This window comes from Scardinius erythrophthalmus (genome assembly GCF_964197995.2).
Source record: "Scardinius erythrophthalmus genome assembly, chromosome: 5".
Lineage (NCBI taxonomy): Eukaryota > Metazoa > Chordata > Actinopteri > Cypriniformes > Leuciscidae > Scardinius > Scardinius erythrophthalmus.
In genome coordinates, this window is record NC_138225.1 from 13,425,021 (window position 1) to 13,546,916 (window position 121,896).

Consider the following 121,896-nt stretch of genomic DNA (forward strand, 5'->3'; position numbering starts at 1 on the left):
ATAATAATTACAAATCAAAGACATACAAAGAACAAGAAAAGAATGGCCTCACTTAACACTTGTTTTCTGACTTCTCGGCGACTAATTAACTCTGCCCAAAGAAACACAAAACTCCAGTAGGGGTTCAATCTTCAGCTGGCTGGCAGGAGCCGTCACTGGTATGTCACGTGACCTGTCAGTGGCTGGCTAGTTGTCTGGCAATCTGCCTTTGGCAAGTTTCACAAACCACTGATTTTTGGCAGGTTTTATGTTCCTCCCTCTCTAGCTCATTTATTATGCATCTGTTGATATGATTATGTTCTTTTGCATGATTGGCGTTTTAGAGAATTTTATCCCAATTAAAGCAGTCAAATGGCCATAATCAGACTGGCAGCTTACTGACGCTTTGCTGGATGCTCAAACCAGTCAGCCGCGGCTGAACTGCGAGTAACGCGTTGCCTGACACTCTCGCTGTAAGGAAATAAATTGTTTTCTGATTATGAATGTAATCTCATGCATCTATTATTTTGTATGATTGATGTTTTGGGACCAGTTATCCCAATTAAACCAGTCAAATGGCCGTGATCACGACTGGCAGCTGCCTGCCAGCCAGCCAGCCACTGACAGGTCGCGTGACATGCCAGTGGCGACTCCTGCCAGCCAGCTGAAGATTGAACCCCCACTCCAAAGTTAAAAACAAAACGAATTTGACGGAAATGAGACCCAGGCAAGGCTGCACTGCGTTACATCACTAAACGTGCGTTCCACCCCACAACACGGCGAAGAACCCCTTGGTCAAGCAATCAACCAGGAGATGTTCACAGCGCGGTAAATGCGTGGTTGCTGACCATAACGTGCAGCTAGTTGTTCGGCAACAAACTGAGACTCGGGGGAGCCTGCACACAGCAGCATAACGCGGAAACAGCACACCAAACTATTCCATTCATAAATGACGAACTCCCGCAAAAAGGGGCGGTAAGGATGACATTTATGCTTCCCAAGACGCATCCCAGGTAAAGCCCTCTACAATGTAAAAAGGCTACTACATAATGTATACTTAAAAATACACTTGAACTTTGAAAGTATACTGATTTTTCATAAGGGTTGATTCAAATTTAAATGCACTGTATTAGTGCTTTAGAATGTGCAAATGAGTTCCACAGGAGAAAGAAGGGTGGGCCATCTGGTCTGATGCCAGAGGAAATGAGGAAAGAGACATTAACAAACACTACGTTCAGAGTCTTCGTCCAGTGAGACAGTAACAATTACAACACGTCCCAAATCTCCATGCCAGAGTGACAAAAGTGGATTGATCAAGTTCTGAGTGCCTGGCCTAGAGGCTGAAGGCATAGCCTACAGACACATTCGCAACAAGGTTAAGCTCAGGGGAGCAAAGCTTCATTTCAAGGTACCTTCGTCTACATGTTCCAGATTGTTAGGGCCTTCTGCACCTACTTCAGGGCCTCATTTGAGTGTTCCACATTTTAGGACCCTTTTGGTGCTCCAGGAGATTAGCATCCCACAGAGCTTCGTATTCAAGGCTGTTTAAACAGATTTAGGCTCCTTCCCCACTGCATTGTTACCCAGCACAACCAGTAGAAGATGTCACCCCCATCGGACTGCTCACTAAACCACGTAAAATGTAAATATCACTTTACCAAACCTCTTTCCAGAGACCTTTGCATTTTTGTATATTACATTAGAAGTATGAATGACATTTAATTTGCAGCAAGAGAAATTGGGGAGCTTTTTTTGTGTCAGACATGTGTCACTTTGGACCAATTTCGGTTTGAGATCTCTTATCTAGAACATAACCTGCCCCAGAGCAGGTTAGCCATTGAGCGTAAGTTACTATGGTGATAACCACTGCTAAAAGCTGAGCCACTTTCATGGTGCCCACTGTAAAATGTACTCGGTTACTAACGTAACCTCGGTTCTCTCTAGAGAGAGGAACGAGTACTGCGTAGAATACGCTAGGGGAAAATCCTTTTCCACGAGAATACTGAAGCCAACAAAATTATCCTTTAATTTTGCATTAATGTAAAACGCGTTGCGGCAGCATACAGACATAGGCGAGGCAGCTCGCGCGCCTATTGGCTGGTCTGCTGGCAACTGCTTAAGCCTATCGAGCGAGACCTAGAGTGACGTCAGACCCAATGAGGGCGCTTCGCGCCCTCTGCGTCACGTCCCGCCGAAACGGGCGTGGCTTAGGTCTATAAATACCGCTCGCAGGCATTAATTCTCTGGTTTTTCATAGTCGAAGCAACCAGAGCGCGTGCAGGCACGGCAGGATACGCAGTACTCGTTCCTCTCTCTAGAGAGAACCGAGGTTACGTTAGTAACCGAGTACGTTCTCTTACGAGAGATACTCTCGTACTGCGTAGAATACGCTAGGGGAACCTAATGTAAAACGCCGTGCGTGCTGGGATCTGATACCATAGACTCAAGGGCGACAGCCCGGAGTTCATACAGTACATAATCACCCAGGGGACCCACAGGGAGTCCTGGAAGAAAAAAGGGGGGTTAGCCACTATCTTCCTTATAGCAGCATAGAGCAAGGATTGCAGTACTCAATAGCTGCATAACTGGCAACGCCAGCTATGAGATTTTGGCCATACTAGACCGACAGTAGTCTGGCCTGTAGTGCGGGAACCTCTAGGTTGTAAAACCTTATAAATGTAGACGGAGAGGCCCAGCCTGCCGCCATACAAATATCTTGCAAGGCAATCCCACTTGACCATGCCCACGATGAAGCCATGCTTCTCGTGGAGTGCGCTTTGACACCCAGCGGGCACTGCATGCCCTTGGTTGTGTAAGCTAGCGCTATCGCGTCCACTACCCATCTGGATAGGGTCTGTTTCGAAGCGGCTTGTCCCTTAGAACGTCCGCTGAACGAAACAAATAGCTGCTCCGTCTGTCTGAAAACAGACGAGCGATACACATAAGCTCTTAACGCCCTGACTGGGCAAAGGGAGCTTTCATCCATATTTCCTTCAGTGACCGGCAGGGCAGACAGGGAAATGACCTGTGCTCTGAACGGTGTATTGAGGGATTTAGGAACATAACCGTGCTTAGGTTTGAGTATAACTCTAGAGTCATTCGGCCCAAATTCCATGCACGTCGCGCTTACTGAGAGCGCGTGTAAGTCCCCTATGCGCTTCACTGAAGCGAGAGCCAGAAGAAACGCCGTCTTGAAAGACAGGTGTTTAAGATCAATCTCCTGCAAGGGCTCAAATGGATGACCTTTCATGGCTTCCAGTACCGTAGAAAGGTCCCATATAGGGACTGTGGGAGGTCTGGGAGGATTCAGTCTCTTAGCTCCACGAAGGAAGCGAATAACTAAATCATTCCTTCCAATAGACTGGCCGAGCGTGGTCGAAGAGAACACTGCTATGGCCGCTACATAGACTTTGAGCATGGAAGGGGACCTGCCCTTATCCAACAGCTCCTGTAGGAAGGAAAGAACCTCCGTCACACCGCAATGCAGGGGTGACACACCACGAGCTGTGCACCAGCTAGAGAACACTGACCATTTTGAGGCATAGAGACGTCGCGTAGACGGAGCTCTGGCCTGTGTGATAGTGTTTAGCACTCCCTGTGGGAGGTCAGCGGGTACCCGTTGATGGCCCACACATGGAGGGACCACAGCTCTGGGTGAGGATGCCAAATCGAGCCGTTGGCTTGAGAGAGGAGATCCCTCCTCAGAGGCACTGGCCACGGGGCGGTGCTTGCTAACTGCATCACGATTGGGAACCAAGGTTGGCTCATCCAAAGTGGGGCTACAAGCAGCACTGAGCATCCTTCTTCCCTGACCCGTTCTATCACCTGAGTCAGGAGGGAGACGGGGGGAAAAGCGTAGAGAGGACGGCGAGGCCACTCGTGGGTCAGCGCGTCCTTGCTCTTCGAGAAAAATTCTGGACAGTGAGCGTTTTCCTGAGACGCGAACAGGTCTACTTCCGCTCTGCCGAATTTCTTCCACAGCAGCTGGACTGTCTGTGGGTGCAAAGACCATTCCCCTGTCGGAACTTGGTTCCTGGACAGTCTGTCTGGTCCTATGTTTAGGAGCCCTGGCACGTGCGCTGCTCTCAGCGAGAGCAGGTTGCTGCGGGCCCATATCAGGAGGCGCTTGGTTAGCCTGTACAGAGTCAGGGACCTGAGGCCGCCCTGGCGATTTATGTAGGACACCACTGAGACGTTGTCTGAACGTATTAGCACGTGGTGTCCCTGTATGAGGGGACAAAAGCGCGTGAGCGCTTTGCTCACTGCCAACATTTCGAGGCAGTTGATATGTAAGAGCTTCTCCCGCTTTGACCATAGGCCAAAAAACGGTCTGCCCTCGAGCAGCGCTCCCCATCCCGAGGTGGATGCGTCCGTGGACACCACCATCACTCTCGAGGAAGTCCCCAGGCTTACACCTGATTGGTACCAGTCTTTTGCCACCCAAGGTTTCAAAGCTGCAATGCATGCTCGATTGACCTTGACGCGAAGCCGACCGGAGGCCCACGCTGAGCGTGGTACTCTCTTTCTGAGCCAGAACTGCAGTGGGCGCATGCGCAGAAGGCCCAACTGGAGAACTGAAGATGCTGAGGCCATCAGGCCGAGCATCCTTTGAAAAGCTCTGAGAGGGACTATCGCGCCGCAGCGGAACGCGCCGGCTGCGCGACGAATGTCTAGTGTGCGCTGAGATGACAGGCGTGCTGTCATTAGCAGCGAGTTCAGCTCTATTCCCAGAAAAGATATAATATGTCTGGGGAAAAGTGAGCTCTTCTCCCAATTCACTGTGAGACCGAGATTCTCGAGGTGATCGAGTAAAATGGTCCTGTGCTCTACGAGCTCTGAGCGAGATTGGGCTAGAATCAGCCAGTCGTCCAGATAGTTCAGCACTCGTATGCCCCGTAATCTGAGGGGTGCGAGCGCTGCATCCATGCACTTCGTAAATGTACGGGGTGCCAGGGACAAGCCGAAAGGCAGGACTGTGTACTGATATGCCTGGCCCTCGAAGGCGAATCTCAAAAATCGCCTGTGACGTGACGCTATCTGTATTTGAAAATACGCGTCTTTTAGATCTATTGACACAAACCAGTCCCCCTGGCGGACGTGCGCGAGGATTTTTCTGGTTGTGAGCATCCTGAACTGGCGCTTCATAAGCGCTCTGTTCAACTGCCGCAGATCTAGTATGGGTCTGAGACCCCCGTCTTTCTTGGGCACCAGGAAGTATCTGCTGTACAACCCCCCCTCGCTTTGAGCTTGAGATAGGGGTTCTATAGCCCCTTTGCTCAACAGTTTCAAAATCTCGGTTCGAAGTAGATGGGCTACTTTCAATTCTACCGTGGTCTCGACGCGCGCCGTGAAGCGGCGGGGGCGTCGGCGAAACTGCAGCGAATAGCCTCCTTTTATGACGTTCAGCACCCATCTCGAAACCCCGGGAAGCTTTTCCCACGCAGGTGCGCGAGTAGCTAGGGGCCGGATGCGAAGCGCGCTCTGATCGGCTCGCGATGCAGCGGCTTTTGTGTGCTGTGACATAAGCGTCGCGCTCATGACGTCTGAGGCAGGGGGCGCGCTGATAACAGCGGGCAGAATGCCTGCGCTCGACTCCTCCGCAGTGTTTAGCTGAGAGGAGGAGGGCTGGGCTAGTTTCATGTCTGTGTGTGGGCGTGGGCGCGGAGCGGCGGGCACGTACACCACCTTTGCAGCATTGCTCGCGTGAGCAGAGCATATGCATACGGGTCCTGTATTCACAGGGACCGTGAGACATGTGGGAAGTAGCGTTAGTGGGCACTGGGTAGTGGGAACTTTTGCTACATTTGAAGCGCAATCGATCTGAGTCGATTTTATGTGCGCGCGCCCTGTGTGAAGGGCTGTGCTTGTGTGTAGGAATGGGCGCTGAGTAGCGGGCATTTTTTCTACACATGAAACACCGTCGGCCGTGGCCGGGACACCAGAAAATACACTCTTTAAGGGATTTATCTGGGTAGCCGTAAAAACGGCTTTTGTGTGCAGGCAAGCGGGTAATGGAACCGGCTTGTTGGCTGCTAAATACGCTGGACCAGTCACATTTCCTGGAACTGGACGAGCGGCAAGCTTTGGTGGAAGTCCGGCCGCAGCGGGACTTGGACACCGTCGCTTTCCTAGGCGTGCTAGGATGATTTCGGGGCCTCTGGCTTCAACACAACCTTCTGCCGCGGGCCACGCGGGGCGGGGCGGCGGCCGGATGAGCGAGAGCGCGGTCTCGAGCTCTGGGCTTGGCGGTGTTGAGAAGAGGAGGCGGCGGGCGGAGGCTTAGGCTGTGAGCTCTGAGCAGACGGTTTCGCACGGCCTGCTGCAGAACTGGAGCGCTTCGGGAGGAAGTGCTTCATGGCCTGGGTCGCTTTCTGCACCTCAGCGAACCTATCGGCGAAATCTTTGACCGAGGTTCCGAAGAGGCCGGCAGGGGAAAGCGGCGCGTGGAGGAACGCGGTGCGCTCCGACTCAGACATGTCAGAGAGCGTAAGCCACAGATGTCTCTCAGACACGGTGAGCGAGGCCATGCTCCGTCCGATGGCCTGTGCTGCTGACTTGGTGGCGCGAAGAGCGAGGTCTGTAGCGCTCCTCAAGTCCGGCACACAGATTGCGTCAGGTCCTTTCTCGTCCATCTGGCGGAGGAGATCGGCCTGGTATATCTGAAGCGTGGCCATGGTGTGCAACGCTGACGCGGCCTGCCCGGCGGCGGAGAAAGCGCGGCGGAGCAGAGTCGACGTCGTGCGGCAGGCTTTTGAGGGCAGCGCCATCTTAGCACGCCGTCCAGCGGAGGGCGGGCATAAGTGCGCTGCGATAGCCTCTTCAACCGGCGGCAGGGAGTGGTAGCCTCTGTTCTTTGCGTCATCGACAGCGGAGAACGCCAAAGAGACAGAGGACCGAGTCCTGGTTGAAAAAGGGGAGTTCCAAGATTTAGCGACTTCTTCATGAAGCTCAGGAAGAAAGGGCGCTGGCTTGGATGCAGGTGAAACGCGCTCCCCAGGCAGGAAGAAGCCGTCCAGCCGGTTATGAGCAGGCTGCTCAGGCGTGGTCCACTCGAGGCCGAGGCTCGCCGTGGCCTGAGTGAGCACGCGCATGAGCTCCGCCTCAATGCTCGCTCTCTTTCCCGTAGAAGCACGGGCAGGAGGGGTGGGGTCCTCAGAGCCCGCCCAATCCTCACTGCCTGATGCTATGAGAGAGCAGGAATCCTCCTCTCGAAGCAGCGCATCGATCTCATCAGCGTCATCGACAGAAGCGGCGGCAGACCGCGGCCGCTGTCCGTCCGTGAGCGAAGCTGATGAAACCGGAGAAGCAGGCGGGCGCACCGGCGAGCTTTGACGGCTGAGAGAGGGCTCCGGGATCCGCTGAGCGCGGCGCTTTTTACGGCGCGGCACAACAGCAGGTGTGGGCGCAGTCTCGGTGAACAGTGCCAAGCGAGTCCTCAGAGTCGCTAAAGGCAACAGCTCGCAGTGATGGCAGCCGCCATCAGCGAGCGCGAGAGCTGCGTGTTCTTGACCCAGGCAGGAAGCGCAGATGACATGGCGGTCCCCGTCGCTGAGTGGGGCTCTGCACGAGCCACAAGCAGGCATCTTGAAAAAGACGCAGCTCTTTTAGATAGTGTGAGTCGCGCCGGCGAACACACACACACAGAGTAAGAAAAAGGATATGGGCGCTGGATAGCGCAGCAGGAAGGCGATGAAGGCGGCGCGGCCAGCAGCTTCTCGACTCGTCCCGCTGAGGTGCTCCTTCGACAGCGCGGCTTCTTCTCGGATCCAGCGATGTGAGTTGCTTCGCTGAAGGATGAAAAATCAGAGAATTAATGCCTGCGAGCGGTATTTATAGACCTAAGCCACGCCCGTTTCGGCGGGACGTGACGCAGAGGGCGCGAAGCGCCCTCATTGGGTCTGACGTCACTCTAGGTCTCGCTCGATAGGCTTAAGCAGTTGCCAGCAGACCAGCCAATAGGCGCGCGAGCTGCCTCGCCTATGTCTGTATGCTGCCGCAACGCGTTTTACATTAATGCAAAATTAAAGGATAATTTTGTTGGCTTCAGTATTCTCGTGGAAAAGGATTTTCCCCTAGCTAAGAGAACCCAGTTTTGGCACAAACTACATTGAAACATACCTGGCTATCCAGCTAAACCGGCTTCAAGGTACAGTATAGGCTCCTGCTTAAAGGCCCCATGAAATCAAAATGTTTTTTTTTAAGGCTTCTTGTATTATTATTTTAGTCTTGCTGTTAGCTATAAGCTAGTGTGCTCTAAAACAATGACAAAATTCGCATTCAGAAGATATCAGCATTCAAAACGTAGCCTACAGTCTCTCACTTCCGCCAGTATGGATAAGTGATTTTGATGACATCACTCTGCACTTCAGCTTCTCATCCGATTTTCTGTCCAATCAAATGCTCTCTAGAATCTACAGCGTCCTGCCCCCAAATAGACGCTGAAGCTGCGGCTAAAATAGGTCACTTGTTCACACATTTACTATTTTCTGCATGGTGAATGACAGATAGTGCACTATATAGGGGATAGGGAACAATTCAGACAGTGTAAATATGCTTTCCGTTGAAGTCTGGTTTCACGTTAGTGTGACGCGAACTGCCGCAGCTTGCACACAGTCTGCTCCGGTACATAGACACGATAGCCCAGAGCGGATCATATGCGTGAGTCGGCGAATAACAGAAAACGAAAAGTTTAGAGATTAGGAGGAATCGGCTTTACTTAGCTCTGGCCGAGCTGTGATATAACAGAACACTAATGTTTGTTTTTTTTAAAAGGGGATAGCTATTCGATTTGTCCCACCCTGTATTCCTGTTTAAGTGGAAATTACGTCAACACATTGAATAATGCTGCGTGTTTCAAGGCGCTTCAGTGGGCCTTTAACTGCTCTGTAATTTCTCTTGCAGACAGGAGCTAGTGGTAGTAAGCATGCGTCAACCAACTGTGTATACGCGTAGGCTATATGTCAAATGGAGTATACTTTAAAACAGTTGTTTTCAAACTTTTTTGGTCACATCCTTTAAACCTTCAAAAAATCTGGCAATGCCAAAATGAATCTGCAGCGATATGGTGGCACAGTGGTCATGTGCTACAAGTCGGAGCTCTCAGAAAATTCTGAGTTTACAAGTTACAAGTTCTATGAGGACGTGAATGCATTTTACAAGTCAGAATCACGCAATTATGGTAATTCCGACATGGAGTGAACGCACCATATTATTACTAATATATTACTAAAAACTACTCTTGTGTTGGATCTGGATGGCCTTTTACTTTACAGAGATTATGTATTTATCAGGCTACTCGGATGAAAATAACGAGATATAGTAACTGTCCTTTGCAAAGTAATTTGTTATGGTATTTTTTTCTTATAGCTACAGTAAATGTCTATAAACGCCTCTTCTGTTTGGGGCCATTAAAAATAGCCTATTTGCATATGGGCACAGGGCTGACTATAACTTTGTGTTGCTGTACATTAACAAATATAAAAGGATCAATATCACCCTAAAGTGCCTTTGATCATTGAAAATTTCCAAAATAAAAATGCTGAAATTTAGCCTTCATGTAATTAAAGAAAATGGTATAAAATGAGAAAACAAGATTTCTAGAGATTTTTCATTGTAATATGTTGTGGTGGATTTTTTATAGATAAAGTAGTAAAGTGTATATTAAACTAACCATGTTTCTAACATCTAACCTTACTTTTTTTTTTAGGCCTAACATGATAACACTTTGAAACACAATGTACTAAAACGTTCTGTCCTGTCTTTTGGAATGCTGTGTGTTGTGTTGCCATACCCCTTTTACTTTGGTTGTGTGAGTGTAAAAATAACACATTTGGGAAATGAAACTAGACAGGTGACTAAATTTGAACCTTGTGATTAACAATGAAGTAATCATTCAAACAAAGTTTGCTTATAGCAACAGAAGGGATTTGTCTATGAAGAACCAATCAAATTCATATCATTTTGCCATACCTCCCTATTCTATAAAAACTGTTGTATTCGTGTTAGCTGGTGGGATTCTCAATGGAATTTGTCTGAGTGCCTTCGGCCTTGCTTCTTCTTGGGGGAGATTCTCTGAGAACTGCTCGAGAGATCCTCCGGCCGTGATTAAAGCATTTAAAGGAACACTCCACCGTTTTTTCATATTAAACTATGTTATTCCCTTAACTAAGACGAGTTGATACATATGCGTGCACTCAATCACTCTGGCGCACGGCGACACTTTGATAGCACTTAGCTTAGCCCAGTTCATTCATTAAGGACCAAACAGAGATGAAGTTAGAAGCGACCAAACACCTCCACGTTTTCCCTATTTAAATACAGGATAACTATAATGTATGGCGGAATAGCACTGGGAGCACTTCGAATCGGCGCAGTAAAAAGTCACGCCTGAAAAATCCTCTCACCCTCTCCCTCTCACTTCTGTCATTAGAACCAACGTGACTGCACTCCAATCAAACACTTTTAGGAAGAGGTCACACAGTCACTATCCACTATAGTCGGCTGCCGCATCCCACTATCGCCCTCTCTTTGCTTGCTGGGGGACCTCACAATAATTACTGATAAAAATATAAACTCTAAAATGCTCCTCATAGCTCTAACCATCGCCAAGAAAACTATCCTCATGAACTGGAAAACTCGTAATAACATACACATTAACCACTGAAAAAATCTCATTACAGACTTCATTACAATGGAATGCACATCTCCCCCTTATAATTATGCATCTGAAACCGACCTCTGCCATCCAACACTTTCTGACCTCTTACAACTATGAATCCCTTCTCTCCTCTCAAACTCCGACTCCTACCACCTTTTAATCAACCCACGGATATTACTGCATTTTTGTTACTTTCATCATCACTGTAATTTTTTTCATTACTGTTATTGTTATGATTACTATTATTATTTTTATTATTGTTGTAATTGCTGTTGTTATTGTCGTTGCTCTTATCATTGTTATCACCATTGCCATCATCATCATTATTATTATTATTATTATTGTACTGTTATCAGTACTGCTATGGTTAAATCAATTGAATATTTCCAATTCCCCCCTAATCTTTTCATGTGTTTTAATGCACCACAACGTAGAATAGATATACATATATATAGAATATATATACATTGAAAAACCTCATAAACACTCAGGCAGGCAAGACAGGCGAAAAGTGGTTTCCATAGGACAGTATCTCTGTCCTAAGTTGAGACACTCTCACACTGTACCCCTTCTTTTAATGCACCTTAGACACTACACATAACATACAAAAAAAAAAAAAAAAAAAATATATATATATATATATATATATATATATATATATATATATATATATATATATATATATATATATATATATATATATGAGAATAGTATAGAAAATAGGGACTGAATAGATGTGGGGGGAGGGTTATCTTATATGATCTTATTATATTATCTTCTATTATTATTTTACTATCTAAAAATGTATTTATTTATAGAGAGGGCTGACAATGGTAATTGTTATATAGGAGAAAATATAGAAATAAAAAACAAAAATTGACTAATACAATGTTGGCAGTATGATGGTACTGAGGAGTGATGGTAATGAAGATGGTAATAAATAATAAATGGTTACTTTGCTTATGCATATACACACACTCACACACACACACACACACACACACACACACACACACACACACACACACACACACACACACACACACACACACACACACCTATACATTTACACACTTTTATTTCAATTCTGGAATTCTGGAATTACTAGATTGTTCGTTACTGCACTATTTTGGTCTGTATGTCTGTCTGTAATAATAATAAAAAAAAAAAAAAGAACCAACGTGACATTTACTGTGCCGAGTCGAAGTGCTCCCAGTGCTATTCCGCCATACATTATAGTTATCCTTTTTACCCGCTTAGAAAAGCGCCACGTTTTATTTTGTGTCACCATACTTGGTCGTGTAACTACTCATGTAACTATATTTAAATAGGGAAAACGTGGAGGTGTTTGAATAGAATAGAAAGGGAACGTCGATTGGAGACAACCCAGGTGGGTCAATATCACTATAAAGTGCCTTTGGTTTCCTCATCAGAATCGCTCAGTCATCATGAACATAATGCAAAATAATAAAATTTTGAGGTTTTATTATAAATGGCCAAACACTTACACACAAAAGTACAATGATACGTCTCTTGAAATGTGTTTTTTTTATTTTATACCATTTTCTTTGATTGGATGTATGTGATTTTGGCATGTCCCCCACGCTGCTCAGCTAACTTCAGTGAGTGTAAATGACATAAAATTAAAATACTTTTTTAATGTACTTATTGTCCTCAGCAAGTTATTTAATAAAACAAGTCATTTTGATTATATTTTATTTTCATAATAATATTAAGCAGTTTTGCATGTGTCCCTGAAATTGCTGTCCATTATGGGGTAAACGCCCATTTAAGAAACCAACTGATGTACTCAGTGACATCCCCCCACCCATTTGGTCTTTCTTCAGCAGAGGTTAAAACATCTGCAACACACACAATAAGTATCTACACTTATATTTCCTAATTTTCATCCTATTGTGTTTGTAGTTGCCTGTTGTCAAGCTTAACATGTCCACCCTGTCATTGTGAAATATTAATTAATATAAAACTTTTAAGAAATTCTAAATATATATTTTAAACAGTGCACAGTCAGCTTCAACAGTGAATCACTTTGCTAACTGCTGTACACCATGTGCTCATTAAATACTAACTTTAGCCAAAAAATGTCCGAAGTGTCACATGACAGGGTGGACATGGTTCATGACAGGGTGGACATTTGCAACTCCTGAAAATCAGCCTGAGCCAGGCCCCTCCTTTGCCTATATTGGTTAAGGGTTTCTTGAAGGTCCTGTTGTTTTTAAAATGTTCCCCCGTTCTATTTCACTCATTAAAGCATTTGTCCACCCTGTCATGCCAAGTTCCACCCTGTTATTTTGTTGTCCACCCTGTCATGTTCAACTTTTAGGATGAAAATAGACAAATTATTTTAACAAGTTAACAAAACCTTGTGTGTGATTTCTTAATAAACAAATGAGGGCCAGTTAGTATTGTTTTAAATTTTGACAATATCTTTATTGTTAGATTTTATTTAGAATAGAATGTGCAACTATCGCATATTTTATTGGGCAATACATATTTAAGCAGTAACTTCATTATTATAAAAATACTTTTACCATTAACTAAAATGTTTTGTTGGGAAAGGGACACATTATCTTTCCTCAGATCTACATTTTATAATCACTATGCAATGAAAATGTATTTATTCTACTATGAATTTGTCCATGACAGGGTGGACATATTTTATCGTTTGCTCTTATATTGTCAGCTTGCAGTTAATTTATAAAAAGTGCTGGAGCTTGACCAATATGCATTTCTAACAGCCTAATGTCTCCTTAATACAACACATATAGGGCCCTATCTTGCACCCAGTGCAACTGACTTTGTACACCGACGCATGTATCATCCCTATTTTGCACCCGCGCAAAGCGGACTTTTCCCTCCACAGATGCATGTCTGTAAGTTAGGAAATACACTTGCGCTCCCCAAGGCGGTTCAGCGCAAAGAGGAGGCGTGTTCCGGCGCAAACGTTCCTTCATGCTATTTTGCAGGTTTAGAAAACAATTGCGCCACTAACCAGGAAAAAATAGTTTAAATTCAGTGGCGCGTTGCGCATGTTATTCATATGCTATTTTAAGGGCGCATTCTTGGCCATAATCAATGTAGTGTGTGCACAACGCGCATACACTTTGATTCTCTCATCCACACAGAAGCAGCAGTTTTCATTTTTGCAAATCATACATTATTACAATCAAGCATCGCGTTAGTTCAGGCAGGCCACGTCAGCCAAGCCCGCATCAGCTGTTAGCCAGCTGTTCATGACGTGGTCCAATCAGGTGTCAACATCTATCTCAGCGGCACACATAAATCTCACACTCCTTCAGCATTTCCCACATAGCTTGCTCGCATCTAAACTCCCTCCTCCCACCCCAACTCCTCCTAACCAAACCTTCATCTTTCTGATCACTTGTTTTCTTTACAGTGTAATCTTGGCAAATTGTCTATTATATTTCACATGTAATTGCTCATTTCAACTTATGTAATTGAGAATTGTAATAATGCATATACTGGTTCTGTTCTGTACCCCATGGGGGGTTTGCCTTGCTGCTCTCCCGCTCTGTCCAGGCATAGCTGCATGGACAGGCATGGGAGTTTTGCCCAGAACAGATCCATACCGCCAACACTAACTGTAAGATATATTATCGCAATAAATCTATTTATCCATAGATAGATAGATAGATAGGTATATAGGTAGATAGGTAGGTAGGTAGATAGATAGATAGATAGATAGATAGATAGATAGATAGATAGATAGATAGATAGATAGATAGATAGATAGATAGATAGATAGATAGATAGATAGATAGATAGATAGATAGATAGATAGATAGATAGATAGATAGATAGATAGATAGATAGATAGATAGATAGATAGATAGATAGATAGATAGATAGATAGATAGATAGATAGATAGATAGATAGATAGATAGATAGATAGATAGATAGATAGATAGATAGATAGATAGATAGATAGATAGATAGATAGATAGATAGATAGATAGATAGATAGATAGATAGATAGATAGATAGATAGATAGATAGATAGATAGATAGATAGGTAGGTAGGTAGGTAGGTAGGTAAGATATATTATCGCAATAAATCTATTTATCCATAGATAGATAGATAGATAGATAGATAGACAGACAGACAGACAGACAGACAGACAGACAGACAGACAGACAGACAGACAGACAGACAGACAGACAGACAGACAGACAGACAGACAGACAGACAGACAGACAGACAGACAGACAGACAGACAGACAGACAGACAGACAGACAGACAGACAGACAGACAGACAGACAGATAGATAGATAGATAGATAGATAGATAGATAGATAGATAGATAGATAGATAGATAGATAGATAGATAGATAGATAGATAGATAGATAGATAGATAGATAGAATTTCATTGTTTTGAATAATGTTCATTATGACTGAGTGATTCTGATGAGGACACTAAGGCACTTTATTTTTTTGACCCAAATTGAGGGAATAATAGATCAGATCAGAACATAACATTTAATTCAGGCTACATTATAAAAAAATATTTCAGTGATCCTGCTTTGTATGACCAATATAGGTTATCAGTTGCTATAGTGAGCTCTTTCGACCGAATTGTGAAGCCGTCCACTGAATAGGTGCATTTTGGTGATGAATTTATGTCGGGCTTGTTCCGATGGTGCGAATTAAAAGGTCTGGAGATAAATGATCTCGCTTTATGGAGGTACTGGCAGAGAGCCAAACTGTTTTTTTTTTTCCCTAGCAGACGCTCCCCAAACTTGAGAACCGCTGCTTAAAAGGACTATGCGTATACAATTGTGCGTACGCGTAAAAGACGTAAAAAAATATACTTTGGGAAACGGCACTGAGGCTTACTTTGTGAGGTAAGTTATTCGTAAGAAGTCTTCAGAGCCAGTGCATCAGATCAGATTACGCTGTGAACATTTGTTTTCTGTAGACTACCATTTTAAAAACAGAGAGTAGGCTATGGCTAAAGGAATTAAGATGAATGCTATTAACAATTCCATGTTGCAGATGCTTTATAAAAGTAGCATTGTAACCTTTACTGTAGATATAGGAAATATCGCAAAATAAGAAACTTTACATAATCCTCACTTAATAGGCTATAATTTTTTCATGTCGAAGTTTCAACGTGAGTTGCTTTTAAAATTCAAATGTTAATAAGAAGTCACAAATGTTGGTTCTGTGTGGGTTAAACACTGAAATAGGAAATAGTAACAAGGATAATAATCAGAAAAGAGCGAAAAGTTTATATTGAAAAAATGGGCCTTCCAGTGCTGCCTGTCAGAAAAGGACTTAACAGAAGTAATCTCAGCAATGTGCTAAAAAAATAAGCCGGTTAAAACGAATTTTATCTCATTTTCAGTAATATCCCCCAAGTAACATGATGAAATTATGGGAAAGGCAGTTGTAGTTAATTGCACATTATTTTGTTTTTGATACTAGACTTCTGCATCCCTTGTGTGGTATAGTGTCATGATGTTTTTGCTCAGCAACTGCATTCATTTTTAGAAATATTCAAAATGGCTTTACTTTAAATATATTTGAATAAATTGCCTATTGTTTTCATTACAGAACTCAACTTCCTATTCAGTTCTAAGGAGACATAATGACTTCAAATCCAGAACCAGATTACTCTGACGAAGAACTTGGAGGTCATATGACAGTTTTGACCAATAACTCAGAAAAGGCTGTGGATTTACATGCTGAATACTGCAGGGAAGCAGTATGTGTGATCACAGTTATTTTTAATGTGATCATATTCCTGCTTGGCATCACTGGAAATGGTGCTGTGATCTGGATTGCTGGTTTTAAGATGAAGAAGTCTGTGAACACCACCTGGTACCTGAGCCTGGCTTTGTCTGACTTCATTTTCTGCGCTACTCTCCCTTTCCTCATTGTTAGTATCGTTACTAATTCTAACTGGATTTTTGGGCTCTTCATGTGCAAGTTCACCTCTTTTGTTATGACCCTCAATATGTACAGCAGCATTTTCATCCTGGTCATCATTAGTGTGGATCGCTGCATCACAGTCAAGTTTCCTGTTTGGGCCCAAAATCAACGCACTGCAAAGAAAGCTTCTTTAGTTGTTGTGATGGCTTGGTTTGTGTCTGCTTTGCTTAGCATTCCATCTGCCAAATTCAGAGATATTGCAAATGAATCATCAACAGTCATATGTTATAGCAACTATGAGCATCACCACAGAGCCGTCGTGTTCATGGGCTTTACTTTTGGGTTTTTAATTCCGTTCCTGACCATTTCCACCTGTTACTTCATCCTGATCTGCAAACTATATGCAAACCATATGTCCAAATCCACCAAGCCATTCAAGATCATGACATTACTGATTACAACTTTTTTTATCTGTTGGTTGCCATTTCACATTATATCTATTATAGAGTTGAGCAAATCTAAAGATTCTCCACACGATCCCGTCTTTCACACGGCCCAACGATTATCTGGTACTCTTGCCACTGCAAACAGCTTTTTAAACCCATTCCTCTATGCATTCATGGCCAAGGATGTGAAGAAATGCTATTTCTTTCTGTCAAAGATCAAGAGCGCCATTGATGAGGAAACCCGAAGCGCTAGTGGATAACAGACTTACCACTGCTATCTGAAATAAAAGAAAAACAATGTTGAAAATGCTGGCCTATAGAAAAAACTGAACATTAACAAGTTTTACAGTTGTTTGTCTGTTGCATGTTGGAGTTCAAACAGGTTCAATAAAGGCAACTTTCTACAAAAGTTTTGTATATTAAAATGCCATTTTGCTTAATGATTTTGCATAATTATATGATAACTATTAAATCTTTATTTAGAATTTATTGATGATTGAATGCATTGAGCATCATTTAACTAATCTTGTCATGCTCCACATGTCTTTCTCTCTCTGTTTTGCTGAAATATACTTAAAATTTACAATAAAATCTTATTCTAACAATTTCCCTTAAGTGTTTGTAATTTTCTTAATTATATGAGAGTCCTAAGTAATACATACTCAATAAATTCAGAAAGACACTTCAGCTTTATTCCATTTTTTATATGGTAAGTATGTGGAAAACTTTAAATACTTTTAATACTTCCTGCTTATAAGCTTTACAAAAATGTTTGCAAAGATGTTTTTCTTGGAAACTCTTTAACACGTTGCTACATTTACCCTTATTATTGTTACATTTTGTATTATAGAGCTGATTTGCAGTTTTCATTCAAAAGCACTTTTCCTAACACTAAATTAGACAGGGGTGCTGACTGCACCTCAAATGACCATAATGTAACAAAATATACAAATTTATGACAATAATTAAAAATCAAGCTGTCATGGTGTCCATATTCTGATTCATCATCATTATTCAAAATTACCAGACAAAACAATAAAAAAATTCACTGTTGAGTTAGAAGCTTGGTTCAGATCGCTCAGTCATTTAGTTGAAGTCCTCAGCCCTGCACTTCTGATCATTTAGTATAGCAGTGGTTACAAGTGCTGAGTACAAATGTATGACTAGTGTCTAGAAATGAAATCCTACCACATATGACATATGAGACAGTACATGTATGTTAGTGAGTCATACTGTATGCTGTGTCAGATCTCAGCTGTAAAGACCGCAGTAACTTTACCACAAAGACACTTAGTTTAACATGAGCTTTGAGCATTGGCTAATCAAGTGCTGTTTATATCACACCTCCCCTGTAAACACGAGATAAGTAGAACTTAAGATCTCCTGACAGATTTGTGGTAACATCTCCTGACAGCCCTGAAACACTGATGAGAGATAAAGATGAAATGCATTTTTTTCATAAATGAAGTTTGTAATTGAGTAAGAAAACTTTTTTTTTTTTTTTTTTGCAATTTCCTGAAAGAGTGATAAAACTGAATGCTAACTCTATGAAGTTGCAAAACAACCAGCATTAAAATACTATGTAAACTGAGCCGCAAAGAGATATTTAAAGGTGAAGCACGCAATTTTTGCACCATTAGCAACCAACAGAATTCCAAAAAGTATGTTTTGGGGTTCGTTTTCCAGAAGTTCCATACAATTTATATGAACTAAATCTATAAATGAATGTTGGGCTTCTGAGAATTTGGGGCTTTACAATTTATTGACCAGGACATATGCATCAAGCACTAAACAAGAGCAAAGTCTTTCCTCATTTCAACAGTTCTCTCAGCTTACAGTTAGAATAAAAATCTTTCATTTCTTTTGCACTGCTGGCAATCACCCTCGGTTTTCTTGTTTGGTAGAAATTCCTTACATTCATTCCATACAAAATACATTCAGAAAGACACTTCAGGTTTGTTCCTTTTTGAAATGAAAAGTATGTAATGCTCAAATTGAAAAGCCTTTTCAAAAATAGAGGTGATACTTTTCTGTCTTTTAAAGTAATTCTCCATGTGAGCATTACAAAAATATATATGTGTATTTACATATACTGAATGTTATTTGTAATTTACCCGCGAGGTGCTTTCTTTGTCTCTTTTTAGCACATCGCTTCACACTCGCTTTCACCCCTGAATTCTAGATTATTTTATAGATTATAATGTTGATTTTCTGTTTTGAATAAAAAACTGCTGCAATTAAAACACTGAAAACAAAGAACAATTCTGAACATTTCTACAGGGAACAAGTTTACAATTGCGTCCAAAACTTGACTTAATTTGGGAATTATTTGGTTTTTGAGTCTTCTCAGGTTTGTCAAAGAAAATGGGAAGCTATTCAATGCACGGTACATACTGTACTGCAACTACACTCATAGTCTAAACCGGAACATAAACTGGTGAAGAAAGGGGTTTTGCTTAAAGGGACAGATCATCCAAAAATGAAAAATTGTCTTCATATACTCTCCTTCATGTTGTTCCAAATGTTTTAAGAATCAATACACAACTCTTCTCATATAAGAGCTGTGTCCACAGTGACAATGTCTGTGAAAAAACGAACAGAATTTTCATCTTTGGTTGAACAACAGCATCCCTTTAATAGATTACTATAATTGTGTTGGAGAAAAGGAGTAAAGGGTCAGTCAATGTGTTATTTTAAGCAATTTACAAGAAGACACTATTTCTTTTACTTTTTGACCACAAGATAAACTGTTTTTTTGATATCCCACTGCAAATATATTTTAAAACCTCAGTGAAAATCGAAAGGTAAATCATTTCATTTGAAGAAATGATCTCAACATAAAAGTGCTCTAAACACACAGCAGAAACAGAAGAACTTGGTTGCTTGCATCTAATTCAAAAGCCCTATAAATGACTATATCTGCAATTTGCCTGCAAATCACTGAAGGCAGGTACCAGACAACATGTTTTTTGAGTTGTCCATGCATTTATCTAATAACACGTGGTATAGCTCGAGGATTTTTGTTGTCCATATATCAATTCTACTGATCGGTTTTAAGAAGCATCATAATCTGAAGGCAATGTCCACATATTTTTGGGAACAGGGAGCCGGGGTTCCGATGTTAAACATTAAATCGCTGTCCATATATTCCCAATGAGACTGGAGTGCTTAATGTATCAAAGTCCAGTAGTAGCAGGAAAAGCAAATTCAATGAAACACAGATGTGATGTGTCCATCTAAATGGTTGACCCGGATGTCTTGGTGGCAACAGACACTTTCATCAAAAGCATGAAAAGTCATTTCCTGTGATGACAAACTGAATTTGTGGTTGCGGCACACTTAAATTGGACTAAAGAAGATGGATCCATGGTGGTTAAACTTCAAGCCAAGTTAACTGAAGCCAAATTGTTGCACAAGCCCATGTCTTACTAACTAGTGTATCTTTAGATTCTTCATGATAGGACGAACAGTTTTTCAGCAGTACTTTTGTGCAAACTGAATGGAGGATGACGATAAACAATTTTATATTCTAGGGAAAAAAAGTTTAAAGCTGAAAAAAAGGAAAAAATGTGCGTGAAAAAAAAAGGTGAGTATCATCTGGGCATGTACTCCTCAGGTACACCAGACAGGTTTCTCTTTCTGAGTGCCGTGTCCACAGTCTTAATAAGCCCGTCAATGGTGGCACGCATTTCAGGCGTGTAAGGGTCATAATCCAGCTTTCTGAGCCCAGAGCGTTTAAAGTTCCCATCTTTCTGTCCTTCCACACACAGCAGGCGGTCCTCTGACACTTCCAGGCCAAGAAAGATGACCATGGCTTTTAAGTGAGAGAAAAGGTCCCGTTTTAAATCCTCAAAGTGCACTACTTGAACTTTCTTCCCATATTTCAGCCAGTCTAGTGTGTGGGAGGCCCACCATGGAGCGTAGTTCTTCACAAACTCTGGCCACTCTGACAGAGAGAGAGAGAGAGAGAGAGGGAGAGAGAGAGAGAGAGAAAGAGAGAGAGAGAGAGACTTCTTTAACTTCTTGAAATATAACATCTTACAGTAACATGCAGTTCCATGGCGCCTAAGATTTAGTGCATGAGAATACCTTTACACATTTGTAGACAAGTGACAGCACCACACAAATGTAACAGACATCGACAAACCCAACTTGATGGTTTTGTGAAGGCTGGAATAGTGGAGCGGCATAATTATATATGTTTTCTGTCATTTTCTGCTGATTATCTTCAGTGGAGAGAAATAAAAGCAATAGCTAATGTCTTTTTTTCACAAAGTGACTAAAATTATCATAATCATGAGGAGAGAGGATGTAAAACAAAAGAAAGGAACTTATTTTATTTTTATGCTTTTGCGTTTCGGTTAGTGTGACGCATCAGAAAGGCACGTCAACAAGAACAGTGAAACAACAACTGAGGAACACTTTAATAAATACAAAATAGGAGTTTAAAAAAACACTAAAATTTCAGAAACCTAATAAAAAATGAAGCAAAAACAGAATGACAAAGTCCACATTTCGAAAAAACAAGACACCAAAATGTCACAAGCTTCTCTCCTGGGAAAAAAAAATATTGTAAAGAAGCAGAACAAGAAGCAAATGTTGCTTAAAAATGGACTTTGTTGGGGTAAAGGAAACTTTGCACAATCTATTCACTGTACCACTGTTCACAAACAAATGCAACATCATTTTTGTAAAATAATTTTAATGCAAGAAAAATGTGTCTTCTTGGTTAAATAGTTATAACGATTAACCATTAAAAAAGTAAACACCAGTAACGTATTTGGTGCCTAGTAAAAGACTCATGTACCTAAAAATAAGCATCAGTTTTCAGGAGGTTTCAGACTTAAAAAGGGAAGAGATTCTCAACTACATTAAATACAGTTATGGCCTTTTGTGTCTGATGAGTGCATGCTTCTGACCACAGTACAGCAGATTTACCCTCAAATTGACGTCAACGTCAAGAACAAAGATAGAAGTTCTTTTGGTCATTTACCCCTATGATAATCTTCCAAACTAAACTGAGACACAGATCATTTCACGAGTTCACACTTACATATAATAAATAGAGTAAAGGTTATGCGCATTTGCCGTGCTGTCTTAAGGGGAGGGCTCCAAGCTCGGAATTCAACCGAACCCAGAGTGCTCCCCCATCCCAGGTTGGGATAGGAATAGATATAAGTGAGGAGATGGGTGGTGGAGGGATGCTGGAAAACTGTCAAGGAACAGAAGTAAGTCTGGGGCCGGTTTCACAAAGCTATTTTAGACCGGTCTATAGTGTTAGACAAGTCTAAAATTTGCTCATAGACAGTCTAATGCAAGTTAGACTGTTTCACAAAAATAAAGACTGACTTAATTTAGACCAAAAAAATTAGACACCTTACCCCCAGGCTAACTTAGGTCTAAGACTCTATGTTACCTTGGCAATCAGCAGTAACAATCAGTTACATTACAAACTGCCAAAAGAAAAGGGAAAATGGCTCATAATTTAAACATTTCTTCCTGTTACTAACGTTACATTCCCAAGTAAAATGTCCTTGTAACTGTTAGGGCCGTTACATAGTCAACGCGAGCAACGATCGACGCGCTCCCTTTCATATGCAAGCGTCACGTGCGATGTGTGAAATGCAATACACCGTGGCTGTTCAACCGTCTATTTCGCTTCAAACGCTCGCTTTATAAGCGCGTCCTATTCGCCTTGGACACGCGAATGGATTCAAAATGTTCAAGCGTCGAACTAGACGCGATAGACGCTCTATTCGCGTTTGGTGTGAACGCTGCATAATAACAAGCTGCGATGTCAAGATTGCAATGCTGGAATGTGTGTGTGTATGTCAGAGAGAGAGATGGCACGGGCGCGATCGAACAGTGGAAACATAAAAACATACTCCGTCATTTATACTCCTCCAACAAACACATATTTTCCGCTGGGGTAAACTGCACCGAGCGGTTGAGTGCGCTTACTCGATCCGCCATGTTTTTTGTTTTGAAAAGTGTCTTATTTTACCCAGAATGCATTGCAGTGTAGTCCTACTTAAGATAGTCAGAGTCTTAAGTGCTTTGTGCAACGGTCTGATTTAGATGTCTATCTGAAGTCTGACTATCTACTATATCTAAGCCATAGTCAAAGTCTATCTTTGTGAAACCGGCCCCAGGTGTAGGCTATATATAACTCTTATCTTGTTCATTGAATTGACCTATCGCTAAGCCCCGCCCCCCTTAGTTACTGTTGCTATCTCAGACAAACAAACAGAGTTGCTAACTGTCTTACAATGACAGCTGTCAGTATGAAAACCTTGTCCCAAGATGTTTTTGATCAATTTTGGACACAGAAGGACCACCTCTCGTCGAGGCCCATTCTAGTGGGACTTAAACATGCCATGGAGGATATATAAAATATTTTAAAATAAATATGATAGGTAACAAGATTAATTTGGAAGTGAGGGTTTACAGATCGTAATGCAAGCGGGAGAAGCCTCATGTTACGGTCGCCACGATCGCAGATGGCTGTTTTTGAGTCCTCGGCTGTTTTTGACCTACTGTTAATGACGTGAGAACAGTTAGCTATTTAGGTTTGTACATTAGTATGGACTCAATAACTTTAATTGTAACTTAATGAGAGTATGACAACCAGAAAAAAGTTTTCATCTTCATTTGGATTGGGGTTGAATCCTTAGGGAACCAGGTTACTACGCTCACATTATTGATATTATAAATAAACCGGGCTTCTGTCGTATTGCGTAGATAATTGGTCAGTTCGCGCAAATCTTATCACACTTTTGAAACATGCTGGTGAATGCGCACACAGTACGGTGATTCAATTCATGAATACGCATGCCCATCCTCTCAGTACCCCAGGCACATTTTTTACCATTTTTGTAGCATAAACACCATCAAACCGATGAGAGCTCATTTCTCTATGGCGCTGAAACCTAAAAATGTCTGAGTTCCGGTTCCTGTGCAACTGATACTCAACTGCCATTGGCTCATCTGCGTTCGAAGGGAGGGGCTTACCGATAGGTCAACTGATTACTGAATTTGCTCCTCTTTTGTTACTTAGGTTAATTATCTGGACGTGCTCCTCCCGAACTTTGTTAATAAAACCTCATATAGCGATGAGCTCAGCGATAAGTTGAGAGAAATGTTGACTAAAATATGTTTGTAGTTTCATTCAGTGTGGAAAAAAATCTATAAAACAGTTCCATCTAATTAAGATGTTATGTGTGAATATTTGTGAATGTGGTGTATTTTGTATGCTTTTCAGAGAATTGCACCATTCGCACAAATATGTTTACGTCAAACCACAGAGGACATGGACATACTGTAAAGGGGAAAATTATCAATATGGCGGCAGTAGGAAAGAAAGTTAATAACGCCAGTTAACATGGTTATGTGCTTCATGTGAGTAGCGATGTTTGTGTTGCGCACTAAATAGAGCTATCACTAGCTTTCATTTCTCACCTTTCCCCCTCCAGTGAGCTTGAGAGGCAAATCCAATATGGCCGCCATACTTTCGGTTAAATTCAGCCATGAGCGCTTTATAAGGGTTCCGGATCATAAGGATGCTAGCGTCAAAGGTGTCAATCTCCTTCCTGCCACTCTCGTGGGTCTTGATACATATGGTTCTACCGCTGCGCCAGTGATCTCTCTCCCCTTTGAATCCTGCATATTAAAAGAGTTCAACAAGAGAGAAAGACCATGAGCAAGCAAGAGAGAAATAAAATGGCTTTATGGAGAACTAAAAGATAAATTAACCTTTGTTGTACAGTGACCCATCAAAGTAGTAGCTCCCTGTGTAGTGTCCCGTGGCCAGTTCAATAAGGTGACGGGCCCAGGTATTCCCTGCTCCTGGGAAACTAGCTAGTGCAATTTGGTGCTTGGAACGAGTGGGTAAAAAGCGCCGGTCCATACAGCGATTATCTGTAGAGATAAAGAAACCAAACATGAGATATTGTGGTGAGAAATATCCTTAGTCTCATTAAAGTTTCCTTAAAATTGCTCGACAAGCAAGTATATTAGTATATATATGGTCTCAAAACTAATATGGATTAGAACCACAAAAAAAATATTGTCTTTAATCACAGAATCATTCTGTAAAAGATGTCTCTATCAGGTTTGAGTGGTTTGATGAACAGTGGGCTTATAATGCACACATCACCTAAACATATACTGTTATTTTGATGAAGTGAGACAAGTTGATCTTAGATACTGCTCTAGAAAACAATCTGATTCAGTCTTTTCAAATGTTTTCTTGCTTAGATTTCAATTTCGGTTTGGACCAGTTCATGATGACCATTCAGAATTTGAACCACAGAGCAGATGACAGTCAGACTGAGGAGGAAATGAGATGAGTTTTTACTTTGAGTGGTAAGCAGGGACAGAGATAATGGGGTGAAAGGTGGGAATGATTCTAGGGGCCCACAACGATTGTAGTATTTAATTGAATGTATTTTAAGCCAAATCCCTCATACTAAAATAATGTGCTTGTGTTCCTTTAACATTATAAATAATATTATATAATATTTAAAATGTAGTTTAAAACTTCATATAATTTGTATTATATTTTATATTATATTTTATATTATATTTTATTATGTTATTACAACCGAGTGTGTGTGTGTGTGTGTGTGTGTGTGTGTGTGTGTGTGTGTGTGTGTGTGTGTGTGTGTGTGTGTGTGTGTGTGTGTGTGTGTGTGTGTGTGTGTGTGTGTGTGTGTGTGTGTGTGTGTGTGTGTGTGTATGTGTGTGTGTGTGTGTGTGTGTGTGTGTGTGTGTGTGTGTGTGTGTGTTTGTTTGTTTTTGGCCAAGTGCATGTTTGTGTTTCGGAAGAAGGCTCTGCTTGCATAGCAGAGCAGTTGCATCATTTAAGTGTTGCAAGTGTGCATTTATTGAAATTAATCATTTCAATAAATACACACTATATATATATATATATATATATATATATATGCATATGCATGATATAATTTCAATAAATGCACACTTGCAACACTTAAATGATGCAACTGCTCTGCTATGCAAGCAGAGCCTTCTTCCGAAACACAAACATGCACTCGGCCAAAACACACACACACACACACACACACGCACGCACACACACACACACACACACACACACACACACACACACACACACACACACACACACACACACGGTTGACTTTGAGGGAGGGGAAATGCTGATGTTGATAAAGACCACTCTTGAAAAAAAAGCAAACTGTAATAAATGAGTCACATTTTTTGTGCTCACTGTGACAGCGAACTTGGGGGAAGTGAAGAAGTGTGAATTTTGCAAACAAGAGGGCCAGCTTCTTTATAAGAGATAAGCAGCCGCAAAAGCAGTACAGGAAGGGTAATTTTTGTGCTTCTGTGACCTGACATGTTTGTTCTTAACCTAAACAGTCAAACCCATATGGTTATCAAATATTTATGTGCTGCCTGTGCATTGACGTGAGCCCACTGTTTTAGTCCAGACTAGGTCATGTTACCTTGCACTTGGGTCTGGTACACTACAAAGAAGTCATTGTTCCCGCAGCTTTCAAAATCTTCCCCTACACACCGCTGGAGACACAGTTCCTCATCCTCACGCTCATGCAGAGTGAAGAGAGGAGTGGGAAACCCACAGTAACATTTTTCACCACCTAAGGCAGCCAGAGAGAATTCCTATACCAGACAAAGGAAGCGATCATTTAAGACAGACTCGCATAAACACAGTAGTATGAGAGACACCAGATGCACATCATGCAGACATACTCACTTTCTCTGTGCACAAGTCAACACACTTGTCCACTGACATGTTTTGAATAACAGCACTAGCAGGGAGCGCCAGGGTCACGTTATCTGGCCTCTTGAAACATCCCTTGAAGATGGCACTTCCATCTAAGAGCAAAATAAACAAGTACATGATTTTTTTTTTATGTAAAAACAAAAAAACAACTACATTTTAGTATTTTCTCAAGGAAATATGAGTGTTGCTTGCTCGAGAAAATCTCACCCGCAAGATGCTAGGGTGTTCTGGGTGGTTTCTAGAGCAATGCTGTGTGGTTGTTGATGAGATTTTATAGCAATGCACTTTATACAACGAGGAATAAATACTTTCTGCCATTATAAATAGTATAACTACCATCTAACAATATTTGCACTAGTCTTTGTCTTTAATTAAACCGCTGTGGTCCCAAGAAATTCCTAACTTAATATATCAAAGTTCCTGCACAACCATTGTATTTGTTTATCACATAACTTCTCCTACGCACGCACATCCTGTCACATGAGAAAAGTGCTTAATCAGGACAGACAGGATGGAATGTCACAAGTTTCTGCCAGTTATTTTTTGATGAAACATGATGCATAAAGGAAAGGGTGCGGATCATGCCATAAAGATCTGGAAATAGATATGAAATTAAATGAAATGAAATGCCATGAGAAAAAGCTAAACAATACTGGGAAAAGCCTAGTTTTCAAAGCTGTAGTAAACACACATGCAAATGAATGACAATGGAAAAACCTCAAATATACATCAAAGAGACAGAATGTTTCCTCGACCACTGAAGGACAAAGAGTAGAAATCATTTACGAAAATCAGTCCACTGAGACAACAATGGTGAAGAGTAATTTGCCTTGTGCTAACCTGCTCTGATTATTAAAACAGCTTGAAGATTAACAATACAGACAATTTCCAGGGCAGTAAGGTATTTTGCTAACATTAGAGTAATATATTTTGACCTTTTTATTAACCTCTGTTAATGTTACTTGTATTTATTAAAAATACAATTCTTCATTGATTGTTTATAATTCACTCGGCAATAACCAATGTTAACAACTTGATTCTAAAAATGCATTAGTAAGTGTTGAAATGAATATTGAGGTGAATAAATACTGTAGAAGTATCGTTCATTGTTACTTCATGTCAACTAATGAAGCAAATTAATGTTAACAAATGAAACCTTTCTGTAAAGATTTAGTTGATCTTATCAATAAAAGCTGTTGTGTGTGCGTGTCGAGCCAAATCTGTCATATCTGTGCGCCTGTCCAAATGTGTGAATGTAAGCTTGCTGATGCACATGTGTAAAAGTATCAGTGTGTCAGAGTGCTCACATCGGCGGGCCGACTCCTGGCTCAGCTCCAGTCTGTATATGGACAGTCGATTAGGTCCTCCACAGAGGTTACTCTTCTCCCCTTTACACTCCATATTACATTCACTCTCTGACACGTTGGGCGCCTGGATCTTATGGCCACAGTAGCACTCAGCTCCAAACTCCAGACCCGCATAGAGATAACCCCTAATAACACAGGATGAAGAAAAAACATCTTTATTATGTATTTAGTTGCTATTATGCATTATTTCTGCAACTGCTGTATATTATTGCTGTTGTTGTAGATTATTGCTGCTGCGCTATTGATTATTGCTGTTGTTGCATATATATATATATATATATATATATATATATATATATATATATATATATATATATATATATATATATATATATATATATATATATATATATATATATATATTAGGGCTGTGAAAAGATTAATCGCATCCAAAATAAAAGTTTGTTTACATAATATATGTTTGTGTTCTGTGTATAATTATTTTGTATATATAAATACACACACATGCATGTATATATTTAAGAAATATTTGCATACATATACTATATATATTTATATATAATTTATATTATATATAAGTATAATTTTTTTATATATAAATAACAGTTTTTCTTAAATATATACATGAATGTGTGTGTATTTATATATACAAATTTAATTATACACAGTACACACACATATATTATTTAAACACAAACTTTTATTTTGGATGCGATTAATCGCAATTAATCTTTTCACAGCCCTAATATATATATACTCTATAAACATAATCATAAACATAAACCAATCAGCTTATGCCAAGTAGTTAACACTGTGAATATCATCAGGTTGCGTTAAAGGAATAGTTCACTTAAAAATAGAAAATTCTATCAACATTTACTCACCAGTTGTTACAAACCTGTATGAATTTCTTCTACTGAACACAAAGGAAGATATTTTGAAGAATGTCGGTAACCAAACAGTTGATGGACCCCATTGACTTCCATAGTATTTTTAAGTCAATAAGGTTACATCAACTGTCTGGTTACCGACATTCTTCAAAATATATTCCTTTGTGTTCAGCAGAAGAAAGAAATTCATACAGGTTTGAAACAACTTGAGGGTAAGTAAATGATGACAGAATTTTCACTTGTAAGTGGACTATTCCTTTGAGCACCCATCAGCCTGCAGCATCTAGTTTCATGACAGAACTAGGCATCTCTTTTCTTCTGTATTCTGGAGTACATATGATGGAAATGGATTCTATTTTTTTTTAAAAGAAGAAAAAAAAGAAAGTAGGACAGGACAGGAACTTATGCATCGGTTGTTTACTGGATTTTGAGATGTGGCTGTTGAACTCAAATCTGGAGGCAGATGAACGTGAACTTGAGGGGCGGGTTTAAATGACTAAATGATTGGAGAATTTCTGCATATGTCACCAGAGAGAGGTCTGTTGTTTTCACCAAGATCCAATTATAATATTGTGATTAAATATTACATAATATTTAATCATATTTAATCATAATAATATTTAATAATAGGTAAAAAAAAATATTAAAATAAACCCTATGCATGGATGAATTGTTTAAAATAAGATCTTTAAAAAGTATTTAGAAAATGAATAGGGTGAATATTAATTTTATGCTGACTTTTAACACTTAAAACAGAGAAATTTGATTATTTCACCGTAAACAGTACACTCTGTAAAAATGCTGCATATATCTTCACTGCTTTATGATGTCGTCTAGTAGATAAATATCTCAGCTCTTAACTGAAAGGTTCAAAAAGGGGTGTTTCATGAACCACAGAATCACATTTGTGCCTTTGAGCAAGTCACTTAAAAACAGGCTTTTCAAGGGGAAGTGTAAGATGTGCACCACAGTTTCCTTTATACTGATATATAATACATTCAGTGGTGCACACGGGCATGCATGTACATGTAGCTTTTGAAAAGAGCAGAAAGAATGTGGTCTATTGTTCTGACACTTTGACCAACTCCCAGCAATGTTCCCCTCAATTAAATTCAGATCATACTGTTTTGCAAAAGAAATAGGTTTCGATACAGCTAATGCACTGTGTGGTGAGTATAATTTACAAGCGCAAGGCTGAGATAAAAAGTAAGCTGAACAGAAACATTAATTGTGAACATGAAATTCTGGGGTTCAAAAGCTCTTTTACTTGAACAATCGCTTTAATGTGCTCTCCACCCTTCAGACCCCTCCTCTATGCAGCTGTTTTTTGTTCAAAAATCCTTTTAAAAAATGTGAGAACTACCCTAAGCTGAGCCCCCAGTTTAAAAACATAAAAGAATCATTGTCAACAGAGCTCTTCCTTTTAAACAATGGTTCTGATAGAACTTCAGTCCACGAGACAGCAGTAAACTTCCTCTTGACTCGTGATCAATCAACAATCACTTTCATCAATGTTAAAGCTTCTCTTGAAATTTATTTCCAACAAAAATACATGCAAAACTGGCAAAATAAACTTAAAAACAAAGTCCATCCATTCATTTGCTCTTTTGAGTGTGATGTTTGTGCATGATGCCAGTTTTATAACCCCTATTTTGATCTGAGGAGAGAACATAAAGGATCGTCTCTCTCCAGAGTCTGGCTCATACGCAAGGGAGCATTGAGACCAGATGTGCTGTTTCTGTTGACTCTCACTCCTTCCTGTAAAGCAGCACTGAGGCCCAAATTCCTCAGCCTTTTTTTCACCCCCTTTCTCTCTTTCTGTGGCTTTCCAAGGCACAGACTGATGTGATGTTAATGGGTATGCAGTGTTAAAAAACATTGGGAAGCAGAAGGAGTAGAGGAACCGAGGAAAGAGGAAGGAAGCAAGAGTGCTAACAAGATGGAAAGTAAAAAAGCAACATTACCAGTTCAACCAAAAATAAAAATTAATTTAATTATCATTTACTCACCCTAATGTTGTTCCAAATCTGTGTCAAAACTGGAGGAATTTTGAATAAATTTGCTGTTTTTTCTCTCTCTCCACAAAACCTGGATATACGAGTAAGTCTAATTTTAAAAGTAAGATTTCTAGACTTGGAAAAATCATGTAAATTAATACAATATTAAAGTGCCAAGGGCATTTTTAATATAAATATACATTTTCTGCCAGATCTAAAATATTTTATCAGGTAGATTGTAAGAAAAAATATGATTTAAAATCCAGTATAACAAAACGACTGAAAATGTAATAAAATAAATTCATGGGTTAAAAAAAGAGTGGGATCCCTGAAAACATTCGGCTCTCATAACTTCTTGAGTCATGAAATGTAATTATTTTGATTTTAATAAAAATGAGTTAAGTTCTTTTTTTAATTTACAGGAACTAGGAGTGTTCACAGATTAAAGGGATAGTTCACCCAAAAATGAAAATTCTGTCATCATTTACTCTCCCTCAAGTTGTTCCAAACCTGTATGATTTACTTTCTTCTGCTAACACAAAAGAAGATATTTTAAAGAAGGTTGGTAATTAAACAGTTGCTGGTCCCCATTGACATCCATAGTATTTTATTTCCTACTTATTTCCTTGTTTGGTTACTGACTTTCTTCAAAATATCTTATTTTGTGTTCAGCAGAAGAAAGCAAGTCATACAGGTTTGGAACAACTTGAGGGAGAGTAAATGATGACAGAAATTTCATTTTTGGGTGAACTATCCCTATAAAATATGCTTTGAAAGCAAAACTAGGGCTAGGGGCTTTCGAATATTGTTCTGGACAATAGGGGTGGGGGGTGGGGGGACTTGGGGTCAAGGTTGAGAACCACTGACCAATCAGTTCATTTAAAAGATCAGATTTATAAGTGAATAATGACTTAAAATTAAACCTGTTCCACTAATAAAGCTATCATATGGGTACATGAGTCATACTGACCACATTTACTCTCATGATGTTTTTCATTCTTTTTAAATCACTGTTGATTCACTGTATTTCCACAGAAAAGAGTGATTAGCAAAGTTCTTCAGTATTTGCCCTTTTGTGTTCCAAAGAAAAAAGAATTAATTCAGGTTTGGAAAGACATCTGGATGAGTGAATGATGACTTCATTTTAGGATGAAAGTTCATTTCAGGGTGGATGTTAATCTTACTGGTGATCACACATCCTGAAAATGAATGAGAGTACATGATAAAACACAAATCTTTGTGACTATCAGAGGATCATCAGAGGAAACAGCATATCTGCTAACTCTCTCTCATCTGAGTTAATTATAAGTCAAGGTAACAAGATAACTCAGGGAATTAGATTAGTGTAATGTGTATTAAATGAGTCATGTTTGTCAGTGAAGGGGCATTAACTAAGAGCAATTACATGCTTATGATAACTCATAATGTGTATGTATGTGTACATGATTGTTTGTGTGGGTTTTGTATGGGAGTGTACTGTGTGGTTGTGGAAATGTTCTCTTAAAAGAATAGTAAAACTTGAAATCACTTTCATTATGGGTGGCAGATATCTGCTAATGGTAATCAAGAAAACTGCTTAATAAACATACTATATAATGTCTTAATGAAAGGATTCTGTCATGGTATTTTGAGGTCAAAGCACAGAAAATGTAATTACCTGAGCATGTAAACTGTAGAAGTCAAAAGAAATGTGTCATTGTGATGCAAATGTGTGCGCATAGTCTTGAACATGGAGATAAAAAGTTTCAGTCGGCATACTGTACCTCTCAGCGCAGTTGTCCTGGCAACGGAAGACGGTCATTTTTTTGTAGTCAAAAAAGGACACCCCTCTAAGAGCCCGTTTCTGTGTGTCATCAACATAGCAGCCGGTGTACTTTGCTAAAGGGAAATATATTGAAAACATCATTAATTCCAGTACCAAGAATTAAAAAAAAAAATTGTGCTTTATTAGTCAATCCTGTTGATTCATAAAATGAATTCAAGAAACATTCAAGGTTGTAAAGCACATTTCATAATTACTAAAGTTGAAACGCAGCACCATCTAGTGGCCAAATAGTGAAATCGCAGCCATACTGTTTTGGATTAGGGAATTTTTAATATTAATTCAAGGCATTGTCATACATGCTGAAATCGTATTACAACATTTTGGATACGTTTCTTAATATAAACTTTAGTAGGCCTATTAATTAAGATTTTAAATGGTTTATCATTCACACTAGTTAACACATGCATAATATTTAAGTCTGTGATAATTAAGTAGCTTTAATTTGTGCGTATTTTGACAAGTCAAAGTGGGATAATCAACATTCTTTTATAAAGAGCTTAAGTTGCGTAGAAGATTAAATTATAAATCCTCTGAAATTGAATGTAAAAATACATTTTAACAAGTGCTAACAGTCTGCCATCACATATTGTGATTAGCAACCATATAGAAAATGCCATTCCATATAGTAACAGCTTGTGACACAAAACATTAAAACACATCTACAGTTTGGATATGGCCACATTGTTGTGGACGTTTTGTTCTGAAAACATTTACAGTCTGATGCACAGATGCATCATCTGCTCCATCAATCTCATCATTTGTGACACACACACACACACACACACACACACACGACCGAAAATGCCCCATTGCATGACATCCGTTCTTTCTCTGTAATCTCATCTCTCCCCATTAGGATTGAATGTATTTTCTAATGAGCTGGTGAAGGGGGTTTCTGACATATACACATACGAACCAGTACAACATTATAGTAATTGCAATTGTCTAAAAAGCAGCGAGCATGATGGTGACTTAATCGTATTGGCAGGCACAGAGGGCAAGCTCGGTAATCTGCTTTATCTACAAGTTAAGCTCCATTCACTCAACACTGTATTGCCATTCTGTGAAGCAACTAAGTGCTTGGATGAAACTCTCACTAGCAGCACGACTACAGAGTTAATGATGCTCTGCTGTACTCACATGATGAGCTCTCTGCATGGAGCGTTTGCTCTGGATATATGAAGAATAATGAAGAGGGGAACGGGGATGAGTTATAATAGTTTCACTTCAATATATTTGAATAAACCTCAATATCATAGCCTATAAAAGTCAAACTGTCTAATTTATTAGACATTATTATTGTATAAATGTAACTTTTTATTTGTACAGCTTTGAGCCACTAATACAAGTGATCTTTGAATTTAGATTATAATTATTATTAATTGTGAAGGGAAGACCAGTGCTAGTGCTGTCAAAATATTTACCGGATTAAAATTTTGCCCTAGTTTCCTCTATATTATTATTATTATTATTATTATTATGAAAGCTTATTTCAGTCACAAACAGTGTAAAAGTGTCCTGAAGGAGGCAGAGTAGAGACAGGGACAACACATGGAAGAGTAAAATGAAACATGACACCAAAATTGACCCCCTCCGCTTTAATAATACATGTCTCTGGTCTCATTGATTTAACAGTGAATGTGAATAAAAAAAATCTAAATATAATGACTACATTACATAAATATATTATATAAATATTAAACAGATATAACTGAAATTTTTACATCACTAGTTCCTTTAAATCAAGTTCTGTTTCACCCAAAAAGTCAAATGGGTTGTAAAGGTTAACTTCCACGTGTGTTACATGTTTTAAAAACACTACTTGGTGGAAACCTCACTCTTCCTTTCCCTTTATTTTTCTCTTTTTTTGAAAAAGTGACTCTGTAAGACTTAGGAGAAGAGGAAATCAATTGTTGATTTACTTCACTTTTTAAAATGATGCAAGTGTCTGATATACTGTAGTTCAGACCACAAGATCACTGATGTACTAACTGAGCTAATATAAGACATTTGCATTTCCTCCTCTGTCCGGTACTGTCACCCCATCTGGTGCCGATATCACAGATATCGTAGTAGACTACAGTGAATGATGTTGGGGGCCTAAGCTCATGTTTCTGTCCTTGACATCCTTTGAGATTAATTAATTGGATGTGTGCCTTTACAACCACAAAGATACAATCTCCACAATTATAATAAAGTGGCTTACTTATCAGAGGTTGATTGCTAAAGTCATGCACTGTCAAAAGTGAAACGTGGTGCAGTGTTTTACTAGAGGGTTACAATTTTTACTAGAGGCCCACTTGAGAACCATCTGTTCAAACCTCACCATGGATAAAGGTAATGACCCGAGACTTGCACAATCCACTAATTGGCTTTCTTTTGCCTTTTTGTGGGGTTCTGTGTGAGCTATAGTGAGTTAGCACAGTAGCCTAGAAATCTAGATGCACCCTAGCGGCAGCAAAATGTATTTTGCAGCCAGGGTAGTCTTAGCCTGACTATGTCAGACTTCTTACTTCCGCTCAATTTCATTTTGCTTCTGTACTCAGTCTGAGACAGCGTAACAGCTTTCCGTTTTCCTCCGGCCTGAAAACAGCCGGCCAATCAACGAACAGAGGGCGGGCTGAGAGCCGTGACGTAGACACTGATTGTACCGTGGATGCGTAGATTTACTTCACATAATCTGCAAAAGTCGTTCACAGCCATGTTCACTCCGGTATTTCACTCGATGGTTTTGTTTTCGCATCATACATGTGTTTACAGTGGAAGTTAGATGCGGCTGAGCCTGCGCATAGCACACGCCATAACCAAACGTTATGTGATTGGCTTACGGGTAACCAATGATTTTAAACTTCAGACAAGCGCCCCCCCCCCCCCCCCCCCCCCCGGAGAATAGTCTTTCAAATCGGCTTTGGCCGCGACTCTGGAGGACTTGGAGGTAAGTTTTTCTTTGAGAAAAAAGCAAAGAACGGCACTTAAGTCATTCTTAAAAAAGGAAGATGTGTTCGTAGTTTTGCCGGCCAGATTCAAAAGTTGAATCTATCAACTAACTAACGTTAGCTCCGCTGGTGGGAAAACGCTCTGGTTGGTTGAAGCGCTGTCCTATTGCGTGCAGGGGGAATTTGAAAGAAAGCCGTTTATCCCACCCCTCGGATTGAACCGTGTCTATGGTGAGTTGCCAGACCTAACATCTTGATGTAGGTCTGGCTTGCCAGGCTATTAGCACAGGTGACTGTGGGGAGACTTTTCTGTATGTAGTCCATATTTCAAAGAGAAATATGGTTTAATTTGAAAGAGGCCCACATTGGCTATTCAGTCAAGCTGTTTATTGGTAATGTTCACCATGATTTAAGTAACTTCCTAAATGCATCCTGTAAACTGAACCAATCATGACTAAAGTCTTTCAGATTTTACTTCGGACTGCACAGCACACCATGAACTATAACTATAACCATAACATTTTAATTTTCAAGATAATAGCCATTTCCATGCAACAACTATAACAGTAAGGCTACAAAGGAACAAAATTGTTGGAATAATTTTTAAAGTAATTTTTCCAGCTTCTGATGAATATTAAACATTGACATCCAATCAAAATCCTTCCTACTTTAAAGCACACAGAGCAATTATGATCACAGAACATAAAGCCCAACATTAAAAATAAACATGAATTAATTGTGCATTGGTGTGGACACTAATATACGCTACCATTTAAAAGATTGAGATTTTTTAAAAAGAAATGAATACTTATATTCAGCAAGGATACATTAAGTTGTTTCCAAAATACTGTATGCATTTTTTTTCTATTCATCAAAGAATATTGAAAAAAAATATATATCACGGTTTCCACACAAATATTAAGCAGCACAAATGTTTTCAACACTGATAATAAGAAATGTTTCTTAAGCACCAAATCAGCATATTATAATGATTTCTGAAGGATCATGTGTCACTGAAGGCTTGAGTAATGGATGCTGAAATTTCAGCTTTGCCATCACAGGAATACATTTCATTTTAAAATATACTAAAATAGAAAAATAGTTATTTAAATTTGTAATAATATTTTCCAATATTATTGTTTTTACTGTGTATTGTGTATTTGTAATGCAGCCTTCCCTAGTGAAAAATAAATATACTTAAATGTATTTGAAATACATTTGCTAAGTATACTACAAATACATTTACATACTTGTGTACTTAATATACATACCCTGCACTTGCACTTCTGGTATACTAAATTGATATACTTAAAGTCTGCTAAATTGGAAATTAGTTATTTTGTACTTAATGCACTTTAGTTATCCGGAAACAGTGCTGAAGTTCAACTAAAGATATACTTAAGTAAATTTGATTGTGCTAAAGTGGAATTATTGCACGTATACTTTAGGTACACTTTAAATATCTTGCATTTAAAGACTGATATTATACAGAGATCACTATCCTTACTAATAGTGATATTAAAATACATTAGGCTTAATATTAATAAATGTGCATTGTGCAATAAAGAAGTGCTCTAAATAAAGTTGAATTATAATATTTATTTCAGCAATTCTCAAGCGATGTCAGTGAATATGTTAATGGCTTTGTAGTATACTTAGTATGAAATAAATGTATTTTAAATACATTTTGGTATAGATTTTTTTTCACTAGGGTTAGTCAGGCTTCTTTCAAAAACAAAAAAAAATGTTACCAACCCCAAACTTTAGAATAGTAGTGTAGTTGTCATAATAGCTATTGTTATAGTTTTCGTCCTTGATGTGAACGGACATTTAGGAATGATAATATCAAATGTTGATTTAAAAGTGATACTTGGAGTTTGTTAGTCAGCTGTTCGACAAGCAGTCAAAAAAATAAAAACATAGCGATGTATACATAGCTGGCATGTTTCAGCTTTCTACATCTAAGTCCTTCAGCAAACACCATCAAACTCACTTTTCAACTAAACCATGACGGAGGTCACATCATGTATATTTAATCACATCACCTCAAAGAAGAAGCTTTTATTTCAAAGATTAATGAACTGACTTTACAATTATTTACAGGAATATTGGGGACTAGAGCTTTCCCAGTTGCTAAATGAGAATAGTGTTAAACTTCTTTAGGATAACCATAAATGCTTTCACTGGGATCACTCAAATGAGGTTTTATTAAATGTATCAATTACATTTTTGTCTTTATTATAAAAATATATATTTCTGCTTATTCCATTAGTTAAAAAAAAATAAAGAAATCATATCATACACTCTCTGATTTTAAGACTTGTGCCTACTGTTAAGCAAAAAGGATTTTTAGGAGAGATGAAGCATCTGCCAAAGGCTATGAACTAACAACAGCTCTCAAATGTGTTACTCTAGCATTAGAAAAAACACACACACGCATTCATTATTTACTTCAACAGTCACCAAAAGGGCATCTCATTCCTCTAGCTTAGCATTTTAAAGACACAGGCGGGTTTGCCATACTCCACTGAGCTTCAACCATGGCCTTCATTCCATGACGGTCTGTGACAACTGACCAGTGACACGCATCTTGAAGGGCCAATCAGCTCGTTCTAATCAATATCTGCGTTCTGCTTCACAGGGCACACAGTGTTCACTACACCCCGAGCACTTCATCGGACAAAAATAAACTAATCTGGAATGCCATGTACTGTAGCACTTGAGTCACACATATTAGTACGATGATATAATATATGCATGTAAATAATTAATTTAATAATAATTCATATTTTATGTAAGTGTATATGTGTGTGAGTGCGTAAAAGAATAATTAATACAATTATTTAATAAGAAATAATTCATTATATATTTAAGTACATTTAATTAATCACACTGTGCTTTATAACTGCAAACAGAAGCATAGAAACTAAGGTGAATTTAGCCTAATTAAAATCTTATTTTTGAACTTCTTCATGAAGTTCTGAGGTGGTGTGCAATAACTGATGGCTAAATTTCACTCTCCACTTCCTGTGAAGTGATATCGGCATATACACCTGTTCCCTATGCTATTCGCAGTGCCCTTTCAAATTAAACATATGGTATACAAGAAATCTCACCTAGGATGAGCGGATTTCCCTGTAAAGTCATTTTGCAGGGCAACTTTGGGCAATTTAAACATACTCAGTGTTTTTATATTGCAAAGTTTCTCCTTTAAGACACTGAATTAATTCTTTCTCCACTGAGAGTGTCTGAGGTTGCTATCATTGCAAGGAGAACTGTGCATGTATATGTATAAATTAATCAGTGTTTTTGTCTTGTTTTCAAGTATAAATATCTGAACATCCTTTAAGCAAAAAGATACATTTACTTTTTTCCAGATGTTTAATAAAATGTTTTTACAAATTCATATAAGATATAAAGTCTTGTTTAAACAGACATGTCCATTTGTTTTACTGATTTGGTAAAATCTAAAAACAAGAATTAATTGTTTTAAATGGGTCATGACATGTATTTTATTATTTTATTATGTTCCTTGAGGTTCACTTATAATGTTAAAGTTTTTTTTGTGGGAAAAGGATTATTTCCAATCCCCGTTCTGCCCTTGTCTGAAATTATCCGTTTTAAAGGGTCATGAAACTTAAAAACACATTTTTGGAAATATGATTATGTACAGGCTACACGTCACTGAAAACACTAAAAGCACTCATAAATTGTATCACCAAGTAGAAAATGGTTATTTTTGCGTTTTTCTGAGCAATTACGTTCTTCTAGGTTGAAAAGCAAAGTCAAAGCAACGTCACGGAATCTGAGGTAGAAGCGTGCTTTTGGAGTGTATGATTGGCTGAGGGCACGATTCTACGTCAGCCGGTCCTGAGCGCTTCTCTGCATTTATTCATGAGAAAGAGCTCTTTTAACGGAGAATTCAAACAACTCGCGGAGCGCCGAGAGCGGTGTCTGCACGGAACACCACGCGGATAATACAGTTCATATACGGACCGGAGCAAGAGTGTTTCAAGTTTATGGACATATTTCATATACTCTAGTGCTCTAAACATGAAGCAGCACAGTGTATGAGTAAGTCTTCTTCAAATGAAATATATGTGCTAATAAGGACACTGACACAGCCGTACGTCTGATCATGAACATTGTGATGTAATGTTGTCAGATCCAATACAGCTGACTGCTTCATCCTTCTACAAAAGTTTCTTTCCGAACTCTCCATTACACTGTGCCTTGTTTACAAAACAAAATGCTCCGAACAAACATATAATCCTCTGACGCGATCCAGGACACCGAGTCATGAACTTGTTTCTCACATCGAGATCCTTCGGAAGTCTGTACAAGATGCAAATTAGCTTTTTAAACTGGATGTGTCAGCGAACATTATTTCACTCTTCCATTTGTCCTGTCGACAGACTTAAGCGTGTGGAGTATGTCAGAAAGTGAACGCGCTTCTGTATAATGTATCCAGTGTTGACAGCGTCAGTGATTATAATGGGCTCTGTTAGCTTTTGTCGCGACGTGACACAACGCTCACATCCAGTGTAGGCACATGTCAGACATTCAGTCAATGACTGAATGCCAGTGGGCGGGGCCTAGAGTGCGATGATGTACAGTACAACTATTCGTCAATGTCTTGCTCTGGGGGCAGTCCTATAAAGGTATTTACCCGTGTGACATCACAGATATTAAAATTTGCCGTTTTTGGAGCTTGATTAAATAAACACTTTGTTTAAAATAAGGAAGATGTTATAAGCTATGTAACTTGCAGGATGTTTTAATGGTACAAAGACATTTTATATTAGGTATACAAAAGGCATTTCTCATGTCATGACCCCTTTAAGGATGTTGAAATATTTTTACTGAAAACAAGACAAAGATATCGATAGTGAAAATGATTTTTTTGTAGAGTAGAATTAATCAGGTTGAACTAGTATAGAAATACATTGCTACTGGTTTGTCCAAAAGTCTTTCTATACATTGTTCTCTAAGTTCTGGTTAACATCAGGTCATTATATACCACTATAACTGGTCAGGATGGTCTGTCTATTTCAGAAGTTAAAACAGATGTTACATTTTTGGTGCCATTGAGGGGAATGTTCCTACCTCTCCCATCATCCATCTCTTTGGTGGTTCTTCCTTTGGCACCATGGCTCCAACTGCTGGTATGATCGACTCCTCTTCCGGCCCACTCCGGTGCATCCTGTGCTCTATTTTCCTTCATCCACGGTGGTCCAAATCTCCGGGGTGCTCTCTGTGTTTCCTTAAACACCCTCCTCAGGAGCACCAGACCATCAGAGGTAGAGCTCCCACCACCTGTGCCGCCCCCACCTTCGGATATAAGTGGGTCACGACCGCTTCCAGAGGCGCTAGTGGTGGAAGTATCGCTGGAGAAGCCGGAGTGGAGAAAAACAAGGCTGCCAGCAGTGAGGTAGAGGAGGATGAAGGTGAAAAAGCGTACCGGTTTACGCCGGAAATAGCGGTGGATCTTCAGCAGCGTTCTGGCCATGATGGGCTCTCGAGCCACACGCATTGGCCTTTGAAGTTGCACAGAAACATATAAAATCAGAGACAGCACCTTCCTAAAACGTTCATTGTACTGCGAGTCCCTTTGAACCACTAAAACGATTACCTAACTCGGAAACAGTAGTTGTAAAGGTGACGGTACTGATGTTTAACACAGTTTGTCCATCTGTTACGGACCTGAAGACACTTCCCCAGCTTTCCTCTGCGGCAGTATCCAGGAATGCCGTGTGTCCGGTGTCTTTCTATGTCCTCGAAGAGACAGCGATAGAAGTGAACGGTGCTACAGCAGGGGCCATGTTGTGAAAGACGAGTGGCAGTGAAGACTGAAAGATGATATTGCCGTGGCGACGCTTTCACTCCTGTTATCGGACTCTCGCTCTCCAGAGGCCTTGTTTCTCACCGAGCTGTCCGTCAATCAAAAGCAGCGCTGATTCATTCCTGACTCAGTCCTCACTCACAGACTGAAAAACATAACATGACAGATATTGAAAAAGAAGTAAATGCTGATGAGGTCTCTGAGCAAAGAAAAGCACTATATCTGAAAGCGATTAAGGGCATAGAGCTAGAATTCAATAACAGAATGCAGCAGATTCATGAACACCCAAACCATCAAACACAGAAGCGAGACACTTTTAAGTGCCCGGCTCTGCAGTGAGCAGAAATGTGCCAACAAGAGCCTGTACACATTTACGCAACAGCTACACTGAAAAAGACAGAGACCGGTCATGTCTTAATTATGTCCAAAAGCTGTTAGGCTTGAGGATGTTTGTCTTTTTTACAGATATTTCCAGATGACAAGGCTGATATTTATAATTAAAATGTTCATCTTGTGATTTAAAGAACATCTTTAGGACATTAAAAGAGTCATTTAAAATGCATTTGTTCTTCTGTTGATCTCTTCTTTTCTCGTAACAAAACTACATCACACCACTCAGGGATACACAGTGCCAAAGAATGAATGAAACAACCAAAAATGTGTTTCACACAGAGGAAAATAATTATGTGTCACAATGATGTCACAATCTTACTTCTTAGCACAATATTAAGTAATAAGTAGCTTCCCGAACACTGCAATTTTCCTAAATAATATTTTTCTAATAAGAGAAAAAATGCAAATGGTGCGTATTCAGATCTTAATAAGTCAAGTCTATTTTTCATACCCATTAGAAAACCTGAAAACATTTACATTTAAAGCATTTTTTAAAACAATGAAAGGCAATTTTTTTTGAGAAATTTACAAAATGTATGAAGGGAAAATAAATTGGCATTTTGTTTTAACCATAAACCTCACAAAAACTGTTAGATTTAAAAACAAGACTTCCTGTGTACATTTGTGAATTTTATAAATATATCTACAATATCTTGTTTAAAGGATTTTTAGATATTTATACTTGAAAATTTACTCGAGAAACAAAACTGGTATAAAGACTTTGAATACAAATGTATGTTAAAAAAAAATTGTACCATAAATCTGAATGTAGTCAAAACACAGTGAGGTAACTGCTAACTAAAAACAAGTCTTATTATCTGACACAATTTTTCTTCATTAGTAAATTAACTAGTTTAGAAATTTTTTACTAGAAAACAAAACAAAAAAAAATATTTTTCCAGTGAATAACTTGTAGAGCAAAACAGGATGGAAGTAGTCCATTCCAGTTCTCTCAAAGACCCCAGTGTCCACAGTGGGCAAAAATATTCAGGCATAGTGTTTAAACAAGCAGTCATAATCAGCCTCATTCCGAGGGTAACGGAAATTTCCGTAGCTAACATCTCGCTACAGACTTTGCATGAATGTGCATGTGAGTGTGTGTGTGTGTGTGTGTGTGTGTGTGTGTGTGTGTGTGTGTGTGTGTGTGTGTGTGTGTGTTTGGGCACACAATGACCCAATGTCACCGTTACCTGACCCTTGGGCTCCCACCTGCTGCAGTCAGAGCGGAGTCAGGCTGATGTTATCGTGACAACATTCTAAACCAGCAGCACACAGACTTCATTCAGCGTAGATATAGCTCAGTTCCTACAGAGAGGGGAGGGAAAGAGAGGGAAAATTCATTTAAATTCATGTTGCACACCAGGGTGTCAAGGATTTCACTTAGTGTAAGCTCTTTTTTTTTATTTGCCTTAAGCACATGTTTTTTAACTTTGTAGACCCATGCCTTTAAAAGTGCTTGTAAATGTGTGTGTGTGTGTGTGTGTTTGTGTGTGTGTGTGTGTGTGTGTGTGTGTGTGTGTGTGTGTGTGTGTGTGTGTGTGTGTGTGTGTGTGTGTGTGTGTGTGTGTGTGTGTGTGTGTGTGTGTGTTTTTTTCTTGTGATAAAACTCACGACTTCTTGGAGACACATGGGCGTCTGTTAGTGTGATATAGTAAAGAGCGCAGATCAATTAAAATAAAGACACTAATAATAAACTATTGGATCTACGATCAAAAACATTGAGGCCCACACTGGCCCACAAAAGTCACAGTTAAAATATATGAATGTTATCGCATTCAGTAACAAAATATCAAAACAAATGCCATTTATTTTATTTTTAAAGCAAGGTACTGTAATTCAGAGCAGGCACACTTTTCAAGCAAAACATTTCACAAAAATAAATTTGTTAGGTTTTATAGTAAATTACAAAACTGATACACTAATAAAAAATGAAGACAAAAATATTAGATTTTCTCACTGTCAAACATTAATGGTTTGTAGTTAATTCTTTATATTTAACCTTAAGGAGAACTCCGGTCAATTTTAACATTGAGCTCATTTTTTTGTAAATTTGGAGTGCTGTCAGTACAGAGAACAACGACAAAAATCGGTGTTGCCTACACCGTGTTATCCTCTTTTTAAAATTTGCACCCTGTTGACTTCAATGGGGCAAGTTTTAAACCTGCTTTTAGCCTCTTAACATCCTTGATGTGTCATTACAAGTGCACAGGTCATGTGAGTGATTCCTTTAGAGTTAACATGGGTGAATCTGACTGCAGTAGATGTGAAAGATATGAATAAAAATGATGTTATTTCAGCCAGCGCTCATACCTGTATTTACATCCTGTTTTCGGTTGAAGTCCACAGTAGTCGATTGTCGAGTTCACGCGCATAGGTTTAGTACGTACGATCATGCGCCTGAACTCGACAATCGACTACTGTGGACTTCAACCGAAAACAGGATGTAAATACAGGTATGAGCGCTGGCTGAAATAACATAATTTTTATTCATATCTTTCACATCTACTGCAGTCAGATTCACCCGCATTCACTCTGAAGGAATCACTCACATTGGCTGTGCACTTGTAATGACACATCAAGGATGTTAAGAGGCTAAAAGCAGGTTTAAAACTTGCCCCATTGAAGTCAACAGGGTGCAAATTTTAAAAAGAGGATAACACGGTGTAGGCAACACCGATTTTTGTCGTTGTTCTCTGTACTGACAGCACTCCAAATTTACAAAAAAATGAGCTCAATGTTAAAATTTACCGGAGTTCTCCTTTAACACTGATCTCTACACACATCATTATTAACTTGGAGGACATTCTCAGGGTAGCAGGATATTTAAAAATGGTTTGACCTATTCTTTGAAGTTTGACATTCTTTGATGGATATTTTTCACATTCACTCCAAATAAGCTGAAAAAGTTTCAGAAGGAGAGACTCGTGGGCAGACCAAGTCAGAATTAATCTTGGCTTGCTTGAGTTAAGGGCTATGACCTCAGGTTACAGTCCACAGGCTTTTCCATAAATACCCACTCCATTACTGCTAGAGGAGGCAAGCCACTGCGCATCAGCACACAGAGCGCCACAGTGCCATTACAGGCCCTTCCTGCACATGCCCAACTGTAAATAAAAAATACCACTGCTCCTGTGGGACCGCCCACGCTGTCACTGTCACATACAGAGTGTAAACCTTCAGCTTAACTCTGAGTCTTTAAACAAGTGCAAAACTCTTTGTTTTCCCATTTGACTGATTGGGCAATAGAAGTAATAAAGTCTCTGGGGTCAGGTGGGGAAAGTCCATGGATGTCTTTTCACACTCTCCATGCACCCAAGCAGTTCACACAATGAGGAATTGTATTTTGGGTTTTGTTTTCACATGCTAAACTGTCAGAAAATATATGGAAAAAAACTGTAGCTATAAAATTAAAAAACTACCCAAAAATCACAACATTTACAGTAAATTAAAGAAACATTTCCTTGAGGAAAACACATTTTTGATAGAGCAACAACAAATGTTTCCTATCATAAATTATGTAAGTGGCTCTCTCCATGTGTGATTGTGGTTTGGCAGGTTCTGTAAAGAATACAGATGGATGTCAGCAAGTTGCCAAGAGATGTGGTTATCTACCAGTGTTACAGGAGAGTGAATGCTAATAGTAAATAAAAAAGTATACTGTTTGACTTTCTATTACTAACAATATAGAAGCAAATACTTTTTTATTAATGCCATTTACTTTCTTTGTTTAATAACGTATTAGACAGAACTGTTAAACAGAAATGGTGAACTAATGAAGACGGAGAATGGGAGTGCTGTGCGTTCAGGCGCTGGTGTTCTCAGTGCTGTCAAAATAAAAGTCCCCTTTCCTACACATTGTCCAAACTGAAAAACGTATCAGCTAGTGCCGATATATAAAAAAATGCCAAATATCAGCTGATATATCTGCCTTGGCAATATATCATTTGTCCACTACATCTTATCAAGTCGACACTCTAGACTCATGGATGAGACTTTTGCAATGCACAACTCACATTCACTTGAAAACATCAACATTTAGTTTAATGTTGTTGCCGTTTTTATTAATTTTATTCATTTTAAAATCATTATCTATAATCACACTACAGAAGCTGATTCTTCTGACTGACAGAAGGGAAATTTATTTATTTAGGATTTATTTTGTAGTAGAGATTACATTATTCTGAGCACACATGAAACTATCTTTAGTTGAGTAAAAAGCAGACATTCCCCAATCCCTGCCAATAGTTCAGAGCGGGACCTCATGTAGTGCGTTAAAAATGACAGCATCAGCATTTCCCCATTAAAGTGTCATGACCCCAGAACCACAGGGGCCCGTCTCTCTCTCACTCTGCCTCCTCATGTTTTCTTTGTTCAGCAGCTATGGCTTTCACTTCAGATTAAAGGCTGAATTCCACAGCTACCGTAATGCTGTTTACATTAGAATCTACAGGCCGCAAGATCTTGCCACAGACCAGCATTTTTTAAACTTTGACAAGCACTTACATTTGCAATGAATGCCCGAGTGATCTACCTAATATTGCCTTTGTGTATTTACTGTCACATTTCAACATATCAGACCATATTTTACTTACTAGGTGTCATTTTATTTGATATACCACAGATGCGCCATGCCTTCGCCAACATGGGTGAAATTGTCAGCTCATCAGCAGAAAGATTGTTTATTTAAGCGTGTATTTTGTGCACAGAATAAAAACATCCAAACAATAAAACATGATTTTATAAAAATGAGCAGCTTGTTTATTTTATACAGCATACAAATAAATACATTTATAGTATAAAGTGATTTCACCAAGTGATTAAAAATGTGAAAGTTATTTCCATTCATATACCTTAAGACTAGATATTGGCTTAAGGAGTTTACTTTATGCATATGTTCAACAATTAATAGTTTAAAATTTACATTTTATCAATAGGACAAAGAACTAAAACTAGGGCAAACTGTAAAGTTTGGCAAACTACTTTTTCTCGATGTACCAGCTGATATTTTCCCTGTACTGTGTCCTTAGGTTACAGAAAACATGAGTGCAGCGTCTCGGTGCGAGCAGAATATGCCACATATAAAACATTGAGGCAGTAGTGTGCAAGACGGCTTCCCTGGTTCCTGTTAATCAATTAATTAAAAATACATTTATTTTAATGGAAAGGACTTAACTAGTCTCTATACTTTGTTAGGAACATGTACCCCAACCTACACCCATGAACTGCACTTGACATCATATCTCTTGACTGGATAAGTTACATGGCTAAAGCCTGTTTTAGGCACATAAAGGCTGCCTCACCCTGCTGTTTTCATGCCAGTCATTTTAATTAGAGGGATGTCTGATCTCTTAGCATGTGCCTGTTACTGGCTCTATGCCCAACTGCAATTAATTACTGGTGTGCCTGCTCAAACGACCTGGCAGCCACATAACAATTTCTCAGTGAGAATCTGCAGGGATTTCCACTCCTCCGTTTGATCCTGCTACTAGGGTTTACACGCCACTTAAGGCCATTTTCCTGGGTGTAGCAGGTGAGAGAAGTGGGTTATCTGAGCGCTCAAGACAACCTCTTTGAGATCTTGACAAGTGTGTCTTTTCCCAATACCGTATACGAACTGCTTGTGTGCACTTGAGTTCAGAAAATGGTTTCATACTCTGATGTCAGACTCCCCAACAAGCAATTTTGCATTTAAAAGACGTCTAATAGCCGTCCAAACACAGCCCAGACGTCTAGGCCAGTGGTTCTCAAAACCTCTTCAGCGGACCAAAACTCCAGCTGCTATTGTGAACTCGCCACTCCGCTGCTCTGCGTGTTCCAGTGAAAAGACGAACAAGAAGCTGAGCTTGTGACGTGAGGCACTGTCAAAAGCAGTCATACATTTGCGCTTTTATATATGGTTCATCCAAAGCATCACTGAAATATTTAAATGTTTTTGTTTTATTTAAATTAAAAGTTAAGTTCTATATTATTATTCTTTCTTACTGTTATATGAAATAATGAAGTGAAACTATTGCAGGTGTTTTTCATTGCACCTTTTTTTTATCTTTCCGTTTTTATTTATTTTATTTATTTATTTATTTTGGGGGGGGGCAGATTTTTTTAAAGGTTTAAGGGGGGAGCTATGAAAAAAATTTGAGAACCACTGGGCTAGGCTAAAACAAGGCAAAATTTGGGCTGTCAGTGAAAATTGAATAGACGTCTAACCATAGCTCAACAATAGACGCACAGGCTACGCATAGAATATGTCAAAGAAATGAAACCAAACACCTTGTAATCACTGTTGACTTTGCTTACATGATGGAATATCATACATCTCGCAAGTTATTTTTGGCAAAAATTACATGTATCCAAATTCAAGGTTATTTTGGCTAGAATTGGGTTACTAATAGCCGGACAATATCGGGTCTATAGTTAAAGGTGCAGTCTGTAAGAATGACAGCTAGTGGTCGAAATCGGTACTGCAGTCCAAATTCAAAATATTGGAGATCGTTGTTTCCCTTGCCCCCTCCACCTCAGACGCGGTGCTCACGCGGGTTGCCAGTTTGAGGACACGCAACAGGAACGAGCACAATTGACAATGAAAGCCGAGGAGACTCATGTAAGTTGACGAGTTGATTTATTCGCGTTTTAATATGCTCTCGTTCATAGAGATTTTTAGATGAATACCTAGGCTTTTAAGGTTGGGTAGAATCTGCAATCTCTGACCCAGTTTGTTTGCTGGCTGCAATAAGCTGTGTTTCCTGCCAACTGGCATCCCTGGGTGTCGAAATACTATTGGGTGAACTAGCAGTGGGCGAGATCACACAGACAAAAACATAAACACACATTCCAACACGGAACACACATTTCAAAGTAAAATAACTGGCTGTAGAAGTGTTTTTCAGAGAAACGAGTATGTGAACTCAGCATGTTTGCTAGATATCTGCAAACATATTATGGTATTTTTATGCTTTACTAGAGTGAAAAAGTTACAGTACCTTTAACAGTTAACCTAGGTGGTGAAATGACGGCTATTGCTTGCTGGTTCAGGTCTACACCAAAACTAAAAAATTATAAATGATTTAATTACCCTGTATCTAAACAGTTTTTCTATTGCACTTCACAGCCTTCTGAAAATACATAAAGCTCAAAACAAAACCTAAAAATAACAGTGCAATACTGTACATGTCATGAAAACATGGCATTAAAACTGCATGGTAGGAAATGAGATATAGCTGATTAAACCCTAAAAATAGGCATCTAGACAAAAAGAGGAAATATATATTTAGAATGTATTAGACCGCAAAGGTAAGGGAATATCTATGTCTAATTGTATCTCCATTGTGCTGACACCTAGAAGCTATTTCAATCAAAATGTCTAACATCAGCTAATAGTGACTGTAATGCTTCTATGGCCAGCACAATAAGAGCATTGGGTTTTACAGTGAAGCTTAAACTGAGGGATTGGAGAGAAGTGCCTCATTGTAATCTTTATAATATTACATAGTCCATTACCCTCAATCCTCATGCTTTTATTCATCTGGGGAAACAGAAGGAGGTATGGACATAGTAAAACGGAGCCAACAAAAATAGGTTGAAAGAACAGTAATCCCATCACATATGTGCTGTACAATAGCACTGATCTTGCTCATGATATTCCATGTGCATTTGGCAATGCTTGTTTTTCCTCAGATCCGCTCACTTTATGAGTCCTGCATCTTGTATTAAAACGTGTGTAGAGTTCATCAACTGTTGGGAGGCTGTACAGCTTTTTTTTTCTTCTTTTTTTAAAGGATTCACATTTCTATCTATAGTTTGAGCACTGAAGGATAACAAAAAGAGTTTTGCCACATCTACAAAAAATATACACTGAACAAGCCAATGTGCTAAAATAATTTGGCTAGCATTATGTTACTAAATTTTTTTTTTAAATGGTATGAAACTGTCTGCGTCATGCTGTCGCGAGTTGTTGTACACCAGTAAGCTCACAAAGACGAATAAATAAGGTCTTTAATTCAAAAGCACTCATGGAAACGAACTTATAATACCACAAACAATACCACAACATTGACAAAGACAGAACAAAGAACAGAACGAACACAGGGTGTAAATACACAAGGACAAACAAGTTAATTAACAACAGCTGATCAGGGGTGCGTTTCCTAAAAGCATTGTTAGCCAACTACGGTCGCAAGTTTCATTGAATTGTGTTGGTAACGACGGAACTTGCGGCCATAGTTGGCTTCGGGAAACGTACCCCAGAATGATAATCAAAGCTGAGAAACTGGGTCAAACAGGCAGACAAGGAAGACAGAACCAAAACACAAAGAAACATGACCAAAACAGAACATAACTCTTGACTTTGTCAATCTATCTAAAAGGCCTAGCAAATAGAGCTTTTAATGCTTTTTATTTCTTAGACGTCTGCAGGCAGAAAAGTAAGCGAATAAATCTAGAAATATCTGACTTATTGCATGATTGCTATGCATCCAAGTAATAGCTGTATTTCAAAAATTACTGACCTGAAACTTTCAAGCTATTCCAATCAAGATAATGAGCATTGAACTGATTAGATGTTTTGCTGTTATTCTCATTAAACCCCATATATTCAATGACGCCTCACATAAGCAGTTGCTAGCGTGGCAAGTTCAAACTAGACAGACATTTAAGGGATACGGTAAATAGTCATACCACTTATTACACAGAATTTCGCCACATAAATAATTATGGGGATAAGAGATCCTGATTTCAGATTAAACTGTTTTAAAATCGTACCTGTTAGTTATGAAACAAGAGAGAGCGAGGCCATGATACTGGATGGCATAATTAAAGGTGCATTGCGCAACATTTCATGTTAAAAATACCTGTTTTTCTAACCCATACATGCTTAAACAATTGCCTGATGGGCAATGCGATTGCCTCTATAATCCTGTACAGTAAAATAAATAAGAGGGATTCGGGACGGAATTTGAGACTGGGAGTGACGTCATGAGTGTGCACACCTCTGGTTGCAGTTTCGCTTGTCGCCAGAGGGGGCATAGTTCTGCAAAAACGTTTTAATATGTTATTAGCTCACAAAAAGCAAAACTTCCACGAGGAAAAATTTTCCTAGCAAGCGCTGCTGACTTCAGTAACCCGGATGAGCCTGTGCTATCTGTTTTCAGCGGTTGTTATCGAGGAATAACATACCACTGGATGGCGCGATTGACCAATCAGAATCAAGCCGTGTAATAGCAAAGGTTATACCATGGTCTGGGTGAATACTCGATTCTGATTGGCTGCAGGGTGTCCATTAAAAAGTGATAGAGGACACCTAGCCTAGTAAATAAACCGTCAGGCGTAACCAGGGAAACCAAGTTATTGTTTGTAAAAAGTTTAGATTTCGATTGTAAAACTAATTAAAATATAAACTAATGTTTTAAAAATGTGTTATTTGGCAAGTGACCATGGTATAAGCGGGTTAAAGGGTTAGTTCACCCAAAAATGAAAATTCTGTCAGTAATTACTCACCCTCATGTTGTTCCAACTGCGTAAGAAGGAAATGAAAAGTGGAATAAAGTCGTTATTTTTGTTTGTTTTTGCGCACAAAAAGTATTCTCGTCGCTTGATATACTTAAGATTGAGCCACTGGAGTCACTTGGACTATATTAACGATCTTTTTAATAACTTTTCTGGGCCAGCAAGTTTCGGTCACATAGCAGCCTATGGAGGAGTGAGACATGGCTCAGATTTCATCAAAAATATCTTAATTTGTGTTCCGAAGATGAACGAAGGTCTTGCGCGGTTGGAAAAACATGAGGGTGAGTAATTACTGACAGAATTTTCATTTTTGGGTGAACTAACCCTTTAATGCCCTTCGAGGTGTCCATTGTCAGGTATTAATGGACTTCGGCGGAGTCCGCTGCGCGTCGGACGGTTCACGCCTCGCCGTCATCCATTAATACCTGACAATGGACACCTCGTCGGGCATTAAGCCTTACTTAATAAATGCTGTAAGAATGTTGCTCAGTGTTAGCTGATGTTAGTTAATTCATTCACTTCTGTAAACGAATGAGATCTTATTGTAAAGTGTTCACAATGTATTATTAAATGTTGAAATTAACATTAACAAAGATTATTAAATACTGTAATGTTCATTGTTAGGTCATTAACTAATGTAGTTAACTAATTTTAACAAAATGAAACATTATTGTATAGTATTATCACCTTAAACATTTTATAACGACTGCCCGCGGACTGTTTTTTTTACCATATTTCTTACTGCAATTCATATCAGTCAAACAACACATTTAGCTCCTAGAACAAACATTGTTTTTATTACAGAGACTGATGCAAGCCGATTCGATGAACAGAAAAACATCAAGAGATAAGCTGAGTAAGGCAACTCAAGCAGTAACAGTCACATGCACACACTCACAGCAGAGTTCACTATGGCAGTGTTTCCTGTGTCACCTTTGGTCAACAGCGTCATTAATTAACTTAGAGGAACAGTCTGTTTTTCCACACTATAGCCAAGCCGGAAAAACGCTTCACTGATCTTTCCTCAGGAGTGTGGCTCTCCCTTCCTGGATGCTGTTGCCAACCCCCGGCGATTTCCCGCTTTATTTACAACACATCACATACAAAATTACTGTATTCTTTTTTTAATGGGTTAACAAAAGCCCACTTGGGTGTAACTTGGACGTCATATTCTTATATAGGGATCATAAACCTTTGGGACACAGTAATATCACAAAATCAAAGCACCGAATACAAACACACAAGCCTGCCCATCTACTTCAATCTGCCACACGCTGACCTCAGCATATCTGAGCAAAAGAGGGAGAGGGAGAGGGATCAACAGGCCAGTAATATAAAAATATTTTTGAGCCTGGCCAGGATGGATTTTGTTATCTGACTAATGTCAGTCAAACACCCACCCACACAGATCACCAGATCAGAGCCAAGAACCTTCTTTTCTATGCATATAATAAAAATATCTATAAATTATTATTTAAAATTATATAAAAATATTATAAATAGATAATATACAAATATTACTAAATTAACATTAGTAAAAACTAAATAAAGTTGAGACTAAGCATGTAAATAATTTTTACATTATGTAATTGGTTAATCAAAAAAAAAAAAAAATTGGTACTGTAAACGAGCCTAAGACACAAAGAAGTCAAATGTGACATCTAAACTTAACAGTAAACTGACTGTGAGACACTATAATCCTGTCTGTCTTTTGCTCCTAAAGCCTCTTAGTCTAGACTGACTCCTCTCAAAAGGTGAGAGAAAACCAGACTCAACCCTGATAAATAACCAAATCTCCCCCTCAAGCAAATGATGAAGATAGCAAAGTGTTTTCTTATAAAAATTTGAAGATTTCATTACATTTTAGGGGGGAAAATACATTGGTACACTAATTGCTGATTTCAGGTATGCAGCTGAATTTTCACACAAAAACTTGCTATATTAGTCATTATTTTCTCACCTCCCACCCAAATGACTTCCTTGCCCATTGAGAAGAGAAGAGAAGAGAAGAGAAGAGAAGAGAAGAGAAGAGAAGAGAAGAGAAGAGAAGAGAAGAGAAGAGAAGAGAAGAGAAGAGAAGAGAAGAGAAGAGAAGAGAAGAGAAGAGAAGAGAAGAGAAGAGAAGAGAAGAGAAGAGAAGAGAAGAGAAGAGAAGAGAAGAGAAGAGAAGAGAAGAGAAGAGAAGAGAAGAGAAGAGAAGAGAAGAGAAGAGAAGAGAAGAGAAGAGAAGAGAAGAGAAGAGAAGAGTGGCTTGCTGGATGAGTATTTAAGTGCAATACCGTTCATTTCAGCTAGAGCTCTAGTTGGGTTAGTCTCATTAGAGCAATGGAACAGCAGGAGGAACACATAATTCGGCTCTTGATATGTGTCAGGAGAGCACTGTGTCTTTCAAATCCTTCCTGAGTTGAGAGACTGGGAGAGAGAGAGACAGAGAACCAAGAAACCAATAAAGAAGGTTTTACTGAGTCTTTCCATGTTAAAGGGAAAGTTCACCCAAAAATGTCATCATTCACTCACTTTCATGCCTTTCCAAACCTGTATGACTTTTTCTTTTGTGCAATACAAAAGGAGAAATTCTGTACTGGTCTTTTTTCCATGCAGTTACAATGAACAGGAACTGAAGCTGTCAAACTTCAAAAGGACACAAAAGCACTATAAATATATCATAAAAGTGGTCTATATGAAAGCCATATGATAGTTTTGTGTGTCACTGTTCACTGAAAATCAGATGACATTGCTCTACTTCTCCTTGACCATTGAGAGAAGAAGCCATTTCCAATAGCCATCTCCAATTCATGGACAAATTATTATTTTGAGTCTGATCTGATTCTTTTTTGAGTCTGACTCACAAATGGCTTGTTCACAAATTAGACTGAACAAGCCATTTCTAGCCTTTCATCAGTACTTACTGAGTGTCTGAGTCATTCTCAAGCTGCACATGTAATATTGAGCTGCTTCATCGCTGACAAACGATAGAAGACATTTGCATTTCCTGTTTCCTACAAATATCCACCTTGAGTGCTCTTTTTGTTTTCTGTATTATTAAACATCCTGTTACTATTATGGTGTGAGAAACCGCGCAAACAAAATTGTTTTACCTTAAAACCATTTTGACAGATTATATCAAAAGCTTGATTCATTCACAATCTGGCATCATTAGTTCTAAAAAGCTGATAATTGTTGAAATATTATCAGGGAAAATTATTTTTTACAGGTTGTAAAAAACTATTGCAACCTATTTTGAAACTTGAAAGCACCCAATTCATTTTAACTGCATGGGAAAGAGGGACCAGCACATTCTTTAGAATATCCATTTTTGTATTCCACAGAAAAAAGGGCATCAAACAGATTTGAAATGACATGAGGGTGATATAATTATTTTGTCAACTATCCTTTTAATCGATGAAGAGTCAGGGACAAAAAAAATCAGTGCTGGAAGGCTACACATGGCCTGCGTACATGCACACAAAAAGACGCCTGTCAGCGCCTGTGAGTGGGTGTGTGCTGCAAATGTCCTTGTTGCTGAGCGCCCGCATGCAGCACTGAAGTTTCCGTTCCTCCTTTCAGAAACCATTCTGAATATGAATAAAAAATGAGCTGAGAGTGCAAAAGAAAAAGAGACTACGAAAGAGAGCGAGAGCAAGACAAAGAGCTGGCGAGTCTTGAGAGAGTGGGCGGAAGATAAATTGCAGAAGTAGGGTGAACTACGAGATGAACGGAAGAACACAAACGGGAGGGGCCAACAAGAAGAAAGGTGCCTGCATGAGAAAGAAAAGACTGCGTGTTTATAATAATCTGCTGCAGAAATATATTAATACATTAGCTGGGGGGAAGAAAACCTCCATCATCATGAAGTCCGGTTGGCAGATCCGACCTGCGTGAAGCAGACTTTGGCCATTTTGACTGATTACACGGTCTCTATCCTGAGCTGTGTTTATTCAGCAGGTTTATTCAACAATGGTGAAATGATAAGATTCCTCTGTTGACAGAATAATTGCACATCACAATTGTTCGTAGTACCCATCACGTCACTAAAAGTCAGACCCCCCCCCCCCCACCACCACCACCATCATACGCAGGAATACTGTAGATGTTGACATTCCTAATGTGCCTGACAGCATTGTTTAAGCTCTCCTCTTTGGCAGGAGCAAAGTGTTTGATGATTTGTCCAAAGTAAACACTTCTACAGAGATATGGGAAATGCCTCATGCCAGTGTAAGTGAAGACTGACTCATTAGACCACTGCCACCACAGAGGTTTACATTTTTTGTAGTCTCAATAGAGTTAATCTAAAATCCTGTTTTTAAAACACTGTGTTAATGCTGTTAAACAGAGTGCTACTGACTGTTATTTGTACATGGTGACAAGGGATGAAAGCAGTCCCGACTGAAGGATGAGCTGTGCAGGATGATTTGGGGGGCTTAAAGGGATAGTTCACCCAAAAATTAAAATTCTATCATTATTTACTCATCCTCATGTCGTTCCAAACCTGTTCCTTTCTGTCCCTCCACAGACAGCTGTGCAACTTTGCTACCTTGACGTTTTAAAAGTTATAAAAGAGATCATAAAACTAATCCATGAATTGAGCGGGTTTAGTCCAAATTTTCTAAAGAGACACAATCGCTTTATATGATGAACAGATTGAATTTAGGCTTTTATTCACATACTAACATTCATCAATTCACACATCAGATCTGGTAAACGGAAGCTCAAGCATGTTTGTTGACATGAGAGAACCAGTGGTTCATTCTCGTGTGTTACGCAGCACGTTTGAGCTTCTGCAAGAACCAATGAGGTTTGTTCTGGCGTGTCAAGTACGTTAGGTTGAGCTTCTGTTTATGTTCGCTGATCAATGTTTATATGTGAATAAAAGACATACAGAATAGTTTTACGATTTTTTTAATGAACGTTTTGAAGCGTCAAAGTGTCAGTTGCGTAGGTGTATATGGAGGGACAGAAAGCTCTCTGATTTCATAAAAAAGATCTTCATTTGTGTTCCCGAAGATGAACGAAAGTCTTACGGATTTGGAACAACATTAGGGAGTAATTAATGAAAGAAATACTAACCCCTTTAAGCCCACAACTATTGCAAAGTTTATTCATTGTTTTGAATGCAACTTTTTGCATTCAAAAGTTTAGGGTCAGTAAGTAAAATTATTATTATTTTTTTTTATTAATACTTTTAAATGTGAAAACTTAAGACGTTGCAAAAAAGTAACAGTAAAAACATTTTACATTTTACAAAACGTCAATTAAATGCTGTTCTTTTAAACTCTCTTTTGAACTATTCAAAGCGTCCAAAGAATTGTTGCTTGAGCACCAAATCAGCATATTAGAAGGATTTTTGCAGGAACATGTGACACAGAAGACTGAAGTAATGACTGCTAAAAAATGTAGCTGTCATCATAGTAATAAATTAAGTAATCATTATTTTAAACAGAAATAATATTTCACAATATTACAGTTTTTACTGTATTTTGATTAAATAAATGCAGCATCTGTGATATTTCAAAAACATAAAAAAAATCTTACCGACCCCAAACTTGACCCCAAAAGTGTGAGAAGTACAACTTTTTAAATAAACCAATCAAACGACAGGTGTCAGTATGGTCTCATTAACTGTGGTTGCCAGGGTTGGCAAAATTCAGATTTAAAATTCAAAATTAATCTGTACATTTAATCTGCAAATCTGTAACCTCAATTCAATTTCAGCTATTCTAAATCAAACACAAACCTTGATTGGTTTCAAGGGAATGGAGAGCATTCGCATGAGAGATGTGGAGCACTCGTCTGGGACAGCTAGGTGTGCATTGGACTCCTTCAATGACTAAAGGGAAAGAAAAAGCTTGTTACAAACTTTAAAGTTTATTAACGACTTACGGCCACTGCTTTCAGTAAACCTGCAGAGACATCACATAATCACAGATCTTTAGGGAGGCTGAGATGAATGATAAACCAACCAACTAAATAGGGTCTTGCAACCTATTTTTGACACTATTTCAAAACAAAATCTGTACAAAAGCACAAAGCATTCTTGCTTATGTATGCAAATTACTGTAACATTTTGTAAAAGCAAAAATGCCCTTAAAGACATTGTGAACAGTTTACATTATCCAAATCACTCAATGTTTTGTGCCGCCCCCCATTTAAAGCGACCCACAACCTCACAATAATGCTCTTACTCTCAGTCTAAATTACATTCAGTTAACAGGGTTAATTATTTTCAGTGTTTTTGGTTGTTTTGGTTCGGATTTGATCCTGCACCATTAGCATGTAATTACCAGGTGTATAATGACTGCATTAATAAAACAAACACAGCATACGGGTGAAAAAAAGACAGAGGAAAGCCTAAAACAGCAGCAGTCTGTTTATCTTTCCCGTTCACTCTCACTGATCATCTCCATCAGAGTGCATTAATTACTCCAGAATGGGAATTAATTTCAAGGAATTAAGCATAATACGGCTAAATTCCATGGATCGGGAGAGCTGTGTGTGCATAACAGAGCAAGCGGATCTCACAGTCCTTCCTGTCTCTTTTATTTCCTTCTATTCCATCCATTGCATTCTATTGTTACACATAATGTGTTCCACACTATTCTATTTCATTCCATTATACAGAGTGCCATTCCTAGCCATTTACTTCCATTCATTTTCATTCTGTTCTATTCCATTCCATTGGTGAAAGTTGATCTCACATTGCCACCATTGTGTCTGGTAATTTCATCCAACATCCTGATTGGATTGAAAGTGGGAGTGAACATTGGCAGGACCCCAGAGTGTGGTGGCCCTGTGTACGGCCACCCTCTCAGGTTCACACACACCCACAAAGGCCGTCCTTTGAGCCGACTGAAGAGTTCACTGTTGAACAAGCACAGGTCTGCCATTCTCAGTGGGTAATTATTGCTTGCTGCAAGCCTACTGACAAGGTGAATGTTATCTCAAGACCACTTTTAAGTCCCTATTATTCTCGTTCTCTCTCCCTTTCAGGAGCGTCTTTCTCAGGGTCCTCTGTGTCTCTCTCGCACACACAATCAGTTCTTCATTATCCCGGGTCACATTCAGTAACCAGTCTACCCTTCAATAAAGAGACGGCTGAGATGGCTGCCTTACAGCTGTGAAGCATATCAGATGAAATGAAACAATGGTTTGAATTAGTTAATGAACCTACAGATTTCAATTCATCAAATTCATTCATTCATTCACAATGATTCAGTTATTGATTAATATCAGCCACTAGCTTCTCAAACAAAACAGAATGCCTCCATCTTCATATAGACTTCTTTATAACTGTCTCTTTGGATAGGTACTTTATTTCCTTCTCCTACAGTCCTTGAAACTCTTTGCTGGAAAAAATCACACTTTCTCCTCCATTCGCTAAACCACATAAACCATTCAAGATCATTACCAAATGTTCAAGCCAGGCCCCTATGGAAGCTGCCTTAGTCAGGTCTCCATCATTAAAAGGAGACCAACAGACTGACCTTGAATAATGTCACCATTAGTTCACCATTATAAATCTCTAACTGTCAGCAGCCAGCCTCTTTATCTTGGTTATGTGCGATAAAGTCAAAAAGCCTATAATTAGCCTGGCCACGTTCCCATTAATTCCCCTTTGACCTTTAAGAACCACTATGCATAGCTTGTTTTGTCTTCTGCAAATATTGTGATGTACTGTATATCATTACATTAACATAAAATGACTGAGAATGTGATGTTTTGGTCACACTGATAGATATTTAAAGGGTCCCATTAATTCCACTATACATAGCTCATTTTGTCTTCTGCAAGTCCCTAACTATAGGCTATATGGTGATACACCTCTTAGATTTATATAAAAATGACTAAGGATTAGATACTTTACTCATATGGTATCATGCCCTATACTTTCCCTATTATCTTTATATGGCGTTTCTACTTTTAGTCTCACTTCTAAACTTATTTTGATCTAAAACAGCAAGATTCTTGCTTTAACATGGTCATTAATCAAACCGACCTAAGGTCCATCATCCATGCAGTAAATAAATTAGTCATGGCTTAGCTGTAAAAGGTTGACAAAACAGTAGCATCTGGAGGCCAGCTTTCAAACACCCCCTGCTCACACCTTCATAATAACTCACACAAACCTCACCAGACTGCATCCAGCTCATTCCAGTGGGCATGTGAAAGTTCTTACAGTATATATCATTCACAGAGGATTTAAAACATCTGGCCAGACTTTTTATTTTTTACATTTCATTTTTTGAAACAGAAGCTAATTAAGAAGCAAATCATTAGACCAACTGGCCAGACTGCCAACTGATTGATTCATAAAAAGTTTTGCATGAGGTATGTGTAAATTATGTAAGCTATAACATTCATAACATACATGTAACAAACAGTCAAGCCCATCATTATTGCAAAAAATAAACCTTAATGAACAGTAAGTGAACGGTAAGTGACTCACTTACCAAATTTAATTTAATATGTGGCCAATGAGCCCTATGAGAGATATGAAAGATAAAAGATTTCCATGCAAGAAATTGGTTAGCAGGGACAACTGTAAATTATATATTAATTTAATGAATTATTATAAATTTACAAAGATGCATAGGAAACCAACATCCAAAAAAAACTAAAACAAAAAAAATCAGAGCTTCACAACAAAAAGAAAAAAAGAAAATATTGCTCTGTTCTCTCATATCCCACCACCTGTCCAAACAGCGTTTACTTGAGTATTATTTACTGAAAAAGCTCAGTGTTGCTGATAATCCGGGACTAATCTTAAAATCTGGATGAGATGTATACGGCTGCTCTGCACTCAACCCATTCTTCAGGCTTTCCTTGTAACAGATCAAAAAGCTCAATAGTTTATCTTTTCTGCATTGATGAAGAGAAACAGAGGAAACACCATCATAAAGTCTTATTTTGAGCCCTAATTGTTTGTTGATAATGCTGCCAGAAATTAGTGAGTACAGCATGTTTAGTGTAGTGAATAACATCTATTGTTAATAGCGAGGTGAGCCATATTCGTATCACTAGAATCAACTGCAAAAAAAGTGATTGTTTTCAAAAAACTCCTGCTGTCCTACTACTGTATGAGCAAACCGTTGCCCTACCCCAAACTCAAACAATTTGCTGAGTCGATTTTGCTATGCTGGGATGGTCGGGATTCTCAAACAAACAAAGCAAGCCAGTGTGTACACTAATGGTTTACTTAGATTTGTCTCTGCATATTAAGCTGGAATAGGAAAAAGTATTTTACCATCTGAAAAATAACACACTTTCTTGAGTTTCTGAACGGCCAGTAAACTCAATCAGTGCTAAAAGTGCCAGTAAGTTAAAGCTGTTGAATTTTAAAATGAAATCATTTTCTGAGCCAAGCATTAACAACAGATTTATGTTTATGCTGGCATGACTGCACATCCTCTGACAGCCCAGGCATCTTAAATGCAAACATCACTTACTGCGACTCAAGAGTTCAACTCAAAGAGCTTAGACTGATCTTCCTCAGGATGATGCTGTGCCTCAGCGATTGGTCAAGCAGAGGACAGGGATGATTAAAGAAAGATAATACGCACAAACCTTTCATTCAACTGAAAAAAAAAGACTTAAACACATCCACCTTCCCTCTCTTGAACTTTGATTATACAATAAATGCAATATCTGAAGTTAATATCCATGTAGCCAACAATTCAAGCTCTGTTCCAAAACACAGTGAGCATCATATGCACAATCCTGAAGTGAAGGCTGTTTCAAAAAGGTACACAAAGTACTTATGGTGCCTAAGATATCTAAATTTTGGGCAAATTCTAAGGCAGTATTCTTCATGGGTAAAGACAGTTCTGCATTCTGCAAATGCATTGCAACAAGCTTAGAGAATTGTCAATTATACAGTAAATATACTTACAATTAAATAAATACCAAAACTATCAAATTCAATACCAAAAAGTCTGAACTTTCCAAAACGTTTTGGAACAGCCCATCACTGCGTCCGAAACTGCATACTGTATAGTACAGGCATGGTTTGAAACTTGCCTCACGACCGTTAAAAAAAGTATGTTCTATATACAGTAGCATGACACACTATATCTGCCATGTTGTCATTGTCATGTGACCTACGCCGTCAGTTGTGTCACTTCACTGCCTTTCACAAATCCTCTCCTATGGCCTCATGGAATAGTAAAGTGTCCATTGAAAGCACACTTCAGAATCTTGCCAGAAGTAGTAGGTCACCCGATAATTTTCACCTACTATTTAATTAATACTGTGAATTCTGACATAATACTCAGCTCGGATCCTGTTTTTCCACCTATTATATGGAAGTATGCATATTTGGACGCAGGGCATTTGTTTTTCCATCTTAAGCAATAATCTCATGATGAAACATCTTTAAGACATGCACATTTGTATGCAGGCCAAGACACACATCTGCAGCAATGCAATCAACTTAAACTCTGCCAAGGTCAAGAAGAGAGTTCAGCGATAGACAGTAAGTCTTCAACTCATACAGTACACTCAGCACACAGGATAACAGGAAATTAAGAGTAAAGTGATGAATGCACTACGTACAACCAAAGCCATAAAGGATAAATCAAGGAGAAACTCTTGGAAGAATCACAGAGTTCCGGGGACAATTGTTAAAAACAAGATATATATTTTATTACTTTTCTAATTTTGTCCAGAGACTTGCTGTTGTTGGAAAAAAAAAATTCTGTTAGGAACTGAATGGAAGTGTAGCCCTTGTTAATATCTGCTATTAACATCAGTCTCGGATGGCGCGATTAGCTAGTGGTCAGCACTAAATTACAGGTGTAAACAGCCTCTAAAACTCTTGGTCAGTCCTGAAGATTTATTATTTGAATTACTTTTTTTAATGGATGGCAACTAGTTGAAATTCCAGTGTTAGACGAAACACTGAAAACTAAGATGTGGCATGTCTACCTGTAAAATATTGATTATAATCTGTCCAATTGGTAAACAATGTAAAATGATGGTAAATAAATTCAGGTTTCTCTCAAATCTTGCAGAGACACATCATGATGGTATAGCCCTGTCTGTTCCACATTTGGCCTCAGACACATGGATAAAGTTCAATATGACATTCAATGTGCACTCAGCAATTACAACCCCCCAGGAAAAAGTAGATTGATTTCCTCCACCGGATTGCTAAATTCTAGTTTAGTTCCCTATCTAACTGAGCAACAGCAGAGATTTGACACTTTCAGGGCAGATATACCAGTTGATTTCCGAGTAATAGAGCAGAACTGAATAATTCATTTTCTGAATAGCAGTTCAGTTCTGATTAGGCAAAGAACTGCAATACGAGCAACAGCAGTTGATCACAAATTCAAATAAAATGCTGCAGTGTCATATTTAACATCATGACTGGTGATTAAAGTCATTAATTGACTGCTTTAAAATTAATTAAGTGCCCTTGATTAATTAAGAGTACCTGATGCTGGGACAAAACCTGAAATATTAAAACATTACATGAGATCACATGTCTATGTACTATTTTACCAACTAATTGTCCAAGTATGAAGTAAAGATAACATAACAAATCTTTAGATGTTGGAATACAATTCTGAAATCCTGAGAGAGAAAAAAACAAAGTTTGAAGTATTGATCATTTTTTAACGGTTTTACATTCTTTGTGTGCATTTTCTGAATTGAAGGAATATTAGATAAAAATGTAGTGCTCTACTTTGAAAATAGAGCACCCAGTTTATGACAGAAGGTTTTGCAGTCTCACTGATCTGGTGATTGACATGGCATCAAATATGTCCTAAAGACTCTGGTAAATCTGGCGCTTTGTGTCCGATAGCAAGTCACATGGAACACAGCCTCCGATCAGAGGAGTTTCATAACTCTCAGATATACAGACTAATTAATCTCACACACCACTGAACGCATAAATAACAGCCCAGAGCACTGAATGTATGATGAACACAACCGATTAACACGACGCAGCCTTGCAGCTGGTCACTTATGTAAGAAAAAATAAATTAATTAATAATAAAAAAACATATACTAAATTGTAATCTACTTATCTAATAAGGAAATTCAAAAATTCCAGAATAGCATTAGTATTGAAATGCATGAAACATGTAAAGCGCCACCAACGTGTTTGTTCTCTTATGCAAACTAAAATACCCCCCAGCTGTTTGAAGGGTCATGTCGGCTTCATTACTTCTCTTCGTTTTATCTTTGCTGGTTTGGTTTGGCACTCCTTTAGAGCATGAAAAAGTTATCTTAAACAATATTCTGAATAGAAAATGCTTTTCAGAAATGACATATTAACAGGGAGAGATTGATTAAATTATAGATGTGGTTTAGCACTCAAAGGGTAAGAAGGTAGGAAGAGAGGCTGAAAGAGAGGAGAACCATACATTTCAGTAAAAGATAAATAAAAATAAAAAACAAAAAAACAACTCAATGTTCTAGCAGAATGGGAATATGTGGATGATTAGAGACTATGAAGAGGCCAACTCACTATAGCAACTGCATCTCAGTGACTAAGAATGAACAGAATCATAAAACACACACTGTGCTGCTAATTTGCAGAGAAGCATTTCAGACAGTAGTGAGTTATTAAACCTTGTTACAAGTCAAGCTCTACACAACCGCTCCCAAATGAGTTACAGGCACACGCAAGACATCCAGACGCTTGTAAATGTGAAAGGGCCCACTTGCTTTTGTAGTTGAGAACTCTCTATGATATGTATTTCATTTGGAAGTTCTGTTTGATGTGCAAAACTGGCTCTTGAGAATATTTAACACCAATATTAGGTTCACAAGACACAAAGAGATCCACTCCTTTTGAACATTCCACAGCTTTATAGAGAACCTGATGATAAAGGCATTTCGTCAACATAAGCCAAACATCATTCAAATCAGCACTGATATCAAAACTGATCCTGTTATAAAGATGAATGAATTATGTCATTATGAATAAACACATTTATGTCACTACAATGGTGCATCTGCATAATGAGTGTCAGTTCAAAGGACGTGTAAAAAAAATCCTTTGAAACATTAGCATACAACTGTGAAATCTATGTTTAAGCTCAGATATATACTGATAGAAGGTGAAAAAGGTCGGAATTAACCCAAATATGCCATATTTTAAAGTTAAATAATCTAATATGCTAGATCTACAGTATTGTTTTTACATCATCAAAACATTTTTTTTTTTTGTATAATATCATGCAATACTGGGGCAGTTAGCGATTATTTTCAGATGTTTTGGCAATGCCCTTATATATTTCGATTCTTTGGAACTACAGCTAAAAAAAAATCACTTAATTTACAGCAAAAAAATGTTTTAATGGCTTGACAATGCTTTAAAAAATATTATTTTAATGCACTGTGGGCCTACGTAATGCATCTGTTAAAAAAAAGTTTATATGGAATAGGCTATTTCATGCCATTGGCGTTGTAAAAAATAATAATAATCACAAGCACTGAAAGTCTAACATGTTAGATGAATATAACACATCTTTCAGCCAGTCAGAGGGGTGTCCTGCAGTGTGAATTTTATCTAATTCATCTAAAACTATTTTATTCAACGTTTTCTAATATTATTTTATCACTCTGTGCATACAGATTTCATATCCCTAAAGGGCTGTTAAAATTAAGAAAATTAAGATTTTCTCCACTAATCAAAAAACAGAAGACTAAGTTGACGGTGTAACATAGCTGGCACATGAACTCTGTAGATGCGGACTCCAATTCACTTTGCTCCTAAAACGTCACTCTCAATCAGTCGCCTACCTTACACTCTTGTCGTCTGGCGGCTTGATAAACTTGTATATTGACTGCTTACCTGACTGTAAGGTCTTTCCAGCAGCTTTGAATTGAGCAGGGTAGAAACTATGGAATCACTTGCACCGAAGCCATTGAGTATAAATTCGCATTCAAATGCACTGTGTGTCTGTTCCACTGTAGTGATCGATCGAAGAACGGTGCGCCTGTAGGCGCACACAATGAATACGTCTGCAAATGATTGTCTGGTTGATTATTTGCTCAGTGATCAGCGTGGTTTTCCATGCCCCGCTGAGTTTTCCAATCCCAGTTATTCCCGATCACAACTGCCGCAGAATCCGTACGCGCTGCCTTTTACATCGTCGCGCGCTCAAAGCCGCACGCAAGCACCCACAACGCGGCGGCATAGTACCTGCTCCTCGCCACCTGCTTTTCACTGAATCAGGTCAGAGAGGTGTCCTGTCCTTTTGATGTTGTCAGGAGACCTGTCTGTCTCTTCTCTCGTACACGGCGCGTTTCTCACATCCCTGCGGTTCACAGCAACAGCGGCAGCGCGCGTCAGCTTGTGCTCCGCGCCGCCCGACAGCACTGCCTAGAGTTCTCACACAGACACAGCATGACACACATTATTAAATAATACATCGAGATGATATGAATAAAACGCGACTGCTCGAACAGTACATTCTGCTCTTTTGTAAAAACTCTGTGACAGGAATAAAAAAAAAAAACTACTTTTGACTGATTCAGTTCACATGGCAGTAGTCTAGGATGTAAAGTCGAAGAGGCAATCATTTTAGTAACTGATTTATAAACTTAATGTTAAATTTACTTTAAATTTGTATTATTCTACTTATGTTTTTCATAATGCAAATAGCTACCCCAGCTGTAGTTTTGTGCATGTCTAGCAGCTATATGGCCAGTTCTGAGTAGATTAGGCTAGGCCTACTTATTGTTGTCCATTACTGAATACAAATAACATGATGCAAATTATAGTTAGATAGGCCTACGTAATCTATTAGCCTGCATTAGGCTACACCTTTTAGGCAATATAATATGACTACTTTTTGATTAGCTACTTTTAGAGTAGGCTACTTGTGACCTAATTTGTTTATAATAGCCTATTCAATTGAATAGTAGAATCTAGTACCATATTGATGAAAATACAAAGAGAATGAGAAAAAAATATCATCAACACCATTAAGTCCGTTAAACATTAGCCTACATTAGCATTAGCTGATCTGACACATAGTGTACGTGCTCGCACTGTCTTCTCCCATTGGTAGCCTACTGAAACATCAAGTCAATCCGCTTTTACATAAAGTTTTTTCTCAGCTTCGTCGACTTGTTGAACACACAGGTCGCTCATGTCGCCAGTTCATTGAAAATGAATGAGCACAGACGGTTTGAGCTGGCATGTGAACTAGGCTTGTACGGCCTTGCGATGTCAGATTCGTAGTTGAATCTTTTCAAGGTATCACTTCTGAATCACTTGAACCAGTTTGAATAGCAAGTCGGTTCCAGTGGAACTCATTAAACTGCAACTCATTTAAGTTTATTAATTTATCAGATGCTTTTACAAATCGATGAATAAATGTGGCAGGCATCATCTACTCCCAGTGTCACTGAACAGTTTGTTTATTTGTTTATACTCAAAATTATTTATATTATTGCGTGAATATGTGGAATTAGGCCTGTTTGATATTCCTTATCATTTTAACAGGATTGCTCCTCCAGAACTGAGAACCTTTTGATGTGTCTGATTCATAATGAGTTGATAACCAGTAAGTCAGCTGATAGTCCTTGGAGTGAACCAAACATTTAAATGATAGGACGACATGTTACCATGTACCTTCTGCTTTTATCCATTAATTTTGTCTTAATAGTCACCTTTTAGTTTTTATAGCGCTTTATACAAGGGGCCTAGATTGTTTCAAAGCAGCTTTACAGTGATCAATGTACGTACAGTTAATTTTGGCTGTAAAGCATCTCTAAAAAGAAAATAAAGTCTCATCGTTCAGCTGAAGTCAGTTCAGTTTTGCTGATTCAGTTCCGTTGTGAGACCATCAATTATTAATAGTTCAATTCAGCTATAAAGCAGCTCTGCAGAAAACAGCGACGACTTCGCCCAGCTCAGTTCAGCTTTCATCAAATAGAGTCAGTGCAGTCAGATGAGTAATATTGTTGAATATTAAGTGTCTCAAACCAAACAAGCCAAAAGGCAACAGTGGCAATGAACCCAAGCTGCATTACGTGACAGAATGGAGAAAAAAAGCCTTGGGAGAAACCAGGCTCAGTGGGGGAGCAGTTCTCCTCTGGCCAAACGAAGCAACATGGTGTGGTTCAATTCCAGGCTGCATCACAAGTCTGGAGTCAGAATGTGGTCTTCTTTGTATCAGCATCTGATTGAGGATTCATTAGCTCTCTGGTGACAATTCACATGCTCACTGCAATGAATGAAACTTTATCCCTTCTGATCCAAGGCTGATCTCATCCTTCTGAAGACATTTCTTGCCCACATACCCCCGACCCAAAGGGGAATACACAGAGTTCATGCAATACTTCATCTATAAGCTCTATTCATGCCCTGCACTGAATAAAGCTTCTGTCTGGTTTATCCATTTGTCTGTTGTGCTGTATGACTAATTTGGTGAGTGTCCAGTTCTGACAATGATCAGACAATAATGGATTTCAACTGACAATAAACACAAGATTGTCATTTTTTTATACATGTAAATCTTCCTGAAATACATGCGTGCACATGTGTCTTTCAGTGATATCAGAAGTGGAATAATAATAAAAATGTTCTTACCAGTTGTTTATGTATCACCTAATGACTGCTGAACAGATATTTCTTCATGTAATGTGATGATTCATGCTGATCAGACATTTTTGCTGAAAGCATCTTGCTGACCCTTTGTACTGCTTCAGGACAGTAAAATGCAGAGTAGGGTACAGGGCTATTTTGGAGGATGAATAATCCTACTGGTAAGTGTATAAGCAAAGCAAATTCGCAATCAGGAAGGCGATGCAGAGAGGGTCAGAGGTTGTTTCCTCTGGCTGTTGAGCGCTGACTGTCAGGTCTAATCACTGTTCTGCACTTTTAATGGTCAGAATAAAGTGAACCCAACCTGCAGGCCAGAGTCTCTCTGCTCTTCTAAAGTCAAAAAATTCATCCTGGCCAGACAGAGACCTTTCGCTCCCTCAAACCATGTTGAACACAGTCACTGGTTTGTCGATCTAACATGTATAATTGCATTACTTTTAAGCATGTTCTGAATTGAAATATTTCTCATTAAAATTAATAAAAGGCCTTAATTTCAGTGTACTGGGGGAATAAACACTGAAAATGCAATACAGACATGATATTTTAAAGTAGGCTTTTATTAAGCAAATAAATTAGTGAAAAATGACTCACCCTCGGTTTTAAAACAGACATCTGTTAAGCAGCTATCCGCCAAAATGCAGATTCGTCACATGATGGGAAAAAAAATTACAGGAAGAAAGATCCTTCATTGTCCTGAATATTTTCAGTCACAAACTAGTAACAGTGGGTGCTATAGAAGCGCACGATGTGGGAATAGGAAATCAGAACAGTCTTTAATCAATCTGTAGAATTTAAAATAATCCAAGACATTTGCATGACTGTTTTTCTACCCCCTCTTTCAGAGACAATGACCATTTGGAGTTCCTAAGGCACAGAGGGGCTGATAGTGATCTAGGCATGCAGGCCAAATGTTTGTACTTTGGGGGGTCGATGAATTGTCACACCTTTAGTACAGTGGTGGAAGTGTAATTATCTGATTGGTCAGTTTGAATGTCTCACAGTTGCGTTTTGGTCACATGGTCAAGGAAAGGATAAAACAAGATTGTAACTGTTGCTCTGTCTCTTTGATGCTCTGGCTATCTTCTTCTCTTCCTCTCTCTCTCTCTCTCTCTCTCTCTCTCTCTCTCTATCTATCTCTCTATCTCTCTCTCTATCTCTCTCTCAGGTAACATTTTTCATATATGCTGGGTACAATTAATAATATAAGTTATCATCATCTCATACATATATTTTGTAACTATTTTAGGTGTAACCATAACCATAATTTGTCATTAAACCTTTTCAATTGCAACTAATGTGCTAACTAGTTTTGATTTGGATTTGACTTTGAAGTGCTACATATTGCAATACAATATCATCACTATCTATAGCAACGCTCTCCCACAAATATTAAGCTATTGTAACTGCACTTATTTCCGTCGTTGGTATAAGTGGCAGTGGGTGGTTATAGACAAGAAATGTGCAGTTTTCTACCATCTTGCCAATAACGTTTCTTTAGTCATTCGGCAGTTCTTGCAGCTTGAACCACTGCAGGAATTCCACCCTTACAGATGGTGCCGAAACCCGGGATCCCTTGCAGTGTGTTTTCTGAAATTCACTTTGATCAGAATGAGGACATTTTTTCACAGTTAATTTTGTGAATGGATTAAAGCTGACCTTCTGACCATGGGATGGGTAAGTCTGTTTTCATTGTTTAATGGTATGATAGGAAATGTCTCCATTTGCATGAATTGAATGAAACAGAATTTAAAAGGTTTTGAATAGCTTTAATTGTCCCATTACTGTATAATTTGTAAATATTGTGAATATTCAGATCTCCTCGGGGATGGAAGGGAAAAAATCTGATAACAGTGATGTATTGTTTGCTTTATGGAGCAAAAAAGTTGAGCCTACCTTGAGTAAACTCAAGAAAGAGTACATTGGGATTAAATGTCCAGATAAGGAAATGCTCCAATGGTGGGACACAATTGGCAAACATCAAAAGAAATCAAAACATGCTGGAATAATTGAGGCTTTAAACTTCATAAGTTTTACACGGCTACGTGAGTTAACAACATGTCTATCTTCAAGTATAGATGCTAAATGTAAAGAAGTGCAATCTAAAAATGCAGAGGCACTAAAGTCTGAGGCAAAGATTCAAGATCTTCAAACACAGCTAGATAAATTACTAGCTGAGCAGTTAGCCCTGACTGAAAAGTGTAAAAATCACAAGGAAATCATTGCAGAACTCAAGGCTAAGCTAAATGCTAAATTGTCTCCCAAAATGCTTAACAGCGATGGGACTAAAAAGCACGTTCGCTTCTTAGAGGAGGTGACTTGCTCTAATGAATCTGAATCATTTAGTTCAGAAAATGCATGTGCAACTGACCAAGAAAGTGTGCCTATTTCAGTTCTTAAGGTGATGCAACACCATAATAGCGCAGAGTCATGTACCAGAACGCATGGTGTACAAGCATTAGAGAGTCGCGAAAACCCTCAAACTCCAGGAGAACGTAGCAAACATCCCTATGGTAAAGAAAGCAGGTTTTGCAGTTCCTGTCAGAAAATAGGCCATAAAGAGGGAAAATGCTGGTCACTGGGAAGGGGCAGACCTCCTCCTTATTTTCAGAAAAATAGTAAACCACTTTCTAAGAGCAAAAATCAGCGATCTGCACGTACAGGTAAAACTCTTAGTGAGTTAACTGCTTTGTTCATGCAAGGCCTTCAGCTATTAACTTCACTTGCTAGTGGGTTAGTGGCCCAATAGCAAGAAGTTTAATATCCAAATTGCAATGATCCTGTTTGTATGTTCAAATTTGTAATTGTGCGTAACACATCGTGCTCATAGAACACACATTATAGTTGTTTGTGCTACATGTGCACATAGGCTAATTAAGTTAATTCTTTAAAACACATGATTGCTTTACTGTAAGTGTTGTATGAAACACTTAGGTTAAAAGGTTGTAGATGCTAAGAATTCTAGACCATGTATCTTGTGTAAACTGGAATAACTGTTTACTGGAATTGCATAGCAATTTCAAGTTGCATGTGTGACTATGTTGAATTTGTTTGTCTCCTTAGTGGAAACTCTGCTATTTTTCCATATAGCTGCAGTAAAACCACGCAAAGGAGCATAGAATTGCCATGTGGCCACAATGTTAATCACGATTTGCATTAACCATGAAAATGCTTCCCTCACAACAGGATTCAGTAACTCTGTACTTTGCACTTTTCTCATGCTCCTTTAACTGAAACAATGGTGTGGGAACATTTTGAGCCAGATCACACCTCATACTCACATTCTCATGCTGGCTCCCTGTTACAACAACAGGACCAAATTTGCATCACAATTGTAAAACCTCCTCACCTTTGTTTTGGGGCATGATGAATTTACACATAGCCACAGCTAAATGCAGCCACCATTTGATCTTCACACAAAGACAAATCTGCATCTATCTGATTCTGCCTCACAAAATTAATGCATACAATGTTATTTAAGTCTTTACATATAGACTGAATTATAACTGTGAATTGCATCCAGTAATTGTTTGTTTTGTTTTTCTTTGGATTTACTTTATCCCTTAAGTAATCATTTGTCTCACCAAGTTAAATTTTAAATTGTATGTCAGTATTTCTCATTTTTACCCAAGTACAAATATTTGTATTCTCAATAATGCTTTTGAAACATTTCTGAAACTGATTTGATTTCTGCTTATTTGTATTGTGTCCATTTTACTTGCAACAATGTTTTTGGACATTAATTCAATTGAATCTCTGTGTTTGGTTACACTGAATATTTTGCTGATACTCTTCATGGAATGGGGTTTTAAACCAGCATTTTTTGTTTTGTTGAAATGCAATTTATTTAAATGTTTCCAGAAACAGTGTAAGAGCTTGTAAGATCTTCTTTTGTTCTCCCTTGACCATATTTTTAAGTACATCAATTTAAGGGCTTTTTGCCAAAGACTAATTTTAATCTGACCATATCAATCCTCTGACCAATGACAAATGCCATGTGTCTGCTTTTGCTGTTTGTTGTTATGCTCTTTTAAGATTGCAGGATCCCTGCAACCAAAGTTCACATCCTGTGACCCGTCTCATAAAGAGAAACCAGCGTTTGCTCCCAGATTCAGTGCCTGTTCTTGTGGAGGTGTGAAGTGTGAAGTGTTCGATGGATGAATTGCATTTCTATGAACGGTGCAATACCATTTGATGGAGCCTCCTCATGCAGGGCTGAAGGAGAACAAAGACTGAACACTGACCAACTGAGATTGCAACAAGCTTGGACGAAAAGTCTGAAGATACAACTACACACAACAGAAAGCATGTCTTTATGGATTGTGTCACCTTTGGACTCCATGTGTGTGGCCAACGGTGCCAAGGGGGGAATTGTAGAATTTAAAATAATCCAAGACATTTGCATGACTGTTTTTCTACCCCCTCTTTCAGAGACAATGACCATTTGGAGTTCCTAAGGCACAGAGGGGCTGATAGTGATCTAGGCATGCAGGCCAAATGTTTGTACTTTGGGGGGTCGATGAATTGTCACACCTTTAGTACAGTGGTGGAAGTGTAATTATCTGATTGGTCAGTTTGAATGTCTCACAGTTGCGTTTTGGTCACATGGTCAAGGAAAGGATAAAACAAGATTGTAACTGTTGCTCTGTCTCTTTGATGCTCTGGCTATCTTCTTCTCTTCCTCTCTCTCTCTCTCTCTCTCTCTCTCTCTCTCTCTCTATCTATCTCTCTATCTCTCTCTCAGGTAACATTTTTCATATATGCTGGGTACAATTAATAATATAAGTTATCATCATCTCATACATATATTTTGTAACTATTTTAGGTGTAACCATAACCATAATTTGTCATTAAACCTTTTCAATTGCAACTAATGTGCTAACTAGTTTTGATTTGGATTTGACTTTGAAGTGCTACATATTGCAATACAATATCATCACTATCTATAGCAACGCTCTCCCACAAATATTAAGCTATTGTAACTGCACTTATTTCCGTCGTTGGTATAAGTGGCAGTGGGTGGTTATAGACAAGAAATGTGCAGTTTTCTACCATCTTGCCAATAACGTTTCTTTAGTCATTCGGCAGTTCTTGCAGCTTGAACCACTGCAGGAATTCCACCCTTACAAATCCAAACAGAACACTCAGGAGATAAACAGGAAAACAACCACTATGATGCAAACAATATCAGACGAATGAACTAGGGAAACTCATGCCTTGTCCACACTTGTCCACATTTTCATTTTACATCTTCATTCTTTTTCTCTCTGTTTTTGGCCTTCAGTCCACACTGAGATGGCTTTTTTATTATAGAAAACTAACCTTTTTGAAAATGCTTTCCAGATTGGATAAATTTGAAAGCGCTATTTTTGCGTTGTAGTGTGAACTGTGTATTTGAAAACGATTACGCATGTTTGGGCTGCACGATTAATCGAAATTAAATTGCACACGATTTGGCAAAGGCTGCGAATATTTTACGCGCAGCTTGTCAGTGCAGCACGACTCTGTGAAGGGTAGTAAATGATGCTCCATCTGAACGCCAAATATGCCACGCAGAAGTAGAGTGCGCACGTCATTCCAGGAAATCCCTATATGCATCATACTATCGCTGTAGTTGAATAAACAGAAGATCGAAATGCTTTGATTGATTAAACATGACTAATAAAAACAAGACTGCCTATTCTGTGTAAGAAGCCACATCATCTCACAGAAGGATGCTCAACTATCATTATGAAGTGAGTTTTGGATGTTGTCTTTTGTTGGACAAGAGGTTCATAAATGCTTCTCATGTTTGGAAAGTTGTCTGACGCGTGTTGCTTTTTCAAATGCATGTTATAAGCGACTCAAACTCACAGTCCTTTCAGACAGAGCAGCGTTTACAGAGCCGTACATCAATGACAAGCTGCGCATAAAAAAAGAATCGCAGCCTTTGCGATTTCAAAATCGCGATAAGCCAAATCGGTTTAAGCGCGATTTCATGTAAATGGCGATTAATCGTGCAGCCCAAACACGTTCATTTGTGCCGCATATTGTACCAATAGATATTCATGTTTATACTGGTATTGTGCCTTTTATGTGCTATTCACTTTCATACAGTTGCTAAAATATGTTACCTTTCACACTCTTCATATCACAGTCCTGCAAAGATGACAGAAAATTGTACTCGCATTTGCTGTCCTGTGGCAAAACATGAGAGCAGTTGTGTTTTAGACCAAACATGGTGACTGAGTGCGACCAGGATGCATCAGTGAATGGTGAGATATTGTGCTAAATAAAATGATCCTGCCAGGAGAATTGTGATAACTTATTTCTTGTTCCATCTGTATCATTTCAGTGAGATTTTATGAAGGTTTTACGCATGCGCAGCTGAATTCAGCAATTTCAGATGTTTCAGTGTGGACAAAAAACGTTTGGAAAACCCTTGAAAATACTAGTGTGGATGGAGATGGAGGTGTTTTGAAACAAAAATGCCGTTTTCAAATGTATCCGGATTAATGTAGACGTAGCCTCAGGGCTGATGAACAGAACCGGTTTGACTGAACAGAAACAGAACAGGTGTGTGGAATCAGGAACTATGTAAACTAATTAACAAACTAAGGAGACTATTATGGGAACAGAGCAAACAGAGTGAAAACGAAATTAAATCATAAACTAAATTCATGTCTCAGTTCTCTCAGTTTGACTGTAGAACTGTAAATCCTTCCAGAAGATCTTCTGTGAATGAAAAAGCTCTCACTTTAAAACTCTAGTCCTCAAAAACACAGTGTCTGTCAAAACACAGTATTTGTCACAGTGTTCAATATCTGTTTGTTTTTCAGAGCATGTTTTCAAGCGTAGATTCCTACATGAGATCACATTTAAAGCTGTTTTTCTTTTCATGTGTTTTTAAGATTCATATCTTTTTGTACCAATTGCCAAATATCAGAAATACAAAAAAAGGAAATGTCTTTTATACTTAGATGGCCGATATTTGATATTTTACATTGTTTCATGCCACACATTGGATAACTTAAAGTTATCTTTCTTATCTATATATCTATATAGTTATCTTTTATTTAATTAAAAAAGAAGGATATTTTTGGACATTATGGCAATAACAATCAACAATTACAGTAAGAAAAATCTGTTGGGATACATTTTTCATCTTGGCACTTGCAGAAAACGAAAAAAATAAATAAAAATAGGGTGTGAATTATTGTAGACACATGCAGAATTACACTCACCTAAAGGATTATTAGGAACACCATACTAATACTGTGTTTGAGCCCCTTTCGCCTTCAGAACTGCCTTAATTCTACGTGGCATTGATTCAACAAGGTGCTGAAAGCATTCTTTAGAAATGTTGGCCCATTGATAGGATAGCATCTTGCAGTTGATGGAGATTTGTGGGATGCACATCCAGAGCACGAAGCTCCCATTCCACCACATCCCAAAGATGCTCTATTGGGTTGAGATCTGGTGACTGTGGGGGCCATTTTAGTACAGTGAACTCATTGTCATGTTCAAGAAAACAATCTGAAATGATTCGAGCTTTGTGACATGGTGCATTATCCTGCTGGAAGTAGCCATCAGAGGATGGGTACATGGTGGTCATAAAAGTATGGACATAGTCAGAAACAATGCTCAGGTAGGCCGTGGCATTTAAACGATGCCCAATTGGCACTAAGGGGCCTAAAGTGTGCCAAGAAAACATCCCCCACACCATTACACCACCACCAGCAGCCTGCACAGTGGTAACAAGGCATGATGGATCCATGTTCTCATTCTGTTTACGCCAAATTCTGACTCTACCATCTGAATGTCTCAACAGAAATCAAGACTCATCAGACCAGGCAACATTTTTCCAGTCTTCAACTGTCCAATTTTGGTGAGCTCGTGCAAATTGCAGCCTCTTTTTCCTATTTGTAGTGGAGATGAGTGGTACCCGGTGGGGTCTTCTGCTGTTGTAGCCCATCCGCCTCAAGGTTGTGCGTGTTGTGGCTTCACAAATACTTTGCTGCATACCTCGGTTGTAACGAGTCAAAGTTATTTCAGTCAAAGTTGCTCTTCTATCAGCTTGAATCAGTCGGCCCATTCTCCTCTGACCTCTAGCATCAACAAGGCATTTTCGCCCACAGGACTGCCGCATACTGGATGTTTTTCCCTTTTCACAGAGCCATAGAGAGAAAGAGTTGCGACACTCCCATAGACCTCCGTTGTAAATAATGGCGGTTTTAACCGCCTACTTCCGGGATTTGAAGATCGGAATAGTTCTAAACACTGTCATCTTGGCGTTGGACACCATTCACTTACATTGCTGCGCGTCGAGTTGTTCTAGAGTTAAGTTGCTGAAATATCGACCTCTTTTGAATTGTCAACTGTCTATGTTGTATCAGAGGCCCTTTGCGATGCTTATACTGGTCTTCATTTGTATATGCACAGCGTAATTATTTATATTTTATGTTGGTTGTTTCAACCAATTTTCAAGCACTGCCTGCTAGCTAGTGCGACTTCGTCAGCTGTGACAGTAAGAGTTCGGTAATGAATCACTACCACCTTTATAGCAACTTTTATTTAATTAAATTTTTTGGGATATACTAACTTTTCATTATGTTTTATTGTCTTGAGTGAAGCGGCTTGTGAGAACAATGCTGGACCTCTAGGATTGTTATGGGATCACCAGTCCTGTGGATCACCTGCCCCTGGTTTTTGTTTTTCTTGTTCACACACACCCACACAAGCACACATTTTTGTTGTCTGTCATTGTTTAATAAAAAATATTTAAGCGAACTCTGAACGGACCGCCACGGCAGACCTCTTTGCGTGATCACGAAGGTAGGCTAATGGCTGAATCAAAATTTATAAGCAAAATCACGGGAATCAATAGCCTAATACAGCCCAGTTGTGCTAAAATAAATATCATGAGACGTCCATCATCAGATGAATGATATGGAAAAGTTAAGTTAGAGCCGCTAAAGCCAGTGCTACTACCCATGCGAACATGAACACTAAGCTTTTCCCTCCAAAAATATAGCCTAAAACTTATCTCCAAATGCAAAACTGACATTAACAAAATGCAATAATGCAATAACAGCTGAAAAAGTACTTGGGTGTGTGTTTTATTTTATATTTACTGTTCAATAATGCAATCGCTGCTGTCTGTCCCATAGAAGAACATGACAGCCAGCGTGTGTTTTAGAACTATTGGGGCTTACATGAACCACGTGACAGCCATAGCGGCGACATCAAAGAGTGTCGCAACTCTTTCTCTCTATGGCTCTGCCTTTTCACACCATTCTTTGCAAACCCTAGAAATGGTTGTGCGTGAAAATCCCAGTAACTGAGCAGATTGTGAAATACTCAGACCGGCTTGTCTGGCACCAACAACCATGCCACGCTCAAAATTGCTTAAATCACCTTTCTTTCCCATTCTGATTCAGTTTGGAGTTCAGGAGATTGTCTTGACCAGGACCACACCCCTAAATGCATTGAAGCAACTGCCATGTGATTGGTTGATTAGATAATTGCATTAATGAGAAATTGAACAGGTGTTCCTAATAATCCTTCAGGTGAGTGTAATTAGCAGTCAGATGAATAAATAACAAGATTATCTTAAACTCGCCCTTAATCCAAAACCCCCCCAACAGAAATAGAAATATCCAGTATGTGATTTCTATCAGGCAGGAGCAAGGAGGAGTTTGAGTTTTAGTTCTGGAATGTAGATCTCATTATCAGAATTCAGGAAATGCTCATTGTTTGGCCCACAGAGCCAGATCAGCTTTTATTAGGCAAATCATTCAGTGATGGATATGGATTCATTCCACGAGGGATTGGAACCTGGAGTGTCAAGAAAGATTCTAGTCAGCACTTACTCTTCACTCTCTTCAGATATCGTAAACTCTCTTGAGATTAAAGACTTCAGTTGCAGTGAATATTGCAGTGACCTAAATAGTTTAGAAAAGTGATGGCTTTAAAATAATTACATTTTTTTAATTGTCCACATGCCGACAATATTTCTATTTCCGTTTTCAAGGCTTTAAACATTGAGCCTCGTTCATGTACACGAGCAGAACTAATTTCTGTGTAAATTACTCGTAAAAGCATTCTAACATGACTTGCTGCATTCAATTCAATGCGGCGGTTTACATTTTGGTTTGAAAATGTTTTACTCAGAAATTTGTTCTACTTGTGTTTCATGAATAAGGCCCATTGACAGTCAGCCACACTTTTCTATGCCTCTTTATTTCAACACATATGTGCCTTTATTTAATGCTTCGAGTAGTTCAAGTTCCCGCTGTGTACATCATTTATAAAAACAATCACTGCAATTATTGACTGACTGCGGAGGATGACTAAATAACAAGTAATTTCAGGTCATGACCATCAAGGGCACCAGTCATTAAAGACTCAAAAAGGATTATTTTAATAAGAGACATCCTACATCACTAAACTATTAATCGTCCCTTTATTTGTGAATAGACAACAGGATCCATCGTGAGAGAGAGTGTATGATCATATGTGTAAATGTCCTCAATCAAGCTAAAAGGTTGCCACAGGTAACAAAACTGTCATATGCAAACCCATATCTACCATCTATACTTGCCTTGCACCTCTGAAATAAAAACTTTTATTCAGCAAGGACACATTAAGTTGATCAAAGTGACCATAAAGGCATTTATAATGTTACAACAGATTTCTGTTTCAAATAAATGCTGTACTTTTGAACTTTCTATTCATATAAGAATCCTGAAAAAATGTATCACTGTTTTCACCAAAAATATTAAAGGGGTCATGACATGAGAAATCAAATTTGCCTTGACCTTTATAAGAGGTCTTTGCACCATTAAAACATCCTGCAAGTTTCATAGCTTAAAACGTCCTCCTCATTATAAACAAAGCATTTTTAATCAAGCTTCAAAAATAGCTCGTTCAGATATTGCAGGATATGTGATGTCACACAGGTAAATACATTTGTATATGACTGCCCACAGAGCAAGACATTGACGAATGGTTATACATCATTACAATATAGGCCCCGCCCACTGGCATTCAGTCACTTAACGACAGACTTATCCCTAACACTGGATTTGAGCATTGCTTTGTGTCTAAAACAAATAGAACCCATTATAATCACTGACGTCGTATACACTGGATATAGTTTACAGAAGCGCGTTCATTTTCTGACACACTCCACGTGCTCGAGTCTGTCGACAGGACAAATAGTACAGTGCGTTTCTATACTTGGTTGCATTGTGAGTATTTGCAGCACATGTTGTCAAACTGATGTTTTCTTAATTTGCTGGTGTTTTTATTATTTGCATGCGTTTTCTTCAGTTGCAGCACGTTGAGCTTTCTCTGCCACAGTATATTTCACCATAAACAGAAGCGCTCAACAGGAAGATCAGTGCTCATCCACCAGGATCTTAGTTATTACCTACTTATTCTTTACATGTTTACATATGCAAGTAGTTCTTATTCATGCATTGAGCGATTATTGTCATGTATGCAGGATTTTCTCCTTAATTCTCCTTTCATTTTGAATGTTGAATGGAAAGAATAACAGCATACAGGTTTTGAATGAAATGAGAGTGTGAGTGAATAATGATGGTTTTGTGAAAAAACTTTTTTTGCAAACTGTTTCTTTAAATACTAGACTTCATATTGCGTGATTATGAGACAATCAATTCTGGTAAAATTACACTGAGAGTGATGAAGCCTTTCTGAATTTATTGCACTGAATCATGGGAGCATTGATGGGGTTCAGTGACAGCTCATATATTCACTGCACATACGCTCCATATCACAGCTCAGAATATAAAAACTGATGAATTTACCCAATAGTAAAACATCTCACATTTAAATCAAGGCTGACAAATGCTAATCGATGCACTGATTTGTGGACATGCAGTCATGTGTGAAATGTGTCTAACATGTTCATGTTAGCTCATGGTTTGACAAACAAATGTCTCATTTGCAGTTTAATTCTTTTATAAGAATTGCATAAGAAAGATTCAGAAGATTCAGACTTTTTCTGTATCTTCAAAACTTCATCTGACATTCAGTTGACAATCTCAACAGAACTGCAGTTAACTCAGAGTAACCAAGTCTCTTATGATTTGAAACCGCTTATTAAAGCCTGCATCTTTAAAAAAAAAACAAGCTTTTACATAAAATGAATAATAAAACGTATTTTAGATTAAGATCTCCAGATCAATAATATAATGCAACATTTGACTATATGTTTAACTCCTTTGTACAGAGTCAGATGTTTCTTCTTCCATTAAAGCAAAATATCCTCTGTGGATCATTATCGAATCATGCTGGAGAATGTGATCATCAGGTTTTACACACACTTGTGGAGTTCATATCAAATAAATAAAATAAATAAATAAAGGAACATAGAATCTTCTTAAATCCTCCTCCAAAGCAGACAGTAAAATGTGTGTCTTATTTAAAGGGAGCTGAAACTCTATACATGTAAATTAAGAGATCTCATTCTCTGCCAGCACATCTGATATACTCCTTATCTTCTACAAGTTCATCACATTTCACTTGGACCCTGCCACTGGATCAGGTGGAGACATTTAATCTGAGGCCAGTCCAACAAAAGGAACTCTAAAGTATGAGAGATATCACACAAATATGTTGTAATTCAGAGAGAAAAGAGACCTATGCCCCAAGAGAATACAAGATTATCCCACATACTGCAAAGGCTTTAAAATTGTCCAAATATTAAAACAGAAAATGAAAGACAAATGTTATGAAGTTAAATACTTCTGCTATTATTGAAAACAAGCAACATGGAATCAATCCCAGAAATAATTTACTGTAAACTTGCAGATAGCATAAATATGGCTGCATGGCTATGGTCAACCGGTTTATTCACTTGACTATCTCATGTTTCAACAGCCTAATCTATGTTTATATACACCTTTCCACAGATTTTTTGGCAGACATACTAAAAACACCATGGGAGAAATGAACCATGCACCCTCTAACCTTTACATTCATTTCTTTTGAAGTTGCTTCATTCCAAAGCAGATTCCAGATCATCCACATAATATGGTAATTGGAGTTGTACAACCACTCTAGCAACCACCTAAAACATCCTAGCAACACCCTACCATCCAAAAGCAACCAAATAGTAACACCTTAGCAACTGCATATAGCAACACCCCAGCAATCCCCCACAACAGCCTTGCAAAATGGGTTTCTCACGAGCAAGTGCCACTCACATTTAAGTTAAGATCTATTTAGAAAAAAAAAATCATTTTAATCTAGGGCTGTAAAATCAATCAATCACGATTAATCGATTTTACAGCCCTACTGTAACCTCTCCAAATGAAAGTTTCATAAGAGCTTGTTAAATTACTGCCACCACCAGTTATGAAACAAAGATATAAATAACCTCACACTCTTCTTCCGCCTGTCGCGAACACGCCGGACTCTCCCTCATTCACTCAGCCTTCAGTCACCAGAGTACTAACCACGCACACCTGCCACTCATCAGCCCACATCACCAGCACTGCTATAAAGCACAAACACACCCCACCCCCATCACAAGTTCTCTGGCCTCGGCTAGAGAAGACAGCTATGTGCATTCACTATTCCTTACATTACCTGACTAATAGTCCACTCTTGAAAGAGTAAATTCGGACACTGAGTGTGCCTAAAGCGCTGCTGCTTTTATAGTTTGTGCTTAATGTTTAATAATCATTTGAAACTTAGCAAACAAATGATCCATCTCTTCCGATCTTACCTTCATTGCATTGTGTTACTACTGCTTCATTTAAGAAACTTTACCAATTTGTTATTCCTCAAACTCTGACATCATCATTGTGTTCGAGCCATTATATTTCAGCCATACGTAAATTTTTTTTTTTTTTTTTTTTTTTTACACTTAAGTTTTTATTCATATGAACTTGTGACATTTGCAGTGTTATTCCACGATGGTGGGCAAAAATAATTTTCTAGATGTAGATGTGCCGCACCAAGATGAAGCAGCTCACATTACAATGAGTGTGCTGGATGTGTGATTGGCTCATGGCTCAGAGATGATGAGGTCAGTATCTGCATTGCAGACAGGAAATAAGGGTTTAAATCTCATATGGGAACTGGGAAGCCCGTGGAGAAAAGAAGCAAGTCGTGAGGGAGAAAAAATCTTTATAGGGAATGAGAATAAACTGTTTGGGCTGTTAAATAAATGCAAAAAAAATCCTAGACTTCCATGATTATTTCTTCTCTGAAGAGGCACTTGTGTTTATTTCTATTCAAACTGGTTTCAATCTGGCAAGGCTGAGAAAGAGGATTATTATAAGTAGATATTTTCAGGATCATTGCATTGTGTGGGTTCACAAAATAAACATCAGAAAACAGAATGAGTTGATCTGCTATCTGACATAAACAACTGGGGAGTTAAATGAATGAAAATGATAGAATCAAAAGCTCATGGAAAACAACAACATATTTCATGGTTATATAAAAAGCAAAATACTCTGAAACGGACGACCTCAGAAGTGTCATGCTCAAATTAAGTGGAAAGAAAGTAGCCTAATGCTTTTGAAAGCATTGCAGAGTCACAATGTTTACAATATTAAAGGGTAACTCTCACCAAAATTGAACTTGGGATCTTTTTGTTAATCTACCCGAGTCAAACTTTCGTGTAAAAGCATAATTAGAATGGAAACACCACTTTTAAGATTGACCTCGTTTTAGGTCAAAAAGCCTTTTGAATGGGAGTGCATGGGGCACCTCTATGATAGCATCAAAACGCTATTTTTAAAACACTAAGTAGGCTCGACACAACATAAAACTGTGCTCGAAGTATCACCAGGGGCTCTACACATGAACTTGAGCACCGACTACATTTTTTTGTGTACACAAAGTTTACTAAAAAGAAAGGGTTTGAACAACTCACTGTAGCTGTTGTTCTTCTCGGCCGCCGGCATTTTGTCAGTCAAAAATAGTCGATTTGTATCACTGAATTATTTCATTATTACGTGAGGATTCTTTTTCAAATACAAGGTCGATATTGATTTTCACTAACGACAAAACAACAAATTATCCATGAATTTATATGGATCTAAGCTTTAGAAGCTTTCCATCTTTACTCTCCTCCCAGTTACGTTGCATTCGGAGATCGACTATTTTTGACTGACAAAATGCCGGCGGCCGGAAACGCTAACTGATAAAGTGAGTCGTACAAAACCTTTCTTTTTAGTAAACTTTGTGTACACAAACAATGTAGTCAATGCTCAAGTTCATGTGTAGAGCCCCTGGTGATACTTCGAGCACAGTTTTATGTTGTGTGGAGCCTTCTTAGAGTTTTACAAATAAAGATTTTGATGCTATCATAGAAGTGCTCCATGCACTCCCATTCAAAAGGCATTTTGACCTAAAACGAAAATACGGTCAATCTTAAAAGTGGTGTTTCCATTTTGATACAAGTATGTCTTATATAATATAATGACTAGTTAAAACATTTAGTATCAATACTTTTATGTGAGGATCAATCCTCTCTATATAGCATCAATATTATCGCAATTATCGATTAGTTCTATCACGACCCGTGTGGCTTGATCTTTGGCATTCTATCCAAACACAAAACTCATGGCATACAGAAGTGTTATTCACAAGAGTTTCTTTTTTTTATAGTACTATCTATTTTAAAACTGATAAGAAAAATACTATTATTAAAATGAAAAGTAAAGAGAAAATGCTTTTCTCTACTCTTGCTGACTTAAGGCTATAAGGAATAAAGGATTGCATTCATTTGCTGATTTCCTGTAAGCAGAAAAGGTCAAACCTGAGGTCAGCAAGATGTATTGTTGTTGCTTCCTACACAGAGACAAATAACACAACTCACACTCTCGTGGCAAGACTGTGGCAAACAATAAACTTGTTATGCAGAGTGGGAGGAAAAATGTATCCAAAAAAAATACACAGATACAATTAGCTGACTAGAGGCCAAAACTCAAAGATCTTCACTCAGCTAAAATCCTGTGAACAGTGGAGTCACACAAATATGCACACTTTAGACAAGCTCTATTTTAGGAGAGCAGAGCCTGGTTTGTAGTCTGTACGTACACACACGATAAACCCAACATAAATGTTCTTAGCAGATAGCATTATTTTATCCAAAGGTCACATCTGCATGTTTACTGCTCACAAACTCACCAACATTTCAACTACCAACCAATGTAAATAGCAAGTATCATTTTTTTTCAAATGCACTTGTGCACTAGGTTCTGCGCAGTGCAGCAGATTTGGGGGAAAAGGACAAATAAAACTCAAAATACACACATTATACTCTCAGTAGGAAATGATGGTTCTCTGAGATCCGTTTGAGTACATTCAACCAGCATTGTCTATGGTACCAGATCAAGCCCTTGACCTCTAATCCCCCTCCAGTCAAATATAGTCAACAGAGACACGTATCAGGGTGTCCCTACAGAGACTTGTATTTCCCAGGGCTTGATTTATTTTTAAATTAAAAGTATAGATTCTTCTTTTTAATATTTGAAGGTCACATCATTTTCATCATCATACACGCACACACAAACATATATATATATACTGTTTTAATTGAAATTAGGTACATTGCCTAAATTTACAGCTGTTACTTTCAGCTGTTTGCAATGAACAAATCAAACAAAAGTAATTGAAATGTAACTTGTAATGACTGCAGTCTCAAAATTATTCAAGCCATTCACGGCAAGCATCGTCAAATACTTAGTAGAACACCCTTTTGCAGTAAGTAATATCTTCACTCGTGAAAAATCCTCTCACCGGCCCCCGCTCCCTCTGGTGAAGATATTACTCCGCCAAGACGAAGTGCTTACAAGCACTTGCTATGGTATTCCGCCATACAATATAGTTATCCATTTTACACGCTTAGAAAAGCGCAACGTTTTGTTTTGTGTCACCGTCCTAGGTCTAGTTACACTACGCGAGTAACTGTGTTTAAATAGGGAAACCGTGGAGGTGTTTGGTAGCTTCTCTGCTTGGCCCGTATTGAATGAACTGAGTGAACAAAGTTTCGCCGCGCGCCAGAGCGATTGAGTGCACGCACTGAGACGAGAGAGGTATGTATCAACTCGTCTTAGGGGTGGGAGATATTGACAAAAATGAATATCTCGATATTTTTTTTCCAATATCTCGATATCGATATTCAGACGATATTTTTGCCACCCTTCAAAGAAATGTGTGCAAACTGGCAAAGAAGGTCCAGTTGGTCTTTTGACTTGCTGCATTTTACCTATGTAGGCTATAAAAGAAACAATAAAGGAGCTAACTAAACAGAATCTGAGGAAGCCCCTATCTTTTTCCACTTACAAAAAAAAAAAAAAAAACGTAACTAGGCACCTTTTGCAACAGTGATTATTAAATCAAACAACAATATTGTTGATGATAAATTCAAAGTAAAAAAAAAATATTTTCAAAACGCTATCAATCCATCCATTTTTTCCCCAAAACGCTATAAATCCATCCATTTTTTCCCCCCAAAAAATTGATGGTTTGTCTTTTAAAAAAAGTCTTTTGTCTTTTATTTTTCGTGTTTGCATTTATGAGGAAAAAACAATATTACGTGTCAGTTCTCCATTATGGACGCGAGTGCTCTGAAAGCGGCAAAAAGACTAAAGACTTTCAAACTTTCACAGAGACCTCGAAACAAAAAGCACAAAGCCTTTCTTTAAAACAGATTTCGTTTTGTATAAATTGTATCTTAATTTTAATACATTATTCATTAACCAATTTCCTGGATTTAATACATTAAAATTCAATATATAAATATAGGCTAGCAATCACAACATAAGGCGCCGGTGCTTGAACTGGAGATTATATCATCATGAACCGAACCGTAGCCTACTCGCCTCACAGGCCTAAAAAATGTGAAATATATTTACAGAAAGCTGGTTCTAAACAAAACCATCCAAAACAAAATAAAACTATGTAGCCTAATAAATGTGCATTTCTCCGTTGCGTTCACAGCCTACTGCGAAGATCGCGAGTCATTATAGCCTATCGTCAACTTCATCTTTGCAGCCGACACAGAAATTAATAAACAATTTAAAATGTCTTATTGCAATATTTTACATATTCATAATCATTAATTTTGGTGGATCTTTGAGGCAGCTTTTTAGGTTAATGGCGTTTTGGAAAAGAGCTCTTCACGTAACGTTTCACCAAGGCACAGCGGCCCTTCAGCACATAAGAAAAAAAGAAGAGAAAAAGCACGGACTTACTAATTACGAAACTTTGATGTGGTTGAACAGGTGAAACAGTCACAAATTCCTCTGCAACTCAAACCTTCTCAATACGAGTTATGAAGGAAGAGAACAGCATTACAGTTTTCAGCGCGTCCTTGATTGCTGTGTTCTGACTGAAAAAGTGTGTGCAGGAGCACATGCGCAAACGGTTTGTAAAATGTCCTTTTGTAAAATGACATATGATAAAATAAAAATAATTCATATATCATTTTAAAAACGGTTTTGCGCATGTGCTTCTGCGCGCACTATTTCGAATTTACGTATGCGTTTTTGACGACGCGGGACCATGGGCTGGGCCACTCGGAGGTTGCTTCCGCAAATAGTACTGCCCTACAGTATTAAAAATCGCCACATATAATTGTTTAGAAGGTTATTGTGTGAGTTATTTGTTTTCTCTTTAACTTCTTTCAGCTCTTTTCATGTTTGGGGGGTCGGATTGTACAAATTATGAAATATTCGATATCCCAATTTTGCATATCGTCCAGACAACAATTTGGATATTATCGTCTAAACGATATATCGCCCACCTCTAACTCGTCTTAGTTAAGGGAATAACATAGTTTAACATGAAAAGACGGTGGAGTATTCCTTTAACCACCTTCTTCAAATACCATCAGAGATTTTCTATGGGGTCAAGTCAGGTGATTGTAATGGCCTCTGTTGAATCTTCCATGGAAGTCCTGCATGACTTTTTCTGCAACCAAGCCTTGGTGGAATTTGAGGTATGCTTGGGATCATTGTCCTGTTGGAAGGTCCAATGACCCCAGGCTTCAGCTTACTCACTGACGGCATGACTCCTGATACTTCAATAAATCCATCTTGTCTTCCACACGCTGCAGGTTTCCAGTGCCAGTACGTGCCTTACTGTGCAGCTGAAACCTCAGTGCCTGTTGCGACCAAGTCTTTCTGCAGGTCTTTTGCAGTCACTCTGGGTTTTTTCTGAACCTGCCTTCTCAGAAATCTGGTTGCAGTCGTTGATAACTTCCTCTTTTAACGCTGAACTTGCGAACTATGCTTCCAATGGTGTCTACACCATTGGAACATTGGTGTAACATAAACATTTTTATTTAACTCAGTTGTTTAGTTATTTTAGATTAAATTATTATAATTATTTTTAAATCATGATCAACCATGATCATGCCCCAAATAAAGTTTTATGAAAAGTTAGTGAACTTGTTTACCAAGGAGAAATAGAAATTGAAGGTTCATTTAAATTTTGAACATAATATCAAGTTGTAATTTTGTCAAAATTATAAAAAAAATTATTAAAGCTTTACTTAATTGTCCGCATTTAGCATACATGCTATGAAATTAGCCATAGCAAAACAAAACAAAGTCAACCATTTTATTCCAAAAATGTTTAAAAGGGCATTTGATATCACCGCAGAATATCACACTCAATACAGTTTTAGATATGGTGGAAATGACACTGTGGTCAATGACGTTTAATTAATATGAATTAAATGATAAATGAATATGAGTTGCATGTAGATTGGTGGCTGTATTGTTAGTAGATATATTAAGGAAATTAGTGTGAAATGTGTGTTGTAAGAGAGTTTAAAATGTCTTTCAGAGAGATGGAAGGAAGTAAATCTACAGAATGTCCTCCAGTGACAGATGAGATCTGAGAAGGACACAGACAAACACTCTGGCACCAGACTGAAAGGTAAGAGTAAAGGTGACTGATGAGTGTGTATTCTCAGCTTTATTTCTCTGTGTCCTTTGAGCTGCTCTGATTCATCCTTATCATAGTTTTCAGACACAGAGCTTCCCCACACAAACATACAGACCTTCTTCACTCAGCAAACTCTAAGACAGGCACAAATACACAGATTGGCAGACTGTGTACACTCAGCTGTTAACACTTACACAGCTGCTCCTTCATTCCCTAATGGAAATCCACAGTAAGAGCCTTGTTTGTTTGAACATTCACTCATTCGTTCATTTTATCATTTGCTTGTAGTTTTACATAATCTTATTGCTGTCTTTCTTGATTAGCATTACAGAGGAAATATTTACTGTAAAATTAAATATTGTTTTATGTTATATATTCGTCTCATTTTCCAAAAATTACTTACTAAAAAACAAAGGAGAGAATTGTTGACATACAGTAAGAATAAAGAGCGATAAAATCATTGTGGATTGCATAGCTCAGATAATTTTATGTAGGCCTACACTGTAAAAATGTTTGCAATTTTTCCAGAAAATAACTATAAAATTGGTTGAGTATGTACTACTTGTAACCGGTCCCACTCTACCCACTTCAAACGGGGTGCCTCTTGAGGCTCTTACTGGCCTCTGTCCATTACACATGTTCAGTGAACAATTATAAATGGTTGGGCATTGCATTAGATGTAAAATTACCATAAAATACTGTCAAATTGATGTTTTTTTGCAAGTAAAAACCATGAATTATATAATCTACAAAGACATTTCCAGAAGTCCTTGCTATTTAGTTAATGTTTAGGCCTATTGCATTATTTTAGTGTCATGCATGTTAGTCTGACTGTGTTTTGTCTTGTGTCTCCAATGTGCTCCGTGAAGTCTATAGTTTAATATGAACTCTGATTCTGTTTTACTAATATTATAGTGGTTATCTGTATATTTTAATGTGAAAAAGCAGATTTTGATAGTTTAAGTAACTTGGTATATATACTTGGTAACACTATATCACTTAATGAAATAAATATATGGTTATACTGTAAGTTGTATAGGCCACAAGCACCAATATGCCACCCATAATACCTGAAACGTTGTCACCGTATTTTTTACTGTTAATTTCTGGCAGCCAGCTGCCTTTTTTTTTTTTTTTTTTATGTATTTGAGATCTCTTCTGAAACTCTGTACCTGTATGCCTACTGGGATAATTTGCTTGTAAAGAAATTAAAAAGAAAGAGAATTAAGTGTGTAATTGTTCAAATACCTTCCGTATACATTTACTCAACCAGTGGCGTGAATAGGCCAACCAGTCCCGCAGTTAGCATTACACTGGTTCCCTCGACAAAAACCTAATAGGATTTTTCCATAAGCTTTTGGATTATTGCAAAAAAAACAAGCTCTGTGATCAACAAAAGTTTGATACTTACATGCTTTGTCCATCAAGTTAATTTTGCACTTGCACTTTGATACTCTTTTTTTTTTTTTAAGTTTACGTTATCAGCCCCCCAAAATGCTGTTGTCGTGTAAATAAAAGGCCCAAAGTTTTCTGTTTTTAGTTGAAAATGTTTAGTTGTTTGGCGAATGGGGGTGAAATGCGCTCAATAGGAATCTACAGGATCGGGTTGAAGTTGGTCACGCAAAATCGCCACGTTGACTGGGAATCTGATTGATTGATGGACATATTTTTTCCCACAAATTTGCCTCACTTTAAAAGACAAACAGTTGAGAAATTACAAAAATATCATCCAGGATCAGCTCTTGAGCTAAAACTGGACAACTGTGAAAGTTATTTCAGTTGCAATTTTACTGGAAGCCAATGCAAATTCTGAAATCAACACAGCCTGTTTGTGTGTGCGTGTGTATGGAAAAGAGGGACATGTGTCTTCATTTCCCTTTATGCCTGATTTCCTCTTCCACTGACTGTGAACCCTCCCCTGCAGCTTCACTGAGTGTGATATAGTGCACCTGCGCTCTCCCACGCCAGGGAAGAGAAAGAGAAGGCCGATTTGGCTGGGGTTCATTTGCAAATATATCCCACAGGTCAGCTAGGGGTCAGCCAGAGGTCACAGAAAGGTTGGCCAAGACCTACGCACCTCCCAGAGCTCCTCTCTCGTTGCATTCGGTCCTGTCAGGTCACAAAGATATCACTTCCCAATGCCACACAGATCCAAAGCCTACACACTCTGTAATACAGACGAGACACACCTCTCCACTTCCTAGAAAACTAACATGCCTGTTGTATACACAAACATCCGAATGTCCTCTGCTTGCACACACTAACGGCAGTGTGGCACATCTCTCTCTCCCACTGAGCCCCTGCCCTGTCGCAGGCTGCAGCGTATTGATCTGCTGCTGGCTATAAATGAGCCGCTGTGGTGGCATCCTGCCTGCTTTTGCACTGAGCGAGGGTATTGATCTGCCATCCCAACTGCAGTCTCAACTGACTTCTGTTAGTTCTTCCGCTTTTCACTTACATAATGCACTGACACAGGAAATGCCAACTGATCTATTCTAGAGGAAGAAGTCAATCCCTAGCCCACATTGCAATGTGACAAATAATCTATTTTGCTAAACTTGTGGATTATCAACAAAATCTTCTTTAATTAGGTCACTTTAGGGAAAATTAGGCCTCTGTTATATTATAAGATAAAATTAGATATTTATATTACAATTTAAAAACAAAATCTAAATATAACAATAAATTATGAAATTAATATTAGAAATAATATTACATAATTATGTAATGAGGCCAGCAGGGGATGCTCACCCTGTAATCTGTGTGGGTCCTAGTGATGGGGACACTGTACCGTCAAAAAAAAAAAAAAAAAAAAAAAAAAACAGAGGTCTTGACTCTCTTTGGTCATAAAAATCCCAAATCCATAAATTTTCCCCTTGGCCTCTATCTATCATCATGGCCTCCTAATAATCCACATACACTGAGGAGATTTCCCCTTCCATGTGTAAAGCGCTTTGAGTACCTAGAAAAGACCTAATTAAATGTAGCAAATTATTGGTATTATATAAATGATAAAAGTTACTGAACTTGTTTGTTTGTGACAAATGAATGAATGATGTCAGTAGTTAATTGAGCTGGGGTGACATCTTGTGGTGAAACGGCAGTTCTACACGTCTTAATATGGAACTGCACAATAGAAGCAAAAAGAATCTGAAACAGAGTTTCTGAAATGGAAAAAGCAGTGCCTTTTATTTTGATAAGATCACTTGCATATAAAACTGTCAGTCATGACATAAATGTGACATTTTAAATATATAAAAAAAGGTTTCATCTTTATAGACAGTCTATGACAACAAAAAAGAGAACTGTTTGAATATGAATGGTTATCATTCTGTGGTTATCACTATTCATTCCGAGATAACACAACCAAGATGACATATGGCCAATGATTACATAAGTAAAAAAAAACAAAAAAAAAAAACAGCAGTGCTAAGGTTTGGTACAACAAGTGAAGACACATTTTTCACAGATTATTACTAATTATTACTGATTACAAATTATATAATAACAGCATTGCATTGCCTTGTCAATCCTGCAGTGGACACTATTATCTCTGATTTCTCAATTACTAGTTGGAACATTGCAAATTTAAAATATAACATGTTATTTCTAAATATACGTTCTAAATAAACGTGTCATGGACATTTTGATTTAAACTTTGGCTCACTTTTCGATATTTTTTTTACGCTAAATCGTAAAACAGTGACTACTAAAATAAAAACCAGTAAACATGATTTTTTTCAATCTATATCAGAGATAGGCCTTACAGGTGACATCAGAAAGTGCTTATTAAAAAGGGCACACATTTAACTTGCAACCTTCCTCCGTTTCCTCATTTTTCTGTAAACGTGGGCAAAGGTTTTTTGCTACTCAGCCATCTATATGCTTTAGAATATGTGCCACAGTTCAAGTTACCAAGTAGAGGGCAAAACCTGCATGCGTCACAAGCAGCTGTAAATGTGGTGTTCAATTTACGTAACCTTAGTCCTCAGTTAACACAAAGGCATCTGAAAGCAACTCTCTTTTTCTATGAGCTATGTGCTAAAGCCTATGAGAGTGAATGTTGTTGTACACATAATAAAGTGATGTTGACATTTAAGAACTTAAGTTCTTAAGAAATTTAGGAGTTTCATGAAAACATTTTGTGCAGGAGTTTGCTAGTGCAGTTTTTGAATTTTCAAATGAATTTTCAAATGATTGTTGTGTAAAATCAAGTATGTCGTCCCTAACATTCTGAACAATTTCAAGGTTTTGTCAGTCCTTTAAGTCAGTCTATACAAATATATAATTCAACAAGGCTTAAAAGGTTGATGCTTAATCATTTTAAAGCTTAAATCACAGAGAAAACCAACCAAAATTGTGTAATTTCTGTCATAACAATGTTATATATTTTATATTTCTTTACTTGAAGAAACATATGCATAACATATCTAATGTCTGACATTAAGTTTTCTTTTTCTTTTACATTACAAAGCTTTCAAATAATCAAATAAACATGTAAAAAAGTAATTTAATAATAAAAAAAACAGATTGTCATCAATATTAATGCCGCCATTTTGTAAATCTAGGAGTATCGTGATGTTTGTACTTTACGGCATTAATTTCAAATGCAATAAACGGAATATAAATACGAGTAAAAACATGAAATGCTATTTTTTACAGTTTAAGCTGAACTACTTTGCACTTCTTATGAGTAAACATATTAAGAACACACACACGCAGGTGTCTAAGGAGCAGTAAACATCGCGATGGACTCGGAAGATGGTTTCTCTGAAACAAACTCCAGATCTATAGCTGGAGTTATGGACTTTTTCAACCTCTGCAACAGAGATGGAGAAAGGCACTGGGTTCATTTTGACATGGAGAAACACAACCAATATTGATATTAGGGTTAGTGTTTGTGCACTGTACATACCTGCAGCAGAGACCCTTTGGTGGTCCAAAGCTCATGTAGAGCCCCGAGTGGAATCCAGATGATGGAGGCGAGAGAGATGAACCAGCCGACCACCTCTGCCCAGAGCGGGTATGTGTAGGACTTACCGTATCGAGCTGGAGTATACTGAAAAATACTGGAGATCAGAATACCCTGCAGAGAGAGAGACCGGAAAGAGGTCATTATTATTAAAGGGATAGTTCACCCAAAAAAAAACAATTCTTCGTCATTTTCTTACCCTCAAGTATTTTTTTTTTATTCTATGGAAGTCAATGGGGACCTATGGAAGCTTGTTTCCGCCACCGATAATTAATAATAATTAATTAAATAAATAATAATAATTGCGACTTTTTATCTCACAATTTGGACTTTTTTTCTCACAATTGCGATATATCAAGTCAGAATTGTGACTTTTTTTCTCAGAATTGCGAGAAATAAAGTCGCAATTCTGAGAAATAAAGCCGCAATTCTGAGAAATAAAGTCGCAATTGCGAGATATAAAGTCAGAATTGCATGATATAAAGTCAGAATTGTGAAATGTAAACTATTCTGAGGTAAAAAAAAAGAAAAAAAGTCCGTCCTTTTTTTCCCCTTAGAATTGGACTTTATATCTCACAATTGTGAGTTTATATCTCAAAATTCTGAGAAAAGATGTCAGAATTGCGAGATATAAACTTGCAATTATGTGTTAGAAAGTCAGAATTGCGTGATATAAAGTCGCAATTGCGAGAAAAAAGTCAGAATTCTGACTTTATAACACGCAATTCTGACTTTATATCTTGCAATTCTGACTTTATAACACGCAATTGCGACTTTATTTCACGCAATTGCGACTTTATTTCACGCAATTCTGACTTTATATCTCGCAATTGTGAGAAATAAAGTCAGAATTGCGAGATGTAAACTCGCAATTGTGAGATAAAAAGTCACAATTATCTTTTAAAATGTTTTATTTTGTGGCGGAAACAAGCTTCCATAGGGACCAGCAACTGTTTGGTTACCAACATTCGTCAAAATATCTAATTACAAATCTCTATATGGTTAAGCTCCTCAGTACTTGAGCGAGCTCCTATTGCATTATATTTCTTCACGTTTATTGCGGTCTCAAAATTCTGGTCAGCTGATAATACATAGAATATCAAAATCGATTGCGGGCGGTAGATCCTTTTCCTATTTATCTATAAATCTGTATTAAAATCCATCTTTTTAACCTAGCATACACAAAACGCACTATCACATCTCTATAAATCAATAAAGCTGCATGAATTAGGTCAACCGGAACCGGGAACACTTCCCATAACATCCGATGTACTAGTGACATCTTCAGTAAAATGGCATCTACGCTTGTATTAGTTTCATCCTTATCCCGAGGTCACCATTAGTTAGCCGAATTCGGTCCGTATCCAGATCAGATGGTGGATCTGCATCTGGATGACCACAACAGGTGGTCATGATAAGAGAGGCAGAGACAGATCCCCCGTGAAGACCTCGTCGATACGACAGCCAATCGGCACAGATCCTCAGTGGAACCGTGAGAACCAGACGAGTCCTCTGCACAGACCCTATGGCCAGCTTTTTGACTCCTTCCTACCAAATGCTGTCATAATGTATCCCGATATTCTAGCAGGAGGAACTGGATGAAGTATTTTAAATGATTAATCTACAATCCACAATCTGACTTAATACGCAGCCTAGAATTAAACCACACCTGAGCCTGATTCTCCCAAGGTTTTTTTGTCTGCCTCCCGAGAAGAGTTTGGGTTTCTTGCCACTGTCGCCTTTTGGCTTGCTTAGTTGGGGACACCCTGGGGACACACATGCTGTACTGAGACTATTGGAATGAGAACTGAACAGAGCTGGACGACAATATCACTGTTTTATAACTGAATTGAACTCATTTCATATTTGATGATCTTAACACAGTTATTTAACAAAACTGAATAAACACTGAACTGACCTCAGCTAAACAATGACACTATTTTCGGTTTAGAGTTGCTTTACAGAAGAACTAAATTCTGTTTGCATCACTGAATCATAATTTCTCTGTTTATCACTGTAAAGGTGCTTTAAAACATTTCTATTGTATAAAGCGTTATATAAATAAAGGTGACTTGACTTAACTTCAACAGAACAACAAAACTTTTTTAGAACACCCTGAGGATGATTAAATACTGACACAATTTTTATTTTTGGGTGAACTATCCCTTTAATTCAAAGCAAAGCATTATACCTCACCCAACCTCTCAGATCTGCAATTCAACAGACACAAACCGGGCTCCGCTTTATAAATATCTATTACTATCAACAAATGTACAACCTTTTTTCAATGCCATTTAAGATTTTAAAGATTTTTTTAATGTGGCAAGGTAAGGGCATTTAGGATGCCCGGATTCCCAGTAAAAGGATGACAAAATATGAGTTTTGTCAGATTTTTTATTTCACTTCACTGCTACTAAAAGATCTTGTTGGGAAAAAGTGTACTATTTTAAAACCTATCTCCACTTTGAAGCTATTTACTCTGGAACGCAGATCGATATAGTTGTCAGTTATCAAAAATAGAGAATCCTGATGTTTTTTTCCTCACCAGAACAAGCATGGGTGAAAGGTACTGCCAGCAGACACGGAAGAAGAGGTTTGGTTTCTTTCCCAGCATTTTCTCCACCATTAAACTGAGCCGTCTCACTCCTGCATGTGTATGAGAGAATGAGATGTGGAAGAGAGCAAGAAAAAAGTGAGATTAGCATGGAAAGCAAAAAAAAAGCATGAACTGTCAAATCTCTGTACAATGGACACATCTGATCTGAGTTTTTTATAGTCTGAAGTACACACTGAAGGAAGTGACATTCACCAAATATGAGAGTGACGGCGAGCACCTCGAAGAAGGCCAGAAACATAAGAGAAACCACGGCTGTGTAGTGATCCATCAGCTGAAACACATATATCCCACTCTGTACACACACAATATTATTTCATTATTTTTCAAATGAGGGTTAGGTTTCATGTCCATAATCAAAACAAGGACTACATATATAGGATATATTTTAAATGATTTATATATTTTTATGGTGTCTAAACTTCCTGTAGCTCAAACAGTAGAGCATTCTGGGTCATGGGTTTGATTCCCAGGGAAAGCAAGAATTGATGAGAATGTAAGCCGCTACTCTAAGTCTTCACTTCTCGAATGCTTATTGAAGTCCACACACAGCATTTTTCACATATTAAAATGTTTTAATAAAAATATACTGTATGTAGATATTGCCTTTTTTTATTTGTATTGTTAACATTGTTAAAAATGTAATATCATTCCCTCCAAACACTTTTGTTCTGTTCATTTTTACATGGCTTTATTTAAACTTAGATGTACTGTATTTGACTTTTTGAATTTTATTGAATATAGTACTTGAAAATATACTGAAAAATCCTGAGATCTATCTCTAAATCAAATCTTTCTTCTGAAACTAAAATTATGTTTAGGTCAGGAATAGTTGTATAAAATCCAAATGATCTAAGTATAACAAAATCAAAAAAAGTAAGAATACAATATTTGTTTGTAAAGTGAAACTAGAGCCTACTGTGTTTACCCTGGAAATGTGAGGAATCCCCAGCAGAAAGCCAACGCTGCACACTGCCAGAACAATCAGCTCCTTCCTCTTAAAAACTTGCAAAGCTTTCTTGCCAAAGCCGTCCATGATGAAAGTTACAGCCACTTCCACCATGGCAAACTGCACAGATACACACATGTACATTCACACAAACAATAGTCCAAAATGTTCACATGTCAATGTACAAATTGCACAAACCCACGCATATAGCTCTGTTCCGAAACCTGGTGAGCTGGGCACTTTCTGATTCTCCAAATTGAGAATGAGACCTTTTCATTTATTATCCTGCTTCATCTAAACACATGGGTATAGGTTTTGCAACTGCACTCAAATTTCTCATCTTGTTTGCAATGTTGACATTGACACAGTTGTGTGAGGAAACAGCTTTTCACAGCTCAAAGAGAAAATAAGAATCCTGTGTGATCTTAGTCCTGTGAATTATGATTTTTGGCTGTACAAACATAGCAATAAAGGCAGATGATAAATTAAATATAATCCTTTTTTACTCCATGAGATTCACTGAATTTATTGCTCAACAAACATTGAGAAACCTTTATGAAAGAACATAAAATGAGCAAATTTGACATCTGTGGCCTACCAAACTTTACCAAGGCTGCACCATTTTTATACTTTGTAAGGAAGATAACTGCAGAATGCACAGTGACAAAATGTATCCAATATGTTGGACAAAATTGCAGATTATACAAATATTTGCACATGTATTTAAGTATAAGATGCTGAAAAAGCAGTGAGATCCATTGCAAAAGTCAAGTTTAGCGCATGTTTACATTGAAAACAATTGAAAAACAAGAGTGTGTCCTGTGCGAATGGCTTCTTAGAAGGCAGCTGTCAGCTGTATGTAGGTATCAGACAGAAAGGCAGCTTTCTAGGGTTTAGAACAGAGCTAGTTTGTGCATGCTTGTACTATGAGACCTCTTCTCTTCTACCTGACTGTCCAGTCCAAGGCAGAGTAACATGATGAAAAACAGAGGCGCCCAGAGCTGAGAGATTGGCATGGTGGAAAACACCTCAGGATATACCACAAACACCAGACCAGGCCCTGCAGAAAAACACATACACACAAATATCACACTGATCAGGAGAAAGATGACACTAGTTGACTAGTTGTTATGCCAAAGTAAACATTAACAACAATGGTCTTGGCTATCAAGAAGAACCAGATATGTCACACAGTGATGTTTAGTACTCTCAGCTCCGCTTAACACCGTGTACCCTTTTTTACATACAGCATTTGTACTCCTTTACAGTACATTTAAAACATCTAAATCCAGTCTTAACCTACCAAACTACTACTACTACTACTTGTATACATGTGGTATACATACTGTTAAATGACAAACAGTGTTAAATACCAATACTGTGTAAAAATGTTATGAAGAAAAGCCCACAGTATCAATATAGCAATAAGGTGTGTGTGCGTGTGATAAAACATGTTATCTGCTTCAGCCAAAGGCAGCACAGAGTGCAACTAAAGCAAACATTTAGGCTATTCACTTTAATATAAGTTACAGCAAAACAAAGCCTGAATGTACATCAGAGGGCAAGTTGAATAATACAGTACAACTAACAATCATGTACAGTGGTTATAAAAAGTTCACACACCCCTGCTAAAACTGTTTGGTTTTGTGATGTAAAAAATAATGATAATAATTGCATGAATATTAATCGGCATTTCGCTGGTGGTTTAAGACTGGATTTAGATATTTTAAAATGTACTGTAAGGGAATACTAATATTTTTTATGTTTTAAAAGCTATTACAATTATGAAAATATGACATGTTTTTGGTGAGTTCATAATATTATAAATGTCTCATTATGTAAAAATTTTTATAACATTATGAGCTCAAAATTCTATTACGTTTTGAGAAAATTATTACATTATGAACATTTTCTTAAAATGATAATGTAATACTTATTACATTATGTTCCGATTTTACATTATGTGCAGTTATTACATTATGAGTTGCTGGTCTTTCAAAGATTAAACAAAGAGTGAAAGAATAAAAGTTACAAAGACATTAAACCATTTATTTTGATTAAGAAATGCACAGCAAAGCTGCTGAACAGCACAACTATAATCGCATTGCTCAGAAATGATGAAGACTGTTGAGTGAAATCGTGTTGATAAAGTGAGCGTAGTTGAGGCAGTGGTGTTTCCTCTGAGGACGCAAAGGAGGAAGTGCCTCCTCAAAAAAATGTATATGAGAAAACACTACAAAATACAAAACTACCAAAATAAAACAAAACAAATATTACAAAAACTGCTGAATAGGATATCAAACTGTGCAAACTAATAATTTTTTCCTGAAGTATAACACTGCCGAACAGTTACCCAGGTTTCATTGGGTGGCAGCATCTCTGCTTTAACTGGTATAAATTGATGGACTTGAATGACATCATATAGTAAACAGTAATGTAATATAAACACAAATATTATGATATTGCAAACTGCTGTGAAGTTCTCCTGAGGGCAGCTCAAAACTCAAAGACATTCTTTTATCATTGTTTTGCATTTACACTGATCTACTCTGCCCACTTTGCTCATTTCTCCCTGATTCTGTTTCGCCCATGAACGGTCTCTTTTATTCTCTTTCTCTGGCATAATCCCATCCACCCTTCACCTCCTCTCACACTTATCCTCTCTTAAACTTTTCATTTATCATTCATCCCACTTTATTTCAACTTTTGAAGCTGGAATTTCCCCACAGAATTCTCATTTCCTTAGCTTGCAAAGTGTTGATATTGACTTCCTTTCACGCACAAAAGCAGCGCATATTTATATCAACGCCCAAATAAATATCTTACAGCAGTATTCACATTGCCAGTGTCCTGTTCTGTGTCGATTCATTAGGACTTGGTTGTAAATGTGATTGCTCTACTCATGTACAGTGCATTAGATTTCACACCCATCACAAGAGCACAACAGCAAAGATCACATAAGAAGAATAACAGATCCTGTGTGCAGTGGTGGATATTAAGTTTTAGGATGTCAATAACCAGAAAGAAACAAAATACATGGTTCTGTCATTAAACTCTAGATAGCGCAGGCTAATAGGTCCTTAACTCAACCTGCGTGCAATCACATCATTCTCTATAGGGCACAGCTGATTGGTTCCTGCTGTATCAGTAGCCAATTAGCTCACACGCTCAACCTTCAAATACTTGGTTATGTGTCATAGATAGCCGTTTAGCCATTTTTGTAATAACATAAAAAGGGCTCTGCTAGTTGGCGTGAAGAATGGAACTGAAGAGACGAATTAGCATATTCTTATTAAGATTAGGATTTCTAATGTAATTCAAATAATTAAATGTGATTCATTTATATTTAACTAATAACTATAATATTGAATAACTGTAAATTGTTTTGTTAAAAAAAAAAAAAAAATCCCTGGATCTGACAGGGTGGGCAAGCTGTCAATCTGGATGGGCCTAGGCACCTGTAGCTCCAGCCCTGTCTGTGTGATCCTGGTCCTTGAAACTGAGCTTTGATTCATGGCTGAATGAAGACAGCAATAAAAGATAACAGGAAATGTGGTATTTTCAGTTTGTGCGATTCAATGCTTTTACTGCTTGTGAACAAACCTTGAAAAACGCAAGGACATGTGAAGACTAGCTCTACAGCTGCAGAAACTGATAAAAAACAAAAAACAACTTACCATCTGTGGCAATGTCATCTACAGGTAGGTTGTGAATGTGAGCCATGTACCCGATGGCAGAGAAAATAACAAAGCCTGCTACGATACTAGTGGCTGAATTTGCCAGAGAGACGATAAATGTGTCCCTGTAAAATAAAAGGTAATCGTGATGAGGAGAATCAAGCATTTATTGAAGATGACAGACACTTTAGCTCTGATTAGTGCAATAAACTTAAAAGCAATTAAAAAGCAAGGTTTTTCCAAACCTTCAAATTTGTTTATTTTAATCTAGTTTTACGTTCACTTAGATGCATTTATTTTATTTAAATGTAAACATATGTTTTTAAATGTATAATCAGCTGCTGGGACAAATATTTTTAACACTTTATTGCCATATTGCTTACTTAAGGATGTTGTTGTTGTACTTGTTGTAACTGGCCATAGATATCATAGAACCAAAGGAGATGCCAATGGAGTTAAAGACCTGAGCAGCAGCATTGACCCACACCTACAACGTAAGATTAACAAAGACACACAAGCGCAGGGTTTTGTTCTTGTCTTTTTGTCCATATTTTTTTTAAATCATTTATAGACATGGTAATCATATTTACATTTGCTTTATTTTAGGGGCATAAAAGCACAGTCAATCAATCTATCACAGCATATTTGTAGTCAACACATTCAGACTCAATCAGATCCTCTTTATGAAAAGAAAACAATATAATGTGTAATTATTGGGTTCGGCAATGTATATAGGCATTTATAGAAGCAACACAAACAGACATATAGGAAACATACTGTAAATATAAAAAAATAAACCCTGCCATTCATTCAGTGACCTACACATGATACAAAGTAGGTGTTTTCGAAGATTTGACAGTGTTAAAGTTATTTCAAACCTACTCCAGACCACTTAACCAAGTGTCAATTTACATGTCAAATGGTAAACAGCCACAATTCCCACAACAATGTTGATGTTTATCAGTGGTACTACAGTAATTATATGTTTCTTCTACAAGCTATAATGCAATGTTGACTGGTAGGTTTGTTTTTAACAACACTTGAATCATGTATTTTTATTCAAATGATCTCACCTGGACTTCCAACAGTTTACTCCAGTTTGGCATGAGGAAGAAGAGAATACCATCTTTTGCTCCTGGTAACTGGACATTATTGATCAGCAATGCAAATAGTATGAAATAAGGGAATGTGGCAGTGAAGTACACAACCTATGGACAGAGTCAGTCAACAGAGGGATTTTTATTTGTGATAAGGACAAAACCACAAAAAAAGTATATTTTATTTATTCCCATCAGTTTCTTTATCAACTAGATAAAAATGTATTGAGTTTTATTCACTTGAACAAATATAGTTACTCTAACAGTTAACATACTGAGCCTTATTGTAAACACACAAACACATTATTTATATTATTAAAAAGACAAAACCTCTAGTAGTATCTTAAATATTCTATTTTGCCTTCATTTAGACAATTAAAACACATTGAATATATTCAGAAATGATGTGAGCTCTGAACTCTGACCTTTCCAGTGGATTTGACACCTTTAAAGATACAGAAATAAACAATGGCCCAGGCCAGGACTAGGAGGCCAAAGAGTTCCCAGCGAATCCCTCCAGCATCCTCAATCCCTCTGGTCATTTCTAGGACCTTATGACTAAAAAAAAAAAAACAGAACACATTGCAATAGGCTCTATGCACAATTGCTTCCGTGTTTTGTCTCAGCCCGCCCAGTTACATCCGGTGCTGCGTCGGAAGCCGTTTTTGCATTCGGTGGAGATAATGGTAAATTACACTAGCTGTTTACAAGAACTTCCAGCGGTTAACGTGAATGATGTTAACAATATTGTGAGGCAGTTAGCTGTCACACCTAAGAGTAAGAAAGCAAAGGGCTTTAAATTATATATTTCGAGCTACATCAACAACTTTGAGGGTGAGTATTCTCTCATATCATGGGAAATCCAACTAGCGAATCGGTTTCTAAAATCGTTGTCTCCGTTTCTGAGAAAATTTCTTTTATGAAAGTTTTGCCGCTGGTATACTTCGCTATAGAACGCGCTACGCGGAAGTAAAGACGCTGGCTGAGATTCTACCGGAAATACGTCAACAGCGTTTGTGCATAGAGCGTATTGCATTGAATCATTCCCTATACAGAGTGAAGAAACGACTACTCCCCGAGAAAACGTTTCTGGAATTTAAAGCTACACTGTGTAATATTTGAAGTTGATTTTTAGCAAAAAACACATTGTTATTTCAAAATGATACGTTCTCATTAGTGTAATCACTTCAACCAACTAATTAAGTATTCTTGTAAGTGTATAATCTGCCATTTAGAATACATACGAGCGAGTCGCTCGAACGGCGGAAGCCATGTTGCGCATCCATCTTAAAAATACATTAGACAAAGAGGGACATACAAGCTTTGCCTTTCGCGTTTTTACACGCAGTAGCACCGTGACGAATGCGAGAGGGAGATTTGCTCGCGTTTGCCGGCAGATTTGAAATAATACGGCCACCGTAGAGGTTAAAACGCCTTCGGAATGGGAGGAGCTAGAATGTAATATTCAGTTGGTAGTCATATACAATTTCACCGCTAGATGGGAGAAAATCCTACACAGTGTAGCTTTAACATTTGAACTCTCTCTTGCAAGATTAGCATCCCCACCCGAGACACAATCACAAAGTCAATCATCTCAGTATTGTCTTAATTTACATTTCTTTCCCTTCGCCCCTAGCTACCCCGATATCTAGCTTACTTTCTATCCTCAAAAGGTTTAAACTCCCTTGGTTTATGACCCTAGTCAATGCAAATTCCTATTTAAGTTCATGACCCACATTGAGGAATGTTTTGTCTTAGTCAGGGTATTTAAAGATATGCTGAAAAATGCTTTTTGTTGTCAGATGAGCCCGTAATGCTGAATGTCCTCAGACACTCAGCATTATGTAATTTTCCTAATGTCAGGTATATCTTTTACTCTTTATTCCACAGTTCTGTATTGATTATCTGTGAATTGATTATGTAATTGGCATGATACATTTACCTGAATAATATTAAATTGTTACAATTGAATTTATTCTGACTTATTCTGAAATTATTTTCTCAAGTAGATTAAGTGAAGGCTGATGTTACCGCAAATCTGTGTCAGGTTATTAATGGACTAAAGTCCAGTTTTGAGTGGAGCATAGGGCACACCAACTGCGATTTTAGAGCTCCGGCAAACACTTGGCACTAGTTCAAGTGTACTCAGACTGTAAAGGCTTAAAAAGGGAATTTCTGTTTAGGACAACAAAATGTTGATCAACCAACCTAAATAGGGGGAGCCTTACCTATATGTGGGAAACCATGGCATGACCAAACCAAAGCTACTATCAGAGAAGTAATGTTGGTCTACTTATATCAGTAGTAGTGGTCATGACCTCCGACTAGAGATAGTGTTACTTTAATTCAAGTGTATACAGATCTAAACAAAATACTTTTAGATAGAGGAAGCATGAAGGCGGCCTTCTAAACAGTATAGTCAATTACCTCTGTCTAGTGACAATCACAGTGTGACAAAGTGACCAAGACTGGCGAGTTTTTTATCGTGAGACCTGCGTTAAACGGACGGCGCGAGGCTCTCTGTTCGACACAGATTCCTAATGAACGAGTAAAATATAAAGTAAAGAGTTAAATAGAATAATCAAGTGTCTAGATAAAGTATCATATAAATGACCAACCTAAATTCCATTCCGACCTAAATTCGACGTCGCATTAAAATGGAGTCAGATAAAAGAAAAGACAGAACATGCTGAAAACCGTCACCCGCTTCTTGGAAACTGTCGTTGGACCGATTGTGCGGACCTTACCCAGTAAACAAATTAAATCTGTCACTCACTCAAAGAATTGTTGACTGGCTGATTGCAGATGTGTGGCATTGCCAGGAAAACCAGTGGAACAGTTGCCAACTGCATTCCACGTGTTGTTGCAGGATTGCCATGGCAATGAGGGGCTGAACGAATGAAGCAGGTAGTAGAGAGCCCAGGTCATGAGCACATTGTAGTAGGTGCAGAGCACGTAAGAAATCACCACCGTGGCGAGCCCCACACCTGAGGACAGACAAAGAAACCGTGAGACACCGGAAAATGCCGCCGTTTCCTGACACCATTTCCGAGTCTTTCACTGATGAACAGACTCATATTGGAACAGCGCTTAGGGCTCTTCAGAGGCTCTGAAATGTTTAGCTTAAAAAAGTATAAAACCGTTGACCTCCAGATGTACATTTCTAGGTTGGCGTACAAGATAAAGCAAATCTTCATGACAGCTGTTTTCATTTTACTTTAGGTCAAGTTATATAAAGAGAACTCTTATCTAACAACATTTCTAAACACGTTAAAAAAAAAAACCAGTTTCTCAGGATTCTTCTGTTATCCTTCCTTAGTGAATATTTTGTTGGTTGGCCACGACACCAGGGGTTTCTTATGGCTCCAGAGACCTTATGCAAGAGGTTCTTAGAGATTTAAAACAGAAAGTCTAGTTTTTTATTGAGGATTGCATGAATAAATCCAGTAAGGCTGTTCAATGTTATGCTGTAGCTTAGATTTCAGGCACACACAATTCTGAAAAGCTAAAAAAATATTTGTACCCTGCTTACATGTGATTCCGATTGGATTGATATTGTGGGGTATTAAATGTGTTGTTGGAACAAGTAGTCTCATAATCTAGATCTTATGAAAACTTAAGCTTCAACTAGCTTTTTACCACTTATTTGTAGCTTACAATGGTTCTTAACTGGTTCTACAGTGGATATCAACTGGTGACCTAAATTGTACAAAAACATATATAAACAAGTAATAAAAACTCAGTGAGTGTTTTAGCGCAATTTTCTCACGTCATGGGATCACAACACTAAGAGATAGTAAATCTTTTCCTGGATTTTTTTTTGTGCGTTCCCGAGATTAGACCTTCCTTAACATAATGCCGAAAACCCGAAGTCTCTAGGTGGTCTGGTTGAGGAGTAGATAGAAGTGCAAGATTGGTGCGCACAGACAGAACAGAAATCATGAGTTAACAATCGCAATTTTGTCCGGTGGAAAATTGCGCTAAAAAACATATTCAAAATCAAACTTCTGCATATGCCCAAATATATTGTGGCAAACAATTTGTTTAACAATCTTTCATGCTGCCAAGTTGGATGAGGGGACGTCACGAAACCTGTCCATGTAGGTATTTGCCTTTCATGAAGTGACTGATACATGATACAACTTAATATCATAGTTAAGAGTTAATTGGATGCACTTAACATCAACAACAAAAGCTGAGAACCACTGCCTTACGCAACAGTATTTCTGTTTCTCAATGATTCATGTATTAATTGCAATCTGAGAAAACCAAGAAACTAAACTCTTTGCACACCACACAATATGCTTTTCTTCATAAAGGGATTTAATGGCCAGGGGTAAACTTAATACACTTCTTTTGTGCTGACACCTCACTGAAATTCTGATATACAGAACAGAATTGCCTCCAGCGGTTTTTATTCATTACTGCCAAACTGTAATCAGGATTGAAATCTCATATAAGCCTAAAGTCAAACAGAATTAGATTTAGAAATGGACATCAGGAAGATGTTGGAGAATTAAGTGTCATATAATAACAAAAAAATTCCCATCCAGTCATTAGAAGTTCTTAAAATAAGTTTTTGCCATTAAAAAAAAGGAAAAAAATGTTATTTTAGTTATTCGTAGTGTTCTGTTTATGATTTACTTGCCAAACCAAACAGTTTGAACAGTTCTGGATCCAATATAGACATGACTTGGTAGGACATGGTAGGCAGATGAAGAGGCAAAGATCACTGATTTTATTTTTTACCATGTTTGATGCCAGCTTTAAGTCCTAGGATTAGCTATCATCACTCTCTATAGATCTTGGCATTGTTTTGTGTATTCCCACCACCTAAATGGAATGTTCATTAGTTGTTTCAGGCCTGAATAGTAGAAAGCACTGAAAACAGGAATGCTGTTGTTGTTGGCACATTCTGTGTGGTGTCCTCTGAGGTCATGTAGACTCCCCCAGAGCATTTTGTTCTCCTGAACTCCTGAATAAACGATTCTTCTGCTTAACAATAATATAAACGAGGGGCATTATAGGATTATTGGATGCTCAACTTTAGAACAACAAACCCAGAATAAACAGTTACTCTTTAATGAAATCCACTGCATGTAAGATTATTGTTAACGATGTGTTCAACTTGAGGTTATAGAAAGGTCTGTATGCATTAGGCTACTAATTGAGAACAAGTTTGTTTAAGAACAAGTTTGAACCTAAAATACCATCACATATTATTAAAGGAGAAAACACTAATTGACATGTAAATACTATGTATTATCTTTCAAAGAGTAAATAAATCCCTATATCCATATTGTTATAATCTTATGGAGAACAGCTGGGCCCCAAATATTATAAATGCACAATGCAAAGTTTAAATTGTGTAAACGAGCAAAGCTTTAAAGCTAGATAAAAGGAAATTCTTAAATATTCAGTTCGGTTTACTAAAACATATGTAAGAATTTATTTTGGACAAATATTATTGCCTGCAGGTATAGAAAGTAACTATTGGTTTCTTCCATACTTTATTCCAAATTTTGTCGAGACAGAAAGATACTTTTTTTCTAAGAAAAGCTCATCTACTATATTTTTCGTCTGTTTTCTTGTGCAGAAACAAACCCATAGAATTCATCCTCTCCCATGTCCCATAAGAAATCCTAGCACCAGTTCGGACAACACATTAGTGCTGTATAACTGAACATAAATGCCTGCCTGCACACACTCTCTTTTTCCTGTTTAGTGCAGAACAAAATCCTTCCAATGTTTTGTTCTGAGTGTGGGTGTTTTCACTTTAGGAACCTTGTTAAATCATGCAACCCTGATGTCAACAACTGTTGAAGGCTATGACTACTCCAGCAGAGACAGAAAGGATACTTAGGAGTGAGGTTAATTTTCTGACCATACCAAGATAGAAGCTAGAACCCATTAATAAAAGTCCCGAAATATATTACAAAGGAGGTGAACTATTATAGAGGAGAGCTACTGAATTACACTTTACTCACTTTTTCTGGTGGATCGTCTGCAACATCAAAAAAAATGTGACATAAGAGTACATTTCAGTCAAAAGAATATACAGAAAGAACTACCTACTTCAGTCCCTCTGCTAGCAAGGAGCCTTAATCGGCTGAAATGAGCCCTATATCAAGGGATGGACCCAAAAGATTTGACCGGGTAGACTATCTCTGTCTTTGAGGAGAGAAGCCTTTAGTTAGCAGGTGAAAGAGTCAAATTTAAAAAAAGACAGAAAGAAAAGAAAAGAAACCCAAATGATGAACAGTGATGGCTGAGCTTGATGTTGACACTCACTTTAGTCACAAATAGGTTGCCCTCATTTCCATAAAAATTGAAAAACTTTATTTTAATTTGATTAAAAATTAATTTTATATTTATATAATATATAACGATTATAATTATATAATTACATTGATATTTTGTAATACATTTGTAATATTTTATCATATATAACAATTAAACATAAATAAACAAACAATTAAATGTATTTATTTCCAAATATTCATTATAAGAAGAAATACTCTTGTTTTCATAAAAGTAAGAGTTCAAATATGAGGAGGATTGATTCAGGTACAGAACACAGGACGAACACAAGAGATCAGCCATCACCAGATCATCAGATATGAAGTGCCATAGTTACAGGTCCACATATTTTTACAGGGAAAGTAAAACACAAGGGTGAGAAGATAAGCTTTGCACTCTGTAACCATGCTTGAACTGCCATGTCAATGCAGAGAGATGTGTTGATTCACAAAACATAGTCCAGCAAAATGATAATGGGTCATTGACATAACATGCATATTTTTGTGCCCAAGTGCATTTTATCTTTTTAAAATAATTGGATAAATTTATGACATGCATCACTTTAAAAACATTTTGTTTTAATATATTTTCAGTACATTCAACTAATAAATATGCCTATTATTTTATTTTATGTTTTGGTATCTTAAACCTCAAAAATGAACATACTAAGAAAACTATTTAATGGTGTTTAATAAGAAGAAATACATTCTAAATAAAATACTATGGCATCCCTTTATGTTTGAAACCTTTCATATAAACACGTTTTTATAAATATAAGTAGTTTTAAAGCTGTAATTGAAAAACTTTTGTAAGGCAATTTGTATGTTCTCAAATGTCAGGTTGGCACAACTGCCAACATGGGTCTTTTATAAAAAGGTAATAACAGTAAGCATGATAATGTATCATTCAGAGGATCCCAATCTTTGTGGCTGAGGGAAAAGTTTGTAGATCTCTCTCAGGCCCTGAGATCACGCCTGGTATTAAGGTGCATTTTGGTCAATCAGATCACAAGTGGACGACGCTAAATACAGGTGTAAACGGGGTCTAAAGTTTTGAGCTTGTCTATTTTCGACCACTTCCAGAGGTAGTAGAAACTGCATTCGTAGTGTAAACACTCGTGCTGTCGAATGTGTTTAAACAGCTGCAAAAGCCCGCCTACTCTCTGCCTACTGGCTTAATGTGTAAACATTATGGGAAGCGCGGTGGCCTAACAGGATTTAATATTTTTTCGGCTGAAGTTTGGTTTGGTTTGAAGATGGAACATACTAAGTACAATGTTCTCTCACCATTTTTGATTTTTAACACACACTCACAGCATTCAGCGTGGTCTTGAGGCTATCAGAGCAGAAAAGCTGCAGCTCTCCATATTTTTCCATAGTCTCCAGGCGAATTCAAATGTAAATTGTGCGAGCTTATTTTGTCTATTAAATTGAAAGATCTGAAAAAAAACACATACATGTACCCACCCATAGACCCTCCCCTCAAAGAAATCGGGACAGAAGTGGTTGAAAGTGGACAAAAGAGATTAAAATACCAGGTGTAAACGGGAATTTGTCTAACTTGTCAAATTGTGATCCGATCGACCAAAACACATTTTAATACCTAAGTTGCAAAAGTCCGGTGTTGCAACCACAATGAATGTTCCTATATATATATATATATATATATATATATATATATATATATATATATATATATATATATATATATATATATATATATATATATATTTATATGAAATAAAAAAAAACATTATTTAAGCTAAATAAACAATTATTTTAAGCTAGGTTTCTCTTATTATTATTTTTTTTATTATTGTTCTAAAATGTTCTAAAATGTTTTATTATTGTTCTTTTTTAATAATTTTAAATGCCACTGTCGTATCAAGTAAAGAAAAAAGGGTCACATATTAGGTGTCTTTAACTAATATGTACTTACAGCAAAACTGTTATATATGATGTACTTGTTCATGTTGTTTTGCAAAACACTTGTGCTTCTATTGAGGTGGGATATGGGTAAGATTACAGACAGGATTGCTGGTATGGGTCGGTTTAAGGCTCAACAGTGTAAGACAAATATAAATTAATTACAGATGTAATATGCAGGTATTTCAAAAAATAAGTACAATGTAAAATCATGTGTGTATACAATAAGTGCATTGTATCAAATGATTCATCTAAATGTTAGTACATAATAGTTAAAGTCACTTAAAGTGGGACTGCAAACGAATCCGACTGCAAGAGAAGCATTTCTTGCAAAAAGAAAAGAGAGGTGATGAATCTTGTTTAGTAGTTATTATATAATGTTCTATTCCAGCTGCTATGCATTTAATGTTTTAAACATTTCAATTAATGTGTTTTTGATATTTATATTTAAAATTCTTAACTAACTTAAGCTGATGATTCTTTTTGTATCAATATAAAACATTACTTTGTTGTTATTAAATCACAATAGATTAATCTAACCAATCAATTGCATTTTAGCCTATTCCAGTTTCTATGTTCCGCATGTGATCATGAATTATTCTGTTTTAGATCAATTTACTACTTTTACTTTAGAACAATAGAAACAAAGCAGAGGCCTGTTCCATAAAGTGCACTAAGAAAATTGGGGATTACAGTCCAAAACCTGACTTGAACTAAAGGGCCCCTATAATACATTTTTGAAAAGGACCTTTCATGTAGTGTGTAACATAGCTCTAGTGAATGAAAACATCCTGCAAAGTTTTAAATCTGAAAGTGCACCGTATATAAAGTTATTGTCTTTCAAAAGTAAGAGTCGACTCTGAGTCAATGAAATGAATTGTTTTTCAAACGAGTCATTAGCCGTTTCGTTGTGACATCAAGACCAAACATTAGCATATTGCCCGCCCACTTATTGCGTGCGCAGACACCAGGGAAAACTTGAACCTCAAATCAGCAACTGATTCCTGTGGATACTGGACAGCATCATGTCGAGAAGACGGCGCTGTGCTCTATAATGTGAAGATAAAGCCAGTTTTTTTTTTTCACTGCCCAAGGACGAGCATGTGAAGAATCAGTGGTTAAATCTTTACCACGATATCACAGCAGTATAATCCTAAACTTTTGCTGTGTTCCCTTTATTTCACTGACAACTGCTTCTTAAATCTCAGAGTTCAATGTAGGATTCGCAAACCGCTTGCTCTTGAAAGATGGTGTTCAAAATACTTCGTTTTGAGTTTTATATTGTGTAGGTCTCCTGCTAACTGGCTAACTCACGTTATTACTGTCTTACTGAAATACTTCTGCTAATCAGTTTGTGGGCCACGATTACCTAAAACTGTGTCTATTAATGCAGATTGTTTGTCGTTCTCATTACTTTGAGGAAATATTTGTTTTACCAACGTTTATGTTACATCTGATCATTCACTCTAGAGCTCGGCTAATGTATACATGCACTGTTATTGATACAGTTTCCACGTGTTCACCGCAATATATTAGAAAAATACTCTGTAAATAAATTAGTACAAGTAAAATAATCGGTTTGTCGATGGACATGCACTTGTTAATGCTGATGTTGAGGAATTACAGTTGAAACATCTCATATAATGTACCTCAAACTGAGTAGTGTATCACTGAGAAACACTGAGTCCTGCTCGAGTCGTCCTTGCGATGGAGGTTTGGATTGAAGAACAGTTTTTCCAATGTTTCATCATTGGCGCTCGCATTGATATGGTAAAATCGACATCATTGTTCGTTACTGTGTTTATTTTACGGTCTTTTGTTTTTGACGCGCTGTACAAGGTGTGCCAATCACAACACACTGAGCTGTCTGGCCAACCAGAGCAGAGTATATCGCGGAAAGGAGGGATTTAGAGAGATAGATTAATTTGACGAGTCGTTTGAGAGTCATTGAAAATGTGATGATGTGCAAATGTATATTATGAGGAAATTAATCAGTTTTTTTTTACCTTTGATGCATGTAAACATGTTGTATGAGAGTCCACAACAACATTAGGAAACTTTAAAATAGCATAATAGGGGCCCTTTAAATTAAATGGGGTTCCATAAAGGACAATTTAAGTTCACGCAATCCCACTAATATGACCCTGGTTCAATGAGTCAAGATCATTTGATATGCACACTATTCTTAAAGGGATAGTTCACCCTAAAATGAAAATTAAGTCCATCAAAGTGCATCCATCCATCAAAAAAGTAATCCACACGGCTCTGGGGGGTTAATTAAGGCCTTCTGAAGTGAAGCGATGCGTTTGTGTAAGAAAAATATCCATATTTAAAACTTTATCGACTATAATAACTAGCTTGTAGCTTGTATGTATGAGGATGTAGGACGCCTCTCGCGGTTCAAACAAACAGGGCTGGGCAACAAACTCAAGCTCCTCCGACATTTCTCTTTAAAAATTGTCGTTTTAGACTTATAATTCGTGACTGTTGTTTTGTATTGCTCAGTCCTCTGCGCTTCCGCGTTCGTCATTACGTTGTGCGTCAGGTCAAGTGTTACTCTTTTGCCGTAAATCGATGCGAATGGCCGTCTGCCGGAAGCTAGTTATTTTAGTCGATAAAGTTTTAAATATGGATATTTTTCTTACACAAACACATCGCTTCACTTTAGAAGGCCTTTATTAACCCCCCAGAGCCGTGTGGATAACTTTTATCATGGGTGGAGGCACTTTGATGGATTGGAGGGTAGCACTGTCGCCTCACATCAAGAAGATCACCGTTTTGAGCCATGGCTGAGCCTGGAGTCCTTTCTGTAGAGTCAGCATGTTCTCCCTTTGTTAGCATGGGTTCCCCCTCACAGTCCATATGCAGATTAGGTCTATTAAATATGTCAAATTGGCCGTAGGTGTGAATGTGTGAGTGTGTGTGTGTCCCAAATCATGTAATGGGGAGGGTTAGGAGAAAGACTTGGCAACATACCCCAGAAAAAACATTAAATTCAACTGAAATGGTAATATATATATGTATATATATATATATGTATATATATATATATATATATATATATATATATATATATATATATATATATAGAGAGAGAGAGAGAGAGAGAGAGAGAGAGAGAGAGAGAGAGAGAGAGAGAGAGAGAGAGAGAGAGAGAGAGAGAGAGAGAGAGAGAGAGAGAGAGAGAGAGAGAGAGAGAGAGAGAGAGAGAGAGAGGAGCATGTTCTAATGTCCTACTATTAACCATAGAACAAAACAAATAAACATTTGCCATAAACAAAACCAAAGTGAAATGTATTCATATATTTTAATTAATCCTTGTCCACTATACATTCAAACAGTCATTAAAAAAAAAAGAAAACCTGTAGGTTTATATATATTATAGTTTATACTGTATATTAGTACAGGTTAGTTTCCCAGCATAAGTTGCCAGAGTGACTGAGCTTGAGTTATGTTAAATTTGCTCTATGGAACCAAATCAACTGACAATGAGTCAGACTAACAGAAAAAAAAGCCTGGCTTATTTGGTAAACTTATTTTATGGAACAAGCCTCTGGCTATAGATAAATCACAGATAAAGAAAACAATACGACAAGGTGCACAGCAGGCAAAGTCGTCCAGAGATTTTATGAGGAATATATCTTTATATAATTTATTTCTAAAAACATATTTCTTAAACTCATTTGATGTCAAATTATAATTCAACAGACTTGAACACAGTTGAGAGTTGAACAGTCAGCCATTAGTTTGACTGAACTGCCAGAATGTCCCAAACAACATACAAATCAATAAGACTTCCCATTTGCTGTACTATGTTTGGTAGAATAGAACCCAGGATATGTGAGTGATTGGGAGACATGGGCCACTCACCTTTGAAAAGAGGACATATTTTAGCCAGAGCATGGACCGGCCCCAGACGAGTGTACTGGCCAACAGTGAACTCCATGAACAGCAGTGGGATACCACAGAGAAACAACATGACGAAGTAGGGAATCAAGAAAGCACCTGGAACATGTAAAAGATTGGAAAACAAAACATGAGGCAAGATATGAAAATAATGAATAAATATTGAGTAAAATAAATATTATTTAATCACTGTTTTCAATGGTCACAAATGTTGTATTTTTGTCTTCATAAATTTGGCAGGGATAAATAGATCAATAGTTTATTAACAATGGTCAAATAGTCCTGTAATTACATTTTCCACCCCTTTATTTGTCTTTTCCCCAATTTTCCCTTTTTGTTTCCGCAGAGTCAGTCTGTGAGGTTCAAACTATTTTCTTGCAATTCATGTTAATGCAAATTTACCATGAACAGAGGAAGTGTCTTTCAGGAGGGTAAGATAATTTATTGACATGTTAGATGAAAAGGCGATACATGTATTCCCTCTGATTTAAATAAAATAAAAAAAATTGTAAATTTTAGATGATGAGGAAAAAAAAAAGAATCTGAGGTTGTGAATGGTTTTACTATCTATGAAAACACAGGTAAAGAAAGCAAACATTCATCTGGACGATATGGATGTGCGCTGAACACACACACACACACACACACACACACACACACACACACACACACACACACACACACACACACACACACACACACACACACACACCATATAATAAGAATTACATGATTTTATACAAACATGAAACAACAGGAGACAGGATTATCTGCAGTGAACTTTGTGATAGCTGTCCTAAAAACATGTTTATTCTAAATATCACAGAAATTGAGTTTTATTGATTGTCATTCTCAGGACAGTATTGCGTCTTTTTAACCATTCAAGTTTTTTAAGAATTCAAATAATTTTTGCATGCCCTTAGGATATCTTTTTAAGATTTTTGGCATGTTGCCAACCCAGAAAGGAAAATTTATGATTGATAAATATTCATGGAAACAACAAACGTTCTAAGTCAATGAATATGATTTAAGTCAATGATTAACAATGGAAAAAGGGTCAAAAGAACAAAACATTGGCAGAACCAACGCAAAGGTGAAACACAGCCTGGCGTGAGAAAATAAAAGACATATACAATGTCACACACGCCTGTCCTGGATCTACTGTTACATCTTATAGACTATAAGATGTAACAGTAGATCCAGGACAGGCGTGTGTGACATTGTATATGTCTTTTATTAAAATTATTTTTTGGAAGCTAATTTTTCTGGCTGTTGTGTAACTATAAGTTATAGTTACACAACAGCCACAAAAATTAGCTTCCAAAAAATAATCTTAATACAGATAAAATAAACAGAATACAATGGTCATAAAAATGTAGTTAGCAAAAACGTGCAAATTGTAATTTCTGTATTTACGGATGCTGTGTATTTTTTTATACAATTTTCTATCGATTTTTTTTAATCTAAAAAAGGTGGTAGAGTCTTAAGTTAAAGTATTAAAAAAGACTTTAATTACAACATAAGTGTTGATTACAATATAATTTATTACAACATAAGTGTTAATTGTAAACTTAATCATTATGTTCAAAAAAGTTATTTTCAAATATAAATTTTTAATCATGCCTATAAAGAAATTTCCTAAGCTTTACGCTATTTAACTTGAACACAAAAGTGCCTTTTCATAAAAAGGTCAGAGTTATGTGATAAATATAAATTAATTTATTACATTGAATTGGCATAAAGGGGTCCGTCCTCATGTTTTTTGTCACATGACAACAAAATGGCTTCCTGCATGTTTATGTTGGTTGGCAACAAAGTAAAACTTTGTTCAGAATTATATATATATATATATATATATATATATATATATATATATATATATATATATATATATATACATACATACAAGCCACAATGTTTTGCTTTTAATTATATTTTATATTTTTATTCTCATTATTATAATAATTATATTCTCAGTAATATAATTTTTCATCTCTGGACACTCAAAATGCCCGTAGCAATTGTTAACTGTAATTCATAATTCATATTTTGATGAAAACTATTATGTTTACCATGACAAATGTTGTATGGGTGACATCGGAATGGCTACATATTCATGACAGAAGAGTGGCAGGGGTCTCGTTCACTCACCTCCTCCGCTCCTGTAGCACAGGTACGGGAAGCGCCACACGTTCCCCAGACCCACCGCATAACCGATAGAGGCGAGCACGAACTCCAGACGGCGACCCCACGTTTCTCTTGGTTCCGTTATCTCACGTTCAGCTTTTGCCAGCCTCGTGGCCTCAGCATTGCCGGGTGTCATCTTGGCGAGATCCACCTCCTCTTTTCCCTCTCCAAGCTGCTGCAGTGCATACTTACTAGACAAGGTCGTGGTCTTATTATCAGTTCCAACTCCCATCATTACAAACGTTTAGGATACAGCGCAGAAAAATATTAGTAGCCTATTATTAGCGCTTAAAATATAAATAGCTCATTAAAAATAACGATTTTTCAAAGGAGGATGCATTAGTCTTTCAAAACGAAGTAGCTTGACACCGTTACACTTTGCCGGTATTTTGTTACCAAATGTCACTGTCACCGCTCTGTATTACAACAGATGGATTGTTCAGCATAATATTTGGCTAACTAAATCTACCCCTATAAGAAAACGAGATACCGCGTAATCTTTTAACTGTTCCGAATACATAACATGCACAAGTGGTTAGCTGCTTATATAGCTCTTTAGCTCAGTTACACAATTTTTTAAGACATGCCCCCTAAAGTATAGTTTCGTATGTTACATAGCTGTCTGCATTCTGGGCTGGCTTCCTTTGGCTCCGCCCATTGAGTGACGTCAGTCGGCTGCGAACGCGCGCTCTCGCGGTGTCAGTACGATATTGGTCAGACACAGGCGACCTTAAAATCGAGTCAGATCACGAGCATGCACGTGTAGTGGTTTGTTTACTTTGTGCCCAGTTAATGTAACCCGAATTGAAACATTATATGCTAATTATGATAAAAGCTTTTAAACGTGATAATGTTTGATTGATGTTGATAAAGGTTTGGATAGCCTACTGTAAGACTACACATTTGAGGTTTTAGAATAGATTGACCATTTTGTAGACCAGTATGTCAGTAATTTAATTCAAATTCAGCAACCTAAAGTTTTAAGTTTACACCTAGCATCTTACCTTTCACGTATCGAGTAAAGGCACTTATATTAAATTGCCGACTCATGATGAGTTGCAGAAATGGGAAGGCGGGAGGGGCGGTACCCTTTAGGCAAAAGGCGGTATTTTTTTAAAAAGTAAACCCGCCCTCAACTGCATTTGTTAATTCTTCATTACTAAAATAAATAAATTCATTAATTAAAAGCTCTGCGCTCATACATATATCATCTTGTCCATTCAAACACACAACATGAACCCAATGACAAAATAAACCTCTGACGGTAATTAAAGGAATTTAGGGAAATAAGGCTCACATTTAGTAAGGCTTTTGTTTAGATCACAGTGAAACAGTTTGATTACCGACATTCTTCAAAATATCTTCTTTTATGTTTAACAGAAGAAATAAACAGGTTTTGAACAATATGAGTCTGAACTAACACTTGTTTACTGGGTCATAGACTATATCACTCTCAGCAATCACTATAAACTAAAATGATTTCAAGTTCATTTATTTATTTGACAAGTAATATTATATTGTGTGATAATGAGCAGTGACGACATAACACAATCTATGCACTTTTCTGCATAAATTGATAACAAAAAAAATCTACTTTATCTACTGTACACAAATCAAGTTAGGAAAATTAATTTATCAGTAATATTATTACCATATGCTGTTATTTATTCAGTGACAAAAGTAGAAATGTTTAGGCAGCTCTTGCCATTCCACAAAATTTTCAAATTACAGCTTGTTGCTGCGTCACCTTGTGATAGTTGATGGCTTAACGCAGAACGGCCACAAAGCTTTTGTCACTCTGTGTATACTGCGAGTCTTATTTGTTGTTGTTTGTCCCTCGTTTAAAAAGAAATATGTAGCAATGGTGAGCAGAGAGCTGTTCAGACTGTGTGTGCCTCCCTGTCCATAGGCTATTACAGGTGGGGACACACAAAACCAATTTTATTGACCTGGGTGGTTCGAGGACGCAGGGAATGTACGGAATGCTTCTCTCATAAATACTCGGATCTAAATGTTCGTGCCCCTTTGGGACTTTTGAATGTGTTGCGGTAGATATCTTGGGCCCTCTGCCCTTAACTGGGGAGAAAAATATAAAAAGTATGCTGGTCATCAGGGATTATTTCTCGAAGTGGACAGAAGCGTTCGCTCTTCCAAATCAACAGGCAGCGTCTATAGCCAAGGTTTTGTGCAGGAGTGGGTGTGCAGATTTGGGGTCCCCTGCAGTATTCCCCTTACGAAAAAGAAGTTCATTTTTCTTCAAGTTCATTTTATGAAGTATACTTGAGTAATGTTCAAGTATATTTTAAGTATACTATGTAAGTATACTAATATCAATGTGTACTTGTAGTAAACTTGTAACTCTACTATTTCAGTACTGCTTGGGACTAAATTGGCCCACTTTTAGTATATAAAAGTATACGTTTAAGTGTACTAAGAGTAGTAAACTTTAAGTACACAATAGGTTTCTCATTTGTAATGCATCTGTACTACAAGTGAACTTATAAGTATACTAGTAGTTTACTATTTTAATACAAGTAGTACCTTTTTTAGTTTATGAAAGTACACACACTAAAGTGTACTCTCAGTAAGTTTAGTAGTTTATACTGCAGGTTTACTTGTAAGTTTTCTTTAAGTGAACATAACATTATACTTATAGTTTACTATTTCTATATTATTTTAGCACTTGCAGTATACTACTATGTTCAAATGTAGATATTATTTTTTATACTTGAAAAATACCTTTAACTGTACTTTAATTTTAAAACATTTTATTAGCTTCATGCATCCTTTTTTATCAACACATGAATGTCGGTACAGTTTAATCAAGAAAGGCAACATTTTAAACAAAAAAGTTGAGAAAATCACAGTTTTGTCAAAGATATACGCCTTGGTAAGATTCAGAACGATGATCAAAACACAGATGGAGTAGATCGAGTCCAACACCGCCGAAGCTTCACAGTCGTTTTCTCTTCATGGGTTACGCTTCATTGCATTTGGTAATTTTAAGCAGTTTTGATTTACACGCTGTTTAATGTTTGATAATCACGTTATTTTACAGTACATTTGATTTAAATGTTCGTGCAACAATCTGTACAACAACCTTTGGAGGCGATTCCCACATTATTAAAAGTTGTGCCATCTAGAAATAGTTTTGCTGAGTTTTGCAATAGTTTTGGTTCCTTAACCTGTAACCAAAAAGACTAACACACACACCGACACACAGCTTTTCCAAGGTTGGATTTAGCCAGGCTCTAACTATAAACAGGAGAGTCCTCTCAAAACATCAAGATAATGCGTTCTTTTTCTCAAGGAGAGCTATACACTTTAGTCTAACAGGAAAGTAAAGCTGTAACAAAGAAATGGTCCCTTAACCTATTGGCTTCAATGACTCCTATATGTTTTAACACATTGAAGTCCCTATTTCATTTCTGGAAGCCGGGCTAAATGAGCAAGCACTGTTACTGCATTCAGATATCAAATACAGACATTAAAGAATACGTGAAAAGAACATTTCAGTTATCACACTGGTAACTTCTATAACAAAGTAAAATCTCCAGATAAGTCATTCAACTCACTTGATATTTAGAAGGAAAAATATTGATTAATATCTTGATTATAATCACTCATTACATACATTGAAGCAGCAGTGGATTCCAATCAATCCCCTTCACTAGATTATATTATTGTTTTTGAGAGAACATTTGGGGAACATCTACAACGGCTGGATGAGGTCCTCTGTAAATTACGCCACGCTAATCTGAAGGTTAAGATCAGGGTCATTATTTCTCTTTTTTTCTTTCTTTCTTTCTTTCCTTTTAATTATTTGGGGCACTTTATATCGGCTACTGGAGATTTTATTCACAATAAAACATAGATAACATAACAAATGTTTAAACAGAGAAATTTTACACTTACAAATTTTGAATTTGATGCCTGCTACAGGTCTCAAAAAAGTTGGCATGCGGCAATTAATGACTGAAAAAGCAAGACATTTTGAAAAGATTCAGCTGGGAGAACATCTACTGTAGCAACTACAGTAATTAAGTTCATTGATATTAGGTCTGTAACATGATTAGCTATAAAAGGGATGTCTTAGAGAGGCAGAGTCTCTCAGAAGTAAAGATGGGCAGAGGCTCTCCAATCTGTGAAAGAGTGCTTAAAAAGATTGTGGAATACTTTAAAAACAATGTTCCTAAACGTCAAATTGCGAAGGCTTTGCAAATCTCATCACCTACAGTGCATAACATCATCAAAAGATTCAGAGAAACTGGAGAAATCTAAGGCCGAAGACCTTTATTGGATGCCCGCAGACGACACTGCGTCACTCATCGGCATGATTGTTTCAATGACATACTAAATGGGCCCAGGAATACTTCCAGAAACCACTGTCGGTAAACACAATCCGCCGTGCCATCTGCAGATGCCAACTAAAGCTCTACCATGCAAAAAGGAAGCCATATGTGAACATGGTCCAGAACCGCTGTCGTGTCCTGTGGGCCAAGGCTCATTTAAAATGGACTCTTTCAAAGTGGAAAAGTGTTCTATGGTCAGACGAGTCCAAATTTGACATTCTTGTTGGAAATCACGGACGCCGTGTCCTCCGGGCAAAAGAGGAGGGAGAACATCCAGTGTGTTATCAGCGTTCAGTTCAAAAGCCAACATCTCTGATGGTATGGGGGTGCATAAGTCCAGTATGGGTAGCTTGCATGTTTTGGAAGGCACTATGAATGCTGAAAGGTAAAGGTTTTAGAGCAACATATGCTCCCCTCCAGACGACGTCTATTTCAGAGAAGGCCTTGTGTATTTCAGCAGGATTTCAGCAATGCAAAACCACATACTGCAGCTTTTACAGCAGCATGGCTTCATCGTAGAAGAGTCCGGTGCTGAATTGGCCTGATCTTTCACCTAGAGAACATTTGGCGCATCATTGAATGAAAAATACATCAAAGATGTCCATGAACTCTTCAGTATACAGTATAGCTAGAAACCTATAAGGCAAGAATGGGACCAAATTCCAACACCGAAACTCCAGACACTCATAACCTCGATGCCCAGACTTCTTCAAACCATGGTAAACATGCCCCCGTCCCAACTTTTTTGAGACCTGTAGCAGGCATTAAATTTGAAATGAGCTCATTTTGTGCATTTTAATAATGCCTCCTTGAAAATCATTTCCCTTTTTATGCATCAGATGAGGTCGCGAAGCGCCAATTTTTTAAAACTGCTTCCCGACCTTCCGATACTGCATCAAGTGGTATTGTTATTTCGATACAAGCATCGGTACAGTGTGTAGTGCTTTGAAAACTGCTTCGGAGCATCGGAGCCCTGGTATCAACCGTCCCATCACTTCCATTTTGTTCTAGTCGTATATATTTGTATTGTTTTAATTTTTTTGATTGCAAGTTCTTTTCTTTTGCTTCTCTAGTCATTGCTCTGTTTCAGTTTTTATTTTTAATTTGCCTATTTAATTGCTCTTGTGCCTTGCCTGTTTGTCTTGTCTTGTCTTGTTCATTGTGAGTCTTGTGTTTGTTCCTGCCCTGCCTTGCATCCTGAGATTTCCAGGTCATTGACCCTCACTGTCTGACAGCTAGACTGTGCAAGCAAGACTGGTGCTACATCAAAGAGATCATCCTTCCCGCCTGCCCTATACTGTTTGAACTATTTCACGCCTCACTCTCCTTGTTGCGCCCTTTCTACAGACTTGTTAATAAAACTTCCCTTCAAGCTCATTCTGGGTCCTCTCTCTTTCTTGCAGAACCTGACAGTGTGTAAGCATGACATGCAGCCCAGTGCTGATTACTTGGGCATTGTGCTTGCTTTAATCTACAGGTGGAGAAATTAAAATACACAGCTCATCTTCTGTATACATGTGAATACACATGTCCAACAGGCCTCATCATGTAGGTTAGCACATCTGAAGGAATGTATGTGTACTGTTTATGCACATTTGTCAGCACCCATGTCTTAAAGTGCAGTGGAAACACAAGCAATTTATTCTTTCCTATATTCTGATCCTACAGGGCCAGACCTGAGAAGCATCCTTTGACCTGTTCCCACACTTTTTCAACTATAGACAATGGACAATCTATGGAAAATGGATATTATCATCCCAATTTCAGCAATCTCATTCTGACATTCAATTTGTGAGAAAAGGGTTGCAAACCAGAAAAGCCTCTTGACCTTTCAGACACATTTGCTCTTTTTACATTTAGTCAAATACACTGGGAGGGGTTGGGTGGAATAGGCTGCTCATATTTTTAGTTTAACAATGTCGAAAGGTGCAGTAGAAG

The 121,896-nt window shown here is 37.9% G+C and overlaps 3 protein-coding genes across 10 annotated transcripts; 1 reads left to right on the plus strand and 2 right to left on the minus strand.

The window, feature by feature from the left end:
• Nucleotides 1-15,271: 15,271 nt before the first annotated feature.
• LOC308691148 (chemerin-like receptor 1) lies at nt 15,272-17,606 on the plus strand. Its single transcript, XM_081366095.1, has 2 exons — nt 15,272-15,523; nt 16,236-17,606. The coding sequence occupies exon 2, from the start codon at nt 16,270-16,272 to the stop codon at nt 17,257-17,259; it is 990 nt and encodes a 329-aa protein (XP_081222221.1). The 5' UTR covers nt 15,272-15,523; nt 16,236-16,269; the 3' UTR covers nt 17,260-17,606.
• A 1,995-nt stretch (nt 17,607-19,601) lies between these two features.
• On the minus strand, nt 19,602-81,540 carry wscd2 (WSC domain containing 2). Of its 8 annotated transcripts, none has more exons than XM_081366075.1 (12): nt 65,297-65,795; nt 57,227-57,319; nt 43,185-43,299; nt 41,392-41,746; nt 40,866-41,296; nt 32,762-32,876; nt 28,091-28,275; nt 26,754-26,875; nt 26,485-26,659; nt 24,752-24,916; nt 24,458-24,658; nt 19,602-20,945 (listed from the first exon to the last, which is right to left on the minus strand). In XM_081366075.1, the coding sequence occupies exons 5-12, from the start codon at nt 41,290-41,292 to the stop codon at nt 20,593-20,595; spliced, it is 1,743 nt and encodes a 580-aa protein (XP_081222201.1). In that variant the 5' UTR covers nt 41,293-41,296; nt 41,392-41,746; nt 43,185-43,299; nt 57,227-57,319; nt 65,297-65,795; the 3' UTR covers nt 19,602-20,592. The 8 variants fall into 8 exon arrangements, with proteins under 8 accessions (XP_081222201.1, XP_081222196.1, XP_081222198.1 ...); XM_081366070.1 differs by adding an exon at nt 53,772-53,904 and having other exon boundaries at nt 40,866-41,746; nt 65,297-65,782; XM_081366072.1 differs by lacking the exon at nt 65,297-65,795 and adding an exon at nt 81,449-81,540 and having other exon boundaries at nt 40,866-41,746.
• Nucleotides 81,541-91,143: 9,603 nt separating this feature from the next.
• LOC308691134 (sodium- and chloride-dependent GABA transporter ine) lies at nt 91,144-116,236 on the minus strand. Its single transcript, XM_081366068.1, has 13 exons — nt 115,571-116,236; nt 113,384-113,518; nt 104,065-104,275; nt 101,714-101,846; nt 101,265-101,399; nt 100,575-100,678; nt 100,192-100,316; nt 97,462-97,574; nt 96,494-96,634; nt 95,761-95,860; nt 95,497-95,597; nt 92,895-93,065; nt 91,144-92,798 (listed from the first exon to the last, which is right to left on the minus strand). The coding sequence occupies exons 1-13, from the start codon at nt 115,839-115,841 to the stop codon at nt 92,706-92,708; spliced, it is 1,833 nt and encodes a 610-aa protein (XP_081222194.1). The 5' UTR covers nt 115,842-116,236; the 3' UTR covers nt 91,144-92,705.
• Nucleotides 116,237-121,896: the final 5,660 nt, after the last annotated feature.

What these genes read in the sequence shown, in the direction of transcription:
- LOC308691148 (XM_081366095.1), top strand. Translation starts at nt 16,270, where the DNA reads ATGACTTCAAATCCAGAACCAGATTACTCTGACGAAGAACTTGGAGGT.
- wscd2 (XM_081366072.1), bottom strand. Translation starts at nt 41,292, where the DNA reads ATGCGTGTGGCTCGAGAGCCCATCATGGCCAGAACGCTGCTGAAGATC. An exon ending in AGAGATGGATGATGGGAGAG is followed by an intron (nt 32,877 to 40,865) that starts GTAGGAACATTC and finishes ATTTCCCTTTAG; the next exon opens with CAAAGTACACCGGCTGCTAT. An exon ending in CAGGACAACTGCGCTGAGAG is followed by an intron (nt 28,276 to 32,761) that starts GTACAGTATGCC and finishes CTGTGTTATTAG; the next exon opens with GGGTTATCTCTATGCGGGTC.
- LOC308691134 (XM_081366068.1), bottom strand. Translation starts at nt 115,841, where the DNA reads ATGATGGGAGTTGGAACTGATAATAAGACCACGACCTTGTCTAGTAAG. An exon ending in GGATTCCTCACATTTCCAGG is followed by an intron (nt 95,861 to 96,493) that starts GTAAACACAGTA and finishes GTGTGTGTACAG; the next exon opens with AGTGGGATATATGTGTTTCA. An exon ending in CCAAAGGGTCTCTGCTGCAG is followed by an intron (nt 92,799 to 92,894) that starts GTATGTACAGTG and finishes TCTCTGTTGCAG; the next exon opens with AGGTTGAAAAAGTCCATAAC.